A 144179-nucleotide genomic window follows, 5' to 3' on the forward strand; every position below is an offset into this window, starting at 1 on the left:
TCTTCCAGGGTCAACTCCCTAATACTGTTGTCTGTGGTGATCACAGGGACTTCCTTGGTGTTGGTGAAGTGCAGTATAAATCATTCAGTGGTGCCTTTATTGGAACTTCAGGGATTTGCTACTGCTCTGGACAGTTCCTGACATGGACAGAGGTGGCAGCAGAGAGCACTGTGTCAGACTGGAGAGAATACACCTCTTCCTGGGGGGCATACAGTGGCTGATAAGTACTGGAAGACTGGAGAATATTTTTTAGTAAAGGTAAATTACAAATCTTTGGCACCAGTTGATTTGTCGCACCAATTGATTTGAAAGATTTATTTTGGCAACAACCCCTTTAAAAACTTTGCCCAACTGTGCCTACATAACATATAAAAGAACTGCCAAAAGGGTGTAAAACAGAGGTTCTATAACTCACCCTATTTGCCACGTTGCTTATGCAGGGTCAAGAGATGCAGGGTCCTCCCACCCAGAGCCGTTTTAATACATTGGTGGGCCCAGTGCACAGCCCTCAAGAGTGCCCCCCCCCCTTCCCTTTCTGCACATTGTATAATGTACTAAATTTACCCCCACACTGTATGAAGAGCCCCAATACATACAGTAGTTACCTTATAACACTATTTCCACCATACAGTGATTACATATTACATAAAAACTGCACTGAACAAAACAGAGAGATATCACCAATGATACCATTACATAATACCGCCACATCATGACCCCTAACACTACAACCCTATAACAGAGTGCAGTTACATCCAGTGACTCACCGGGGGCGTCTTCTCCGATCAGAGTCTGTCACCTTTTCTTTCTCTCTCCATCCAGCCTGGGCCACCTTGAAGTCTTCTCCTGGCTGTGAATCTTCTCTCCAGAATCTGCCAGACAAATATTTTAGGCTCCAACACATACAGTAGTTAGGTCCCTTGTACCCCTATACAGTAGTTACACCCCTCTGTACCCCTACATAGTTACACCCCTCTGTGCCTCCATAGTTTTAAGGTGTCCCTGTAGTATATAGCCCCTCATGTGCTCCTCTAGTTATATACAGCCCTCCTGTGCGCTCCCCCATTAGTATATAGCCCCTGTGCACTCTCCCCAGTAGTATATAGCCCCCCTGTGCTCTCCCACAATAGTATATAGCCCCCCTGTGCTCTCCCACAATAGTATATAGCCCCCCTGTGCTCTCCCCCAATAGTATATAGCCCCCCCTGTGCTCTTCAATAGTATATAGACCCCTATGCTCTCCCACAATATTATATAGCCCCCCTGTGCGCTCCCCCAATAGTATATAGCCCCCCTGTGCTTCCCCCCAATAGTATATAGCCCCCTTTGCTCTCCCCAATAGTATATAGCCCCCCTGTGCTCTCCATAATATATAGCCCCCCTGTGCTCTCCTCCATAGTATATAGACCCCTGTGCTCTCCCACAATAGTATATAGCCCCCCTGTGCTCTCCCACAATAGTATATAGCCCCCCTGTGCTCCCCCCAATAGTATATAGCCCCCCTGTGCTCTCCAATAGTATATAGACCCCTATGCTCTCCCACAATAGTATATAGCCCCCCTGTGCTCTCCCCCAATAGTATATAGCCCCCTGTGCTCCCCCCAATAGTATATAGCCCCCTGTGCTCTCCCCAATAGTATATAGCCCCCCTGTGCTCTCCATAATATATAGCCCCCTGTGCTCTCCCCCATAGTATATAGACCCCTGTGCTCCCCAATAGTATATAGCCCCCTGTGCTCCCCCATAGTATATAGCTCCCTGTGCTCCCCAATAGTATATAGCTCCCCTGTGCTCCCCAACAGTATATAGCCCCCTGTGCTCCCCCATAGTATATAGCTCCCCTGTGCTCCCCCATAGTATATAGCCCCCCTGTGCTCCCCAATAGTATATAGCTCCCCTGTGCTCCCCCATAGTATATAACTCCCTGTGCTCCCCCATAGTATATAGCCCCCTGTGCTCCCCCATAGTATATAGCTCCCCTGTGCTCCCCCATAGTATATAGCTCCCTGTGCTCCCCCATAGTATATAGCCCCCTGTGCTCCCCCATAGTATATAGCCTCCTGTTCTCCCCCATAGTATATAGCTCCCCTGTGCTCCCCAACAGTATATAGCCCCCTGTGCTCCCCCATAGTATATAGCCCCCTGTGCTCCCCAATAGTATATAGCTCCCCTGTGCTCCCCCATAGTATATAACTCCCTGTGCTCCCCCATAGTATATAGCCCCCTGTGCTCCCCCATAGTATATAGCTCCCCTGTGCTCCCCCATAGTATATAGCCCCCCTGTGCTCCCCAATAGTATATAGCTCCCCTGTGATCCTCCATAGTATATAGCCCCCTGTGCTCCCCAGTAGTATATAGCCCCCTGTGCTCCCCCATAGTATATAGCTCCCCTGTGCTCCCCAGTAGTATATAGCTCCCCTGTGCTCCCCAGTAGTATATAGCCCCCTGTGCTCCCCAGTGGTATATAGCCCCCTGTGCTCCCCAGTAGTATATAGCTCCCCTGTGCTCCCCAGTAGTATATAGCTCCCTTGTGCTCCCCATAGTATATAGCCCCCTGTGCTCCCCCATAGTATATAGCTCCCCTGTGCTCCCCCATAGTATATAGCCCCCTGTGCTCCCCCATTGTATATAGCTCCCTGTGCTCCCCAGTAGTATATAGCCCCCTGTGCTCCCCAGTAGTATATAGCCCCCTGTGCTCCCCCATAGTATATAGCCCCCTGTGCCCCCCCCATAGTATATAGCTCCCTGTGCTCCCCCATAGTATATAGCCCCCTGTGCTCCCCCATAGTATATAGCCTCCTGTGCTCCCCCATAGTATATAGCTCCCCTGTGCTCCCCAACAGTATATAGCCCCCTGTGCTCCCCCATAGTATATAGCTCCCCTGTGCTCCCCCATAGTATATAGCCCCCCTGTGCTCCCCAATAGTATATAGCTCCCCTGTGATCCTCCATAGTATATAGCCCCCTGTGCTCCCCAGTAGTATATAGCCCCCTGTGCTCCCCCATAGTATATAGCTCCCCTGTGCTCCCCAGTAGTATATAGCTCCCCTGTGCTCCCCAGTAGTATATAGCCCCCTGTGCTCCCCAGTAGTATATAGCCCCCTGTGCTCCCCAGTAGTATATAGCTCCCCTGTGCTCCCCAGTAGTATATAGCTCCCTTGTACTCCCCATAGTATATAGCCCCCTGTGCTCCCCCATAGTATATAGCTCCCCTGTGCTCCCCCATAGTATATAGCCCCCTGTGCTCCCCCATTGTATATAGCTCCCTGTGCTCCCCAGTAGTATATAGCCCCCTGTGCTCCCCAGTAGTATATAGCCCCCTGTGCCCCCCATAGTATATAGCCCCCTGTGCCCCCCATAGTATATAGCTCCCCCTCCCATATAACATTGAAAAAAACAAACACTTTTACTCACCTAGGTCCACGCATTCCTCTTCTCTTCCCTCTTGTGGCCGCACTTCCCTTACCCTCGCGCCGACGCTCCAGTGACGTCGGGCGCTAGAGGGAGAGTGCGGCCACAAGAGTGACTGACAGGGAGGGAGCCAATGGCTCTCTCTCTGTCAGTGTTGCTGCTGCTGCTGCTGCAGCGCTGAAGCGCCGCAGCAGCAGCGGACGGGGGGGGGGCCTGCAGGGGGCGCCATGGAGGGGTAAGTAGATGACCCATCCATGGCGCTCCCCCCTGACAGGCTGGTGGCCGGAGCCCTGTGCGACCGCATTGGTCGCACATAGCAACGGCCGGCCTGCTCGGGGGGGCCCCTTTAACCAGTGGGCCCGGTGCACGTGCACCATGTGCCCTCTGGTTAAAGCGGCCCTGCTCCCACCCCTGATGGCATACACAGTTGAGCACCTGTAGATGTAGAAGTGGAAGCCATTATGGTGGAAGATACCACCTCTGGTTCCTGGAGAACGTCTGAAGAAGATGGGATGGTGTCTGCCGCTTGATGGACCCCATGGCATGTATGAGGAAGTGATAAGGTGAAACTGGCCACTGCAGGGATGGTTCCTACTCCTGGGAGTTGGCTTCCTAATATTCCTGTCCACTGTCAGTGAGCACAGCTCTGGAGGACGGTAAAAAAATTGAAACCCAAAGTCTCGTTCTCAATATATTTATTTATTATTGAAGCTTATGACACAATAATGATGCCGGTGACCACCACTCTCTGTGGCTCCCTCTGGTGTCAGGATGCATTGACGATCATGTGACTTTGGGCCACCATTACTGTTCTCCTAAAACAGTTGGTGCAATCTTCATCTCAATTCCCTTCAAGGAATAGTAGTATCCTTTCCACCTGAGCCACACAACCCCGATAGCATACTCCGTGGTGTTTCCACTCAGATATTTTCCATTAAGATTGGCCCCATGACATTTGCTGTACCAAAACGCCCCATGATACCGCTGTGCACAGTTACCAGTTGTTAGGTCCCTATCATGGTCATGGGTGGAAAATTCATCCGGTTTTGACCTGACAATGAATTTCCTGTGAAGAAGAAAATCCCATTAGTCACAGTAAAACGGGGTCATTACAGATGCACACATTGTCACCAGAAGCATGACAGGTACTTCCTTTCCTCGGGAGGATGGGAGGGGGTGCAGAAACAACAGGGGTAACAAATGCGCTCTTCGTGTTTCAGCAGAGAACAGAAATCTACGAGATATATGGGCCTAACATTTTCAACATGGAGGTTCCACCTCTAGTCAATCATATGGGGTCATTGGCCGCCAGTCATCACGCATCTCGATGGGATCAGTTCACTGTGGCATACCTTATTGCATGTAGAACCTGAATAGGTATCATGTTGTTGGGACCCAAATGCAAAAGTAACTAATTCATGGAGAGAAAGACAACTGAGAAGAAGTAGGAGAGTAGGGAAATGTGCCTGAGAAGAGGGAGGCCTGGGAGTGGGCGAAGGAGAAGAGAGTCCAGAGGGAGAGGGGATATTAGTTTGTTCTCATCGGTGTCCTTACATGTTAACCATGGTGACCAACAGCGGGAATATCTAATCCCAAAGTGGAGGAAGTCCGATAGGAGTTCCTCCAGCCATTATATACGGTTGCCTTCCTTGAACCACTTGACTATGGAGGGAGAAGAGGTTGATTTCCACGTACGTGGGATTGCCTTGTATGCAGCATTTTTCTGGATTTAAGATCGCATGACCCATCACTGGTAACTTCCATTACATCCTCCCAGTCACCTACCGGCGGGTTTCTTAGGATCTCCCTCCTTAAATCCATCAATGTGCAGTTTGTAGCCGTCCTCATCAGGGTTGATGGCCAGAGGCGAGATGGAGGTGTCATAGGTCATATGACGTGCGTCATTCTCAAAGTCCTCCAGGTTGATGCGCAGGCGATACGTCTTCTTCTGGGCCAGTAGGAAAATGTTCCGCAAACCTGAAGACATGAATGTCCAGACATCAGCCATGTGTGACCCCAAATGTACAGCCGAGAGAAGAAGAAGGAGCAGTTACCCAGCCAGTATTCCCCAGACGCTCGTCCAAACCCCGACTTATAGTCCTCCCACCCCCGATAGAAGTCCACACTGCCATCATACCTCTTCTGGAAGACCTGCAAGTAGAGGAGACCCATCTATAGACAGAGACATTACAGACTGGGCACCAGGTGGCGGTATAGGAGCAGCTCCTCACCGTCCAGGGTCCTCCAGAGCTCCTCATGTCACAATACACAGGTACCGGAGGAGAGGAGTCACCGCCAGGATATATCAGGTATACACCGTCTAAAGTCAGACCCTGGGCAGCCACATCCGAGCAGTCATGGGGCCGGCAGGAATCTGTGCAGATGATGACTGGGAGGAGAGGACATAGGTGACTTTTTCTAGTTACATTGAAATGCAGTGTCCCAGAGGAGTCCACTGTCCATTTTCTAACAGATTGAGGCTGGGTTCACACGCTGTAACTGTGCGGCTGTATTTTTTATGCGGCTGTAAATGTGCGGGTGAAACTACTGCCGTGGGAAAAAATAGACATGCGGCTCAAAACATACGGTCATTTACTTGGAAATCTGGTTCAACTAAAAATAACAAATAAAATCTTAAGAAAGTGATGGAAACACCTCTGGATGCATCTGGGAAAGCAGGGAACACAGTTTACATGAATTGCTATTACCGGGGTTTGCGATCCTCTGCACTATAGCCGATGTGTCTCATGGTTAATATATTGAATTAATAAAACACATTTTCTTTCTAATAAAGTCCCTTTTATTGTTCAATAATTAAATGTAAACGATTCCATCATTTTGCAATTAAATATACTGTTAAAATAAATATATATATAAATAAATGTATATTTATATATATATTTATTTTTTGACAGTATATTGAATTGCACAATGATGGATTCGTTAGAATTAAATTATTAAACAAAGAAACTGTATTTATTTAAACGAAAATGTGTTTTCTTAATTAAATATTAATTAGTACAGGAAGCTCCATAAGCCGTTAATTCATATGCCGGCAATAGAGCTTTCTGTACTAATCATCACTTTACTTTACTCAAAACATCAAATGTTTCTTCTAATTATGTTATGACAATAGCATTATTAGAAGAAACATTTAGAATTATATGTGCGCTCAGCTGATTGGCTGATCGGCTGAGCGCACATATAATAAGCCGGTCTGCAGCACAGTGACTTCATTGTGCTGCGGACCAGCGAAGAGGACACATCGGGGTGAGTATAGAGCTCTCCCCACCCCCTCCCCGGCACTGCACCCCTCCCAGCAAGGAAGGGGGGGTCAGTTAACCCCTTCCTTGCTGGGATGGGTGCAGTCTGACATCAGTCTGGCCCCCAGGGGGTTAAGGGGGATGCAATACATCCTCCCTTAACCCCTTGGGGGCCAGACTGTAAGCAGCGATCTGTAAAGATGCTGCATACTGTAAGGAGCACAACACCGCTCACAATGATGGGTGTTGTGCTCCTGTTTGTGTTTTTTTTGTGTGTTTCTCCCTTTTTGTTTTTCAGATATCGGTATCCTGGGGATTACGTCGGATTCCGTGGACTACGTCGATGACCAGCGGTTGTTCTTTGAATTTTTTAAATAAAATGGTCAATGAGGGGTGTGGGGGTGTTTTTATTTGAATAAAAAAATTTTTAAACTTGTGTCTTGTCTTTATTTCTTTACTTTTTAGACTTAGTAGTGGAAGCCGTCTAATAGACGGAATCCATTACTAAGTTGGGGCCTAGTGTTAGCCGGTATAAAATGGCTAACACTAACCCCCTATTATTACCCCAGTACCCAATGCCACCAGGGGTACTGGGAAGAGCCAGGTGCCAGTGGTCCCGGAGCGTCAAAATTGGCGCTCCTGGACCGGGCGGCAGCAGGCTGGTAAGATTTAGGCTGGGGAGGGCCTAAACCAATGGCTCTTCCCACCCTGGTGTTACCAGGCTGCTGTCGTTTGGTTTTTAACCCGGCTGGTTATAAAAATAGGGGGGACCCTATGCGTTTTTTTTAAATTATTTATTTATTTAAAAAAAAAAACGCATAGGGTCCCCCCTATTTTTATAACCAGCCGGGTTAAAAACCAAACGACAGCAGCCTGGTAACACCAGGGTGGGAAGAGCCATTGGTTTAGGCCCTCCCCAGCCTAAATCTTACCAGCCTGCTGCCGCCCGGTCCAGGAGCGCCAATTTTGACGCTCCGGGACCACTGGCACCTGGCTCTTCCCAGTACCCCTGGTGGCATTGGGTACTAGGGTAATAATAGGGAGTTAGTGTTAGCCATTTTATACCGGCTAACACTAGGCCCCAACTTAGTAATGGATTCCGTCTATTAGACGGCTTCCACTACTAAGTCTAAAAAGTAAAGAAATAAAGACAAGACACAAGTTTAAAAAATTTTTTATTCAAATAAAAACACCCCCACACCCCTCATTGACCATTTTATTTAAAAAATTCAAAGAACAACCGCTGGTCATCGACGTAGTCCATGGAATCCGACGTAATCCCCAGGATACCGATATCTGAAAAACAAAAAGGGAGAAACACACAAAAAAAACACAAACAGGAGCACAACACCCATCATTGTGAGCGGTGTTGTGCTCCTTACAGTATGCAGCATCTTTACAGATCGCTGCTTACAGTCTGGCCCCCAAGGGGTTAAGGGAGGATGTATTGCATCCCCCTTAACCCCTTGGGGGCCAGACTGATGTCAGACTGCACCCATCCCAGCAAGGAAGGGGTTAACTGACCCCCCCTTCCTTGCTGGGAGGGGTGCAGTGCTGGGGAGGGGGTGGGGAGAGCTCTATACTCACCCCGATGTGTCCTCTTCGCTGGTCCGCAGCACAATGAAGTCACTGTACTGCGGACCCGCTAATTATATGTGCGCTCAGCCGATCAGCCAATCAGCTGAGCGCACATATAATTCTAAATGTTTCTTCTAATAATGCTATTGTGATAACATAATTAGAAGAAACATTTGATGTTTTCATTAAAGTAAAGTGATGATTAGTACAGAAAGCTCTATTGCCGGCATATGAATTAACGGCTTATGGAGCTTCCTGTACTAATTAATATTTAATGAATAAAACACATTTTCTTGGAAATAAATTCAGTTTCGTTGGTCAATAATTTAATTCTAACGAATCCATCATTGTGCAATTCAATATACTGTCAAAAAATAAATATATAGATAAATATACATTTATTTATATATCTATTTTTTTTAACAGTATATTTAATTGCAAAATGATGGATTCGTTAGAAATAAATTATTGATCAACGAAAGTGTCTTGATTACAAATAAAATGTCTTTGATTAATTTAATATATTAACTATTAGAGGCATCGGCATTCGGCATCATTGCCGGCTATTTTTGAAGTACTCCGTACGGACCGCCTGTCAATCCTCGGCCGCATGTCCAGCCGCAAACAATGGTCTTGTTCATTTTTTACGGGTCCGTTTACGATAGGGCCGTAGATTCATACATAGTGTGCACTGTGCAGCCGTATATCCTATACTTTCCAGCGTACGCATGAACCACCAAAAATACCGCCGCACAATTACAGCCGCACATACAGCCGCACTCTTACAACGTGTGAACCGAGCCATAGGCTGTATCCTGTATATGTGTATGCACTGCAAGAGATAGCTGTAGTATGCAACTCCCGCCACTTGGTGTCACTGTTCCACAGTACACTGCTCAGGGTCAGAAGAAAGTCAAAGCTCTATAGTGGGTTAACTGTGTGTGTGATTGATTATATGTTGTGGCCTATCACAAGGCTTATCTGTAATTATCCAAGATCCAATCCCTGTGGAGGCTACCTCACACAAGACCCGCCCCTCACACAGCCTATCAGAGGCTCCAGATCAAGTCACATGGTGGGTTTTGCCCAATCCTAGAGCTTCCTGGGGATGTAAGAGGAGAAGTAGTTTCAGTTGGTTGTTGTTGGAGAGGAGTAGTGAGAGAGTAGTGGAGACAGGTGCCTTTTATCTGGTGAGTATAGAAGAGTTCCAGAGCTGGCCATGTCTGGCTGCAATACCTATAGGGGATGGGAACAACCTATCTGCACAGAGGGACTGTCAGAGGAGACAGGAGGAGGATTATCTACAGTCACTTTGTATCCAGACAGCAGGTAGATAAGTGCACTATTGGAGCCCAGACTCTGCTGCAAGTTGCTAGTGTTCCTAGAGGGCGGACAACTAGCTCACCCAGGATTGGGGCCTGTATCCCTAACCGTGTGTCACTCAAAGATAGCCAAGGCGGAGGTGCGCAGCATGGAAGCAGGTCCTGTTCTAGCTGTTGTTAAGAACCCTGGGGTTTGGATAAGCCCCTTCCCTTATAACCGCCCTACACCAAGTTAGGGTCCTATTCACCTATATACATAACAGCGTTCCACTGCTACCTACCTAAGCTGCCTATTCAAGCACTGCAGATCAACCCTGTACAAGGGATCTTGGATAGCAAGTCACCTGTCTACTGCAACGTCCACACTGTTGTGTAAGAGTCACCTGTCTACTGCAACGTCCACACTATTGTGTAAGAGTCACCTGTCTACTGCAACGTCCACACTATTGTGTAAGAGTCACCTGTCTACTGCAACGTCCACACTATTGTGTAAGAGTCACCTGTCTACTGCAACGTCCGCACTGTTGTGTAAGAGTCACCTGTCTACTGCAACGTCCGCACTGTTGTGTAAGAGTCACCTGTCTACTGCAACGTCCGCACTGTTGTGTAAGAGTCACCTGTCTACTGCAACGTCCGCACTGTTTTGTGTAAGAGTCACCTGTCTACTGCAACGTCCGCACTGTTGTGTAAGAGTCACCTGTCTACTGCAACGTCCGCACTGTTGTGTAAGTCACCTGTCTACTGCAACGTCCGCACTGTTGTGTAAGAGTCACCTGTCTACTGCAACGTCCACACTATTGTGTAAGAGTCACCTGTCTACTGCAACGTCCACACTATTGTGTAAGAGTCACCTGTCTACTGCAACGTCCACACTATTGTGTAAGAGTCACCTGTCTACTGCAACGTCCACACTATTGTGTAAGAGTCACCTGTCTACTGCAACGTCCGCACTGTTGTGTAAGAGTCACCTGTCTACTGCAACGTCCGCACTGTTGTGTAAGAGTCACCTGTCTACTGCAACGTCCGCACTGTTGTGTAAGAGTCACCTGTCTACTGCAACGTCCGCACTGTTGTGTAAGAGTCACCTGTCTACTGCAACGTCCGCACTGTTGTGTAAGAGTCACCTGTCTACTGCAACGTCCGCACTGTTGTGTAAGTCACCTGTCTACTGCAACGTCCGCACTGTGGTGTAAGAGTCACCTGTCTACTGCAACGTCCGCACTGTTGTGTAAGAGTCACCTGTCTACTGCAACGTCCGCACTGTTGTGTAAGAGTCACCTGTCTACTGCAACGTCCGCACTGTTGTGTAAGAGTCACCTGTCTACTGCAACGTCCGCACTGTTGTGTAAGAGTCACCTGTCTACTGCAACGTCCGCACTGTTGTGTAAGAGTCACCTGTCTACTGCAACGTCCGCACTGTTGTGTAAGTCACCTGTCTACTGCAACGTCCGCACTGTTGTGTAAGAGTCACCTGTCTACTGCAACGTCCGCACTGTTGTGTAAGAGTCACCTGTCTACTGCAACGTCCGCACTGTTGTGTAAGTCACCTGTCTACTGCTGTTGTGTAAGGGTCCATTTACACAGAATGATTCTCTGACAGATCATCTACCAAAGATTTGAAGCCAAAGCCAGAAACAGACTATTAACAGAGATCAGGTCATAAAGGAAAGCCTGAGATTTCTCCTCTTTTCAAATCCATTCCTGGCTTTGGCTTCAAATCTTTGGCAGATAATCTTTGTGTAAATGGACCCTTAGAACCACATAAGTTGTGCTGCTATATCAAGTCCTTTAGTAAAGCTTTAACTGTTTTAAGAACCGGAGTGTCTTCCATCCTGCACAACGTACAACCCTCACTACTCCACTGTGATCTCTGTGACAAGTGCCCATGTGGCGCCTCCAGCATCTGCCCCCGGGGTTACTGCGCCCGCGTCCTGCAGAAATAACACTGGATCACTGCACTGGTGGAAAATACTTTTCTTACAGCTCTGTCCCAATGTATGTACACTAATTTTATGTTTGTATTGGAGTATTATGACTTATGTACGGTGACCTAACAGGTCATGTTTTGAGGGTCCAGGCTGTAGAGCTCACAGAGCATTGTCTACACTGGATACAGCTGAGGGCAGGACTAGCTATGTACAATGTATCAGTCTGGAGCTCACAGAGCATTGTCCACACTGGATACAGATGAGAGCAGGACTAGCTATGTACAATGTATTAGTCGGGAGCTCACAGAGCATTGTCTACACTGGATACAGCAGAGAGCAGGACTAGCTATGTGATTGGCTCATCTCTATTAATGAGCCGCCCTTACAGCTTCCCTTCTGCTTGGCTTTGGAAGGACGTTGCTGGGAGCCCCAGGCGGGGAGCCGGTCACTTACCATTGTGCATGTTCCCGGGACTGATGCCTGAATCCTGGTGAGTGACCTCCAATAGGAAGCAGAGGGCGACCACAGCCCAGAGACCCTTCATCTCCTGCAGGAAGGAATAGTTGTCAGTATATGTGTCTGGTGTCATCCTTGGGGCGTTATGCTGGGACTTGTAGTGTCCTGCTGGATGCATTGACTTACCTGACTCTTCTTGGCAGACGCTATGCACTGATGATGATACGGCTGATCTCTCGCTCCTTACATTCTGACAACCACCAGGTGGTATTATTTGCTCAAGGATGTGTCAGGATACATTGCCGTATAGCCTCCCATTTACATATGTGTTCCGTGTTGGTGATTCCCCTGCTACATCCGTGTCCTCATCACACTTGTGTCATGTTGCTTTTTATTTGTTCAGAAATCACTTGACGTTAAATACAAGTATTAGAACAGTTTATCTCCTGGAATACAATCTCATTTAAAGGGGGTTGTTAACCAAAAAAATATAAATAAATAATCTTTTAAATGAACCGGTGCCAGAGATTTGTAATTTACTTCTATTAAAAAAATCTCCAGTCTTCCAGTACTTCTCAACTGCTGTATGTCCTGCAGGAAGTGGTGTATTCTCTCTAGTCTGACACAGTGCTCTCTGCTGCCACCTCTGTCCATGTCAGGAACTGTCCAGAGTAGCAGCAAATCCCCATAGAAAACCTCTCCGGCTCTGGACAGTTCCTGACATGGACAGAGGGCAGCAGAGAGCACTGTGTCAGACTGGAGAGAATACACCACTTCCTGCAGGACATACAGCAGCTGAGAAGTACTGGAAGGCTGGAGATTTTTAAATAGAAGTAAATTACAAATCTGTATAACTTTCTGACACCAGTTGATTTGAAAGAAAAAAAATTGTGAACAATCTCTTTAATTGTGCCGAGTTCTTGATGGAACATTGAACTATATCAGTGATTGATGGATAAACTCATAAGGATTGGATATTCGCTACACTTTGGTGACAATCATTACACCAGGACAATCAGTAATGGACCCAACGCTGGGCGGGCAGTTGAAGAACAAAACTGGTTTTATAGATTCAGATCAGGGAATTGATGAGGCAACAGGAAAGCGTGGGAACCATCGCGACACGGCTGAGATTGTGAGCCAAGGGGGTAAGGATGTGCGTCTCAGAATGAGTACACTGAAGTGTAGTCACTGTGTTGTATCTCACAGGTTTAGCTACACTTATACACTGTAACAAACCCCCAGCAGTGTGAGCAGGACCAGTCAGATCAGGAGTTCAGCCTCTGGACGGACGGCGGGAATATAAAACACAGTCTAGTAATTAATATTTTTATTTTGCACATTGTAATGATTGGTGACATTACCCTCTGCAGCTCCCACCGGTGTCGGGATGCTGGGGCTCCCCCAGGTGTCGGGGTGCTGCAGCTCCCCCAGGTGTCGGGGTGCTGCAGCTCCCCCAGGTGTCGGGGTGCATTGTTCTCACTTGTGGGGGCAGGGGGATCATGTGACTTTGTGGCGCCATTACTGTTCTGCACACACCGCTGGCGCAATCTTCATCTCACTTCTCTTTTAAGAATAATAGGCTCCTTTCCATGAGGCCCAGACAACCCCGGTAGCATACTCTGTGGTGACGCCGCGCTGATATTTGCCATTAACCCCTTCAAGACTAAGCCTATTTGGGCCTTAATGACCAGGCTCATTTTTCAAAATCTGACCTGTCTCAGTTTATGCACTCATAGCTCAGTGATGCTTTAACGTATGCTAGCGATTCTGAGATTGTTTTTTCGTCACATATGCCACTTTATATTAGTGGCAAAATTTGGTCACTACTTTGTGTGTTTTTTGTGAAAAACATCAAAATATCATGAAAAATTTAAAAAATTTGTATTTTATGAAGTTTGAAATTCTCTGCTTCTAAAAAAAGAAAGTCGTATCACATAAATTAGTTACTAAGTCACATTACCAATATGTCCTCTTTATTCTGGCTTCATTTCATAAACATATTTTAATTTTTTAGGGTGTTACGGGGCTTAGAAATTTATCAGCAAATTACCACATTTTCGTGAAAGTTTCCAAAACTGATTTTTTTAGGGACCAGTTCTTTTCTTAAGTTGATTTAGGAGGCTTGTATACTGGAAACCCCCATAAGTGACCCCATTTTGGAAACTTCACACCTTAAAGAATTAATCTAGGGGTATAATGAGCATTTTAACCCTACAGGGGCTGGAGCAAAGTATTCACCATTAGGCCGTAAAAAAATGGAAAATTTAAAATTTTCCAATAATATATACGTTTAGATTAAAGTTTCTCATTTTAAAAAGAAAACATGAGAGAAAAAGCATGCCAAAATCTGTAACGCAGGTTCTCTTGAGTACTACGGTACCCCATATGTGGGCGTAAACCACTGTATGGGCACACAGCGAGGATCAGAAGGAAGGGAGCGCCATCTAGCTTTTTCAATGCAGATTTTGCTGCAGAAGTTTCTGAGCGCCAGGTGCGTTTGCAGTGCCCCTGTAGTGCCAGCGGAGTAAAATCTCCCCATAAGTCACCACATTTTGGAAAGTGCACCCCTCAGAGAATTCATTTTGGGGTGTGGTGACACGAATTTTTCCAATAATATATTCCTTTAGTTTGAAATTTCTCAATTTATTGAGGAGCAGGAGAGAAAGTTCACCCCAAAATCTGTAACGCAGGTTCTCCTGAGTACATTGGTACCCCATATGTGGGCATAAACCCCTGTATGGGCACACAGCCGGGCTCAGAAGGGAAGGAGCGCCAATTAGCATTTTCAGTGCAGATTTTTCTGAAGAGGTTTCTGAGCACCAGGTGCGTTTGCAGAGCCCCTGTAGTGCCAGCGGAGTGAACCCCCCCCCCCATAAGACACCCCATTTTGGAAAGTGCACCCCTCAAAGAATTCATCTTGGGGTAGGATGAGCATTTTGACCCCACAGGTATTGGAGGAAAGTATTCAAAATTGGCCAGTAAAAATGAAAAACTCAAATTTTTTCAATAATATGTTCATTTAGTTTGAAATTTCAAAATTTCACAAGAACCAGGAGAAAAAATGTACCCTGAAATCTGTAACGCAGGTTCTCCTGAGTAGAACAGTACCCCATATGTGGGCATAAACCACTGTATGGGCACACAGCCGGGCTCAGAAGGAAGGGAGCGCCAATTTGCTGGAGCAAAACCGCAGCTAGTAACAGTTATTAGAATAGCGCAGTTACTAAAATACAATAAAGAAAATTAGATTACAGGTAACGTGGGGTGATTACGGACAGTCTGGGGTGGTTCCGGGTAATCTGGAGGTGGTTACGGGCAACCTGGGGTGGTTACGGGTAATCTGGGGTGGATACAGACAACCTGGGGTGGTCACAGTAAACCTGGGGTGGATACGGACAACCTGGGGTGGTTACGGGTAATCTGGGGTGGATACAGACAACCTGGGTTGGTTACGGGTAATCTGGGGTGGATACGGACAACCTGGGGTGGTTACGGGTAATCTGGGGTGGATACGGACAACCTGGGGTGGTTACGGTGATCATGGGGTGGTCACAGGCAACCTGGGGTGGTTACGGGCAACCTGCTGTGGTTACAGACAACCTGGGGTGGATATGGTCAACATGGGGTGGTCACAGGCAACCTGGGGTGGTTACGGGCAACGTGGGGTGGATACAGACAACCTGCTGTGGTTACAGACAACCTGGGGTGGATATGGTCAACATGGGGTGGTCACAGGCAACCTGGGGTGGTTACGGGCAACGTGGGGTGGATACGGAAAACCTGCTGTGGTTACAGACAACCTAGGGTGGTTACGGGCAACGTGGGGTGGTTACGGGCAACGTGGGGTGGATACGGGCAACCTGGGGTGGTTACAGGCAACCTGGGGTGGTTACAGGCAACCTGACAAGGATACGGACAACCGGCTGTGGTTACAGGCAACCTGCTGTGGTTACGGTAAACATGAGGTGGTTACGGACAATCTGGGGTGGTTACGGATAAACTGAAGTGCTCATAGGTAATCTGAGGTGGGTACCTGTAATCTGGCGTGGTTACGGGCAATCTGGAGGGGGTCATTGGCAATTTGGGGTGGTCAGAGGCAAGGTGCGGTGGTCAGAGGCGACCTGCGGTGGTTGTGTGCAATCTGGGGGGGTTACATGTAATCTGGCATGATTACGGCAACCTGCAGTGGTTAGGGCAACCTGGGGGGGGGGGGGGGGGGTTACAGACAATCTAGATTTGTTACGGATAAACTGAAGTGCTTATAGGTAATCTGGGGTGGGTACATGTAATTTGGGGTGATTACGGACAATCTAGAGGGGGTCACGGGCAATGTGCGGTGGTTACGTGTAATCTGGGGGGTTATGTGCAATCTGACGTGATTACGGACAACCTGGGGGGGTTATGGGCAACCTGCGGTGGTTACGGGTAATCTGGGGGGGTTAGGGGTAATTTAGGAGTAAACTGAAATTATTACTATAATAAAAAGTGTGTGTTTTATTTGTTTGTGTGTTTGTCACTTTTTGTACTTTACACATTCATTTTCACTGTATTACTATGATTACTGTGATATTTTCTATCACAGTAATCATAGTTCAGTGACAGAGACCAAATTGGTCTCTGTCACTTTAAATTTTCAGAATTGGCTGGTTATGTAGCGCATGCGCACTTCATAACCAGCCAGGACGTCGAGGAGGAAGGAGCTCCAGGATCAGGTAACGTATAAGGGGTAGGGGGGTGACTGGGGGACGGGGGGTGACTGGGGGGGTGGGGGACGACTTGGGGGGACGGACCCTGACACTTTTTATCCCCTGTCACCAATCATTGATGGTGACAGGGGATGAAAAGTGCATCCCTGCACTGTGAACAGGCGATCGGCGGTATATAGTACATACCGCCGATCGCCTGTTCCGGGACCCCACAGGGGGGTCCCCGATCACTGCCCCATGCTCTCCGCTACCTCCGGTGGCGGAGAGCATGGGGTTTTGATTCATTTTTACATTTCCATCGCTGTGAACAGATACTCTGTTCACAGCGATGGCGGCGGCCATCTTGGATCTGATGGCCGCCGGGGGAGGGGGGTTAGTGACTGGCTACTAGGGGGGGGGGGGGCTGATCTGGGGTCTGATTCACTTATTTCATCTCCCCCCACCGTGGATTCACGGTGGGGGGAGATGAAAAGCACTGCAGCGCCGGCCCATTAGTGACCGCCGTATCGGCGGTCACTAAGGGGTTAACTGCCGGGATCCGGGCACGGCGCGGATCTCGGCAGTTGCGGCGGGTGCCCGGCTATCACTGACAGCCGGGCCCCGCCGGGGATGACAGGAGTGTAGCTCCTGCGCCCCTGTCATCCCGTGGACGTACCGGCACGTTTATCTGCAGGAACTGTATGCAGACTTGGACGTGGCGGTACGTCCATATGCGGCAAGGGGTTAAGATTGGCCCCATGACAGTGATTGTACCAAAATGCCCCATGATACATCTCTGCACAGTTCCCAACATACAGGTCTCTGTCATGGTCAAAGGTCGAAAAGTTCATCTGGTTGTGATTCCGTAAAGAATCTCCTGTCAAAAGGAAAAATAAACCTAATAATTATAGTAAAAAAGTCCCGAATTCCGCTCCTGTATTCGATCTGCTAATGTTGATGAGCCAAAAATATATTTAAGCTATGTATGGCACTAATACTGGGATTTGGGCACTACATGTTACTGTTATAAAGTATTGGATGCTTATACTCCCTCCGTCACCTACCGTCAGGTTTCTTAGGATCTCCCTCCTTAAATCCATCAATGTGCAGTTTGTAGCCGTCCTCATCAGGGTTGATGGCCAGTGGTGAGATGGAGAAGGTGTTATAGGTCACGTGACGTGCGTCATTCTCAAAGTCCTCCAGGTCGATGCGCAGGCGATACGTCTTCATCTGGGCCAGGAGGAAAATGTTCCGCAAACCTGAAGACATGAATGTCCAGACATCAGCCATGTGTGACCCCAAATGTGCAGCCGAGAGAAGAAGGAGCAGTTACCCAGCCAGTATTCTCCAGACGCTTGTCCAAACCCCGACTTATAGTCCTCCCACCCCCGATAGAAGTCCACACTGCCATCATACCTCTTCTGGAAGACCTGCAAGGAGAGGAAACCCGTCTATAGACAGAGACATTACAGACCGGGCACCAGGTGGCAGTATAGGAGCAGCTCCTCACCGTCCAGGGTCCTCCAGAGCTCCTCATGTCACAATACACAGGTACCGGAGGAGAGGAGTCACCGCCAGGATATATCAGGTATACACCGTCTTAGGTCAGACCCTGGGCAGCCACATCCGAGCAGTCATGGGGCCGGCAGGAATCTGTGCAGATGATGACTGGGAGGAGAGGATACAGGAGCCGATAAGATGGAGCAGATTGCTGGTTTTATATTATTCATGCTTAATCACCAAATGGAAAGGTCTAAAACACTTCAGATATTAATTTCTCACCATTTTCTCGTATGTAACTTCCGCTCAAGGGCAGATGGTGGCAGAATAAGTTAAAACTAACAGCAAAACGGTCTGGCTTTCCTATAGCAACCATATCATTATTTATTTAAATATATAAATGGCCCCTGCAAGAAATATGGGGAAAGGATGTTCCAGGTAAAACCCCCTCAAAGGACAAGGGGGCATTGCCTCCGCCTGGAGAGACAAGGGGGCGCTGCCCCCACCCGGAGAGACAAGGGGGCGCTGCCTCCGCCTGGAGAAAAAAAGGTTCAATCTCCGGAGGCGACAAGTCTTCTTTACCATGAGAACTGTGAATCTGTGGAACAGTCTACCACAGGATCTGGTCACAGCAACAACAGTAGAGGGCTTCAAAACCGGCCTAGACAAGTTCTTAGACCAAATAATATAGATGCATATGTATAGAACTTATCATCCCTCCCCTGTATCCATCCCCTCCTTGGTTGAACTTGATGGACATGTGTCTTTTTTCAACCGTATTAACTATGTAACCAACCCCTGCACTCGGTAAGAGATCTCTGGTCGTCCATCGGACATCCTTGCTATAAAATCCTTTGCAGGCAGGCTCCTGTCTCCCTATGTAAGCTCTTGGGGCAGCGTCCTCTCTCCCTATGTAATTCCTTATGGGCAGGCTCCTCTCTCCCTATGTAATACCTGGCGGGCAGGCTCCTCTCTCCCTATGTAAGCCCTGGCAGGCAGGCTCCTCCCTCCCTATGTAATTCCTTATAGGGAAGGTCCTCTCTCCCTATGTAAGGCCTGGTGGGCAGGCTCCTCTCTCCCTATGTAAGCCCTGGCGGGCAGGCTCCTCTCTCCCTATGTAAGCCCTGTCTGCCATTTACTTTATGTAAGAAGGGTGCTCACTTGTGCAGATACTGTGAGATACTTTAGGAGACACTGAAAGCAATATTATATTGAAGGGTGGTGTATTATTCACAGTTTTAGGCATAATATATGCAGTGTCCCAGAACATGCAGACTACTACTCCTATTATGGCCATTTCTATTGCTGTGTCCATGCCTGTTCTGATAAGTGTTTGCACTGCAACTGCTGCTGGTTTTCCCCTAGTATTCTCTGGTAATGTGCATTCTCATGTGTATTCTCATGTATTCCTGTGTATTATTACATTGTACAGTGGTATGCAAGGCTGTTGATCCCGTGACCGTGCCAGTGCCCTGTAACCATGGTTCCTCCAATGGCCGATTAGCTCTGGCCAGGAGCAACCATGTGACCTCCCACTTCCCCCTGCTTCCAAGCAAGGAGGATGTGTGTCGTCCCTCTCCTGCCTCAGAGGAGTTGGGCTTCTTCTCTGCAGCTCCCACTTCACCACTAGAAGTGTGGATCAGGTGCTCTGCTGTGTTCAAGTCTTCGGCTGTACCTGCCTGCTCAAGTGTCCGGAGTCTTCTCTCTCATCTGGGTGTCATTCTGTTATCTCTCCTCATCGCTGCAAGGATTCACAGCAAGTATTCTTCTCCAGTAAACTACCCAGCAACGCTATTTCTCTCATACTCCTACTCCCATCATCCGGCACGTATTCTCACAGCCTATGCAGCACCACTCCTGCCTTATTTGTCAAAGCCTGCTATATACCCGGTTGCATCCGGACAGAACTGTTGCTACTAGTTACCTCATCTATAATAAAACCGCTGTTACTGAACCCTGGCATTGGTGTCCACTAACTGGTGCCCTGACTAAGTGCAGCGAAGAATCGCATGCCCATCATCACCCGCAGATTCCACAGACCGGCCCTACAGCTGTGCCGCCCTCAGGCCTATACCGTGACAAGTATAACCCCTGCAGCTGCCCCGGTCATTGCCCGCTCATAACACCGGCACTGCGGAAGTGGCCCCCAGGGGCCAGGGCATCGCATATAGACGGTAGCCGCCGCCCCCTTCTGAGACGCCATCCGGGACTCAGTAAGACCAATTGTAGTTGTGGAAGTAAAGGTAAAATGGTGGCTCCGGAGCGGCGCTCTTAGCCCATCCGGACACATGGGAAGCTCTGCCTCCCGGAGCCACCATGTCACCTCCACAACTAACATTTACTATACTCTCGTCATTTTTTTTTTTTTTTTTTTTTTCTTGCATTCTGTATATTAACCCCTTATGATCTGCAAAGAGTAAATAATAATAAATCTGAAAGCTGAGCTTTGATTGGTCGCTGCAGAAGCCGGGCAGTTATACAGTCAGTGCTTATTAGTTGCCCCTAGTAACTTACCGTTGCGTACATTGCCAGGACTGATGCTGGGAGCCTGGTGAGCGTCCTCCAGAAGAAAGCAGAGGGCGGCCACAGTCAGGAGACGCCACATCTCCTGCAGGAAGGAATAAGTGTCACCGCAGCAAGAGATGTCCGCCTGAGGCAGTATGGCGCCCATAAAACCATTATATAATAGTCACCATATACCCCCCCCCCCCCCACAGCTCCTCTCCTCCTCAGTCGCGGTAATGACACCGGACTCGCTCTGCTTATACTGTTATCCATCAGCTACTGATGTGCCAGGAGGCTGGGCCCAGCAATGGTTGCCTCAGTTACCTCTATGTTTTCTATTTAAAGGATTTATGGTGACATCCGCGTCCTGAGCGTACTTATGAAATTCTGGCTTTTCTGTCCCTCATAAATGAGGAAACATTTAGATGTCATTACTGACATTACTTAAAAGGATTATCCAGCGCTACAAAAAAATGGCCGCTTTTCTCCAGTTTGGATGCAGGTCTTGTAACCCAGTTCCATTGAAGTGAATGGAGCTTAACTGCTAATCGCATCTGACCTTAAGACAAGAGCGGTGCTGTTTTTTGGATGAATAACCCATTTAAGAGTTTAAAGGGAATGTGTCATCAGAAAATGAGTTGTTATATAAATAATGGTTTTTATGTTAGATTTTTTAAAAAGAATTTTTGGTGACATTTTTTTTCCAATTATAATCCTAATATCTTGCAGTTCTTATTCTCACCACTGGGGCTTAATATAAGATGAGATTTCCTGTTGTGTCTGTGAAGATAAGGAGGAGGACAGCTTTGGTGTTTGTATTGTATGAGGTGAATATTGAAATGTTTCCCCACCCATTGTAAGGATGGAAGGGGCACACCTACAATTCCCTGTCTATCACCAGGTGACGCTTGTTAGTTGTGTTTTTTTTTATATTTATTTTTTTAATCAAAAACAAAGTGAGGGCCGATCTGTGGCGTGTCCCCACCGGAGGACGGTCAGTACTGGATGGAGCACTGGGAGCTTCACTGATCTTAAATGCGGTGAGTGTCCTTCTAAGAAACGGGTTTTACAGGTTCGTGTCAGGGAACTGATGAGGCAAGTGTGGAAATGGTTGTGATCCTCTGATACAGTGACTGGGGGAACGTCTGGTTATCTGTATTGGGTATTGAAGCTTTGTACATTGGAATGATGCCGGTGATGGTGGCCACTATCTGGGGCTCCCCCTGGTGTCAGGGTCAGGGAGGAGGTCCGGTCACCTGACAACCTCAGATAGTGATGGAAACACCAGGGAAATGGAGCTGGCCCAGCAGCGGAGCATGAATGCATGAACGCCAAAAATATTTTTCTTTCAAATCAACCGGTGTCAGAAAGTTATACTGTGGTGCACTCCTGTGAGGCTCGACCGGTCACTTGCAAGATGGTACTGTGTGACGCCACTTCTGTGGTGGTTGGTCAGAATATAGCTGGGCCAGATGGTAGATTGTCGTGATGCCAGTGCCAGTTGGGCACACCTGCTTTTAGTTTAGATAGGCTGGCTAAACCCTTTCCCCTGTGGTCGGTGACCTGCCGGGCTGTGAGGGGGTCCCTTGGGTGCTTATCACGGGGGGTCCGGAGTGGAGTTGTCACCCACCCGGACTATTGGTACCGCCACCCACAGAGAGGGGAGATGACCCAAGGATGTGATGTCTACTGTGTTGGTGATTGAGTAATAATCACTGTTAGCATAAATAGATCTTGGTTACTGAGCGAAGACTGTACAATAGCTGATAGGAGACTGTAGACTTGATAAGACAGAAACTGCTCTGAGGACCTTTAGTGTAAAGGAGCTGGGAGTCGTTGAGAGAAGTTTGTGCTGAGAGTCCTGAACAGTGGAGAGAGGTTTAGACTGCAGGTTCAGAGTAGAGGAGGGAAATGTGTTGTGAGGGTCCCAACCTAAGTAGTAATGTGCTTTGCCGGAACTTTAGAAGAAGTAAAAGTAGTAGAATACTGAAGACTTGAAAATAGACGTTTACTTGTGCCCATGTTTCGACCTTTGTCGCTATACCACCTTTTGCCCACAAGTGTCGGGTTACCCGTCCTAGAGGGTGACACAAGCCCCAGACCTTGTTACCTGGGTTGAGCAGAGTGGCCAAGATTTCCTGGTTACACCCGCGATGTGAGAGAGAGTACGTAGGCTTCTATCAACTTTGCTCTATCCAGATCAGTTCCTTACGTTATGAGGATACTGTCCTGCACCTTTAGACTTGTTCTAGGCGTGGGTTGGGGTTTCTCTAAATTGTCCTCTCCCTTGAATAGCTTAACACTGCATAGTGTGGAAATGCTGCTTTCAAGAAGGTGTCTAAGTCTCTCATGTGCGTCTGCTCTACTCAACAACTAGACTAAGACTACTGACTAGTTCTGGAAAGCCAGGGCCCAGTTGGACCACGGCAGGGACCAACTTGTTCTGCGTCCTCTCTGTTCAATGACCAAACTAAGCCTACTCACTAAAGTGGTTGTATGCTTCCTCTTCCCATGTGACAACCTCCTACAGGTGGTGTAATATCCCCTGTGAGTGGTGGAGAAGAAAATCATAGAAGAAATGAGCTTAGAGATAGGTAGAGAAGAAAAGGTCCTCATTGGTGTACAATTCACAATAAACAATAACTCTTTGGTTACCTGCAGCTGTGATTACATTTAAAGCACCTTCACCAATGATAAATTCACTTTTTTTTTTTTTTTTTTTTTTTTTTTTTTTTTTAATGCACGCCTAGTGAACAGCGTGAGAAGTCACCTAAGAGTGGGAATGTGGTGGTGCCGTCATGTTTTGAGGAGACATCATTATCGTGAGTAACTACTGTTTCCCCCTTCAACATGACGGCACCATAGAGAGAATACCAGAGAAAGAAACACATTAGGGGGGGGCAATGGCCTGCAAGACTTTTTTACCGAAGGCAAAACCCGAAGACTCAGCAAGATCTAATCTGTAGTGACGGAAGAAAATGTGGGGTGAAGACCAAACCGCCACCCTATAAATTTGTATGTAAAACAATAGAAAAGTAACGCTCAGTGACCCAATATCATAGACTCATTAATGTAAGGAGGATGTAAAATCCTTTAGACTATAATGAAACCGATTTCCCCCCTCCTGGACGCCTGTACATAAAATTAGCCAAGTCGTGGATCTGATTAAGTTTTATCCACAAGGATGTTTATTCCAAGGCAACGCGTTTCGGCAGGTTCAGCCCTGCCTTTCTCAAGTGCGGTGTACGTGGACGATAATAAATCATCCTCAACACCAATAAGCCGAGACAACTCAAAACTATAACTGTATCCAAGATAGGCAGTCAATTATGGTTCCTCATCGGTAGTAGATGTCCCCGTCCAAGAGGAGTACGCCAGACCATATTCAGGTATGCATCACATTGCCATGTACAACATGTACAATAAAAAGGAAAAAAGGGTCTCTGTGTCACACAGCTTTCAGGCGTCATCTATATCCATGGCTGCCGGTTACCTCGCCAGAAGGTAGCGCCACTACCACAACGAAAGTCCTGATGAATAGGCACATGCAGATAGGCGTCGATGGATGCCATGAAACAATTGTGATATAGAATATTCCCTGTGCTCTCTACAGTCTCCATCTTGAATCTCTGTTATTTTGGGAAGTGATTTAACGGTGTTAAGTTTATTATGACTCTGTAGGACTTGTCTGGTTTTTTTAACTAAAAGCAGAGTTGACTAGAACCCTTGTGTCTCTTCTATCTTTGGAACAGGGATCAGTACTTCCTTTTTTATGAATGCTAAAACCTCTGCTTCCAGCAATTGCTGACCTCTTTTCCCTGAGTGACTTTTTGTAATCATGAAACTAGTGGGTGGCATAGACAGAAAATCTAGTCTTACGCCATCGCGGATGGACTGGAGAACCCAGGAACTGCCGCAGACTTTTTCCCATTCCTGGGTAAAATGGCGCAGTCTGCCGCCCACTCGTAGCATGGCATCACTGCGAGGAAGGCTTTTTGGAAGAGTCAGACTTCTGGGAGAACATGTAACCTCTGGCTTTTCCTTTTCCTTTACCCGAGGTTTCCGACCCCTTTCACTGGAATCCACCCTTACCCTTGCTCTGAAAGGACTGGTGTTGGCTCCTTTGAGAGGTAGAGGGAAACCCGTTTTTCCTGTCTGCAGCTTTGTCAATGTCATCTAAAACTGAACCAGGTAGTTACCTTCACATGGTATAGCGCACAATTTTGCCTTAGAGGCTGCGTCCCCTGACCAGTTTTTAAGCCAATAAGCGTGCCTGGCAGAATTTGATAGAGCCGCAGAGCGGGCTGAAAAGCGTAAGGCATCAGCCGATGCATCAGCTAAGTATGCTGCAGATTTTTTTTAAATAAGGGCAAGGATGCTAAATGTTTCTCCTCCGATTTCAATTCCTGCTCTAGTTGGGTAAGCCACACCATCATGGATCTCGCTACACATGTGCTGGCAATATTAGGTTTGAAGGAACCTGTGGAAGCTTCCCATGATTTTTTTTTTTAAGAAGCCATCTGCTTTCTTATCCATAGGGTCCTTAAGAGTTCCTAAATCCTCAAAGGGGAGGGAGCCTTTTCTAGACACTTTGGCTATGGATACGTCAATCTTTGGTGGCTTGTCCCAGAAAGGATTTTCTGATTCATCAAAGGGATACACGAGGAACAAAACCCCTTTTCTCCGGCTTACTCCACTCTTTAGAAATAAGTGCTGAAATATTCTTGTACACAGTAAAAACTCTTTTTTCTTTTTACAGTCCAGACCCCAAACATTATATCCTGCACCGATTTAGGTTCTTGTGTCTCCTCTAACTGCAGAGGCTCTCACCTCCTTAACCAACACACTGACATCCTCTAAAACAGTGCTTCTCAATTCCAGTCCTCAGGCCTCACCAACAGGTCATGTTTTGAGGATATCCCATACAAAGATCACCTGTGATAATACCTGATGCACTGAGTATAATTAGATCACCTGTGAAATACTGAGGAAATCCTCAAAACATGACCTGTTGGTGAGGCCCGAGGACTGGAATTGAGAAGCACTGCCCTAAAGTGAACAGGGGTTTATCCCCTGTATCTGAATCAGAGTGATCTGAAGCCTCGGCACCTGAACCATCTTTAGAGACTAGCCCTTCTTCCTCAGAGATAGATATCAGAGGAGCTCTGGATGGGCCGGAAACCTCATCCTGAGGAGGAAGAGGGGGAGGAATAATAGCGGGTGGTGGAAATGGTGAGTGGGACTTCGGGAGGCACCTGCTTCCATCTGGGCTTCTCCCACACCGACCCCAACTAGGGCGGCACCAGCAGGAGAGAAGCCTCGGTCACGATCGTGCACGAAAAGGCATCATTGCCACCCTCGGTGGTGAAGATCCGACCTCTGCGCCAGACTGCGCTTTTGGCATGAAGTCCGTGCCTGGTTTTCTTATGTTCTTTGCTTATGTCTTTTGTCATCTGGTCCATGTTTTCTCTGTTCTCCCTGCACTTTCCTTGCTGTGGTCTGTTCACTAATTGTCTCTGCTGTGTTGTGATTGACAGGTCTCCTCACCTCTGGCTTTCTGTGATTCTCTTGTGTGTTTCTCCTGTTCTACCTATCAGCTTGGAGTCCGGGACTTCTGTTCCCTTATAAGCTTCTCCCTCCCTTCAGTCTGGGCTCTTGATAGCTTTGTCCAGCTAGTCTGTACTGCTAGATCCAGCCTTTGCTATTCTGCCTGTTTTCTTGGTTTCCTTTTCCCTTTGCCTGATTCTCTCCAGTGTTTTGTCTTTTGGTTTTGTGTTCCTTGCGCTGTCCTTAGTTCATTTTGCTGCATTCTCTGGCTTTGGCTCATGATGATGGGGAAGAACCTGAAGCCCTGATATGAATTGTCTGCGTCCTTAAAGAGGACCTTTCACCCCCCCGTGCCGGGGTGACAGGCTCCCGACCCCCTGTTAGATCCCCCTATACTCACGTGGTCCCGCTTCCTGAGCCGGTCGGGTCACGGAGATATCAGCGCCCGAAGCCCGGCGCACGCGCTGAGAGATGAGTCCGATGCCCATAGAGAATGACTGAGCATTGGACTCCCCATTCATTCTCTATGGGCGTCCGACTCGCCTGTCAGCGCGCGCGCCGGGCTTCGGGAGCTGATATCTCCGTGACCCGACCGGCTCAGGAAGCGGCACCACGTGAGTATAGGGGGATCTAACAGGGGGTCGGGATCCTGTCACCCTGGCACGGGGGGGGGGGGTTGGGGGGGGGGGATGACAGGTGTCCTTTAACCAAGTGTCAACCAAAGGCTGCGTCATTGACAGTCACTGATATTACAATTCCCACCACTAGGTGGCACTAACAGTCCACTCACCATGGTTAATAACCTGGTGTGCTTCTTTTATGATCAGTCATAAGAAAACTGCCACATACTGCAACTTCTGAATATAATACTGCCACACACTGCACCTTCTGAATATATTACTGCCACACACTGCACCTTCTGAATATAACACTGCACCTTCTGAATATATTACTGCCACACACTGCACCTTCTGAATATATTACTGCCACACACTGCACCTTCTGAATATAATACTGCACCTTCTGAACTGCCACACACTGCACCCCGGAATATAATACTGCCACAAGCTGCACCCTCTAAATATAATACTGCCACACGCTGCACCTTCTGAATACAATACTGCCACACACTGCACCTTCTGAATATATTACTGCCACACGCTGCACCTTCTGAATATAATACTGCCACACACTGCATCTTCTGAATATAATACTGCCACACACTGCACCCTCTGAATATAATACTGCCACACGCTGCACCCTCTGAATATAATACTGCCACACGCTGCACCCTCTGAATATAATACTGCCACACGCTGCACCCTCTGAATATAATACTGCCACATCCTTTGTAATTGGGTTTATTAGGCAAATCTGCCATTATCTGCATTCAAAAAGACTTTTCCCAGGTCCCCCCTCCTCTCTCTCTCTCATTCACTGCAAATTATCAGGAAATCTGGACTCTTTTACATTAGTGGAGCCCTGTGTAACCTATGGAGAGGGGAGGGGGGAGGAGGGAGATCAGTCGGCAGCAGAGAACAAATTAAATGACAGTCACACTTTAAGTTTGCTAGCACTCTTCCTATGTTATGTGATGGTATAGATTCAGGTGGACTGTGAAGTGCTCTGCTCTCTTTGTATCCACACCGTGATGGTCGGCGTTTATAGGTGTCACTCACCCAGCGGTGTGCTTTGTCTCAATGTTCTCCACGTTGGGTGAAATCACCTCCCGCATATATTAGTAGTGTTCAGCTGTCCTTGGAATATAGTATATATGTGTGTGTGGAGGGGGGTCACGTTTCAGCCGGTAACGCTCCTCTTTCCCGCTGTAGTACTTAGAACTTTGAGTCCTTCGGAGTCCAACGTGACGTCACGTCTCCCACAGAAGCCTGGAATAGTCAAACAACCTTTAACATGTTTCGAGGGGTACGCCCCTCTTTGTCACTAAGATGCAGGGCCGCTTTAACCAGAGGGCACATGGTGCACGTGCACCGGGCCCACTGGTTAAAGGGGCCCCCCCGAGCAGGCCGGCCGTTGCTATGTGCGACCAATGCGGTCGCACAGGGCTCCGGCCACCAGCCTGTCAGGGTGGAGCGCCATGGATGGGTAATCTACTTACCCCTCCATGGCGCCCCCTGCAGGGCCCCCCCCGTCCGCCGCTGCCCCCGCCCGCTGCTGCTGCGGCGCTTCAGCGCTGCAGCAGCAGCGACACTGACAGAGAGAGAGCCATTGGCTCCCTCCCTGTCAGTCCCTCTTGTGGCCGCACTTCCTGCAGTCACAAGAGGCCGCGCTCTCCCTCTAGCGCCCGACGTCACTGGAGCGTCGGCGCGAGGGTAAGGGGAGTGCAGCCTCTTGTGACCACAGGAAGTGCGGCCACAGGAGGGAAGAGAAGAGGAACGCGTGGACCCAGGTGAGTAACAGTGTTTGTTTTTTTCAATGTTGTATGGGAGGGGGAGCGCATATACTATTGGGGAGCACAGGGGGCTATATACTATGGGGGAGCACAGAGGAGCTATATACTATGGGGGAGCACAGGGAGCTATATACTATGGGGGAGCACAGGGAAGTTATATACTATGGGGGAGCACAGGGGGCTATATACTATGGGGGAGCACAGGGGAGCTATATACTATGGGGAAGCACAGGGGACTATATACTACTGGGGAGCACAGGGGTCTATATACTATGGGGAGCACAGGGGTCTATATACTATGGGGGAGCACAGGGGAGCTATATACTATGGGGGAGAACAGGGGAGCTATATACTACTGGGGAGCACAGGGGAGCTATATACTACTGGGGAGCACAGGGGGCTATATACTACTGGGCAGCACAGGGGGCTATATACTATGGGGGAGCACAGGGGGCTATATACTATGGGGGAGCACAGGGGGCTATATACTATGGGGGAGCACAGGGGGCTATATACTATGGGGGAGCACAGGGGAGCTATATACTATTGGGGAGCACAGGGGGCTATATACTATTGGGGAGCACAGGGGGCTATATACTATTGGGGAGCACAGGGAGCTATATACTATTGGGGAGCACAGGGGTCTATATACTATGGGGGAGAGCACAGGGGGGCTATATATTATGGAGAGCACAGGGGGGCTATGTACTATTGGGGAGAGCACAGGGGGCTATATACTATTGGGGGAGCACAGGGGGGCTATATACTATTGGGGGAGAGCACAGGGGGGCTATATACTATTGTGGGAGAGCATAGGGGTCTATATACTATTGGAGAGCACAGGGGGGCTATATACTATTGGGGGAGAGCACAGGGGGGCTATACACTATTGTGGGAGAGCACAGGGGGGGCTATATACTACTGGGGAGAGTGCACAGGGGGGCTATATACTAATGGGGGAGCGCACAGCAGGACTGTATATAACTAGAGGAGCACATAAGGGTCTATATACTACAGGGACACCTTAAAACTATGGAGGCACAGAGGGGTGTAACTATGTAGGGGTACAGAGGGGTGTAACTATGTAGGGGTACAGAGGGGTGTAACTACTGTATAGGGGTACAAGGGACCTAACTACTGTATGTGTTGGAGCCTAAAATATTTGTCTGGCAGATTCTGGAGAGAAGATTCACAGCCAGGAGAAGACTTCAAGGTGGCCCAGAGAAAAAGAAAAGGTGACAGACTCTAATCGGAGAAGACGCCCCCGGTGAGTCACTGGATGTAACTGCACTCTGTTATAGGGTTGTAGTGTTAGGGGTCATGATGTGGCGGTATTATGTAATGGTATCATTGGTGATATCTTTCTGTTTTGTTTAGTGCAGTTTTTATGTAATATGTAATCACTGTATGGTGGAAATAGTGTTATAAGGTAACTACTGTATGTATTGGGGCTCTTGATACAGTGTGGGGGCAAATTCAGCACATTATACAATGTGCCGAAAGGGAAGGGGGGGCCCACTCTTGAGGGCTGTGCACTGGGCCCACCAATGTATTAAAACGGCCCTGCTAAGATGTGGCCCCTCCCTTGATGCAGCTTTTTGTAGGTGACCTGGATCCTGAAAGTCTTCAGTTTCAAAGTCCTTATATAAGTGCAAAAAGTTCTATTTCGGAGTTTATGATTGTTTGGAAGTTAAATATTTCCTTTCAGCTCTTGAGATTTTTTTTTTGTCATCTCCTTTTCTCCAATCAATCTGAACCCTCTAGTTTCCCTTGATGTTTTTCCTTGTAGTGATCTGACAATGGGCATCCTTCATACTATATGTTATAACGGGCGTCCTTCATGCTATATGTTACTATAATGGGCGTCCTTCATACTATATGTTACTATAATGGGCGTCCTTCATACTATATGTTACTATAATGGGCGTCCTTCATACTATATGTTACTATAATGGGCGTCCTTCATACTATATGTTATAACGGGCGTCCTTCATGCTATATGTTACTATAATGGGCGTCCTTCATACTATATGTTACTATAATGGGCGTCCTTCATACTATATGTTACTATAATGGGCGTCCTTCATACTATATGTTACTATAATGGGCGTCCTTCATACTATATGTTACTATAATGGGCGTCCTTCATACTATATGTTACTATAATGGGCGTCCTTCATACTATATGTTACTATAATGGGCGTCCTTCATACTATATGTTACTATAATGGGCGTCCTTCATACTATGTTACTATAATGGGCGTCCTTCATACTATATGTTACTATAATGGGCGTCCTTCATACTATATGTTACTATAATGGGCGTCCTTCATACTATGTTACTATAATGGACGTCCTTCATACTATATGTTACTATAATGGGCGTCCTTCATACTATATGTTACTATAATGGGCGTCCTTCATACTATGTTACTATAATGGACGTCCTTCATACTATATGTTACTATAATGGGCGTCCTTCATACTATATGTTACTATAATGGGCGTCCTTCATACTATGTTACTATAATGGACGTCCTTCATACTATATGTTACTATAATGGGCGTCCTTCATACTATATGTTACTATAATGGGCGTCCTTCATACTATATGTTACTATAATGGGCGTCCTTCATACTATATGTTACTATAATGGGCGTCCTTCATACTATATGTTACTATAATGGGCGTCCTTCATACTATATGTTACTATAATGGGCGTCCTTCATACTATATGTTACTATAATGGGCGTCCTTCATACTATATGTTACTATAATGGGCGTCCTTCATACTATATGTTACTATAATGGGCGTCCTTCATACTATATGTTACTATAATGGGCGTCCTTCATACTATATGTTACTATAATGGGCGTCCTTCATACTATATGTTACTATAATGGGCGTCCTTCATACTATATGTTACTATAATGGGCGTCCTTCATACTATATGTTACTATAATGGGCGTCCTTCATACTATATGTTACTATAATGGGCGTCCTTCATACTATATGTTACTATAATGGGCGTCCTTCATACTATATGTTACTATAATGGGCGTCCTTCATACTATATGTTACTATAATGGGCGTCCTTCATACTATATGTTACTATAATTGGCGTCCTCCGTACTATTTACCAGGGGTACTCAACAACTTTTAGTGAAGGTCCACTTACCGGGGTCTATTGTCAGGTGAAGGTCCGAGCTGAACATCAGTAGGAAACGTGTTTTGTTACTTTTCACAAACATTGTTGAGCTATTTACATACAGAATTGCTGCTTATTAGTGGGAAAACTAGCATTTTTTCTCTTTCACCGGCCCCTTGAAATCAGGTACAAAGGGGGTGACTGCCCCCAGTAGTATATAGCCCCCCTGTGCGCTCCCCCAGTAGTATATAGCCCCCCTGTTGCTCCCACAGTAGTATAAAGCCTGCCTGTGTGCTCCCCCAGTAGTATATAGCCCCCTGTGTGCTCCCCCAGTAGTATATAGCTTCTTATTGCTCCCCCAGTAGTATAAAGAACCCTGTGCTCTCCCCCAGTTGTATATAGACCCCTATTGCTCCCCTAGTAGTATAAAGACCCCTGTGCGCTCCCTCAGTAGTATATAGCCCGCCTGTGCGCTCCCCAGAAGTATATAACCTCCCTGTGCGCTCTCCCCCAGTAGTATATAGCCCCCCTGTTGCTCCCCCGGTAGTATATAGACCCCTGTGCTCTCCCCCAGTAGTATTTAGCCCCCCTGTGCTCCCCCAGTAGTATATAGATCCCCCTGTGTGCTCCCTTAATTATATAGATTCCCTGTGATCCCCAATCCCATCTAGCATATAACATAAAAAAACAAACACTTATACTCACCTGGGTCCGTGCGTCTCGTCTTCTCCACACTGCAGCGGTCACAAGAGGCCGCTCTCCCCTTGTCCTGGCACCGGCACTCCAGTGACGTCACTAGAGCGCCAACACCAGAGGCAGAGTGCGGCCTCTTGTGACTGCTGCGGCCAGTGAGGGGTGACTGACAGGGAGGGAGCCAATGGCTCCCACTCTTTCAGTGCTGCTGCACAGTAACTCGTTACAAGCACCCATAGTTACTGTGCATAGTGCAGCTCAGTATACAGGTATACTGGGCTGCTGCAGGGGTCCGGAGAGCTGGCCTCCGCAGTCTGCGTTCTGACCTCTGCTATATGTTATTAAAATGGGCGTCCTTTATACTCTCTTTGAATATTATAAATATGTTCATTTATTCTCATGTATAAGTCTCTTTTGGTTCTGCCAATGTACATTTTGTGACAAGGACATATAATACAACATGTCACCCCCTTGGACCGGCAGGTAATATGTTCTCTAATTTTAACCCTGTGTGTTCCCTCTGTATTTGTCACTTCTGTTACCTGTTTTCCTCTGCATTTGTTTGCATGGTCTGCAGGTTCCACATGGGAAGAACCCTTCATTATAGGAGACTAAGGCTGATTTATCTTGCCCACACTGTTGGTTACCATTATTTTTAACTGTGGGCGCTCTCATAGGTTGTGCCCAGGTTTTGAGATTTTTTTTAAATAAATTTTTGATTAAACGGGATTAAGTCCCCTATGATTTTGTCTTGTCTTCCCACCGTTTTCTTAATGATTTTCCTAAAGATATATTATTGATTGGTGTATGTGGTGATTAGTGGAATCTCAAATCCCCCATAATTTTGATAAGAAGTTTTTTTGTTATTTCTCTTTTTTTATCTGTGGGTGTTAGATCGTACAATAGAAATGTAAATGCATGTTCCTGACAGAGGGGCTGTAGATGTGTGCGGGACCGCTGCAGTGAGAGCGGTCCCGCACACATCAGTGTTTGGGGCCGGAGATAATGACAGGCAGCCGCGATCCAGCAGCTGCCAGTCATTAACCCCTTAAAAGCTTTAGTGCACAACGATCGCTGGGTTTAAGGTAGTCAGTGACAAGACCAGCTCCTGTCACTGACTGATCTGGACCCCCAAAGCCATGCTGCGGGAGTCCCGATCACTTGTACTGATAGGGTAAGTCACTTACCTCCATCCTGTCGTATCGGCTATCTATGCATAGAATCTGCTTTCATGCAGGCTCTATGTACAGATTGCCGATAACACTGATCTATGCTATACCATGGCATAGCATAGATCAGTATATGCAATCTAATGATTGCATGTTTTACTGTAAAACTTTTTACAAAAAGTACCGTTTACTGTAAAATAAAAATTGTAATTTTTTTTAAAAGTATTAAAAAACCCTAATAACCCCCCCAATAAAAGTTTAATATACCCCCTTGCCCATTATAAAATCTAAATATATACCGCTGTCCTCTCACATATACTGCTCTCCTCTCACATATACTGCTCTCCTCTCACATATACTGCTCTCCTCTCACATATACTGCTCTCCTCTCACATATACTGCTGCCCTCTCACATATACTGCTCTCCTCTCACATATACTGCTCTCCTCTCACATATACTGCTCTCCTCTCACATATATTGCTCTCCTCTCACATATACTGGTCTTCTCTTATATACTGCTCTCCTCTTACATATACTGCTCTCCTCTCACATATACTGCTCTCCTCTCACATATACTGCTCTCCTCTCACATATACTGCTCTCCTCTCACATATACTGCTGCCCTCTCACATATACTGCTCTCCTCTCACATATACTGCTCTCCTCTCACATATACTGCTCTCCTCTCACATATACTGCTCTCCTCTCACATATATTGCTCTCCTCTCACATATACTGCTCTCCTCTCACATATACTGCTCTCCTCTCACATATACTGCTCTCCTCTCACATATACTGCTCTCCTCTCACATATATTGCTCTCCTCTCACATATACTGGTCTTCTTATATACTGCTCTCCTCTTACATATACTTCTGTCCTCTCACATATACTGCTCTCCTCTCACATATACTGCTCTCCTCTCACATATATTGCTCTCCTCTCGCATATACTGGTCTTCTCTTATATACTGCTCTCCTCTCACATATACTTCTGTCCTCTCACATATCCTGCTCTCCTCTCACATATACTGCTCTCCTGTTACGTAACTGCTGCCCCCTTCCATAGTGTGAACCTGGCCATACAATGTATACTGTATGTTCATGTGGTCACTATATATGTGTGTATGTGTATATATATCTATCATCTGACACCCTGCATATGATACATCAGTATACACCTATAGGCTATGTTCACACTGCGTATGCTTCCGGCCGTAGTGCGAACCGCGAATATACGCACGTAGGTTTCAGGTTGATGCGTTCGCTTGAAAGTATATGATATACGGCCGCACAGTGCACACTACGTATGAGCTTACGGCCGGATCGTATACGGCGCCGTGAAAAATGAACACGACCATTGTTTGAGGACGGATATGTTGAAACTCACGGCCGTGGATTTCCATGCGGTCCCGTACGGAATACTTATTTCAGCCAAATTGAACTTGATTTTTCGATCTAAAAAGTTGTGTGGTTTACGGGGCGAAGATTTCCAAGTAAATGACAGGCCTCAGATCGCTTCGAAACAAGCTAGGGAAGCATAGCTATACTGCGGGCGTATGTTCGCGGTTCGTACGCATCCGGTCGCATGTCTATTTTTCCCACGCCCGTAGTTTCAGCCGCACATGTACGGCGTCGTATGAAATGCGGCCGGACTCATACGCAGTGTGAACATAGCCATAAAATGTAGACCGTATATCTGTGTAATACAATGTGCATGACTCCTTTAGTCTTTTGTTATTTTTTTTCTTTAATGTCTATAGGGTTGTATGAGGTCTCTATGTTCTCTGTTTTTGGTTTGTGTTTTCCCGTTTTTGGCTGTTCGCTTGGCGGTGCCCGTAGATATATTTAATAGTGCTGACTTCTGATGCCAGCTAGGCTTCTTTTTTATCTTTTTTTTTTATATGAGAAAAGGGGAAGGGGGGTGATTTAAAGGGAAAGTGTAACCTGCTCCCCATACGGCCATTTTCTTACCTGTATCCTCAGCGCCGTTTAAGTTAAATCTTCAGTTTCATTAACATGTAAATGAGGAGGTTTGGTGGGGTGAATCGGTGTCCTGGGGTGGTTAGTCCCGCCCCCAGAGCACCAAAATGCCTGAATAGCATAAAGGGTTAAACTGCAAACAAACTACACAGGAACGGCACCAAGGACTAAAGGGGAACTCTGTTTGCGCCTGTGGCTCCTGCAGCTCCTCCTTCTTCCTGGTTGTGGTTGCTTAGAAACACAACCAAATGACCTATGAGTTATCCATATTTTTTTTATAGAAATACGGATGCCAAACAGGTTACAATCTGTAAAAAATATCGGATCCCATTGATTTCTATTTCAATCAAATCTGGGTCCGCACTAGGACACGTACTTTTTTCTTTTTTCAGCATTGGTTTGCATCCTTGTAATCTACGGATGTGAATAGCCCAATAGACATCAATGTGCACTAATAAGGAAATACACATCCAAAAATTACGGGCCATGTGAATAAGGCCTTACACTGATACAACAGGTCCACAGTACAGTCCCAGTAAAATACATGGTCTATATACCGCACCACACTAGAGACCATACAAAGCTATGGAGTCGGTACACTGCCATACCTTTCTCTATGATAATCTGCAGAGTAATTCCCATAGTCTTGTGGTATTACTGTTTATTGATATTGGGGAAGATTTAATACAAGTTCAGGGGATACAACATAAAACCAAGGAGCCGGGGACATGCAGAGGGGTCAGCTGAGGGTTCAGTGGAGAGGTCAGTGAAGGGGTCCCCGTAATAGTCAGCAGGGGGTCAGTGGAGCAGTCAGCAGATGGGTCAGTGTAGGAACCAGTGGAGAAATAAGCGGGAGGGGGGGGGGGGTCAGCATAGGGGTAAGCGGAGGAGCCAGCAGTGGGTCTACATCTAGGGAAGGGGGGGGGGAAGCTTCAAGATTCAGGCTACATGTTAAGGAATATCCACCATCTTCGTGTGTGATGGTTGTCACCATCAGGGGTGGGGGACATCACTGCCGTCTGATCTTCATTTCGGTGCTCTTCAGAGAATAGTACAGACCCCTCCACTGAGACCAGATGATGCCGCTGCCGTAGGACAGGTGAGCACCACGCAGGTAAGGACCATTCAAGTTAGCCAGGTGACATGCCCTGTACCAGAAGCCTCCGGAGGAGAGGGAGGCACAGTTCTGGAGATAGACGTCACGGTCGCTGTCGTATGTAGAGAACTTCATTCCATTGTGGTAGGAGAGGGCGTCCCCTGTAGGTGATAAGAAGTAATGACGTTAGAAGTGACTTGGACCCCTACAGGACCCTGTGTGTACTACAGCCAGCTGCTTCTCGTATACTGTATATCCCTTTGATACAATGTATACTGTATTGTAGTGTACCCCCTGGTCAGGGGCAGATTAACTTTACCATAGCCCCTAGGCTGCTCACCAAGCCTGCCCCCCCCCCCCCCCACACACACTGTAACTATGGCGGCACTAGCCTGGTGTTCATAGTACAGGACAGATAATGTCATGATGTCCTGATTTGTGCAAAATTGCCATAAAAAAACTGTGATTTTTTTCAGATCATGGCGGAAGTGTAGCCAGGAGACAGTACACCACTGAAAGTATAAGTCTTTTTGGGTGGTCATGGGCCCCCCAGGAGCTCAGGGCCCAGGGCTGCCGCCCGAAACGCCCCTATTATAATCCTCTACTGCCCCGGTGATGTTATATCGGAGGAGCGACCGGTCACCTGCTGGGTGCTGAGGTGTGACAGCATTCCTGTGGTGGATGGTCAAGATACAGCCGGACCTTGGGGTGTTACTTTTTGTGGTGTGATGGCACGCCAGCTTTTATTTGACAAGGCCGATTGTATCCTTTTCCCCTGTGGTCAGTGTCCTGCCGGGGTCCCTTGGGATAGTGTGATCACGGATGGCCAGAGTGGTGTAGTGACCCACCCGGACTATCAGATCTGCCAATCACAGAAAGGGCAAGTGTCCCAAGGTTGTGGTGTACGTGCTGTGTCGGTGGAAAACGGAAAAATCACAGAGTCTCTTTAACTTAAATAGGCTTGTTGTTTACTGATGATATGTACTTGACACAAGGTTACACAATTCTGACGTTTTCTCTTGATAATATTCTTGACAATAGTTCCGGACAAATACTAGTCTATACAGTAGCTGAATCTGTAGTAGGAATACAGCGTAGGATATAGTTGTGCTGACTGAGTAGTGTTCTGAGTGATAAGAGGAAGTAGAGTAATAGAGAGGAGTATGCCGTGAGAGTCTCAACCCAGGTAGTACTGTGCTCTGCCGGGATAATGGAGGATGAGGTAGAATACTTAAAAGAAGAATACCTGTGCCCGTGTATTAACCTTGAATTAGTCTTCACACCACCTTATGCCCACTAGACTCGGCTGAACCTTCCTAGAGGGTGACACAAGCCCCTGACCTTGTTACCTGGAATGAGCGGAATGCCGAGGGTTTCCTGCTCACACCCGCGCTGTGAGATAGAGATCCTAGGCTTACTGCAACTTTGCTCTATCTAGATCAAGTCCTAGCTCTTTGGCTTTTGTTGTGGATACTGTCCTGCTCTGTTACTTCTCCTAAACCTCGGCATAGGTTCAGGTTGTCTCTGGCTTGTCCTCTCCTAAGAGGGGTTTAACACTGCATAGTGCTGTGTAGCGTTATTAGGGAGGAAAACTGAGTACTGTCTTATGTCCTTCCCATATGAGGTTCTAGCTAAGACTCTAGCTTGAGAGTACGGGGATCTGGCAGAGGGCCAGGGCCCAAATAGGACCACTGTGGAGAGCTATATAGCTTGCCTCCATCATCCACAATGTCTTACATGAGAGACCTTTACACTTCCTGTACCCATGTGACTTACTTCCCTAGCGCAACTAATGTGGGCTGTGAGTGGGTGAAGAGTGCAACAGAAGAAACAAGGAGAGAGCTGATAGGAGAGAAGACTGATTCCTACTGGTCTACAGATTCCTGTAACACATAAAGAAACAATAACCCCTTACATCCTTCAGCCGTGCAACTTCCAAATACACATAATATGGTGACGTCTAGTGGTGAAACTGTAGTACTGTCTACATCACCATACAAGTACAGACTTTTACGAGGGGTGTATAGTACTGTAACACCCGTGGTAGGACAACACAATGTATACTGTGTGTGTGTATATATATGTGTGTATATATGTGTATATATATATATATATATATATATATATATATAGTGTCTGTGTCATACCATATATATATATATATATATATATATATATATATATATATATATATATAATCTGTGTGTCCATCTAATACAATGTATATAGTCATCTGAATATGATTAAGAATTACCCACGAGCCCGTGTGTGTGTGTGGTTGTTACCTGCTCCACCATCACTGAAGCCGTCCACATGCAGCGTGTAGCCATCCTCCTCCGGATTGATGTTATACGGGGAGATGGCGAACTCTGCGTACTTAGCGAAGGTCATGTTGTTGTCGAAATCTCCCAAATCAACTCTCAGCTCGTACTTATTCCGGAGAGTGAGGAGGTACATATAGTGTAACCCTACAGGGAGAAACATAGGGGGCATGAGCGATGCTCTGCTGGGGACCGACGCTCTGCTAGGACGTGATGCTGTGCTGGGGAGCAATGCTCTGCTGGGGAGTGTTGCTCTTCTGTGGAGTGATGCTGTGCTGGACAGTGATGCTCTGCTGGGGAGCTCTGCTCTGCTAGGGAATTATGTTCTGTGGGGGAATGATGCTCTGCTAGGGAGTGATGCTCTGCTGGAAAGTTATTCTCTTCTGCAGCATGATGCTTTTCTGAGGGGAGATGCTTTGCTAGGGAGCGATGCTGTGCTGGGCAGTGATGCTCTGCTAGGGAGTTACGTGTTGCGAGGAAGTGATGCTCTGCTGGGAAGTGATTGTCCGTGGGGAAGCAATGCTCTGCTGTGAAGTGATGGTCTGTGGGAGGACGATGCTCTGCTGTGCAGCCTGGGACATAGTGGGTCTGTTTATGCCCTTAATGAATATAAAGCCTCAACCCATCACCTCTGGACCACCCAGGGTCCGCAGACATCTTGGTTGTTACCGATCACTCACCCAGGGTCTGCAGACATCTTGGTTGTTACCCATCACTCACCCAGGGTCTGCAGACATCTTGGTTGTTACCCATCACTCACCCAGGGTCTGCAGACATCTTGGTTGTTACCCATCACTCACCCAGGGTCCGCAGACATCTTGGTTGTTACTCACCCAGCCAGTACTCGCCGTCTGCTCTCCCGAATCCTAACCGATAGTCGCTCCAGCCCCGGAAGAAGATCAGGGAGCCATTGAACCTCTTCTGGATGACCTGTCCCCCAAACAGATGAGATCAGCAGAGAGTACAACAATGGCAGCCAACGTCCCCCAGCCCGGCACCCACCGTCCACTTGCCACCCTCAGTGGTCATGTCACAGTATACGGGCACCGCAATGCCAGGTCCGGCTGGGTAGATGATGTATGGGCCGCTCTCTTCATCCCCGTTCTCACACACGTCTTCACAATCTACAGGATACTGGTCAGTGGTGGAGCACACTGCAACAAGAACCGATGTAGGAGGTCAACACAGGGGTCACATGGCCCAGAGATATGTCTCATCCTCCAGAGCTGCACTCACTACTCTGCTGTTACATCAAGACTCATCAGGAACCCTAAGCAAAAGGGGACATCATTTTGGGTGGGGCGGTCTTTAGTCCTCACAGTCTTGTCTGTATAATGCTTCACACTTGAGGTGTAGGTGCAGGTGTAATGATATATGTATTATTATAAATCTTATCTGTTTGTGTATGGTACCATATGTGATGACAATGTGATTTTTATTTTCATTTGATTAGTTACAGTTTGGCATTAAACCTCAAAGCCCAAGGGAAGGGCAATCCTTTAGCCAGGGTTTCCCTAGAGGTTTCTGCCACAGGGGTGTTTTTCCTCTCCTGAGTGCTGGAGGATGACTTTTTATGAGTTGGGGATTAGCTTCGTTTTGCACAATTTTTATGTTTTTTTTCCTGGACTTGGTTTGATGGTTCAGGAGTCAGATGGAAGTTGTGGTTACAGGATGTTAACCCTCATGGTGGTGAACAGACTGAGCCTAACAATGTCATAATGGTAACCTCACCCAGGCGTGGGCACGGCAGCTAAGCACAAGAGTGAAGATATTTAGTAGGGTCAACTACACTGCACTCACTAATCTGCTGTTACATCATGTCTTATCCTCCAGAGCTGCACTCACTAGTCTGCTGTTACATCATATGTTATCCTCCAGAGCTGCACTCACTGTTCTGCTGTTACATCATGTCTCATCCTCCAGAGCTGCCCTCCCTGTTCTGCTGTTACATAATATCTTATCCTCCAGAGCTGCACTCACTATTCTGCTGCTACATCATGTCTTATCCTCAAGAGCTGCACTCACTATTCTGCTGTTACATCATATGTTATCCTCCAGAGCTGCACTCACTATTTTGCTGTTACATAATGTCTCATCCTCCAGAGCTGCCCTCACTATTCTGCTGCTACATCATGTCTCATCCTCCAGAGCTGCACTCACTATTCTGCTGCTACATCATGTCTTATCCTCCATAGTTGCACTCACTGTTCTGCTGTTAGATCATATGTTATCCTCCAGAGCTGCACTCACTATATTATTGAGCACTGGTATTAAACATGATGTGGGGATAACTGGCTACAATTCTGCTAAACCTATAGTATAAGATGAAGAATCCCTCCAGTCCAGCCATGACCTCATTTGACAAACAGTCTGCGGAGAACTTCCCATGAGAACAGGTGTGAGTTCTGTGGGTCAGGAAAACAGCTGGAAAGTGTGAGTCCCCCGGGGGTGGGATGTGGGGGGGCGGGGGCTTTAGACGGGGGCGCAGGTAGGGAACGTGTTGTGTCAGCGCGCACTGTGTCCTGCAGATGTGAGCGAGGACTATGAGGTCATAGTGAGATCACATTACACCAACACTAAGCCTCAGCTCTGCTACAATCCCTGCACACAGAGGCCTCTGCTACATCCCATCCAGGACTACAACTCCCATCATTGTGACAAAGAAAGGAAGGAATGAGACTGTTTTGTCAGATCAAGCAGAGCTGGGATGGAGTAACGTTTTCCGTCTGTAGTAAAAGGAGAATTGCAGACGCTGTAGTGTTACTAGTGATATATAGCAGAGCTGACTTGGCAGAGAGGTATATACATTCATCAGACATAGCAGAGATGTATATGCAGAGGTCAATTCATCAGACATAGCAGAGATGTATATGCAGAGGTCAATTCATTAGACATAGCAGAGATGTATATGCAGAGTTCCTTAATCAGACATAGCAGAATAGGCATCTATAAAGTCTAAGCTTAGGTGTAGTAGAGCTGAGTTTGTCATATCTACCACCTACTCTTAGTGAAGTGAAGATGTAGTACTTATCTATGCGGGGACCAATTGTTCACAATGCACAGATACTGGAAATCTAATGTGTTAAATGAAGAGCTCAGCTCTGCTACATCAATCTGTCCTTAGGTTGGAAAAGTTCTTGGCAGAGAAGCATCTCGTATCCATCTTATAAGAAGTTGAGTAAACTTACAAGGTTCTTCGTTCTGCTTAGTGGAGAGTTGACCCCTTACGGAGTTTAGGGCCACCAGGAGGAGGAAGAGGAGGATGGAGTGACTGGGGCGCCCCGCAGCCTGCAACACAACACAAAGTCCTGGTCACCCTACGTAACCCCCCTTCAATATGCCAGTCCTGAGGTGACCCCTCTCCAGACCAGTCCCCCACCTGATAAGAGGCTTGGTGCTCCCCCTTACCTCCATGTCTTCTGTGTCCTGTCTAGTGTGTGGCTGCTACTTAAGGTCTTGTATTTATATGGAGCGTCTGGTCCTGGGCCCCCCTCCCCTGTGATGTGAGCGGAGGAGCCAGAGGGAGGGATGTGTTGGTTGTGTGCACAGGATGCAGGGTTGTTACCTCTAGCCCTGTACACACGTGTATCCTCCCCGGCACATAACAGGATGGTACAGGCTGCCAGCCAGGAAAGGTGGGGAACGCCAAACACAAAAAGTGGGAAAAATAGTTGGAAAAATCCAACTGGGGGGCGGGAACGAGAGAGAAGGGTGAATGAGCAAAACGAAACCCATCCAATGGTCCATGTCCTTGGCCGTACACCATGGACCATCAGCCATCAATATGAGCCAGCCGGCCCTGTATAACCCTGTGGTCTATGGAGTAATCTCAGAGAGCCACAATGCCAAATAAGTAACAGGATAATAGTGGTGTTCCACTATGTGATAGAGGAGCCTATGGTCCCTGTGGAGCCCCAGTATGACAGTCCCCCCTGCATCCCCAATAGCCCCTCCCTAACTTTAGTACATACGGTAAGTAAGCCTACACAGAGCCACATATCCCTTCAAGAGGTCAAAGCCCATAGATGTCCCACCCAACTGTTTACTTGTTGGGAACCCACATGGAGCTTGGAGTCATGATACATGGTGGGACATGATATCATCAAGGACAGATCTCCTGTATAGATCCTGCACAAGGAAAGATGGCGGAGAAGAAAGATGGACGGAAAATGGGTACAAAGAATTAGGATTAACAGACCAGATTTTCTTGTGTAATGGTGGGTCCATTATGAGTGGAACAAGTCAACCTCTGGAATGTTTTGATGACCGATCCCTTGTCCGATGTGATGGGACATGAAATACATCAACTGGGTGAAGATATGGGTAGAACTCTCAAATAACTGAACCAAGTTGGATGATGGATCCGACTGTGCACAGGGGTCAAAAAATCTTGAGAGAACAATTTAAGAGGTAATATGTGGAGAAGAACAATGGAAAGAGAATGGGTGGAAGGAGTCAGGATGTCCAATACTGATAGAGCAGATCTTCTCGTGTAATGATGGGTCTATAATGGGTGGAACATTTGGGGAGAAAGTCAACATCTCAAATGTTTTCTTCTTCAATGAAAAGTGAAATGAGTGATGACCGATGCCTTGGTCGATTCTTGGCACAATGTGAAAAGCTCATCGGAGAAGACCTCACAAGGTGTCCAAGGAAAAATGGAAGAGGATGATGATCATTGTCAAGATGCTTGGAGACCATCAGATCTCATGTCTGAAGAACCAACACAAAACTAAAGACAACTTGGAGGAACAAACAAGGGGCAGGGTCCGATGTGATTGGACATGAAATACATCGACTGGGTCAAGATTTTTGTAAAACTCTGGTAAAAAAAAATGAACCGCGTTGGGCTGACTGTTCAGATTATATGGTTACTCAGATTACAAAGACCTCAAGAGTTTAATGCCCAAAGATGACCCATCCAGCTGTTGTCTTTGGTTGGAAGGGGACCCACATGGAATGTGGAGTCATTATACATAGTGGGACATGACATCATCTAAGACAGTCAAAAAATTTTGAGAGAACAATTTTATAGGTAAGATGGTAGAGAAGGATGGGTACAAAGAGTTAGGATATCTAGTACTGATAGAGCAGATGTTCTTGTGTAATGAATGATTGGTCCATTATGGGTGGTACACTTGGAAAGAAAAAGTCAACCCGTTTGATTCTTCAATGAAAAGTTTAATGACCGATGCCTTGTCTGATCCCGTGAGATCTGCTCTAATCCTTAGAGAAGACCACATAGGAAGTCCAAGAACAACTGAAAGAGGATGATGACTGGTGTCAAGATGGATGGGAACCATCAGAACCTGTGAGGAATCTGAGGAACCAGCAGACAGGTCACGTTAACCTAGAGGGACCCAGGAGGAGCTGGGTCTGATGTGATGGGGCATGAAATACATCAACTGGTTGAAGATTTTGGTAAAATTCTCAAATAACTATATTGGACAATGGAGTCGACTGTCCAGATTACAGAATAATGGTGACAAAAGATGACTACAAATTATAACATCGTATACTGGGTATTGTTATGGGTTGGGAGGGTCTAATAAATATTTGTAGGGGGGGGGGGAATTCCTCTATAAATATATGACCAGACATTGTCCTTTGCTGTATTCCTGCATCTCAGCAGTCACATCAGTCCCGGGTCTCTGGTGTATTCTTATCTGGAGGTTTCTGGGTTCCCGCCAGCTCCAGTGATTTATGGTGTTTTGTTTTGATAATGGACGGAGTCAGAAGCCGAGAGGTTAATTGAAAATTGGGTCCAACCCCAGACTGTAAGTGATCAGCTGTTGTGTCTGCACCGTGTAACTCCTCATATATAGTATATACTGATTCTCATCATACAGAGTATACACCAAACATGATGCTCATCCGCAGGACTCTTCATGTATACATCTTACCTGACCCTCATCCTCAGGACTATTCATGTTTCTTATCTGATCCTCATCCTCAGGACTCTTCATGTGTACATCTTACCTGATCCCTGTCCTCTAGACTCATCATAAAGAGTATATACCAAACATGATCCTCATCCTCAGGACTCTTCATGTATGTTTCTTACCTGACCCTCATCCTAAGGACTCTTCATGTATACATCTTACCTGATCTTCATCCTCAGGACTCTTCATGTATACATCTTACCTGATCCTCATCCTCAGGACTCTTCATGTTTCTTACCTGACCTTCATCCTCAGGACTCTTCATGTTTCTAACCTGACCCTCATCATCAGAACCCTTCATGTATGTTTCTTACTTGATCCTCATCCTCAGGACCCTTCATGTATGTTTCTTACTTGATCCTCATCCTCAAGCCTCTTCAGGTATGTTTCTTACCCGATCCTCATCCTCAGGACTCTTCATATTATTCGTCCTCCCATTTAAGGGAACCAACAATGCCGAAAATCGCCCTAATGATAAGGAAACATGCTGGCACATCACCCAGCACGCTTCCCAAACATCCTCCTGTACCCTCCGTGCCGCCCTCTATTAGACCGTATTGTTACTTTTATGAAGTCCTGCGCTGTATGTAAATGACGGGCAAGTAGTCATGGTGGGCGTATCTAGTCACTGTCCTGGGCGTATCTAGTCACGGTCCTGGGTGGTGGAATCGCTGTAATTACGCCCAGAGGGGCGTGATTGAAAGACCTGCGTTCCACGTCGGCGCTGCGGCGTTGTCTTTAGCACGCCACGCATGCGCTGTATGGCGGGAGAAGATGCTGACGTATGCGTGGCTTCCTGAAGACATCGGAACGCCGCCGATGTGGAACGCAGGCCCTGGGTGATGTTGGCGGAACGCAGGTCTTTCAATCAGGCCCCCTCTGAGTGTGATTACAGTGATCCCAACCACCCAGGACTGTGACTAGATACGCCCAGGACCGTGACTACTTGCCCGGCACTTACATACAGCGCGGGACATCATAAAAGTAAGAATACGGTCTAATAGAGGGGGGGGGGGCACGGAGGGTACAGGGGGATGTTTGGGAAGCGTGCTGAGTGATGTGCCAGCACGTTTCCTTATCATTAGGGCGATTTTTGGAGTGATTGGTTCCCTGTAAGTAGGTAACAGAATATTTTACTCTTTGTTCTTAGAGCGTTAAATAGTCGGAGAGTGATGGGGGAGGGGGCGCTGTGTGAGATGGATGTCAGTCTCCTTATAATCGCTCTGTGGGGCCCCCGGCGCCAGGATTTGATTATCATCTGGGGGACTTATTGTCTCATGGAGCCGTGTTCACACCATGTATGGTACATAGTGTGGGTCCTCGTGAAGCTGACGGATGATGTGATCGTGCACAGCTTACAGAAGAGATCACATAGGGCGATCACTGTGATCATACAGATGTAGCAGAGCTGGGTGTATCTCTTAGTACAGTCCTGTGTATCTCATCTGTTGTTATACATAGTGCTGTAACTGGCAGTACTACAAGGTTCAGCTCTGCTACATCTGTATGCGGCCTATGATAGCGGACTCCCAGCACCCGTAGGGTTAGTAATGGTCGGTTCTGATCTCCGCTCTGGATTTCCTGTGTTTCCTTCTTCACCTGTTTCCTGCTCAGATGAGGGGCCCCCAGGGGCCGGACTCACCCAGCCCATCCTCATCATCACTACAGAGACACCTGCTGAGCCAGACCGCCCTGACTGCAGCCAACGTATCACACAGGATGGGATTAGATACAGCCCTGACTGCAGCCAACGTATCACACAGGATGGGATTAGATACAGCCCTGACTGCAGTTAGCGTATCACACAGGATGGGCTTAGATACAGCCCTGACTGCAGCCAACGTATCACACAGGATGGGATTAGATACAGCCCTGACTGCAGCCAACGTATCACACAAGATGGGATTAGATACAGCCTTGACTGCAGCCAACGTATCACACAGGATGGGATTAGATACAGGTCTGACTGCAGCCAACGTATCAAACAGGATGGGATTAGATACAGCCCTGGCTGCAGCCAATGTATTACACAGGATGGGATTAGATACAGCCCTGACTGCAGCCAGCGTATCACACAGGATGGGATTAGATACAGCCCTGGCTGCAGCCAACGTATTACACAGGATGGGATTAGATACAGCCCTGACTGCAGCCAATGTATCACACAGGATGGGATTAGATACAGCCCTGACTGCAGCCAACGTATCACACAGGATGGGATTAGATACAGCCCTGACTGCAGCCAATGTATCACACAGGATGGGATTAGATACAGCCCTGACTGCAGCCAACGTATCACACAGGATGGGATTGGATACAACCCTGACTGCAGCCAACGTATCACACAGGATGGGATTAGATACAGCCCTGACTGCAGCCAACGTATCACACAGGATGGGATTAGATACAGCCCCGCAGCAGACATCATAAAGGATGGGATTAGATACACCACCACAGCAGACAGTATCACACAGGATGGGATTAGATATATAAGACAATACCACACAATAGATTTTTGTACAATGGCTCAGCAGACAGTATCACACATCGTAGGTTTAGATACACAGCTCTTCAGGCAGTATTACACATCATATGCTTACATGTACAGCTTTGCAGGCAGTGTCCCACATCATAGGATTAGATACACCGCTCTGGAGCCAGTATCACATGATAGGATTAGATACACAGCTCTGAAGGCAGTATCACACATCATAGGCTTAGATACACAACTGAGCGGGTCTTCGAGTTGCACTGGCACCCACACAGTTAAGTCGATAATGTGCTGCAGGCCGGGGGTGCGGGGAGAATGTTCTGCAGAATGTGATGTAATGAGAGTTTGGTGTCCAAGTGTCTGGGAACTCGGCCCGGCGTCCACAGACTAAACACTGGGGCCAAGTCTGAGAGTCTACAGAGCGACGGCCCAGACACCAATACAGCTCTGCCCAACCAGCAGCCGGTCTGTGATACTACAACTCCCAGCATCCCCCGCTGGGCTGGTATCAGAAGGGGCTGCTCATCACTGCAGAGTATGAGATCCCCCAGCAGGGGGCAGTATGGTGGACGGTGGGCAACCTCAACCAATGCCGGAGAAGCCCAAAACTAAAGAACGTCCCAGTCCACCCCCGTAACTACACACAGATGGGGTCTGAGGGGGGTGGCGTATGCTGATGATGTCACCGTTTGTGTCTCCACCCAGGAGGACAGGCGATGGGTCCGAGATAGATGTCCCAGATCATCCAGGAGAAGTGGGAGAGTCCCTGGCTGGGGTGGAGATCCTGGATTCAGTCTCCCGGACACTTGTCCAGATCACCAGGTGTCGGCAAAAGTCCTCAGCATCAGCCAAGGGGATTACCCCAAACAAAACTGGGACAGCAAGATTAGGATCGCTGCTCTGAAGGTTGAGCTAAGGAAGGGTCGGTCATTGACCCTCAGGGAATCCGATCAGAACGTTCCTTCCCCGTTCCAGCAATGAGTGCTGGAAATTAAACTAAGAGATTCAACAAAATGTAAAGTGAACAGAAAAGAAAAGTAAATCAGCTAAGTGTCTGTGAGAACGCTCATCAGGTCCACAAGGTCCATTAGCACTCGCACAGTCAGGGATTTGTAGGATTATAGTCAGACGTCTGATAACCAGTGATACCAGACATGTGAGAATCATCATCATCTTATATGTCATTACCTGAGCCAGAAACATCTGTCAAGGAGGCTTCAAACTGGGAGAGGAACAGCCAAACTCTGCTACAAAGGTGAGGAGGCGGTAGCAGGGCAGGTTTTAGACTAAAGGGCCTTTTACACGTGCAAAAAAAATTGCTAAATCGTTCCAATTCAAGTGATAATCTGGTGTAAACGCGGCAACGATGAAACAATGAGTGAAAATCCGCTCGTATGTCGCTGATCGCATCTTCTCAGCTGAGCTCAAAGTTAATCGTTCTCAGGTCTTTCAGTACAAACTTGCACAGAATATAAATACGAACGCAATGCAATTACCAATATTCACAGAAAATTTATAAAAGCAATTACCAATATTCACAGAAAATTTATAAAAGCAATTACCATGGCAATAGCAACTTTTCATTTATCTCCTCGTCTAGAGCAGTGATTTTCAACCTTTTATGAGCCGCGGCACACTTTTTATGCTTAAAAAATCCCGGGGCACACCAGCAACCAAAATGGCACAAAATGACACTAAAACAGGACATATTATACAGATAGTTAATAATATAGATTCTAAATGTATTTATACTCACTCAGTGTGAAACCTGGGCCTGTTTTCTTCTCCCCCTGTGCTTCTCTCCTGTGCTTCTCTCCACCATACTTCTCCCCCCTACTTCTCTCCTGTGCTTCTCTCCTGTTCTTCTCTCCACCATACTTCTCCCCCCTGCTTCTCTCCACCATACTTCTCCCCCCTGCTTCTCTCCTGTTCTTCTCTCCACCATACTTCTCCCCCCTGCTTCTCTCCACCATACTTCTCCCCCCTGCTTCTTTCCACCATACTTCTCCCCCCTGCTTCTCTCCTGTTCTTCTCTCCACCATACTTCTCCCCCCTGCTTCTCTCCACCATACTTCTCCCCCCTACTTCTCTCCTGTTCTTCTCTCCACCATACTTCTCCCCCCTGCTTCTCTCCACCATACTTCTCCCCCCTACTTATCTCCTGTGCTTCTCTCCACCATACTTCTCCCCCCTACTTTTCTCCTGTGCTTCTCTCCACCATACTTCTCCCCCCTGCTTCTCTCCAGTGCTTCTCTCCACCATACTTCTCCCCCCTACTTCTCTCCTGTGCTTCTCTCCACCATACTTCTCCCCCCTGCTTCTCTCCTGTGCTTCTCTCCCCCATGCTTCTGTCCTGTTCTTCTCTCCACCATACTTCTCCCCCCTGCTTCTCTCCAGTGCTTTTCTCCACCATACTTCTCCCCCCTACTTCTCTCCTGTTCTTCTCTCCACCATACTTCTCCCCCCTGCTTCTCTCCAGTGCTTCTCTCCACCATACTTCTCCCCCCTACTTTTCTCCAGTGCTTCTCTCCACCATACTTCTTTCCCCTACTTTTCTCCTGTGCTTCTCTCCACCATACTTCTCCCCCCTGCTTCTCTCCTGTGCTTCTCTCCCCCATGCTTCTGTCCTGTTCTTCTCTCCACCATACTTCTCCCCCCTGCTTCTCTCCAGTGCTTTTCTCCACCATACTTCTCCCCCCTACTTCTCTCCCCCCTGCTTCTCTCCCCCATTGTTTTCTCTTGTTTCACAGGGGCACCATACTGTAGTTTGGGGAACTTTCTCCGTGGCACACCCGACCATGTGTCGCGGCACACTAGTGTGCCACGGCACACTGGTTAAAAATCACTGGTCTAGACGCTTCTTTAAAAGAAAAAAATCATTGTTTGTAACAACCCCTTCCCCCGTCGATCCTCTCTTCTCATTCAGTATCAGACTGTCCTTCGGCTCATGCGCGGCTGCCTGGGGGTGTCCTGACCTATCCCTAGGCAGCGCATGCATCAGAGAACTCGCTGTGCGCCGGGGCTGGGGCGTCTCTAACATGCGCTCCCTGTGCTGGAAGCCACGGCCACAGGCGTACAATGAGTTCTCTGATGTGTGCGCAACCCACACCTGTACCAGCTGTTTCCTTCATTAGGCTAGGTCCACACTATATGTAAACAGTAATATTGCACAACAACGGCCGTTCATAGTGTAAGCCTAGCCTTAATCTTTATTGCACTGAAGTTTACAAGTAAAGCCATTCCTTGTTAAAGTGCTGGACTCTGTGCTCCTTCCTCTGCCGCACCTGCCCCCACACCTTGTGCTCCCCTCTACAGGGCCAAGTGCCAGTGTGTCTGAGGGTGGGTGGTGCCGCTCCTGACCACCGTGACAAGTGTCCTAGTAAAACACCTGAGCCCACCTGCTGTATGTGTGGTCAGCCCCCGCATGATGTTATAGCGGTGGGACGGCCGGTCACTTGCTAGGTGGAAGTCTGATGCCACTTCCTGTGGTGGATGGCCGAGATACAGCCGGACCTTAAGGGTTTTGTCATGTGACGCTAGTGCCAGGTGGGCACACAGGTGTAATGGCACGCCTGCTTTTAGGCTGGGTTCACACTACGTATATTTCAGTCAGTATTGTGGTCCTCATAGCAACCAAAACCAGGAGTGGATTAAAAACACAGAAAGGCTCTGTTTACACAATGTTGAAATTGAGTGGATGGCCGTCATTTAATGGCAAATATTTGCTGTTATTTTAAAACAACGTCCGTTATATTGAAATAATGGCCGTTATTTACTGTTATATGACGGCCATCCACTCATTTACAACATTGTGTGAACAGATCCTTTCTGTGTTTTTAATCCACTCCTGGTTTTGGTTGCAATATGAGGACCACAATACTGACTGAAATATACCGGTTGTATCCTTCTCCCCTGTGGTCGGTGTCCTGTCGGGTTGCTGCCGGGTCCATTGGGATAGTGTAGACAGGTGGTCAGAGCGGTGTAATGACCCTCCCCGATGATAGGACCCGTCACCCACAGAGAGGGGAGATGTCCCAAGGTTGCGGTGTATATGCTGTGCAGGTGGTGGCGAATAATCACAGACTCAGGTGATAACATTGACTTGGTTTACTCTTTGTAAATGTGCAGCAGGTGATACAACGGAACTTAAATACACTTGATAAAGTTCCAATAAATACCCGAACATAAAACCACCAGATCTGTGGGATAAGTGCTAAGTAGGATGTAGTAGAGTTGTACTGAGGTAGTAGAGAGGAGAGTGCCGTGAGAGTCTCAACCCATGTAGTAATGTGCTCTGCCGGGAGGTTGGAGTGCATAGAAGAATACTTGAGGAAGAAGAAGCAACAACCTGTGCCTGTGTATTGACCTTTCCTATAGTCTTGAAACCACCTGATGCCCACTAGCTTTGGCAGAACCGTACCAATGGGTGACACAGGCCCCAGACCCTGTTACCTGGGATGAGCGGAATGGTTAGGGTTTCCTAAGTACACCCGCGCTGCCAGATGGAGTTCATATACCTTTTAGTAACTTTGCTTCACCCGGATCAGCTCCTAGCTCTTTGGCTCTCTTGTGGATACTGTCATACACTGTAGTGACTCCTAGTCCTCAGCCTGGGTTGAGGTTATCTGTAGGCTAGTCCTCTTCTGAAGGGCTTAATAGGGCATCACACAGTGTGTGTGGTGCCTTTAGAAAGGGGTTTGTAAGCAGGCTCTGTCCACCAACCGTGTGGAGAGGTATCTGAGCTGCGTCCTCTCATCACCAAAGCTCAGCTAAGACTCCTCCTCCACCCAAGGGACTAACTTCCTAACCAGCATGTAAAGTGCACTGTGGTTTGGTGGAAAGGGTATAATGATAGGTGTGAGCGGTATAATGATATATGTGAGCGGTATAATGATATATGTGAGCGGTATAAAGATATGTGTGATCGGTATAATGAAGTGTGTGAGCGGTATAATGATGTGTGTGAGCGGTATAATGATAGGTGTGAGCGGTATAATGATCGGTGTGAGCGTTATAATGATGTGTGTGTGCGGTATAATAATGTGTGAGTGGTATAATGATAGGTGTGAGCGGTATAATGATATATGGGAGCGGTATAATGATATAAGTGAGTGGTACAATGTGTGTGAGGTATAATGATGTGTGTGTGCGGTATAATAATATGTGTGAGCGGTATAATGATAGGTGTGAGCAGTACAATGTGTGTGAGGTATAATGATGTGTGTGAGCGGTATAATGATGTGTGTGAGCGGTATAATGATATATGGGAGCGGTATAATGATATAAGTGAGCGGTACAATGTGTGTGAGGTATAATGATGTGTGTGTGCGGTATAATAATATGTGTGAGTGGTATAATGATAGGTGTGAGCAGTACAATGTGTGTGAGGTATAATGATGTGTGTGAGCGGTATAATGATGTGTGTGAGCGGTATAATAATATGTGTGAGCGGTATAATGATAGATGTGAGCGGTATAATGATAGATGTGAGCGGTATAATGATATATGGGAGCGGTATAATGATATAAGTGTGAGGTATAATGATGTGTGTGAGCGGTATAATGATGTGTGTGAGCGGTATAATGATATAAGTGTGAGGTATAATGATGTGTGTGAGCGGTATAATGATGTGTGTGAGCGGTATAATGATGTGTGTGAGCGGTATAATGATATAAGTGAGCAGTACAATGTGTGTGAGGTATAATGATGTGTGTGAGCGGTATAATGATGTGTGTGAGCGGTATAATGATGTGTGTGAGCGGTATAATGATGTGTGTGAGCGGTATAATGTGTGTGAGCGGTATAATAATATCTGTGAGCGGTATAATGATAGGTGTGAGCGGTATAATGATATAAGTGAGCAGTACAATGTGTGTGAAGTATAATGATGTGTGTGAGGTATAATGATAGGTGTGAGCGGTATAATGATAGGTGTGAGCAGTACAATGTGTGTGAGGTATAACGATGTGTGTGCGTGGTATAATAATATGTGTGCGTGGTATAATAATATGTGTGAGCGGTATAATGATATATGTGAGATATAATGATGTGTGTGAGCGGTATAATGATATATGTGAGATATAATGATGTGTGTGAGCGGTATAATGTGTGTGAGCGGTATAATGTGTGTGAGTGGTATAATGTGTGTGAGTGGTATAATGTGTGTGAGTGGTATAATGATGTGTGTGAGCGGTATAATGATATATGGGAGCGGTACAATGTGTGTGAGGTATAACGATGTGTGTGCGTGGTATAATAATATGTGTGAGCGGTATAATGATATATGTGAGATATAATGATGTGTGTGAGCGGTATAATGATGAGATGAATCTGACAATTGGAAGATGTGACCTGGAGGAAGAAAGAGCAGTTGAGGGAAGCCTGGAGCAGCCATTTTGATGAGACAGCTGGTATAGTAGATGTAGACGGAGAGACCTGAGGCCATCTATGTGAAGCATCTTCCAGAACTCCCAGCTTCTGTGGAGAGCAGCTATACTAGTCTGTGACTGGTCCTGTTGGTAGATTTGCTGAGATACTATAGGAACTGTGTCCACTCCAGTTGTGGAGAGAAACGACCGCCATCTTTGTTACAGATCTGTGACCGGAGGGACCCGCTCATTCAGTAACCATCTACTGGAGACCTGGGTTAGTAGCATGCATGCTATATAGAGATGATCGAAAAGCACAAAATCTTAGGTTCTATAGAACTCGAACCTTATTGAACCTGCAGCATTTGATTCCTGATGCCTTCCTGGTCCGTGGGGAAGGAAGAGACAGCCCAGGTGCAACCTATTGCCTAGGCAGAATCCCGGAATTCCAGGCGGTACCCAAGCTGTCTCCTCCTTCCCCACGGACTGGGAAGGCATCAGGAATCAAATGCGGAAGGTTCGAGAAGGTTCCAGTTCTATAGAACCTAAGATTTTGTGCTGTTCGATCATCTCTAATGCTAACCTTTCTGGGACAGATATTGGGCCTGTAGATGGGTTAGTCAGGGCTATTGTCTGTGACAGGAACATCACAGCATACTCACCCATTTGTCTTGTTATCTTGTTATTTGAATGTGTAAATAGTTTATAAGATTGTAAGCTGCTGTGCTACACCGCAAACGCCCATGAGACGCACCCCCCCCCCCCCACACACACATATTGGTTCCTGATTATTCAGGTGATTAGTAGGTATATGGCGGACGGCCTGAACTCGCTAGTAGGTAAAGTTACCGTGTGTGTATGTGTGTATCATACAACATGTTTCTGGGGGACACGCTGTGTAGCACAGGGGTCTCGGCTTTAGCCTGATTGTATATAAGTGCAGTTCTATTTAAACTGGTGTTAAAGTCTCTTTCCTCGTTCATGGCTTCGCTGTATCCTGGGGAGCCCACCCCGGTACACAGCTCACACAAATATAGAACCTTAGCAGTAGTATGAAGTGGAGTTGCTGAGCTGTTCAGGTTCGGCAACGGTCTCCAGACCTAAACGTTTGCCATTTGATCCTGGTGTCTGTATAATTTGGATACCGCCCTAGGGCACCTAGGCAAACCTGGATACGGCCTATGTTTTCTTGGGCTCCCGAGGGTGGCATCCATCTTCTCCAGACATCAGGGGTAAAATGGCAAACGTTTAGGTCTGGAGAATGTTGCCGAACCTGAACAATTCGGCAACTCCACTCAACTCGATTTCTCGGTCCATGTGAGTGGTGGAGATCCAGGTCTTGTAGAGACGTTTCACTGGTGTAAAACACTGTATTAGGAGAGCACACATAGCAAGGAGGATCAAGGGATTTATCTAAAAACTTGCAATATCGAGATTGTGCCAAATAACTCGCTTTGCGTTCAGTGACAAACATGTAAATTAAAGACCCCCCCGGAAAAATCTCCCCACGAGAGCAGACAACCCGGTTTTCAGCAGTCCAACAGTGCTTGCTGCCACCTCCATAGCCACTTCCATAGTCGCCTTCTCTGCTACTGCGGCTGCCACTGCTGGCTGTGTCGCCATGACTACAGACCCCTGGGCTGCAGCAGCCCCGACCACTCCATATATCCCCAGACCTGCAGTGACTCCTAACGTGACCGCATTGCACGTGAAACGTGTGGTGTAACCAGAGCAGAACTTCTCCTGCTCCTCCAGGAGATGAGACTCCAGCTCTTGCTGCAGCTCGGAGTGATGAGAGGAGTTGGGCCCCAGGAGAGAGTCTCTGAATTTCGTAGAGAGTTCTTCCACTTTCTCAGAGACCAGGGTCCTCATGGTGGATGGGAGGAGATGGTACGGCTACAGAGAGGAGAGAATTAGAGACAATGAAATGAGTCTAGTCATTGGGGATGACCCTCCATGATCACAACCTCCTGCTCCTCTACATGAGGTACAGATCACAACAACATGGCTTCCTGCGTCTGAGGTTTCCACAAATCTAAGCCATGGCTCCTCCTGATGCCCCAATGGGCTTAGGTCACGATTTATTATTTTCCTAACAAAAGATTTGAGCCTTATCGGCAACAGAAGACAATGAAGCATCCACGAGAAGTCGAGAAGAATGAAACCTCTTCACTTACCTGTTTCTTCAGGAACTCCTGGAGCTCCTCTTTGGCGCCTTCGAGGGTCTTTTGGTTTTTGATAGCGTAAAACATCTGTAGGGGTAAGAGGACAAGACGGCTGTGAGACAGTGAGGAATAGGAGGTTTTACATGAACATATGGGTGAAGTGAGGGTGAGTGAAACCATAGACGGGAGTGTCACGCTGGTGTCCAAAAAGCTATTCCTGACTATCGGGACAGTCCGACATTGTTGCCTTCTGTTGTTACATGAACATGGATCAGGTGGTCATGGATATTGTCTCCCCCACACCATGAGACATCTCCCCATCCCAAACACCACGAGCAGTGACCACGTCCATTAGGTAAAGAGAAAAGAAGGTTGAATACTTTGACTCTTTCTTTCCTATCCTCCCCTGGTGACTCCGCTTTTTTTTTTTTTTCCTCCTTTTGGCCATGGAGGATTTGGCCGATTATCGCTCCGTGGAACAGGCCCCTTAGACTCTAGTGAATATTGTTACACTCTAGTAGAGATGAGCGAATCGGGCGTTTAATTTGTCACGTTGTGATTCGCAAATTCGCCAGATTCGCTTTGCAAATTTGTTAAACATGGCGACCGCATATGTTAGCTTACACCTACACAATTGCATACATTACGCAGATGCAATTATTACACAGTTGCGAATAATACGCAGTTGTGTACATCACAACATAAACATTTGCATGTTCGAAAATTATTGTTGTAACCATTCCATTTACGAACATGTTCGCTCACCACTATTTTTAATGAAATTCGTTCGTATGCGCTTCGCGAATTCATGCAAGTATTTGCGAACTTTGCGAAACAAATTTCCGAGTGATTCGCTTATCTCTACTCTCTAGTTAATGGTAAGATATCTATAGTAGTACACCAGATGAGGTCAAACAATAGCGCCATCTAGTGTGAGTATAACCATTAGTATTTTGTGCTTCTTGTTAGGACTCTAACTATAAAGATTGCTGTATCTGTGAAGAAGTAATATGTAGGAGTTTGACATTAGGTAAAGGATCCTACACTGATGGTCAGGTAGATCCATCAACCCAGAGATGGATCCAGAGTCATCCTATAGAACCTATTATATGATAAGCCCCCCGTGTGGGTGACATCAGGGCTGACGCGGAGTCGGCTCTGCTATGTCTGTAATGGTCATCACATGATAGGACCTTATTTCCCTCCTCCTCCATAGAGCACAGGAATGAATGGCCCCACGCGGTGAATGACCCCCAGGGTCTCGCGCCTGAAGGAGCTGTATAGCTCCCCGTACATATGGTGTTATTCTCAGCCACCCATTGGACACATCTAGTACAATCGCATCACTCACCTCCATTGGGGTTGAGAAACCATAATTCTGTTGCTCCAGAACATCAACAAAAACCTAGAAGAGAAAGCGGTCATTCTATTGCTAGCGTTATAATCTTCTGAAAACATTGTCCTGTAGTATTAGTTATGTGGCTCCACTCCTCCATTACATCATCTGTCATCAAGGCCCCATCTCTCCGCAACACCTCCACCTGTTCCCCCATGACATCTCCATTGTCTCCGCCCCTTCATGCCTACTTCATTGTTTCTGCCCCTCCACAACATCGCTATCATGTCCACCCCTCTAAGACATCGCTTTCATCACTTCCCCTTCATGATATCTCTATGGTCTCCTCACTATCCACAACATCTTTATTGTCTCCACCCCTCAGGACACTCTGTCTTTGACCCTTCAATGGCACCTCTATAGTCTCCGCCCCTCCATGGCACCCTGTCTCCGCCCCTCCATAATGCCTCTATCGTCTCCTCACTCTGACTGGTAATCCCAAGTTCACCTTTAACATGGAGGGAATATGGCCGCAGGTCAGCACTTCTCCACTTCTGTCCATTTTTATCCGATGCCACGCTCCCCGCACCACATCTGCCACGTACAACTTTAGACTGTCCTGAAAATCCTGGTCCATGTCTGTCAGGGGGACACAAAGCATGGCAGGTGTGGGTCTAATCGGAATGTACAAAGCTTTATGAAAAGATTGTGACCAAGACGTCTGGAGACGTTCCATCAAGTACGAAAAGTTGCTCCAGGATATATAAACATTCCCCCCGTCATCATGTAGCAAAGCATCATGGTCCAACATCCTGGAATGTGTATAATAATCACCACACATACGTCCCTCCATCACTGATCTCCGTCCTTACATCACCTCAGCCATTCTCCGCCATCTTACCTTGCAGTCTCCCCAGGCTCTCCCCCGTGATGCCTTTTCCTGGGTGTGGGAGAAGGAAGCAGCGAGTGTAACTGCTCTTCAGACCCCATAAAACTTTGGGGTAACTCTGGCCCTTCTGGAGTTTCTGGTATGGATATAAAAAAAACTGATAAACTCATATTCCAATAACATGGAGGAATCTGAACGATCTGAGATAGATTGGGTATTCCAAGACACAAGAGTGATGGAAACCCCTGGTGGGGCCATTCTATAAGCTGCATTCCCCTTCATGGAATAGGATCTGGTGCTTTTGGTCATTGTGAATGGTGACAAGACCTTCTGAGGGTTGTCCCTGCCGATTTGCTTTGGGCTAGGGGGAGCCATGTTAGGGTCTGCTTGGCCAATGGGAAATATTGGGTATCAGTCAGCTAGAAGAGCCAAGTCATGGGCTATAGAACCTACAATGATCGAGGTAATGGAAGAAGATCAAGTATTTTCTTACCTCAATTTCCCGACTGATATAAAAGCGGGCAGCGTCTCTGCTGCAGTTGCTGTCGTGCCAGTCTCTGATTAAAATGTCCAGGTACTGAACCAATATACAGGCGGTGGGAGGTATACAGAGAACATCAAGGAAATAGAAAGGTACAGAGAATTACAAATCTACCATCACCTCCTACAGCGGAATATGATGCAGACCAGATAGGATCACCCACCTGTAATCGCTGGGAGCCAAACTCCTCTCCCATATGGAGATACATCTGGAAGGGCACAGGTTGTTAGTCATTACTTATTATACAGAATATACCCAACAGGCCCCACAGTCTCTACTGGATCAGGAACATCTCAGAGGACACCACCTACCACCAGAAACTCAAACACTCAAACCAGTCCAGTTATATGGAGTAATGATCTGCTCCTATATTCATCTCATTGTAGATCAGCCTTTATATATCCAAAAACCTCTCTCCATCACCAACCAGATGTGAAGAACAGGTGCTGCTCATCATAGAATGACTCATCTTTTAGGATCTTACTAGACCTCATGCATTATTCAGGAAACGATTATATCTCTAGCTACCTCCAGGATGCTATAAGAACCAGTCACATCCCTCCACAAATCCTGCATGGGTGACGTCATCCATACCTGGTATCTACAAGACGTCATTGCAGCCCTTCAGGGTTCTTGAGTCTGCTCTCCAGAAAGCGTCCTACCCCTCCATGGAACATTCATGAGGACACAACATCAAGTCTGCCTTCTCTATATCTACATGAAGTCATCATCCTTCTTGTCTGCTCTCCATGAAGCCTCCAGAACCAGTGGCATCCCTCCATAGATGATCCATGGGGACCCTCAGACTCCCAAGTATCTACAAGGAGTCATCAAGCCTCTTGAATTTGCTCTCCTTGAAGCCTAAATAACCAATCACATCCCTTTATTTTTCTGTCAAGAAAACGTCCCAATGTTTTCCTGTATGGATTCACAGACTCCTGGACTAACTCTTCAAGCATCTCTTTCAATGCGTCCATTGCAATCCAGCCACAGTCAGCCAGTCAGTTCTAGGTCCCTGAAGGAACCATTTAGCACCCATGTCCACTCAGAGACTGTATTTCAGTAGGACCTGTAGTCGAGTGACCGGCCGAATGACTGCACAATACTCACCTCCATGTAGTCCAGTTCTGTCTCCTTTAAGCTTCCCACAACGTTGAAAACCTAAAAGATATAACAGATAATTAAATGGATTCCTCTTCTTAGCAATCTCAATGATTCATCATCTTATAAAGGAGAATACAGGAGACCTGAGAGATTCCTTACCAAATGAGAGCTGAGGAGCATGGACAATGCAGACAGCTTAATGCAGCTTTCCCGGTCACCCTCAATGTCCAGTGACCCCTCAGTGTCCAGAATGTAGACCGCGACCTGATGAGGAGGTAACATTGGGTCAAAGTGAAACAGACTAAAAAAGACTTGATTGAGTCTATGACTACAATGTGATTGACAGATCTCACCTTCTCTCCGTCACGGCCCAAGATGAAGGGTCTGTTCCACATCCAGATGCCCTTTGTGGTGCTATCTATGCCGCATCTCCATTCAAAGCCTTGGAGGGGCTCGTCATCGCCACCGAGACTGAACTCCTCGCCCTTCTCCTACAGAACGTTTCCAAAGGCGGCCATCAGGATATGTTCACATTCCTACAATCCCCGCAAGAGGTAACCCACCCCCAAACCTTGATCCCTCAAGTTGTTGGGCAATTATTGTTCTGACATCTTAAGAAACATGCCCTGTGCATAGTAGGTTTGTGCCCCCATCACCTGACTCTCCAAGGCTCTCATGATGTAATTCATCAGGAATGACTTCCCCCGACGCTTTTCTCCGATGACGCAGAGCAGGTAGACGGGGTAATGAGACAGATGACTGTGCATGAAGCAGTCGGAGACCACCGACTGGTCCAAGTGTAAGTGGCCACTACCATCTGTCCACACCAGCTGCACCGGGTAACCCTTCTCAGGAAATCGGGGACTTTCCTGTGGAAACAGATGCCGGTCATGTCGCTGTCAATCCGTTTTTCATGATTTTTCTTGTATACCGTTGCACGAATATTTACCATCTCACTGGTTTTCTCCTGGATCCCCTTTTGGATCTTGTCGATGAGATTCATCAGGCGGTAGTCGGGGACAATCTGATATGGGTTGCATTGTGTTCGGCACTCGGGGCACAGGTAACCCTCCGCTTGTGGGGCGCTCCAGTGTGTAGTTATGCAGTTTCGACAGAAGGTATGGCCGCAGGCGATAGACACCGGATTTTGTAAATCATCAAGACACACTGAGCAGGTGATGTCCTCTGCCAGGGACTGGAAGCCAACGGTGCCATGTGGAGGCAGCGGAGGGTCATTACTGAGAAAAGACAGAGAAAAACTCAACTAGAATCTGCAAAAACAGCTGGGTAGTTCTGAAGAGTACTTCCCTGCCAGGGACGTAGCTAGTAATCAAGGGGCCCCATAGCAAGATACTGTATGGGGCCCCATGAATCCTGTATGCCCCCATCCCCAGGAGAGATGGGAGAACAGGAGGCCACGGGTCTGCACCGGGTCATGTGAGTATGTGTAACAGGTGAGGGCAATCTTTTGTCTGGAGGTGCAATGCTGTCTCCGACCACAAGAGAGACTGGCAGGACAGGGAGCCCTACCTGTGGGTGCTGTGAGCCTTAGGGCCCTATTCCACCGGACGATTATTGTTCAGATTATCGTTAAATGATTCGAATCTAAACGATAATCAGAAATGCAGTTAACGATTAACGACCGAACGAGAAATCGTTGATCGCTTTATAAGACCTGGACCTATTTTTATCGTTGCTCGTTCGCAAATCGTTCGCATTGAACAAGACGTCGTTCGGTCGTTTGCAATAGATACGAACGCAATAGAGAAGAAATAGTGAAGAAAAAACTATCGCAATTACGATCATAAGTAACGATTATCGTTCCATGGAAATGAGTGAACGTTTTCAGGTCTTTCACAATAGCGGTCGTTTGAGATCTTTAATCGTTAACGATTATGCAAACGATAATCGTCCAGTGGAATAGGGCCCTTAGCTATCATGGAGGCAGACGATGTATCACAGGGGGGGGGGCCCCGGCCGCACTGGCCCCATAGCATTTGCGTGGTCTGCGTCAATAGTAGCTACCCAACTGTTCGCTCCCACATATGATATAAAAGGCGATGTTCCTAAACCAGCATTCTTTGCAGTTGACAGGGATCCGCTTAGGGAAACACACAGTAGACCTGTCGGCAGCTTTTTGCTGCCTAATATGGCTTCTTACTCTGAACCAGGAGACATAACTCTTGTTTCAATCTGTCTCTCCAGTGCTGAGATATAAGTTTTACAACTGTAAACAAGGTTAGCATATAAAATCTATGGGGCATTTCCCTGGTCTGCAAAATCCCAGCACTGTGTGACCCTTCTTTCCTAAGGCTCCTATACCTGCATGTAAATGTGAACATTGCTGGGCTTTTGCAGGCCAGGGGAACTCCCTGAGGGCTTTCTCATTCAATTTCTCAGCTTATATCTCAGAGCTGGAGTAAGAAATTGAAATAAGAGTTATATCTCCTGAATAAGGGTGAAAAAACACTATACACAGGCTTAGCGTTTGTCACCAAAAAGCTAATGACGGGTCTGCTTTACTGTCCAAAAACACCGGAGGAGGATAGTGCGGTTATGCTGTGTAGGTGTGGAGGAGGACAGTGGGAGTATGCTGTGGAGGAGGATAGTGCACTTATGCTGTGTAGTTGTGGAGGAGGACAGTGGGAGTATGCTGTGTAGGTGTGGAGGAGGATAGTGCACTTATGCTGTGTAGTTGTGGAAGAGGATAGTTTGGGTATGCTTTGTAGGTATGGAGTAGGAAGATAGTGCAGGTATGCTGTGAAGGTTTGGAGGACAGTATGGGTATGCTGTGGAGGAGCACAGTTCGGGTATGCTGTGTAGGTGTGGAGATGGACGGTGCGGGTAAGCTGTGTAGTTGTGGAAGAGGACAATGGGAGTATGCTGTGTAGGTGTGGAGGAGGACAGTGCGGGTATGCTGTGTAGGTGTGGAGTAGGATAGTGCAGGTATGCTGTGTAGGAGGTGTGGAGTAGGATAGTGCAGGTATGCTATGTAGGTGTGGAGGACAGTGCGGGTATGCTGTGTAGGTGCGGAGGATGATAGTGTGGGTATGCTGTGTAGGAGGTGTGGAGGAGAATAGTGCAGGTATGCTGTGTAGGTGTGGAGTAGGATAGTGCAGGTATGCTATGTAGGTGTGGATGATAGTGCAGGTATGCTGCATAGGTGTGGAGGATAGTGCAGATATGCTGTGTAGGTGTGGAGGATAGTGAATGTATGCTGTGTAGGTGTGGAGGAGGATAGTGCAGGTATGCTGTGTAGGTGGGGAGGAGTATAGTGCAGGTATGCTGTGTAGGTATGGAGGAGAATTGTGCAGGTATTCGGTGTAGGTGTGGAAGAGGATAGTTCAGGTATGCTGTGTAGGTGTGGAGGACAGTGCGGGTATGCTGCATAGGTGTGGAGGATAGTGCAGGTATGCTGTGTAGGTGTGGAGGAGGATAGTTTGGGTATGCTGTGTAGGTGTGGAGGAGGATAGTTTGGGTATGCTGTGTAGGTGTGGAGGACAGTGCAGGTATGCTGTGTAGGTGTGGATGAGGATAGTTTGGGTATGCTGTGTAGGTGTGGAGGAGGATAGTTTGGGTATGCTGTGTAGGTGTGGAGGAGGATAGTTTGGGTATGCTGTATAGGTGTGGAGGAGGATAGTTTGGGTATGCTGTGTAGGTGTGGAGGAGGATAGGTGTATGGTTCTGGTGTTGGAGTCCCCTATCACTGATAGTAGTAGAGGACACAGGTTCGTAGTCTTTGGCTACACTATGACACTTTGTGGCTAGCGATGGAATTACTGTGTTAATGTGATAACCACACGCAGGTCATTGTGTCACTTTCTTCTTTATCTCTGTGGGAAGTTACATGGTATCTACGGCCATATTCTTTACTTTTACTGCTGTTTCCCCTGCTCATCCAGAGCGACTCTCAACTCACAGGCCGGGGGACTCTGACCTCACCACAGGCTGGGGGACACTCACCTCACCACAGGCCGGGGGGACTCTCACCTTACCTCACCACAGGCCGGGGGGACTCTCACCTTACCACGGGCCGGGGGGGGGGACCCTCACCTCACCTCACCACAGGCCGGGGGGGCTCTCACCTCACCACAGGCCGGGGGGGCTCTCACCTCACCACAGGCTGGGGGGGGACTCTCACCTTACCTCACCACAGGCCAGGGGGACCCTCACCACAGGCCGGGGGGACTCTCACCTCACCACAGGCCGGGGGGACTCTGACCTCACAGGCTGGGGGACCCCACTGGGTCTACCGGTCCCCGGCTCCCTCCTCGGCTTCCTCCTTGGCCTCCTCTTTTGGGGCTCAGTCTGTCGCTGTGCTGTCCTCTGCGTCCTCCTGGCCTCCATGTTTGTTTATCTGCCTGTAGCCACCTCACTGGTTGTCACTGCCTGTCGCTGCCCCTCCTCTCCTCAGCTGTCAGCTGCTGCTCTTCCTCTCTCAGCTCGTCCCCGCCCCTTTATGATGTAGCAGAGCTGAGTTCGTCCATTAACTCTTTCCATCTCTGCAACCTGACACCGATCATCACAGACCTGACCTGCCCGGAGCTGCGCTCATGTAAGCTGCAGGGTGTGAGGAAACATTCTGGGAATTGAAAGGGCCAGTGTCAAGTCTGCTCTCCATCCCTGTGTAGTGAGAAGTTCTGTAACTTTATAATAAACTCCTGTTTCATGAGATCTTTCTCTTTCTGCATCTACAGAATAAACATTCATCCTGACCTTCTACAGTGTATACCGTGTAAGCAATCATCATCATCAGCAGCCATCTCCCCCTGTCCTGCAGCAGCAGCCATCTCCCCCTGTCCAGCAGCAGCAGCCACAGCCAACTCCCCCTGTCCAGCAGCAGCAGCAGCCATCTCCCCCTGTCCAGCAGCAGCAGAAGAGATCTCCCCCTTTCCAGCAGCAGCAGCCATCTCCCCCTGTGCAGCAGCAGCCATCTCCCCCTGTCCAGCAGCAGCCATCTACCCCCTGTCCAGCAGCAGCCATCTACCCCTGTCCAGCAGCAGCGGCCGTCTCCCCCTGTCCGGCAGCAGCGGCCATCTCCCCCTGTCCGGCAGCAGCGGCCATCTCCCCCTGTCCGGCAGCAAAAGCCATCTCCCCCTGTCCAGCAGAAGCAGCCATCACCCCGTCCAGCAGCAGCAGCCATCTCCCCCTGTCCAGCAGCAGCAGCCATCTTCCTCTGTCCAGCAGCAGCAGCCATCTCCCCCTGTCCAGCAGCAGCGGCCATCTCCCCCTGTCCAGCAGCAGCAGCCATCTCCCCCTGTCCAGCGGCAAAAGCCATCTCCCCCTGTCCAGCAGCAGCCATCTCCCCGTTTCCAGCAGCAGCTGCCATCTCCCCGTTTCCAGCAGCAGCTGCCATCTCCCCGTTTCCAGCAGCAGCTGCCATCTCCCCCTGTCCAGCAGCAGCAGCCATCTCCCCCTGTCCAGGAGCAGCAGCCATCTCCCCCTGTCCAGGAGCAGCAGCCATCTCCCCCTGTTCGGCAGCAGCGGCCATCTCCCCCTGTCCAGCAGCAGCAGCCAGCTCCCCCTGTCCAGCAGCAGCAGCCAGCTCCCCCTGTCCAGCAGCAGCAGCCAGCTCCCCCTGTCCAGCAGCAGCGGCCATCTCCCTCTATCCAGCAGCAGCAGCCATCTCCCCCTGTCCAGCAGCAGCCATCTCCCCCTGTCCGGTAGCAGGAGCCATCTCCCCCTGTCCAGCAGCAGCCATCACCCCGTCCAGCAGCAGCTGCCATCTCCCCCTGTCCAGCAGCAGCTGCCATCTCCCCCTGAACAGCAGCAGCAATCTCCCCCTGTCCAGCAGCAGCAGCCATCTCCCCCTGTCCAGCAGCAGCCATCACCCCGTCCAGCAGCAGCAATCTCCCCCTGTCCAGCAGCAGCCATCTCTCTCTGTCCAGCAGAAGCGGCCATCTCCCCCTGTCCAGCAGAAGCGGCCATCTCCCCCTGTCCAGCAGAAGCTGCCATCTTCCCCTTGTTCAGCAGCAGCAGCCATCTCCCCCTGTCCAGCAGCAGCAGCTGTCAAACACAGCCTATTAACACACATTACAGAGTTAACGTACGTTTACACGTAACGATTATCGTGCGAATTTGCGCGATAACGACCGAATTCAAACGATAATCGTACGTGTAAGCGCAGCGAACGATCAAACGACGAACGAGAAATCGTTCATTTTGATCTTTCAACATGTTATCAAATCGTCATTCGCAAAAAATTCGCAGATCGTTCCGTGTGAACAGTCGTTCGCCGATTTCACCAATGTGTCAGATAGGCTTAAGCGATTGCAAAACGATTTTCCGTACGATATATCGTACCGTCTAAACGCTGATCGCTATGAGAAAAAAATCGTTACTCCGACATCGTTAATCATACGATCGGGCCAATTATCGTTACGTGTAAATGCACCTTTAGATAACTTTGTAATGTGGGTTAATTAAGGAGAAAAAGAAAATTGCAGCACTACCCCTTTAAATCCTCACACAGACTGCAGTATTAGGTGTGATCTGTGACTTACCACAATAGTGCGCTCGGTGAATACACATGGCAGGGGTCGCTTGGTTCATAGTCTTCAGCTTAGTGCATTGGTCACATGGCTTCCCCTCCATTATCAGGTCTCTGCTTGCTGTCTATCAGTGAGGTTAATGGTATCGCAGCAGTCCACAGCATACACTGATAGTTATACTGCCCCCTCCTGTTCTCCCGGAGTATTACAGCTGCAGCAGTACACATTATAACTGAGCTGATCAGGATATAACATTCTATATAGCGGGGTCTATAGCCTGATATATATGACATAGTGTGTGATACACCTGGGGCATCATCACCTCTGTATTACACAGTATGAGTACATCTGTCCCATCATGTTCTATATCTGCCGCCCTCCAGCTGTGGCAACACTACAACTCCCATCATGCCTGGACAGCTAAAGCTTTGGCACCCCATATCTATATCATCACTACTGCAGTATCCTGATACCCGTTTACCAGCTGCTTTCTCATAGAGGTGGTTGTGTGGATGTAGAAGTATCCTGCCTGTATTTAAGGAGTTCTCCAGCAAAAATCTTTTTCTTTCAAATCAGCTGGTTTCAGAAAGTTATATAAATTTGTAATTTACTTCTATTTTACAGTCTCCAGTTTTCCAGTACTTATCAGCTGCTGTATGTCCTGCAGGAAGTGGTGTATTCTTTCCAGTCTGACACAGTGCTCTCTGCTGCCACCTCTGTCCATGTCAGGAACTGTACAGAGCAGCAGCAAATCCCCATAGAAAACCTTTCCTGCTCTGGACAGTTCCTGACATGGACAGAGGTGGCAGCAGAGAGCATTGTGTCAGACTGGAAAGTATACATCACTTCCTACAGGACATTCAGCAGCTGATAAGTACTGCAAGACTTCAGATTTTTAAATAGAAGGATCCTAGGTCCAGCCCCTCAAGGGGTGGGAACCAGTCTAATGGAGCCTAGCAGAGAGTAGTGAGCAGACAGTGAGGCTGCATTCACACGTTCCGCGTTTTTCACAGAACATGGACGTGGAATGTCTGGGCAGCATCTGTAATTAGATGCTGGGAGTGGGGGAACTGTACAGATATGCGCCATGTGGCTGATTCATTAAAGGGGTATTCCACTCACACATAACTTTTGATATGTTGCTGCCCATAGTGAGACTAACAATTCCTTCCATACCAGTTATTATCTATTAAGTCTCCTTCCCCCAGTTCTGAGCAGCTGCTTTCTGCTGAAAATCTGTGTGTGAGCACTTCTCTCTGTCTCCCCCTCTTCCCCCCTCCCTGATGTAAACAAATTACTAGCAGGCTGTATCTGCAACATTGTAGCTTCTTTGTAATGCTGGGAGGTTTAAACTAAGGTCAAGCTGCTGATAAACTCACTGTGATTAATCCCCCCAGCATTACAAAGGAACTACGTACAAATGTACAATGTTACAGATACAGCATGGCAGGGATTTGTTTACATGAGCTGTCTCAGAAGGGGGGTGCAGAGAGAAAAGCTCACAAACAGATTTTTGGGTCATCAGCAGAAAGCAGCAGTTGAGAACTGGGTGAAGGAGACTGACTACATAGTAACAAGTATGAAAGGAATTGTTAGTCTCACCATGGGCAGCAACATATCAGAAGTTATGTATGAGCGGAGTACCCCTTTAAAGATAAATCGTCACAAGAAGCACAGAAAACAAACTGCAGGTTCACATGACGGAGAAACAGGAAGAATCATCATCCCAGGGACGACATGGTGCGGCCAGTCCTTTACTTGAAACTGTTTATAAAATCTTCACAACTCTTAATTTACAGAAAATACAAAGTAAAATATTATTAAAGAAATTCTCCGAGGCATCGAAGACCCCAAACCTCGTCATACAGTGCAAGAAGAGTCCACGCTTATAAAGTGCTGGAATCGCTAGATGATGGGAGTCCACCAGTCTCTGAGGTCACCAGGGGAGGAGGAGCCACGTATCTACAGCCCCTCCCATTATATGATACCATCTGGAGTGAGCCGCTCCTGTCCCCCAAATCCCTCACCGTTACGGTAATAGTCACTGGTTACGGTAATAGTCGCTGGTTACGGTAATAGTCACTGGTTACGGTAATAGCCACTGGTTACGGTAATAGTCGCTGGTTACGGTAATAGTCGCTGGTTACGGTAATAGTCGCTGGTTACGGTAATAGTAACTGGTTACGGTAATAGCCACTGGTTACGGTAATAGTCGCTGGTTACGGTAATAGTCACTGGTTACGGTAATAGTCACTGGTTATGGTAATAGTCACTTGTTACGGTAATAGTCACTGGTTACGGTAATAGTCACTGGTTATGGTAATAGTCACTGGTTACGGTAATAGTCACTGGTTACGGTAATAGTCACTGGTTATATCACACAGTCGTCTCACAAGGTCCCAGGTAGAAACAGAGTAAAAATATATTAAATTCACATAGAAAAAAATTGCTTCTAAGAAAACAGTGCATGGTCACCGGAGGAAAAGTAAGGCGGTGGACCCCATAACAAAGGAAATGAGGGGCCACAAGTGTCCATAAACTCTATCATCTCTTCAGATATCTGTAGGCGTCTCACGCAGTGATGGTGGGAGTCATTGGTCACTCGGTTTCGGCACTAGTTGTTGGGTGTCTGACGTTGACCCGTTGTCGTTGCTCCTATCGTCAGTCTTCTGATCCTTTTTATTCTCTTTGTGTCCAATGGCACCCCCCACTCCCGCTCCGACTCCAGTTCCGATGGCCCCCAGTGTAACAGACCCCCCCACCGCGCCGGTGACCAAGGCTGCGGTGGTGCTGCCCAGTAGAGCCACGGCCTCGGTGGCCAGGACTGTTCCAGCCACAGCGGCTCCTACGACTCCTCCAGCCAGGCTGAGGACCCCACCGCCCACCGCACAGCCGATCCCCACCGCACACTTGGTGAAGCGCTTGGAGTAGGCGGCACAGAACTTTTCCACTTCTTGGTCTAGAAGAGTCTTTGTCTCCTCGGTGAGCTTCTGCCTCTCTGCGTCACTGCCGGTTCTCAGACTCTGCTCATACTCACCTAGAAGACGAGAGGCCTCCTCACTGACCTTCATCCTCATCTTAGAGGGCCTAACCCCCAAGATCCTAAATGGGGAAGATGTCATGGGAGCCTGAGGAGGACACAAAGAGCTCAGGTAACATTTCATTGGGTAGGAGGACTATATATATCAGGCAGAGTGCAGTGTCCCAGTACCTGATCTACCTGCTGCTGAAGGGGATATGTTGTAGTGCTGTCTGTACGGTACTGTAACATGTACTGTATTACTGTATACTGCTTAACACGTGCATACACTCAGGTAAATAGTTGTGGAAGGTTTAAAACATCACTATTGTTTCAAAATACTTTTGACATGTCATAGAGACATCACAGAGACCTATCATAGAGACATCATAGAGACCTGTCATAGAGACATCTCAGAGACATCATAGAGACATTATAGAGACATCTCAGAGACATCATAGAGACATGTCATAAATACATCACAGAGACCTGTAACATGCACTGTATTACTGTATACTGCATACACCTAACACCTGCATACACTCAGGTATATAGTTGTGCAAGGTTTAAAACATCACTATTGTTTCAAAAAACTTTCGACATGTCAGAGACATCATAGAGACACGTCATAGAGACATCACAGAGACCTATCATAGAGACCTGTCATAGAGACATCATAGAGACATGTCATAAAGACATCAGAGACCTATCATAGAGACATGTCATAGAGACATCACAGAGACCTGTCAGAGACATCATAGAGACATGTCATTAAGACATCATAGAGACCTGTCATAGAGACATCCTAGAGACCTATCATAGAGACATCATAAAGACCTGTCAGAGACATTATAGAGACCTGTCATAGAGACATCACAGAGACTTATCATAGAGACCACCGGGAGCTAAGCCACAGAGACCCCTGTCGGTACTCACCACTGTTTGCTGAGCCGCAGAGACCCCTCTAGGTACTCACCATGGGGAGCCGAGCCGCAGAGGTCCCTCTAAGTACACACCACCAGGAGCCGAGCGGCAGAGACCCCTGTAGGTACTCACCACCAGGAGCCAAGCCGCAGAGACCCCTCTAAGTACTCACCACTGGGAGCCGAGCGGCAGAGACCCCTGTAGGTACTCACCACCAGGAGCCAAGCCGCAGAGACCCCTCTAAGTACTCACCACCGGGAGCCGAGCCACAGAGAACCATCTAGAGACTCATCAAAACTGCGCTAAGTAAGAGCTAGGGAGGGTATTGTCACCTCTCATACCCTGACGCCATCTTTGTGTAAGCTTGTCACTATCCTGAGTCCTGTACGGACTGGCACATGGGAGTTCCTCGGTTCCTGCACCCAGACCCCATTACTAAAGACCGGCTCCCCCACATGTGCAGACATCCAGGACTAAGGTTGGCCAGGCCACTAGCTGCCCGGTGTTGAAGCGTCACCCAGTAGCTACCAATTCTATCTAGTGAACTTCAACTCCCAGCATACCTTACACAACACCCCCCATCTTCCACTTGTATGAATACATGGAAACAACATGTGCAAGAATGATGACATCCTCGACATCATCTGTCTACTTTGACTATAGCCTTTAACCGTCAGGGCATGATGGGAGTTGTAGTCCTGCGATGGCTGGAGAGCTGCTGGTTGAGGAACACCGCTATAGGTCCAGGATAAAAAATTTTTTTTTCATTTTCTATGTAAACAGCAGCACCCGATTCATGGGCTGAGCTGCAGTACCAGATACGACCTCGGGACTGGGAGGGGGCACTGTTTCTGGGGAAAAAACAACCCTGTTTTTCTAATCCTGGATAACCCCTGTAAAAGTCACCGATTATCCTTATCCATGAAGAATTATTCTTATCCATGAACAACGCAGACAGAGTATATTGATGGGTATACTGGACGCTGTTACCTCTCTTTCCACAAAATCCTGGAATTTCTTTATGGTGTTTTTCATGTTTTTGAAGTTTTCAAGCATATAAAACATCTAGAGGAAGAGGATGAGGAGTTACTGAGGGTGAAGACAGAAGAGTCTCATAGTCTCCAGTATACAGTGTATACAGGGCACACTGGGAGATACGCTGCCCCTAGAGGCCGTTTACTGACATTACACTCATACCTCTAATGGGGAGGCGAAGCTCAAGTGTTCTCTCTGCAACGTGCTGACGAAATCCTGAAAGATAAGAAACACACCAGGGGGAAGTGATGAAAAAGCCATGAAGAACATTTACAAACACATCAACAGCCTGAGAACCCGATGGAGTCCTCCTAACACAGCTGAGGACTTGTTACAGTGTGTACAGATAGGGGGCAGCACAACGCTCACTCCTGTCCTGGTCTCTGCTCTCACCTGCACTGGTAGAATGTAACTCAGCAGCCTCCCCACCAGAGTCTATAGGGTCCATACAACAGGTGAGAACCAGCATAGTCACATGACTATAGAAGGAGGCACCCCCCGCAGGGCTCTCGATCACATGACTATAGTAGGAGACATCCCCCACAGGGCTCTCGATCACATGACTATAACCAGAGGCACTGCCGCAGGGCTCTCGATCACATGACTATAGTAGGAGGCATCCATCGCAGGGCTCTCGATCACATGACTATAGTAGGAGACATCCCCCGCCCCGCAGGGCTCTCGATCACATGACTATAGCAGGAGGCATCCCCCGCAGGGCTCTCGATCACATGACTATAGTAGGAGGCATCCACCGCAGGGCTCTCGATCACATGACTATAGTAGGAGACATCCCCCGCCCCGCAGGGCTCTCGATCACATGACTATAGCAGGAGGCATCCCCCGCAGGGCTCTCGATCACATGACTATAGTAGGAGGCATCCCCTGCAAGGCTCTCAATCACATGACTATAGTAGGAGACATCCCCCGCAGGGCTCTCGATCACATGACTATAGCAGGAGGCACCCCCGCAGGGCTCTCGATCACATGACTATAACCAGAGGCACTGCCGCAGGGCTCTCAATCACATGACTATAGCAGGAGGCACCCCCGCAGGGCTCTCAGTCACATGACTATAACCAGAGGCACTGCCGCAGGGCTCTCGATCACATGACTATAGTAGGAGGCATCCATCGCAGGGCTCTCGATCACATGACTATAGTAGGAGACATCCCCCGCCCCGCAGGGCTCTCGATCACATGACTATAGCAGGAGGCATCCCCCGCAGGGCTCTCGATCACATGACTATAGTAGGAGGCATCCACCGCAGGGCTCTCGATCACATGACTATAGTAGGAGACATCCCCCGCCCCGCAGGGCTCTCGATCACATGACTATAGCAGGAGGCATCCCCCGCAGGGCTCTCGATCACATGACTATAGTAGGAGGCATCCCCTGCAAGGCTCTCAATCACATGACTATAGTAGGAGACATCCCCCGCAGGGCTCTCGATCACATGACTATAGTAGGAGACATCCCCCGCAGGGCTCTCGATCACATGACTATAGCAGGAGGCACCCCCGCAGGGCTCTCGATCACATGACTATAACCAGAGGCACTGCCGCAGGGCTCTCAATCACATGACTATAGCAGGAGGCACCCCCGCAGGGCTCTCAGTCACATGACTATAACCAGAGGCACTGCCGCAGGGCTCTCGATCACATGACTATAACCAGAGGCACTGCCGCAGGGCTCTCGATCACATGACTATAACAAGAGGCACTGCCGCAGGGCTCTCGATCACATGACTATAGTAGGAGGCATCCCCCGCAGGGCTCTCGATCACATGACTATAGCAGGAGGCATCCACCGCAGGGCTCTCGATCACATGACTATAGCAGGAGGCATCCCCCGCAGGGCTCTTAATCACATGACTATAACCAGAGGCACTGCCGCAGGGCTCTCGATCACATGACTATAGTAGGAGGCATCCCCTGCAGGGCTCTTAATCACATGACTATAGCACGAGGCACTGCCGCAGGGCTCTCGATCACATGACTATAGCAGGAGGCATCCCCTGCAGGGCTCTCGATCACATGACTATAGCACGAGGCGCCCCACAATATCATGGAGTGATATTAATAACATAGCCAACCTTAAGCATTTGACCCAGTTGGCTACATGTGACTTTCTCGCCATGGACGTCAGTTTTGCAGTGGAGCCAGACTCTTTCCACAAGGTTGGACACGTAGGTGGTCAGGTGACTCCTAAAATCATCGTCCATGTCTGTGATTTAAGAGACAATATTATTATTACCGGACTAAAGTCCATGTGAGAAGTGAGCAGTGGTTCCTGGGGGTGATCACTGACGGCCGCTGCTTCGGGTCCTCTAACCACAGCATCTTTCTCTCTGTTCCTGCTCATCGTTTCTGTAATGGTTTTTCACATTGCTCCATGTCTGGTCTAAGGTGTGACAATCCCTTTAAGCTGCCATCTTACCCGATAGTCTTCCCTGACTGGATCTCAGGAAGGGTTTCCCTGGGTGCGGTAGGAGGAAGCTGCTCACAGATGGGCTGCGCAGAGTCTCCAGCACACGGTGGTTTTTCGAGCTCTTCCGAAGTTTCTACAAAACAAGACATAAAACTTTCTTTAGCTGTAAACTTCTGTGGATGATGGTGGGTGATCCATGGACCTATCACCAGAACGACCACACACATGAATAAGATCCTAGAAGATGGTGCAGATGGCAATGAGTTAATCTGTGCAGTGGCAGTGAGTGTCCTGAGATGTCGAAGTCCCTGGGGTGCCAAGTAGAACATCTATAGTGGTCCAAGCCCGACCAGAAGTCAACTAAGAGTCATGGACCGCTAAGAGGTCCTTGAAAACAGTAAAGTAAAGACTTGATGCTGCCACCAAAAAGATGTTACTTTAGGTCTGGTCCTCAATCATGGTGCCTCACAAGAACTGGCTGGTTCCCAAGTGACCCAGAGCAACCTCATTCTCTAATGTCTACTTGACTCAACTCTCTTCCTCTCGTGATGTCGGGCATCTTTGTCTTTTCCTAACAACATACCTCAGTCTCGTGTTCTATATAAGACTGGGCGGCTTCTCGTCCACAGTTGTCGGGGTCCTGCCAGTCTCGAACCAGAATATTTAAGTGCTGCAATATTAAACATGAAATTTTAATAACCGAGGAACCACACCCCACATGTTCTTAAATATTTTGGTGTGAAGACGTAAAGTAGTAGTTACCTGTAGATATTGTAGAGAAAAAGATTCCCCTGTGAGCTCCGAGACATGGAGGTACATCTGAAAGAGACAGAAACACATCATGGTCAATCTGGTCCATCTGGTTAACATCACATGGGCTGAAGCACCATCATTCCATCTTCTCAGTGACCTGTTACACTGTGACGACACAAGGTACAGCAGTGCCGTGGACATATATTCCTGATCCCATACATGATGATGGTTCATGATTCTATGGAGGACCCCCAGGAAAGACATTAAGGGAATAAGGCGGCTATGTACATTAGCTGTAGGTTGATGGTTGAAGAACGATGGTGACGCTCATGCATCCAACACATCTTATTTCTTGTTGGCTGAAAACAAAGACCTGCTTGAAAACATTTCCGCGGCTGCCGTACCTCAAGATAATCCATCTCTGTTGTTTTCAAGTTTGCGTTTACATTGAAGATCTGAGGAAGAGAAACACATCACACTGATAACCATTCAGGAACAATGAAACACGGGTGGACGACCCATCACCCCCCACCATCTTGCAAGGACGTAACTGGTGCAAGTGAGATGAACCACCCCTTACTTTATACTACTGATACCACAAAGCTGGTGTTACAGATTAGGGCAGCCACTTCTAGCCTATTGTTGTTTTTTTCTCGCCCCATCCCGGATAAGCCCCCAAGATCATGCACATAGTAGTGTCACATCGTAAAGCACACTTATCTGTTCTCTTTCTCCTCTCAGGGTTGTTGGGCTACTAAATCTTTGTGACTATCTGGTTTATCTGAATGGAGAAACTGCAGAAGTCCCCGCACCTACTGCAGATACATCCCCATTCACGGATATGAAACACGTCCACATGGCAATATTACTAGGGATTCCTCTTCCTGGACACCACAGGTCATACACTACAGATTTATGATATATGTATTCTGAAGGAATTGTTGCTTACTTTAGGTCTTTGATGGTTGTGTTACTCGATGCCACAAGTTATAACAACAAACTGGAGTTTGTTCTGTGTCTTCAACTAAGACTTGAGCAGAACTTCTATCGATGGAACTCATTTGCTTCATTAGGAGAAGCCCATTGTTCCCAGAAAATTATTTGGTGACTGAATTTCTAGTCACCTAGTGCGGAGGTATGGATGTAACAGATGGTGAAACCCAGAGCAGGACCACGTTCACTAACCCCCAAATCTCCAAGACGGGAGGAAGAAGAGGAGATGTACATAAGGTCAGGTCTCGTACCAAACAAGAGCTAAGAAGCATGGACAGGGCGGAAAGCTTGATACACGTCTCCCGAACACTCTCTATGTCCAGCGACCCCTCTGTGTCCAGGACAAACACGGCCATCTATAGGGAGGAGAAAGAAGAGAGAAGGACTTACATAAGTACTGAGGATTGCATCAAGATTGCTATAGAAGTAAATGGATGGACTGGATCCCCAATGGTCATAGGGTTCCCAACTCCCCATAAGTATACAGACAGTCTGAAGGTTGGTTACAATGTTTCAGTGTAGACAATACTTAACAGCTAGGTAAATCAGAAGCATATCTGGTTCTCCTGTCCCGGGCCCCAGGCTTATACCTCTTACTCACACTGACACGTTGTGACAAGGCCCAAGCTGTGTGAATACCACTACATCTCAAGCCTCTGGATGTAAGCAGAGACCAAGCTTAAATGAAAGGCCTGGTTGGTTCAGGATAGAGGTATCATCTCTGTCTTTTCACCCAATGTCTCCACATGAATAAATAGTACAGTATATACAGAGAAATACGTTGTGCTCCTTACCTTCTCATCATTCCGCTTCAGGATAAACGGTTTGCTCCACACCCAAATCCCCTTGGTGACACTGTCCGTCCCCGATCTCCAGCCAAACCCACTGAGGGGTTCGTCCTCATCCCCCAGGCTGACAGCCTGACCTTTCTCCTACACATAGAAAAAACTAATTTATTTACTAAGAACGATATTGTGGGTCTGGTTTATCCTAAAGATTATTCCCTAAACATACGACGACCCCCCTCATTGCTACAGACAATAACGTTTTGGCTTCAGGCAATACACAAGCATAAATACAAGACAATAATACAAGTATAAAGCCCTTAGGGTATTGATGTGAACATGAGGAGTTGCCCCTTTGTTCCCGTGCTATGCCGCCATCGCCCTCTGCAGGTGATCACTCCTCACCTGGCAGCCGAGGGCTCTCAGGATGTAGTTCAGTAGGCTGGATTTCCCTCTTCTCTTCTCTCCGATCACACAGATGAGGCACAGGGGGTGACCTGAGACGTTACTATCCATAAAGCATCTGTCCACGGCGGATTCATCCAGCCACATCTGCCTCTGGGGATCGCTGTAGATCAGCTGAACGGGATGCGCAGGAACCTACAATGACAAAGCTCATGAAGTTCAAAAATTGATGAGGAGCTTATTTCTACTAAGTGGGAGGAAATTTGGGCAGCACCAGATGCCCTGAAAACCAATGGATTTTTTCTTACATTTACAGTTAAGTTCCTGCTGTGAACCCAACTAAAATTTGAGTTGATACGATTACGCCTATTCATAGGACATTACTGGCATGGTTAAGGTACCCATGGCGGTCCCTGCTGTCCCCTAATAACCCTTATAATAGAGGTAAGGCCTGTGCTGCATATCGTTTCAGGTTTGGACTTTGCATTAGATAAAACTAAATGTTATTCAGCAGCGTTGGGCTTTATGGTAGGCCTGGGCACACCTGCCATAGACCCTCACATGATGCTCTTATATATCACTGTCACCCACCGGTTTGGACTGTTCTTCTTTCACAGCCAACTGGACCTTTGACACCAGGTTCTGGAGGCGGTAGGCAGGAATGAGCTGGTCTTTTGGACATACCTTCCTGCATTCTGGGCAACGATAACCCAGGAGCTGTGGGGTGGCCCAGTAGGAAGAGATGCAGGGTTTACAGAACGTGTGACCACAGGTGATAGAAACCGGGTCATTGAGCTCCTGAAGACACACGGAGCATGTAATATCCTCTTCTAGTTTGAAGAAATGAGCCGACCCTTCGCGTGGCATGGCCGCCCTAACACAGGCATATGAGAGATGAAAAGGGACGTTACAAGCTAACAACAAACACGGTCTGATGCATCACATGACAAACTCAGCTCTGCTATTTGTCAAAGTCCCATCATGATAAGTTATCTGTGGTTTTACACAGGAAGGCAGGAAACACCACAGCTTTATCTCTACTCAGCTAATACCATCCATACACATTAAGTAACCTCTCTATGTATGGGGTCTAATGGCTGTCCCCAGAAGGGGGCAGAGGGAGTCTGGAGGGGGGTGGTTGGAGGTATCAGGAGAAGGGGGCAGAGGGAGTCTGGAGGGGGGTGGTTGGAGGTATCAGAAGAAGGGGGCAGAGGGAGTCTGGAGGGGGGTGGTTGGAGATATTTGGAGAAGGGGGCAGAGGGAGTCTGGAGAGGGGTGGTTGGAGGTATCTGGAGGAGACAGAAGTCTGGAGTGGGGTGGTTAAGGGTATCTGGAGAAGGGGGCAGAGGGAGTCTGGAGGGTGGTTAAGGGTATCTGGAGAAGGGGGCAGAGGGAGTCTGGAGGGGGGTGGTTGGAGGTATCAGGAGAAGGGGGCAGAGGGAGTCTGGAGTGGGGTGGTTAAGGGTATCTGGAGAAGGGGGCAGAGGGAGTCTGGAGGGGGGTGGTTGGAGGTATCAGGAGAAGGGGACAGAGGGAGTCTGCAGGGGGGTGGTTGGAGGTATCAGGAGAAGGGGGCAGAGGGAGTCTGCAGGGGGGGTGGTTGGAGGTATCAGGAGAAGGGGACAGAGGGAGTCTGCAGGGGGGTGGTTGGAGGTATCAGGAGAAGGGGACAGAGGGAGTCTGGAGGATCACAGAGAAATTCTGGAGGAGGAGACATAATAATGAAGTTATAGTTACTCGTCCCGGAGCCCCTTCAGCACCATTGCTCGCTGTCACCCACTGGTCTCCTGTATCTCCCAGTCCTGTGTCATCACAACTTCTTGGGAACTTCCTGCTCAGCCAATCAGTGCGTCCCCCCTCACTCATTGATTGTCTGAGCGGGCATTTCTGAGCCAAGTCCTGAGGATACAGGAAAACAGTGGGTTACCATGAATTGTGGCGCTGCAGAGGTCACCGGGAGGGGTAAGTATTACTTCATTATTATGTTGGCAGCCCCCCCTCACCGGTAACCATATTTTCTATGTTTGTCCGGAGTACTCCATTAATAAATGTGTTGTATCTGTGGCCGTCTCTATGCACCTGAGAGATATCTATGGCAGCCTCTATGAATTAGACTTCAGCTATAACTCATAACAGTTTTCTGGCGTAAATTATAATATAGTAGCCGGGGCCGCACCTCATCTCATCAATGGTCAAAGACGGCATCCATGATGAAAAATCTATGAATTACAGAATGTCTATACAATACGGCACAAAACAGCTACAAAACTGCAACATTGTAACAATAGGGCGGGGGGTCACTTACGGCTTAGAGGCGCTGCTCCCCATGTGACCAGCGCAGATCACCCCGATGACTGCGGAGCCGCCTGCACGTGAGCACACGAGAAGTGAGAAGAAGGGAGAGAGAAACGAAACACATAAAGAAGGTGACGCCCTCAAAGAGTTAACCCCCGAACAACAAGGAGTGCAGGAGCCGAACCAATCCACCAATATATATACACACACACACACACTAATATATATATATATATATATATATATATATATATATATATATACAGTCCACTATATATCTCCTCATCCCCTAAATACATATACCTTCCCCGTATCAATTCTCTTATATCCATACACTGTACCAGTATCTGCCTATATTTATACACCGTACACCCCCATATCCCCTTAAATCCCTACAACCCTGTATCCCCCTATATCCATATACCCCTGTATCCCCCTATTTCCATACACTCCTGTATCCCCCCCATATATATCCGTATACCCCTGTATCCCCCCCATATATATCGGTACACCCCTGTATCCCCCCATATATATCGGTACACCCCTGTATCCCCCCATATATATCGGTACACCCCTGTATCCCACCCTATATATCCGTACACCCCTGTATCCCCCCCTATATATCTGTACACCCCTGTATCCCCCCATATATATCCGTATACCCCTGTATCCCCCCATATATATCCGTACACCCCTGTATCCCCCCATATATATCCGTATACCCCTGTATCCCCCCATATATATCCGTACACCCCTGTATCCCCCCTATATATCCGTACACCCCTGTATCCCCCATATATCTGTACACCCCTGTATCCCCCCTATATCCGTACGCCCCTGTATCCCCCCTATATATCCGTACGCCCCTGTATCCCCCCCTATATATCCGTACGCCCCTGAATCCCCCCCCTATATATCCGTACGCCCCTGAATCCCCCCTATATATATCCGTACACCCCTGTATCCCCCCTATATATCCGTACACCCCTGTATCCCCCATATATCTGTACACCCCTGTATCCCCCCTATATCCGTACGCCCCTGTATCCCCCCTATATATCCGTACGCCCCTGTATCCCCCCCTATATATCCGTACGCCCCTGAATCCCCCCTATATATATCCGTACGCCCCTGTATCCCCCCCCCCTATATCCGTACGCCCCTGAATCCCCCCTATATATATCCGTACACCCCTGTATCCCCCCCCCTATATCCGTACGCCCCTGTATCCCCCTATATTCGGCCACTCACTGCTTTCCTGGTCTCCCTCCTGTTTTCAGGAAGCCGGAATGGAAAGTGAAAGTTCCCTGTTCCGCCTCCGCTCGGCTGCTATTGGTGGATCCTGTGGATGATGACGGATCCGGTGACTCCCTGTCACATTGTTTCCTCCCTCAGTCTCAGCTGGGTTTTGTTTACTTCTGTGGTTAACCCCTTCCCCGCTGTGTCCAGGCTCAGATCAGTAAGGATTCACACTGACCCCAACAACAGGGACGAGGCTGCTTTATTTCACGTTTAGATATGTGATCCCTGAATCCTCTGACAGGCGGAGGAGGAAGAGGAATCCCATCATCCTCTGAGCTACCAGATAAGCGTTGTTAGGCCATGTTTACACAACGTAAGTAAAGTGTTAATCACGGCCATGTTGCAAATTGGCAACAACGGCCGTGATTAATACTTTACTTATATTGTGCTACAGCTAGAGCGAATCCTGGCCGCAGTGTACACACATAGTATAGTATACACATAGGTGGAGATTTATCAAACATGGTGTAAAGTGAAACTGGCTCAGTCGCCCCTAGCAACCAATCAGATTCCACCTTTCATTTTCCAAAGAGTCTGTGAGGAATGAAAGGTGGAATCTGATTGGTTGCTAGGGGCAACTGGGCCAGTCTCACTTTACACCATGTTTGATAAATCTCCCTCAGGTTACAAACACACTTGGCAGGTCTGCAGCGAGTCTCCTTGCTGCGTATTTGCAGCGAGACTCGCTGCAGATCCCGGCCCTATACTTTCAATGTTAGACAAAATTGCAGCAGGGATGTACATCAGACGATCAGACGGCCGGGGTTGCGGGGGGGTGATCAGACGGCCGGGGCTGCGGGGGGGTGATCAGACGGCCGGGCTGCGGGCGGGCGATCGGGGCTGCGGGGGGGGTGATCAGACGGCCGGGGCTGCGGGCGGGTGATCAGGGCTGGGGGTGTGTGTGATCAGACGGCCGGGGCTGCGGGGGGGGGGTGATCAGACGGATGGGGCTGCGGGGGGGGGGGGGGGTGATCAGACGGCCGGGGCTGCGGGCGGGCACTGGAGCGAGCATATACTTTACCTGATCCCGGCTCCGGCTTGCTGAAGACTCCGGGAACCGCCGAAGCAAGCCGGAGCCGGGATCAGGTAAAGTATATGCTCCGGCGGACGGGAGGTTAACGGGGCGGGCTGGGGACAAACTCGCAGCAGGGATGTACATTTTGTCTAACATTGAAAGTATAGTGCCGGGATCTGCAGCGAGTCTCGCTGCAAATACGCAGCAAGGAGACTCGCTGCAGACCCGCCAAGTGTGTTTGTAACCTCAAAGTACATATATACATACACAGAGTATACACATAGTACATATATACATACACATAGTATACACATAGTACATATATATACACATAGTATACACATAGTACATATATACATACACATAGTATACACATAATACATATATACATTCACAGAGTATACACATAGTACATATATACATACACATAGTATACACATAGTACATATCTACATACACATAGTATACACATAGTACATATCTACATACACATAGTATACACATAGTACATATATACATACACATAGTACATATATACATACACATAGTATACACATAGTACATATATACATACACATAGTATACACATAGTACATATATACATACACATAGTATACACGTAATACATATATACATACACATAGTAAACACATAGTACATATATACATACACATAGTATACACATAGTACATATATACATACACATAGTACATATATACATACACATAGTATACACATAGTACATATATACATACACATAGTATACACATAGTACATATATACATACACATAGTATACACATAATACTTATATACATACACATAGTACATATATACATACACAGAGTATACACATAGTACATATATACATACACAGAGTATACACATAGTACATATATACATACACAGAGTATACACTCCACATGTCAGTTTTCTGCGGCTGCTATTCATTGAACCTGTCAGTTCACACAATGGAGTGTGCAGCGCTGAACGGATGCGCCTACATTCCAATTCGTGGAATTTCCCCCCAAAACAAAGGTTACTTTATAAAACGAAATGCTGCAAGGACACAATGGCGCTAAATAAAAAAAAAAATACATCAAACGCTGTGACATCCTCAGGACTGTAAAATATCCGGAAACTACACTGTGTGACTAAGGCCTGATGTATCAGTAGTCCGCCATATAGTGACTTTGTCATCATCTTTGTGGGGTTCCCTTTTAAGATAAACAGAAAAACTTTCGGTTTGACAGGTCTGCTTAGACAGGCGGGCAGCTGGAGTGTATTCACTGTGAGGAATAGGCTGCAGTGTATCTGTCAATATAGGGTATACGGCTGTATACTCCTTGTGTGGTGCTGCCCCACTGTGAGGTTTGCCGGTCACTTGCTAGATGGTGCTGTGTGACTCCACTGCTGTATTGGTTGGTCGGGATGTAGCTCAGCCAGATGTTAGGTTGTCGTGACGCCAGTGCCGGTTGGGCACACAGGTATGGGGGCACACCTGCTTTTATTTTAGTGAGGCTGTCTATACCCTTTTCCCTGTGATTGGTAACCTGCCGGGATGTGAGAGGGTCCCTTGGGCGCTTATCACGGTGGTCCAGAGTGGAGTTGCGACTCACCCGGACTATCGGTACCGCCACCCACAGACAGGGGAGATAACCCAAGGAAGATGCGATTACTGTGTAGGTGCTTAGCAAATAACCACTGAGTCCTATTAACATAAATTAAGCAGGGGCCAGGGTATACCACTGCTGAGGCCCGAGCAGCGGGAACAGGTGGTAAAGTGTATAGCCGATAATGCTTCCACTCACTTGTTCGGCACCCTATCATCTACCCAGTCCACTCCTTCCTCTCAACCTGACCAATCTCACCAACAGAGTCATGCCATCCTAACCCACTCCCAGGAGCTCTTTTCAGGTCCTTTTCCAGGGTTGGAATCCATTCAAGTACTTGAAGAATCCCAGGAGCTATCTGAGGATCTTCTGTTTAGCGATGCCCAAACACTAGAACATCCGCCATCTCCCGGTGACTTTGATGGTGTGTACCGGCAACCTGCACATCAAATCGTGATTGATGAACATGAGACACAGTTGACATCGGGGAAGGCTGTTGGTATGTTCAGTGAGCGGGAGGAGGAGCAGAGTGTGGAAGAGGAGGTGGTGGATGATGAACTCATCGACCTGACCTGGTCAGGGGTGATGTCCAGCGGGCGGGGAAAGCAGTGGAGATGAGGAGGGCTGTGCAGCATCGCTTAAAGCAGCTAGAGGCACAGGACGGTCCACTGAGAGAATGCAAGGCAGAGGCAGCAGGGCCCCAGCTGTCCCCGATAGCAGCTACTCGCGTAAAGCTCCATCGAGGACACCTTTTTTGGTGCAGAGATTTTTTAATGTGTGCACAGATGACAAACTAAGCGTGGTTTGCACACTCTGCCATTCAAAGCTGAGTAGGGGCTCTGAGAAGAGAAACATGACCACCTCAGGCAAGTGGTGTCACTTTGAAGTAAAGCACTGGGCTGAGTGGGAGAGAGCCAGTGCATGACAATGTGCGCCCGGCGTTGCCACCACTGCCTCTTACGCTTCTGCAGTCCAGACCACCAGCCATAAAACCTACCCATCTTCCTCTGCTTTGGCCACTTTGGGACCTACTACTTTAACCTCCCCTTCGCCTGTGTCCGCTCCTTCGTCTGCACCATCATGCGCCTCATCCCATCAATTGCCCATCTACCAGGCATTTGGCATTACGCCTCAATTGACCCACATACTCAAGCTGTAAACTGTCACATCTTCAAACTGCTAGCCCTGGAGATGTTGCCGTTTAGGCTTGTGGAGATGCAGGCCTTCCGAGACCTGATGGTGGCTTCCCCACTGCGCTACACTGTCCTTAGTTGCCAGTACTTTTCCCAGGATGCTGTCCCCGCCTTGCACACGTACGTATCCAGTATGATCGGGCGGGCCTGGAGTTGCGCGGTTAGCGTTAAGGTCCACTTGACCACTGACACGTGGACAAGCACCTGTGGCCAGGGATGCTACAGCTCCCTGACGGCACATTGGGTGAATGTTGTGGAAGCAGGGATCGGGTTGCAACCAGGGACTGCCTACCCCCCTACCTCAAGATTGAAAGCACGGCTTCTGACCACCCCTTCTCCTCCACGTCCGCAGTAACATCGCCCTCATCTGCTAGCTGGAAATGATACAGCACTGCCATAAGCAGATGCCAGCAGGCTGTGCTCAAGCTCATCAGCTTGGGCGATAAGAAGCACAGCTCCCCAGAGGTGATGGACGCCATAACGCAGCAGACGGAAATGTGGCTGTCACCTCTGCAGCTAGGACTAGGCATGGTCTTATTTGATAATGGCTGTAACTAGGTATCTGCTCTGGAGCTTGCCGAACTCACACACGTACCATGCCTGGCCCACATTTTTAATTTGGTGGTACAACTGTCAGGACAGGGAGGTAGGGACAAGACGAGACAGTGGGTCCTAAGTCTGAACCCACCCACTGCCCCTACCTACTTGCCTCAATCAGCCCTAGGTTGGCCGCGGGATGGCAGGAGTAAATAGGGGGAGCTGGGATCAGGGTATGAACCTTAATAGCAAGCAATGAGAGACTGGCCACTGCTTTCATTTATGAGGATCAAGAGCTTGTTCCGGATCCCTATTGGACCGGCACTCTGATCCTCAAGGTTCCGGACAGGCAGAGGCATGTGTCAATCAAAAAACACCGCTCGGCTGTTGCGATCAAGGCTAGCAGTGAGCAGTGTAACTCCTGCATTGCCAGGAGGCTGAAAGGCAAGCGGGTGTATCAGACAAAAAGTAAAAACAGACCCAGTTCACACCAGGCTCACTGCACATTCCTGACAGTAACGCTTTCTAAAAACGTACCCCAAAGGCCTTAAACCACTGGAGCCTAGAAGGGGGAGTCTGCGACCTCCACAGCCGTGGGATTATCTGCCTAGTGGCCAACAAAAAGTAACCTAGAAGGATTTTCTTAATTTTAGATAGGGGTCTGGGCAACACAGATAGAAGGGCCATCTCAGGGGTTGTCATAACTGCCACCCCAGTGACCTTACAATAGAGCTCTTGCACCCCTTCCCATAGACAATAGGTGGGCATGCCCACCACACATCTATCATGCACCCCACAGCAGAGGGACATCGCCAGCAGACGTTGGACACGGAAGGGTACATTCTCTGAAGTGGTTCTGGTGTTCCATACCATTGCGTTAGTATTTTATAGTTTAGCTCCTGGAGCCTGCTGGGTATCAGAGTAAAGGATTTGTCCAGTCCTCCTCAGTCAGCACACAGCTCAGCCCCTCAAACCAAACTGTCTGGAACCCCAAGAGTGTGTCCCCTGTCCCCTCAGAAATGATAATGACGTACTGTAGATCACGGATATCGTTTGGGTAGGAGCCTCAGAGGTTGCTCAAAGTTGCTCAAAGGTAAAGAGGAGGTTAAGATTGGGACTGGTGCCACTGGTGCCAAAGACTTTAACTGCCCCCTGACCTGAAAATGCCACATGCCCGCCTGGATAGACTGCTCATCTCTGATGTCCGCAAGAGTCCAGATTCCCTCCTGTGTCATCACATCCCGCACCCCCTGAGTATGTGCACTGGACAGTGGGAGCAGACAGGAGCCCCCAACAGCCCAGGAATTGCCACCAAGCCCACCTTGGATGCGAACTGCCTTCACATTAGGAAAATAGTTTTCAAGGTAGGGGAAAGCCCCGAGTCCTTGACCGAGACATGTTTAGGTAGCCAAAAGCCTCCTCTGGACTTATAAAATCCCAAGGAGTGCTCAATCTCCACCCACACCTTAAAATCTCCATCGCGAAGGAGGCCCAGCACTACCCCTTTGTGTTTGGCCTGAGTGAACAAGACGTGACTAAGGGCCCTATTCCACCGGACGATTATCGTTCGCATAATCATTAACGATAAACGATCCAAATGACCGCTTTTACGAAAGACCTTAAATCGTTCACCCATTTACATGGAAAGATAATCGTTACTTATGATCGTCCTTGCGGTCGTCTTGTCGTTGCTATTGCGTTCGTCACTACTGCGAACGACCGAACAATTTCTCATTCAATGCGAACGATTTGTGAACGAGCAACAATAAAAATAGGTCCAGGTCTTATTAAACGATCAACGATTTCTCGTTCAGTCGTTAGTCGTTAACTGCTATTCAAACTAATGATTTTGCGATAATCTGAGCGATAATCGTCCGGTGGAATAGGGCCCTAAGTCTCGCTCTGGAGTTGCCCCAAACAAACTTAGAGGCCAGTCTTTGCAAACGCTTCAGGAAGGAACCAGGTACATTCGGGGGCACGGTCTGAATGATACACAAGAACTTGGGCAGGGAGTCCATTTTCAACATGCAAAATTTTCCAAACCAGGACAGTGGCAGGGCACTCCAGCCCTGAAGATCCTTATCTAACTGTGTCAGTAACGGCTTATCATTAAGCTCAAGTAAGCGAGCAGGATCTGCTGGGACGTTCACTCCCAAGTACTTGATATGATCAGACCGCCAGCTAAACAGGAAGCTGGTCTGCAGAGCAGAGGCTTCCTTGCTGGGAATCGTAATGTTTACGTTGTCAGACCACCTTGAAATTACTATGCCCCAAATTCCCTCATCACATTAGGCAGGCCATTCCTTGGTGAAGAAAGATATATTATCAAGTCATCGGCGAACAGGGAAAGCTTGTGTTCCCACTGTCCAATGCGCACACCCCGAACAGAGCTGTTTTTCCTAAGGGCGATGGCCAACAATTCCATCACTAGGATGTAGGGATACCCCCTGTCTGGTGCCATTAAACACCCTAAAGGGGTCGGACAGGGAGCCATTAACTCTTACTTGCACTTAAGGGCCAGTTTAAAGGGCCATAATTCTCTCTATCGTTTTAGGACCCAGTCCCATGGCCTGGAGGGTCGCCTCCAGGAAGCCCCAGTGCACTCTGTCAAAAGCTTTTTCTGCATCCACAGATAAGAGGCACGAGGGACTTCCTGAGAGGCGAGCTATATAGGTCTATATTAAAGGGGAACTCCACATAAGGAAAAATGTTGTCTATTAAAAGTACATTGAGTTATATAGATGTGTCTATATAATGTATTACCATACCTGTACAGTTCTGCCACACTGGTAGCTGATAGAAATCCAGGAAGAGAAGAAAAAATTGCCTCTGTTCTATTCACATTGTCTCCTGCTCCCAACTTAGGAGACAAATCTTCCATGCCTCTGTCTCACATTGTGTGTGTTTGCTGAGCACAGGCTGATGATGCAGACAGGGGTCAGGGCGTGATGTCACAGGAGGCGGGGCTGGATATCCCAATCCCCTGAGTGATTCACCATCTCTGACCGGCCAGAAGCAGGTGCAGCAAGGACTGTGGACTGTGATGAACAGCTGGGGGGAAGCATTGCATTCTGGAACCAGTAAGGCATTCTGGGAACTGCTTAACTAGGAAGTACAGAAACAAAATACAGAACAAAACCCCCCAAAACAAATGGATTTTTGGTAGTTTCACCCAGATAACAACGACTGGGGCTCGTACTACTCTACTGAGAAGAGTTCTACGCTACCAGAGGGCAGAAAGCGGTCAGACACAGTCTAAACGTGAGTACGGGTAACACTTCACTCAAGATATCTCTCAAGGTTCGGGCACCTCTGGCAACCTCCTCTACTTTACTCTTCACAAGCACTACTGCAACTACCTCTTTTATTCCTCTCCAACACCTCCCTTGAGTACTAAAGTCAAGCACTCCAGTCTGTGTGTAAAGTATTTATATTTTCTGCAATACAAGTACTGTGAAACTACAACGCTTCCATTAGAGTTCTTATATTTTTCACTATGCACGGGACTCTGTTCACCTTCTGTTCGCACTGGCATCTATACACACAATACCGCACACCTTAGGTTATTTTTTCCCTCTTCTGTCGGTGGCGGTACCACTAGTCTGGGTGGGTCAATTGTCACTCAAGACTACAGTAACAAGAGCCCAAGGGACCCGCCACAACTAGGCAGGTTACTGACCATTTTGAAATCTACACCGGCCATACAAAAACAGGTACCAACATCACCTGTGTGCTGAACTAGCACTGGCTAGTCCCTGCCTCCTAGGGCGCACACACAAAATTTAAAGGGCTGGTGTGCCTTTAATTGGTCCTTTGTGTTTTCTAGGTAATAAATAGCCTGCCTTTTCTAGGATCCCTTGCCAGAACCTTAGTGCCAATGGAGAAAGCATTTCTTTCCCATCTGTCTGTATTCCTAACCATTAGCCCGTTTCCTGACTCTGTTGCCTGCCACCTGCCCAAGACCTTCCAGCCTGTTACCTGACTACACTGCCTGCCGTCTGCCCTCAACCTTCAAGCCTGCTTCTGACTTCTTGTTTCTACTGCCTAGCACCTCGGCTGCTACCACTAGTAAGTCAAGCCTGGGGTAGCAATCTGGGGGTCATCTGCCACAGCAAGACCATCCTGTCTTTCAGTGGCCTCTGGTCAAGACCAGCGGCCTCTAAGATTCCACAGTAGTGCAACTCTGCCATTACTAGGGGCAGTTTATCAAATTCACAACTACAGCTACACCATCATCAGTTGTTTGAAGCCCCCAGTGACTTACACTGTGGTCACACCGTCATCAGAGGTTTGGAGCCCCCGGTGACTTACACTGTGGTCACACCGTCATCAGAGGTTTGGAGCCCCCAGTGACTTACACTGTGGTCACACCGTCATCAGAGGTTTGGAGCCCCCAGTGACTTACACTGTGGTCACACCGTCATCAGAGGTTTGGAGCCCCCAGTGACTTACACTGTGGTCACACCATCATCAGTTGTTTGAAGCCCCCAGTGACTTACACTGTGGTCACACCGTCATCAGAGGTTTGGAGCCCCCAGTGACTTACACTGAGGTCACACCATCATCAGAGGTTTGGAGCCCCCAGTGACTTACACTGTGGTCACACCGTCATCAGAGGTTTGGAGCCTCCATTGACTTACACTGTGGTCACACCGTCATCAGAGGTTTGGAGCCTCCATTGACTTACACTGTGGTCACACCATCATCAGAGGTTTGGAGCCCCCAGTGACTTACACTGTGGTCACACCATGATCAGTTGTTTGGAGCCCCCATTGACTTACACTGAGATAACACCATCATCAGAGGTTTGGAGCCCCCAGTGACTTACACTGAGATAACACCATCATCAGAGGTTTGGAGCCCCCAGTTACTTACACTGAGGTCACACCATCATCTGAGGTTTGGAGCCCCCAGTGACTTACACTGTGGTCACACCATCATCAGAGGTTTGGAGCCCCCGGTGACTTACACTGTGGTCACACCATCATCAGAGGTTTGGAGCCCCCAGTGACTTACACTGTGGTCACACCATCATCAGAGGTTTGGAGCCCCCATTGACTTACACTGAGGTAACACCATCATCAGAGGTTTGGAGCCCCCGGTGACTTACACTGTGGTCACACCATCATCAGAGGTTTGGAGCCCCCAGTGACTTACACTGTGGTCACACCATCATCAGAAGTTTGGAGCCCCCATTGGTAGTCCATTATAACAAAATAGCTGGATCCAGGTACACTTGTTTTTTTCACAGGAGCCACTAAGACTGACATACACCGGGCGACATAAAGGACAGTTGTTCTTCTGAGCTGGTCTGAATGTCAGCTCTGGTGGTGTCATTGTATATAGGGAACTGGCTCTTCAGGTTGCTGGGTTATGGTCACATGAGCTAACGGCAACAATTGATGATCTATAGGAAGGATTAGAGACCTCAGGGGCAGATGACGTCTCATACTTGAAGTAAAAATGTATATTCAGGTGACAAACTGGTTACCCCACATTCTCTGAGCTCAGAACAAAGTGTGACAGTGGTCACCGAGCGCAGAACGGGAGCCAGACATGTCCACAGTCAGAGCAGCCTGGACCCTACTCCTGCTGGGTACGTGACCCCAAACCCACCAAACAATATTATTCTGTCTATCTATCTATCTATCTATCTATCTATCTATCTATCTTTTTTTTCTAATCCGCAGGAACTTTTGGAGCTACACAAGGTGAGGACAACCCCCCCCCCCCCCGACGTTACAGAATGAAAGAACGACCGATATGAGCTATAGACAAGTAAAATATATGAAAGATGGGGATCAGTTCCTCACTATATTCCACGCTGAAGATCTTGGTGTTTTAAAACACATTGGAAATAGTTCTTTACTTAGTTTTTTTTATGACTCTACAATAAAGGAAATTGTTTTATTGATGTTACTGCTGGAACATAAGGTTTTCCCTGTCACGCACAGCGCCTGCAGTGATCTTCGAGGAGGTCCAAACCCATTGCCTCAGCGTTTTTCTAGCATTTGTGTTCATGACCCAGAATTTTCTTGCAGAAATTAGTTTTATCTTTTTCTTATTAGAATGTGGAAAACCCCAGGTATCCAATCGGATCATGGGGGGGCAGGATGCGCAGGCCGGTGAATGGCCGTGGCAGGTGAGCTTACGGTTGAACGGACGTCACTTTTGTGGAGGATCCCTCATCAGTAAGACATGGGTTGTGTCGGCAGCTCACTGTATAACAAGGTTAGGGCAGTTCTTCTCTGTTTTCTACTTTACATATAGTCTTCTTTACGTTTCTTTCTATACTCTTCTCTACATTCTTCTCTATGTTTTTTCTACGTTCTTCCTTGTGCCTTATAAAACCTCATTGCTCTTCTCCTTATTATGTTCTCTATGGTTTTTCTCTACTTTCTTCTTTATGTTCTTCTCTAAGTTCTTCTCTAAGTTCCTTTCTATGTTCTTCTATACATTCTTCTCTGCTTTCCCTTCTATCTTGTTCCCTACATTCTTCTCTAAATTTTTTATGTTCTTCTATAAGTACTTTTCAATGTTCCTTTCTATGTTCTTCTCTTTGTTCCTCTGTATGCTCTTCTCTATGTTCCCTACGCTCTTCTGTGCTTTTTTTCTATGTTCTTCTCTACGTTCCTCTGTACGCTGTTCTCTATGTTCATTTCTATGTTCTTCTCTACGCTCTTCTCCATGTTCTTTTCTATGGTCCTCTCTACGCTCTTCTCTATGTTCCTTTGTATGTTCTCCTCTACGTTTCTCTTTACGCTCCTCTCTATTTTCCTTTCTATGTTCTTTTGTACCTTCCTCTCTACGCTCTTTTCTACATTCCTATCTACGCTGTTCTCTATGTTCCTTTCTATGTTTTTCTTTACATTCCTCTCTACGCTCTTCTCTATGCTTCTCTCTATGCTGTTCTCTATGTTCCTTTCTATGTTCTTCTGTATGTTCCTTTTTTTGCTCTTCTCTACGTTCTTCTCTAAGCTCTTCCCTGTTCCTTGCTATGTTGCTCCCTACGCTTTTCTCTACGGTCCTCTTTACATTCTTATTTATGTCATTCTTTACAATGTCCCCTACACCCTTCTTTACGTTCTTTTCTATGTTCTTCCCTACGTTCTTCCATGTGCTTTATGAGACCTCCTCACTCTTCTCCTTATTATTGTATTTTTGTCTCATTGTAGCAGCGTGACGACCTCCACACTCACTGTCCATCTTGGTAGTTATCAAATCTCGTTGCCAAACTCTCATGAGATCTCTGTGGGTGTGAAGAGATTCATCAAGAATCCTAATTATGTGTCCACTGGATCAATGGGCGACATCAGCCTCATCGAGCTGGTGAATAACGTGACTTTCACATCTTACATCCTCCCCGTCTGCCTCCCTACAGCTAACGTAAATTTCCCCATGGGCCTCATGTGTTGGGTGACCGGCTGGGGAAACATTAAATATGGCGGTAGGTATTTGTCTGAGTCTAGATCACAGATGATTGTCCTCTATGAGGGTCTTCTGCTGCTTTACCATTTGTCATCAAAATTAACATAGACAGGAGGGGATTTGTAAAGTCCCTGTAGCTTGTTCTGTTCTCCAGACAGGATACAATTCCACCTCACATATTATAGTGCAAAATAGTGAGAGAACTATGACATCACTAAGACATCATCATACATGCAACCTGTGCAGCTGCATGGGGCCAAGTAATTACAGGGGTCTACTGCTAGCCAGGGCTGGCGTTAGGGGGGGGCAAAGTAGGCACTTGCCCAGGGCCCCCATCCCCCTGAGGCCCCCTAGCTCCTTCCTTCATTAGTGGAGCAGGAAGCAGAGCAGCACAAGCAGCCTCCCCTGCTCCACTAATGAAGGAAGGAGCTGAGCTGTGAGGACGGAGCGCCCCTCCTGCAGAGCTGCCTGTGCCCTACAGAAGAGGAGGAACGGCAAGCCCAGGTAAAGAAATAGAGGGGGGGGGGGGGGTTAGAGGGTCACGGAGACTGGGGTCGGGACTTGCAGCCAGGGGGCGGTGCTTACGGCCGCGGGTGGGCGGAGCCTCGGGTGTCTTTATAAAACAGTAACCCCCTCCCCATATACTAGCCTAGCGAACAGTATACAGGAAGGGGGCAGGGGATCTTGTATGATGCAGTCCCCCCTTCCACCATATACTGTTCAGGGCCCTCCTCCCTCTGTATCTATGGGCACCAGGCCCTGAGCAGTACATGATGGAGGTGGGTGCTGAATCACACAGTATCCTGTATGATAAAGTACCCCCATATCTCTCCTCTGCTCTACTACTACCCCCAATACTACTCCTAATACTGCTCTACTATTACCCCCAATACTACTCCTAATACTGCCCTACTACTACCCCCAATACTACTCCTAATACTGCCCTACTACTACCCCCAATACTACTCCTAATACTGCTCTACTATTACCCCCAATACTACTCCTAATACTGCTCTACTATTACCCCCAATACTACTCCTAATACTGCCCTACTACTACCCCCAATACTACTCCTAATACTGCCCTACTACTACCCCCAATACTACTCCTAATACTGCCCTACTACTACCCCCAATACTACTCCTAATACTGCTCTACTATTACCCCCAATACTACTCCTAATACTGCTCTACTATTACCCCCAATACTACTCCTAATACTGCCCTACTACTACCCCCAATACTACTCCTAATACTGCCCTACTACTACCCCCAATACTACTCCTAATACTGCTCTACTATTACCCCCAATACTACTCCTAATACTGCTCTACTATTACCCCCAATACTACTCCTAATACTGCTCTACTATTACCCCCAATACTACTCCTAATACTGCCCTACTACTACCCCCAATACTACTCCTAATACTGCCCTACTACTACCCCCAATACTACTCCTAATACTGCCCTACTACTACCCCCAATACTACTCCTAATACTGCTCTACTATTACCCCCAATACTACTCCTAATACTGCTCTACTATTACCCCCAATACTACTCCTAATACTGCCCTACTACTACCCCCAATACTACTCCTAATACTGCCCTACTACTACCCCCAATACTACTCCTAATACTGCTCTACTATTACCCCCAATACTACTCCTAAAACTGCTCTACTATTACCCCCAATACTACTCCTAATACTGCCCTACTACTACCCCCAATACTACTCCTAATACTGCTCTACTATTACCCCCAATACTACTCCTAATACTGCTCTACTATTACCCCCAATACTACTCCTAATACTGCTCTACTATTACCCCCAATACTACTCCTAATACTGCTCTACTATTACCCCCAATACTACTCCTAATACTGCCCTACTATTACCCCCAATACTACTCCTAATACTGCTCTACTATTACCCCCAATACTACTCCTAATACTGCCCTACTACTACCCCCAATACTACTCCTAATACTGCCCTACTACTACCCCCAATACTACTCCTAATACTGCTCTACTATTACCCCCAATAGTGCCCTACTACTACCCCAATACTACTCCTAATACTGCCCTACTACTACCCCCAATACTACTCCTAATACTGCCCTACTACTACCCCCAATAGTGCCCTACTACTACCACCATCAATACTACTCCTAATACTGCCCTACTACTACCCCCAATAGTGCCCTACTATTACCCCCAATACTACTCCTAATACTGCCCTACTACTACCCCCAATAGTGCCCTACTACTACCACCATCAATACTACTCCTAATACTGCTCTACTACTACCCCCAATAGTGCCCTACTATTACCCCCAATACTACTCCTAATACTGCTCTACTACCCCCAATACTGCCCTACTACTACCCCCAATACTACTCCCAATACTGCTCTACTACTACCACAAATACTGCCCTACTACTACCCCAATACTACTCCTAATACTGCTCTACTACTACTCCCAATACTGCCCTACTACTACTCCTAATACTGCTCTACTACTACCCCCAATACTGCTCTACTACTAGCCCCATACTGCCCTACTACTACCCCCAATACTACTCCTAATACTGCTCTACTACTACCCCCAATACTGCTCTACTACTACCCTTAATACTGCTATACTACTACCCCCATACTGCCCTACTACTACCCCCAATACTACTCCTAATACTGCTCTACTACTACCCCAATACTGCTCTACTACTACTACTCCCAATACTACTCTACTACTACCCCTAATACTGCTCTACTACTACCACCAATACTGCTCTACTACTACCCCCAATACTGCTCTACTACCATTGCTATTATTACCTCCACTCCTGATACTACTACTACTCCCAAAACTGCTACTCCCCTTATCTACTACTACACCCCTCATCTTATATGCTTCTACTATTGCTACACCCCTTATCCACTATGCCTATACTACTACACCCATCAAAAAATAAATAAAAAAAATCGAGAAAAGAAAAACGAGAATTTATTTTTTGCCCACATCACCCCAGCCCTAGGAGATGCTATGTGCTGGGGGCGGGGGGGCATTTAACTATCAGTGGAGATGCTATCTGCTGAGGGGGCAACTATCAGTGGAGATACTATGTGCTGGGGGGGGGGGGGGGAACAGGGGAGATGCTATGTGCTGGGGGGGTAACTATCAGTGGAGATGCTATGTGCTGGGGGGGGGGGAACAGGGGAGATGCTATGTGCTGGGGGGGGTAACTATCAGGGGAGCTGCTATCTGCTGAGGGGGCAACTATCAGGGGGCTAGCTAACAGGTGTAAAACCTACAGTGAGATGCCTCCTATATTGGTGGATACTACATACTGGGTGGTGGAGGTAACTACCAGAAGAATTACCTACAGAGGGATACCGACTATATGTACTATGGAGGCACAGAGGGGTCTTATTTAAGGTCACAGAAGATCACCCCACCTCGAGCAGCGCGCCAACCGCTGACAAAAAAGTATCGGGACCTTAAATTGCTGCTACAATGTTTTAGCATTTGGGGCCCCACCTTCAACTTTGCCCAGGGCCACATTTTGTCTAAAACCGGCCCTGCTGCTAGCTTACAAGTAGATTCTTACTATCCATTAGATTTTTGTAATTAGTTCTTTGCCCACAAATACATGGAGGATTGTTAGTTGCAGGGGCTAATATGTCTCATTAGAGAGACCACCAAGAGGGCGTAAACACAACAATCATTACGCTCAGGAAGAGGAGAAAAAATAATTGCCCCCCATTAGAGAGAATTCTGCTCCACACTGATGAGGGGCAATACCCCAACCTGCTGTCTGTGGATGGATGCCTGGCTTTGGTATTTCCCTTGTCATGTCACAATACTCGTAAGTTAGTATTTGACACAAAAGGGGCCATCCTGGTATTTCCCTATTTGTGTCCTACTAAATGCAATCGAGTGAGACTTAATCAGGGTGGTTTGGTGATCCCCTGCCCAGGAGGGATATCTGGCTATTCCCGTGTTTTGAGACTTGTGACTGAGGCTCCACGGACCCCTTTCTTTGCACCAAGCTGGTGTATTGAGTTGTAGACCATGAAATACCCCTTAAGAATCGTCTCAGAGCAAAAGAGATAGATGTCTAGTGTGTCCTACTCACTGTGTCCTACAGGAAGTGGTCAGATCATTTTGTATACCACGTGTGAAACATTCTCGACTCTTCACAGGCTTTGAGGAGAGTGTTCCAGTGTTCCACACTAACCTAGCCTTGGCAAGGGGGTGACTGCTTCCCAATACCCCCATCTGGTATGATAATCGAGGGATTAGCCATGAATCATTGTGTGTAATCTCTTCTTACAGTAAGTCTTACAAGTCCTCAAACTCTACAGGAAGTGCAGGTACCTCTGATCGATACCACGACCTGCGATGGACTCTATCACATCCAGTCTTCAACCAGTTACTCAGTCACAATCATCCTGAGTGACATGATATGTGGAGGATACCAAGCAGGGGGATATGACTCTTGTCAGGTAAGTGTTGTTTACATAGATCCTATAAAATATTTGTTAATAATGGATAAGGTATATGGCTAACCCCTGAGAGGGTCTACAGACATTTCCTTAGTCTATCGGAATAGCAAACTTGGAACAACCCTTCCTTAGGTTGGCAGCTCGGTGGGGTTGTTTAGGGTTAAAGTCACTTTAGGAATTGTAATGCAATAACCTCCCCGGTAGTGACTATAGGACAGAAAAAGCAAGAAGGAGCACTACCCTACAGCAGTGACCTCAGGTGGGTCTCTGGAGGTACAAGAACCCGGTCACCAGTAAGTGTTCTGCTTACCGTCCTATGTTGTCCTAAGGCCGGTACAACACTGGTAGAGACATGGACTGGAGGGGGTCCGGGGATTGGCCACCGCAGCTCCCCACCAAACCACAAGGGATACAATGTATTTGAACATTTTGCGCTTTTCTGGAAAGCTGTTCTCGCCGGGTGGTAATGACGAGCACGGTACGTGCTAGCAAAACTTATTACATGGAAATGGGCTATTTACTTCATCAGACATGAACACAAGCATAGATAACATAAGCGTAGATAAATAATGAGGGAGGTAAAGATTCACCGAAAGTAACGGGGAAGGGGCGGGACTTGTCATCATGATTGATAGGTGAGAGGTATATTGGTGAATTACATTCAAAGAATGTCAATGTGACAGGCATACAAATTATTATTATAAAGTTACTGATAGATGGAAATTGTAGATGGAATCACAACAGTAACATTAATAAGGTAAAAAGGTGATAAATAAGTCATAAAAAATACCTTGTGAACCACCAGCACCCACATAAAAAGGAGGGAAACTGCAAAAATTAAAAAAAAACTACCATTATCAAACACAATATAATGTATCCAAATTCGTAATAAATAAAATAACAGTAAGAATTGGTGCAAAGCAAAACACATGATATCTACCTCCAAAATATGGGTTAAAACATATAAAATAGAAGAAATATAAATAAATATTATGAATAAAGTTACAACTCAATAAAAGAGATATGGGAGTTCACGCATCAATCATGATTCTGTCCCTTCGCGGTCACTTCCGATGGATCTTCACCCCCCCCCCCGATTATTTATCTACATTACCTTGCTGTGCTATGCTGGTGTTTATGCCTGATGAAGTAACTACCCCATTTATGAAACGCATAGCATGTGAAAAATAAAAAGTGGGGCTACTTCTTACCGAGCTCTTCATTACCACCGGCCGAGAACAGCGCTTCCAAAAAATACACGAAATTCAAATCCAAAAGTCTGGTACTGATTGTAGGTGAGGGCAAGTGGGACCTTATAAACAACATGTATGAATTGAAGAGGTTCAGGTAGACGCCATAATGTGATGGGGGGATTGGTCCGCCATTCACTGCACCCCACCCCCATGTCTTGGCTTTGGGACACAGCTACACCCGGAGGGTTCTTATGCCCCAGTCCTGTGCTATCTGGGATAGAGTGAGGTCACACTGATATCTGAACCATTAACACTATGTTATAATCTTTGTGTTTCTCCTCTTTCTAGGGTGACTCGGGGGGCCCCTTGGTGTGTTCTGAGAAAGGACAATGGTTTTTGGCTGGGTTGGTGAGTTGGGGAGATGGATGTGGCGTGGCGAACCGTCCTGGCGTCTACACCAAACTGACATCTTATATAAACTGGATTAAGACCATTGCTCCAGACTCGGAAGGGAATATTGTAAATGTAACGTTTACCAGCGCGGTCAGTAAACTGGCTTACCTGTCCTCCCCTGTCAGCTCCTCCACCAATCTCATTGCCACCACAAATAACGTCGCCAACGCCAACATCACCAGCAAAGCCTCAGGTATCCCCTTTGTGTTTCCACTCTTGTTCATCATGGCCATACTTATCACACGTTGAAGATGGAGCCATACATTATATATAAAGGACATCTTTATACTTGCAGGCTTGTAGAGTAAAGTGAAGACCCCTCCTCCTTCCTTTGTAAAAATAAATAAATGTTTTTGGTGTACTTGTGCATGAACATATTTTTAGTAAATATCTCAGCAAATTTTTTTTTTTTATTAAATTGAATAAAAAGGAAGTTTTAGTCAGGTCCCTGAGGGTCCCTGGGCCTCACAGCCTGTGGCACATGTGTTACTGGTCATATTGGACCCCCGACCTCCGACTAGCAGGACTTGTGTTTGTTAGGCCATGTTCATATGTGTGTTTAGCATAAATCATGGCCATTTGTGTTATACGCAGTGGAAACATGGCCTTAGACTGTAAAGAATATACCACTTCCTGCAGGACATGGGGATTGTTTCTTAAATAGAAGTAGATTACAAATCTCTTGCACTTTCAGACACAAGTTGATTTACAAGAATCATTTTTGGCTGGAGTACCCCTTTAATAAACAAGGAAGTCTTTTTTTCACACAGATGATCTTGTCATGATGTGTATACTGTCAAGAATTCTCTCCTATACTTCTCAACATATGTAAATACATGAAAAAGAAGAATGTGTACTGCGAATTCGCCATGTTTTAGGATGTTCCCACTAGAATGAAGGGGGTGGGCACAACACTGTGATTTACTGATTTGCTTGCTTTTCACTAAATGACATGTTTCCTCTTTTATGTATCTCCATATGTTGAAAAGCAGCTGCAAGAATATTTTAAAATGGCACCAGGACTAAGGGAAGCTAAGCCACATCCTATGTATTCTCTCCTCCAGGTACCACCATGGGTACCAGGACCATGCCAATTCTGATCTGGCAGTCAAGCCACTCAAGAGGAATGTCATTTTCTCCACTAAATCCAGATTAAATCTGGAGGCTGAAATTAATAACTTGAGGCCGTTGTTGTTTAGGTAGAGAGTGTAAATAGTGGCATTTCTTGACAATAAGAGAAAGTGAGCTGACATGCTGCGTAGAGCTGCTGAGCTCTGAGGCATCTGATGCTGTGAGGACTTTACTACATGGACCACAATAGCAGGGTACTATGTGAATCCCAGGACTGCTAGAGGGCTACAGGGGTGATAGTGACAGTGCTCAAGCCTCCCCAAAATACAATGGATACTGTTAGTGGACCCCATTACTGCACCCACTTACTGATCAACTGTGTAGCTAAGAAACAACCCAATGTAAGGACAATTTTCTATCTGTGCATTGTGCATATTGTGTAAAAGCATTATAACTTGCTCTGACAGTGATGCAACCTGCTGGATTGTTTAGTAATATTTAAAGTGTACCTGTCACTAAAAATAACTTTTCGTATGTCATAGAAGTCTATTGGAAATGTTTACTTTCTGAGCTGTCAGTTAGGGAGTGGATCATGCTGCTGTAGTTTTTCCCCGACTATATCTTCTGATCAGAGCAGGTGTCAGCCTTGAGACCTGCTCTGATCAATAACTTTCGACATATCTGATGATGTCAAAAGTTATTTTTAGTGACAGTATCTAGTTTTTATTCATTGTGTCCCCTGCCATTATTTCTCACCATGTCATAGATCGCCAGGTTTTTTATCCATCCCAAATGTGTCTCTGAACCCACTTAAAACATCAGTGGTGTAATAACTGGAGCCAAAGATCCACTGTACCACCGCTAGCGATGGCATAACCCGAACCAGGGAGCGGAGTCTAAGGGGCTGCTGGTCTTCACCAGGGCTCGCCGCAAGGCGGGATGGACTTACTGCGGCAGGTGACCACAAGGTTGCTATCCCTGGCTAGGTTTGCTAATGGCGGCAGGCAAGGTGCAACTGGAGATGCGTAGGCAGACAGGAGGAACGCAGCAGGACTCACAGCTGGAACCACAAGCAGCAGGAACATGACTGGAAGCACGGGCAGAACCCACGGGCAGGAATATGGAGCTGAGACCACACGCTAAGGGAAGCATACAGAGGATCAAACAGGGAAGGTCAGGACAGGTGTTCCATTTAAAAGGGAAGTGATTGGTGCAACTTTCAATTCAGAACGACCTGTCCCTTTAAATCACTGTGAGTTGGCGTCTGCGCGCCCTAGAAGGCAAGGATGCACTCGCCAGCACAGAGGAGAACGACAGGAGCGTGGTGAGGTAAGGTGCCTGCCTGGCCAAACTAAAAGCAGCACCAGGCTCCAGCACGTGGGCTCCGCCATCTGTTGAAGATTGGGAAGAGGGAGCCATGCCAGGGTGGCGGGCCGGAGCACGGGATACAGCGGGCCGTGACAAGTGGAGCCAATTTCCTCCCAACTGGCATTGACAGGTCAGAAGGGGTGTGGTTCTGGTACCTATGGTGGTCCCACCTATTTTCTACATTACAGCAGCTCATTGACAGTTTAGAAGGGGTGAGATACTGGTACCCATGGTGGTTCCTGCTATTATCTATATTACAATGGCTCATTGACAGATAAGAAAGGGTGAGGTTCCACAACCCTTGGCAATCCCTCCTATCTTCTATATTACAAGGGTTCATTGACACAACAGAAAGGCTGGGGTTCTGGTACCCATGACAGTCCCTTCTATCTCCTATATTACAGCAGTTCATTGACAGATCAGAAGGAGGGAGGTTCTGGTACCCATGGTGGTCCCTGCTATTATCTATATTACAGTGGCTCATTGACAGATAAGAAAGGGTGAGGTTCCAGATCCCTTGGCTATCCCTCTTATCTTCTATTTAAAAGTGTTTCATTGACAGATCAGAAAGGCTGTGGTTCTGGTACCCATGACAGTCCCTGCTATTTTCTATATTACAGCAGTTCATTGACACATCAGAAGGAGTGTGGTTCTGGTACCCATGGCGGTCCCTGTTATCTTCTATATTACAGCAGTTCATTGACAGATCAGACGGAGTTTAGTTCTGGTACCCATGGCGGACCCTGCTATTATCGATATTACAGTGGCTCATTGACAGATGAGAAAGGGTGAGGTTCCAGTACTCATGGCAATCCCTCCTATCTTCTATAATACAGCGGTTCATTGACAGATCAGAAGGGGTGTAGTTCTGGTACCAATGGTGGTCCCTCCTATCGTCTATATTACAGCGGTTGATTGACAGATCAGAAAGGGGGAGGTTTCGATTCCAATGGGGGTCCCTACTATCTTCTATATTACAGCGGTTCATTGACAGATCAGACGGGGTGTGGTTCTGGGACCCATGGCGGTCCCTGCTTGTATATTACAGCTAAGGCTTGTTTTCCTCATGCACTCTCCTAAGCCTTAATAATGTTTGCACTTTGCACTTTATATAATAAAACGTTACGTGTTATGTTATGTGCATTTCCCATTAGGGTGTGCCTGGGCACAATTCACAAAGACTGCGCGCTTTCACACAATCTCCCATAACTCACTTTCACCTACCAGTTTGGACTATTCTTCTTTGACGGCCAGCTGGACCTTTGATGCCAGGTTCTAAAGGCAGCAGGCGGGTATGAACAAGTCTCTAGTTTGTGAGCAGCGAATTAGACGATGTGAGGTGGCCCAATAGGAAGAGAGATTACAGAAAGTGTGACCGCAGGTCTGCATTCTTCCAGCTCCCTTTTTACATTTTCTAACCTATGGCTTCCCCCCCTTGGTATCATCCACAGTAAAGTGGGTAAATGGGTTGGTAGCCGCCCCTTCCTTAGGGACAGGTAACTCCCTCCACTAGGTAGATAGTTGCTCCTTCTACATAATTACACCATTAGGTAAGCCTACACCCAGTAGCTAGGTGCCCCTGAAAGTAGTTCCCCCATATGTAATTTCACAAAGAGCAGAGAAGGAAGAGACGTAGATGGGGACATTTTTACACTGGCGCCCCAGGAAGTTGTACCCCCTTCACCTCCCTCCCTGGTCTTCCATTGATGGCATCAGAGCAGCCTGGCGTGTGATCTCCATCAGATTACAGCTGGACTCCTAGATTGATGCTAGTAGATGGCGGGGATCACTACGGTCCGGCCACAGACTCAATCACAGGGTGTACTGTTACATTATTAACCCTTCTTGTCTCAATCTATCAGGAAAAGGGCAAAAATGTACCATACGTAACAAGGTATGTATCCAATAACCATGGCCATCAGCGGTGAGGGAGAGGATGATGATCTGTTCTACATACAACCCCATAAATACCGTACACGAGCCTGGGATGTCTCACTATGAAGGTCACTTGTTGTGCAGGGCTGATCTGATTGTCAGCTAGTATATAGGGAACTGGCTCTTCAGGTTACCGGGTGATGAGGAGCTGACGGCAACAATCACTAATCTATAGGACGTATTATAGAAACATCAGGGCGAGGTGATGCCTCATATTTGTGCTAAAAATGTTCTTTCAGGTGAGAAACTGGTTACCCCACATTCCCCGGAATCAGCACAAAGTGTCACAGTGGTCACCGAGCGCAGAACCGGAGCCAGACATGTCCTCAGCCACAGCCGCCTGGACCCTACTCCTGCTGGGTAAGTGACAACTCAACCACCGTACATTATACATATCTGTCTGTCTATCTATATCTATCTCCTATCTATCTATCTATCTATCTATCTATCTATCTATCTATCTATCTATCTCCTATCTATCTATCTATCTATCTATCTATCTATCTATCTATCTCCTATCTATCTATCTTCTATCTATCTATCTATCTATCTATCTATCTATCTATCTATCTATCTATCTATCTCCTATCTATCTATCTATCTATCTATCTCCTATCTATCCCCTATCTATCTATCTATCTATCTCCTATCTATCTATCTATCTATCTATCTATCTATCTATCTATCTATCTCCTATCTATCTATCTATCTATCTATCTATCTACCTATCTCCTATCTATCTATCTATCTCCTATCTATCTATCTATCTATCTATCTATCTATCTATATCTATCTATCTATCTATCTATCTATCTATATCTATCTATCTATCTATCTATCTATCTATCTATCTATCTATCTCCTATCTATCTATCTATCTATCTATCTATCTATCTATCTATATCTATCTATCTATCTATCTATCTATCTATCTATCTATCTATCTATATCTATCTATCTATCTATCTATCTATCTATCTATCTATCTATCTATCTCCTATCTATCTATCTATCTATCTATCTATCTATCTCCTATCTATCTATCTATCTATCTATCTATCTATCTATCTATCTATCTCCTATCTATCTATCTTCTATCTATCTATCTATCTCCTATCTATCTATCTATCTATCTATCTATCTATCTATCTATCTATCTACCTATCTCCTATCTATCTATCTATCTCCTATCTATCTATCTATCTATCTATCTATCTATCTATCTATCTATCTATCTATCTATCTCCTATCTATCTATCTATCTATCTATATCTATCTATCTATCTATCTCCTATCTATCTATCTATCTATCTATCTATCTATCTATCTATCTATCTATCTATCTATCTATGTATATGATACACTGCAGATTTTGCTAATTTCCCACCTACAAAGAATGGACAGGTCTGTGATTGTTTATAGTTAATAACTTTGCCTCTTAGAGACAAAATCTATAAGAAAAATAAATCGCAGGTCCTCCTGTCTAGTTCTGGGCTGATTCCTGACCTTTTTCAAAATCCTTTTTACCCCACGAGGCGAGATCTTTAATGGATCCCGAGTTGTTGCCTTCTCACCAAGCTGCTGCCTATTTTCCTGTAGCCCATCACAGCCTTGTGCAGGTCTACAGTCTTGGCCCTGGTGTCCTTAGACAGCACTTTTGGTCATGATGGAGAGGTTGGAGTGTGATTTATTGAAAGTATGGACATATTTTTTTCTATACAGTTAACAAGTTTAAACAGGTACAAATAATACAGGTAATGCGTTCAGAGTAGGAGGGTTTCTTACCCCTTTTAGGATCAGGCCAATTTTCGTTTTTGCATTTTTGCTTTTTCCTCCTTGTGTTTAAATCACCACAGCGCTTGTCTTTTTTCAGTCACAGACCCATACGGGATCTTACTTTTTGCGACACCAGTTGTACTTTGCAATGACACACCTAATTCTTTCGATCAAATATGTAGCGAAATAGAAAAAAAAAACTATTTTTACATTGAAATTGAAAAACAACAAAACAAAAAAATTATTTCATTTCAGGAGTGTTTTGTTTTTATGCTTCCGTTTTTCCTCCTCATGTATATAAGGCCATAGCGCATGCTTTTTTTTAAGCTAGAAACCCACATGAGTCCTTATTTTTTGTGCCACTTATTGTACTTTGCAATGACAGGCTGAATTTTTGCATAACGTATGCTGTGAAACCAGAAGAAAATTATATGTGCGGTGAAATTGAAAATAAAATTCTTTTTTTTTTTATTTGGTGGGGTTTTGAGTTTACCCGTTTGTTTTATGGTAAAATTGACACATTATAAATGTTCCTCAAGTCAGTATGATTACAACGATATGTAACTTGTGTATTTTTTATTTGATGGCTTTTAAAAAATTAAAACCTTTTAAAAAAAAATAAATGTTCCTTTAAATGTCTCTATTCCCATCCTTATAGCGCTTTTATCCCTTAGTCTATGGGGCCATGTGAGGTTTAATTTTTTGCGCCACAGTCTGTACTCTCTGTTGATTCTATTGAATTTTTCTGGATTTTGCACTTTTGCACTCATCATGGAGAAGATGGCATCATAGTGGAAGGGACATCATGGTGGACATAGCATTATGGTAGAGTGATCATCATGGTGGAGATGGCATCATAGTGGAAGGGACATCATGGTGGACATAGCATTATGGTAGAGTGATCATCATGGTGGAGATGGCATCATAGTGGAAGGGACATCATGGTGGACATAGCATCATGGTAGAGTGATCATCATGGTGGACATAGCATCATGGTAGAGTGATCATCATGGTGGACATAGCATCATGGTAGAGTGATCATCATGGTGGAGATAGCATCATAGTAGAGGGGACATCATGGTGGACATAGCATTATGGTAGAGTGATCATCATGGTGGAGATAGCATTATGGTAGAGTGATCATCATGGTGGAGATGACATCATAATGGAGGGGGCATCATGGTTGAGATAGCATCATGGTAGAGTGATCATCATGGTGGAGATGACATCATAATGGAGGGTACATCATGGTGGACATAGCATTATGGTAGAGTGATCATCATGGTGGAGATAGCATCATAGTGGAGGGGACATCATGGTGGAGATAGCATCATAGTAGAGTGATCATCATGGTGGAGTGATCATCATGGTGGAGACGGCATCATGGTGGAGTGATCATCATGGTGGAGATGGCATCATGGTAGAGTGATCATTAGACTATGTGATCACATATCCCGGGGAGCACGCTCCCACTCCTCCACATTTTATTTATAGGTTTAAGAGTAACTTGGATTAAGAGCACTTTGCAAGTAGAGATCACAGTTTTTAAAAATTGTAACTTGTTCGCCAACAAGCTGTTTCGATTTGCAGATATTGTTAACCCTAGAGACCTGACCCTTCTACCCTACTCTTTTTTGGCCACCGAGTTCGACCTACCTCCCACAGCGCAGTATCAGTATCTTCAGATAAAGCACTTTATGCCTACCCTCTTCTTTTCTACTACGGTTTCCCTTCCCACGGACTTTGAGAGGTTGTGTAGAGCAGGAGTTTCCACCAAGGGCCTTATTTCTGATATATATCGTATTTTGAAGAGGCCCCCCCCTGACAAGGACGTGAGATACCCCTATATGTCATGCTGGGAGGCACTATTTGGTAGACAGCTTCCCCAGTCGGTATGGCGTGTGATATGGGACAGGGCCGCTAAGACCTCCATATGCACAACTTATAAAGAAAATCAATACAAACTGATGTTGTTGTGGTACCACACGCCCAAATTCCTCCACGCTATGAATCCCACACTACCTAATGTCTGCTGGAGATGTCAGGGGGCGTAGGCTCTCTTCAACACATTTACTGGTCTTGCCCCCTAATTGCTCCATACTGGGTGATGGTGAAGGATCTGATCAGGGAGGTTGTGGGCATTGAGATCGTGCTGGACCCTGTTTTCTACCTTTTCAACGTTACATTTGTGAAATTGTGAAATTATTTTTTATTTGCTCTATGTCAGGAGTGGCATGGACAACACTTTCATTTCTGTACACACCTGATTGTAGGCTCTGATCCTCCTTCTGTACTGTGTTGTACGAGTTTGACATTGTGTTTTGGTTGATGAACAAGTCTATTTTTCCAATAAAAATACAATTAAAAAAAAAAATTGTAACTTGTTTTAAGAGCATTGCTTTGGTGTAAGAGCTCCCTGGGTGGGAGGGGGAGTGGAGGACAGGCATGGTCTGCATAGCGGGGGTCTACAGCAATGTACTCCCTCACCTTCCAAATCATAGCAGACCCACTTCAGGCTGGGGCTTACATCAGGGGACAGGACTGTGGAGATAATCTCTTCATAGCTGTAACCCCTCTCTCCCCGGACAGAGAGTGCTGCTATACTGTGCCCACATCTACCCTGCTCATTCCTTCCTGCTCCCTGCAGTCTCTGTCAGCTCTTGTGTTTCCCATCGTCTCCATTCCTGCTATAATGTGCCTGCACTTACACTTAGCCAATAGCACTGCTGCTATAATGTGCCTGCACTCACACTCAGCTATACACAGTGCTTCTATAATGTGCCTGCACTTACACTCAGCCAATCGCACTGCTGCTATAATGTGCCTGCACTCACACTCAGCTATACACACTGCTTCTATAATGTGCCTGCACTTACACTCAGCTATACACACTGCTGCTATAATGTGCATGCACTTACACTCAGCTATACACACTGCTGCTATAATGTGCCTGCACTTACACTCAGCTATACACACTGCTGCTATAATGTGCCTGCACTTACACTCAGCTATACACACTGCTGCTATAATGTTCCTGCACTTAAACTCAGCTATACACACTGCTGCTATAATGTGACTTCACTTACACTGAACTATACACACTGCTGCTATAATGTGTCTGCACTTACACTGAACTATACACTCTGCTGCTATAATGTGCCTGCACTTACACTCAGCTATACACACTGCTGCTATAATGTGCCTGCACTTACACTCAGCCAGTCACACTGCTATATAGAAAAGTTTCTGTCTCTGTCCTCCTGTACAGGTCTGTCATTCTCACTTCCTGATTGGTCCATGCTGAGCACACCACATTCCCCATTGCTGTCATGTGACCACACAGACCTCTGGCAGCAGCCCTGCTTCTCCTTTCTAGCTTGTTGTACTACACTACTGCATTATGGGGATCTGTAGTTCCATCCTGTATCTACAAGCTGCTGCTGTGTTATCAGGGTTATACAGTTACTATACATTATATACCACATGCTGCTATACTGTACAGTAACTTATATATCACATATCCAGCTGCTGTGTTATCAGGGTTATACAGTTACTATACATTATATACCACATGCTGCTATACTGTACAGCAACTTATATATCACATATCCAGCTGCTGTGTTATCAGGGTTATACAGTTACTATACATTATACACCACATGCTGCTATACTGTACAGTAACATATATCACATATCCAGCTGCTGCTGTGTTATCAGGGTTATACAGTTACTATACATTATACACCACATGCTGCTATACTGTACAGTAACTTATATATCACATATCCAGCTGCTGCTGTGTTATCAGGGTTATACAGTTACTATACATTATATACCACATGCTGCTATACTGTACAGTAACTTATATATCACATATCCAGCTGCTGTGTTATCAGGGTTATACAGTTACTATACATTATATACCACATGCTGCTATACTGTACAGTAACTTATATATCACATATCCAGCTGCTGTGTAATCAGGGTTATACAGTTACTATACATTATCTACCACATGCTGCTATACTGTACAGTAACTTATATATCACATATCCAGCTGCAGTGTTATCAGGGTTATACAGTTACTATACATTATACACCCCATGCTGCTATATTGTACAGTCACTTATATATCACATATCCAGCTGCTGCTGTGTTATCAGGGTTATACAGTTACTATACATTATATACCACATGCTTCTATACTGTACAGTAACTTATATATCACATATCCAGCTGCTGTGTTATCAGGGTTATACAGTTACTATACATTATACACCACATGCTGCTATACTGTACAGTAACTTATATATCACATATCCAGCTGCTGTGTTATCAGGGTTATACAGTTACTATACATTATACACCACATGCTGCTATACTGTACAGTAACTTATATATCACATATCCAGCTGCTGTGTTATCAGGGTTATACAGTTACTATACATTATACACCACATGCTGATTGCTATACTGTACAGTAACTTATATATCACATATCCAGCTGCTGTGTTATCAGGGTTATACAGTTACTATACATTATACACCACATGCTGCTATACTGTACAGTAACTTATATATCACATATCCAGCTGCTGTGTTATCAGGGTTATACAGTTACTATACATTATATACCACATGCTGATTGCTATACTGTACAGTAACTTATATATCACATATCCAGCTGCTGCTGTGTTATCAGGGTTATACAGTTACTATACATTATATACCACATGCTGCTATACTGTACAGTAACTTATATATCACATATCCAGCTGCTGTGTTATCAGGGTTATACAGTTACTATACATTATATACCACATGCTGCTATACTGTACAGTAACTTATATATCACATATCCAGCTGCTGTGTTATCAGGGTTATACAGTTACTATACATTATACACCACATGCTGCTATACTGTACAGTAACTTATATATCACATATCCTGCTGCTTCTCATTGTTTATTTAATCTGTTTTACTTGTTATTCAGAATAAAAAAATATTATTTTTGGGGTGTGGAACCAATTGTCTGCAGATCAGTGATTTCTTATGGGAAAATTTGCTTTGGTGTAAGAGTAATTCGGATTACAAGCGCAGTCTCGGAACGAATTATGCTCCTAATCCAAGGTACCACTGTATTTGTCTTTCTTCTAGTTTGTTCTCTTTTCCCGTCTTTTACCTGATAATCAGTAATGGTTGAGAAATGGTAATTATTTCATTAACTCCTTATTTTTTATTTACAGGGACTTTGGGGGCGACCCAAGGTGAGTACCTTAAAAGAAAGGCATTCTGTACAGATTCCCATAACACAATGTCATCTACAGATTCCCCCATAACACAGTGTCATCTACACCATAATACCGCATCTCATTAAGACATATCTAAACCATGTGATTCTCTGAGAGAGGGCGAAATCTGCAAAACCATCGGACTGCTAAGTGAGATCTCACAGCCTGCTGACATTTATAGTGCCGCACCTACAGTCACCGCGCTACACAGACAATGAGAGGCTCTCGTGTTACACAAGGAATGAAAGATGACATCATCAGAAAGATCCAGCAGAGTCACTAGTGTGGACAGATGTCATTGTATGCAAGGGTGTAAAAGCATTATACTCAGAACACAAACCTAATTATATTCCATATGCATAACATGATTATTATACTGTACTATAACTAAAACTATGACCTTAGTAATATTGCCTCCTAAATACAAGAATATAACTACTATAATACTGTTCCTATATACAGGAATATAACTACCATAATACTGCCCCCTATATACAGGAATATACTACTATAATACTGCTCCTATATACAGGAATATAACTACTATAATACTGCCCCTATATACTAGAATATAACTACTATAATACTGCTCCTATATACAGGGATATAACTCCTATAATACTGCTCCTATATACAGGAATATAACTACTATAATACTGCTCCTATATACAAGAATATAACTACTATAATACTGCTCCTATATACAGGAATATAAATACTATAATACTGCTCCCTATATACAGGAATATAACTACTATAATACTGCCCCCTATACACAGGGATATAACTACTATAATACTACCCCCTATATACAGGAATATAACTACTATAATACTGCCCCCTATATACAGGAATATAACTACTATAATACTGTTCCTATATACAGGAATATAACTACTATAATACTGCCCTCTATATACAGGAATATACTACTATAATACTGCTCCTATATACAGGAATATAACTACTATAATACTGCCCCTATACTAGAATATAACTACTATAATACTGCTCCTATATACAGGAATATAACTACTATAATACTGCTCCTATATACAGGAATATAACTACTATAATACTGCCCCTATATACTAGAATATAACTACTATAATACTGCTCCTATATACAGAAATATAACTAGTTTAATACTGCTCCTATATACAGGAATATAACTACTATAATACAGCTCTTATATAAAAGAATATAACTACTATAATACTGCTCCTATATACAGGAATATAACTACTTTAATACTGCCCCTATATACAGGAATATAACTACTATAATACTGTTCCTATATACAAGAATATAACTACTATAATACTGCTCCTATATACAGAAATATAACTACTTTAATACTGCTCCCTATATACAGGAATATAATTACTATAATACTGCTCCTATATACAGTAATATAACTACTATAATACTGCACCTATATACAGGAATATAACTACTATAATACTGCTCCTGTATACAGGGATATAACTACTATAATACTGCTCCTATATACAGGAATATAACTACTATAATACTGCTCCTATATACAGGAATATAACTACTATAATACTGCTCCTATATACAGGAATATAACTACTATAATACTGCCCCTATACTAGAATATAACTACTATAATACTGCTCCTATATACAGGAATCTAACTACTATAATACTGCTCCTATATACAGAAATATAACTACTTTAATACTGCTCCCTATATACAGGAATATAACTACTATAATACTGCTCCTATATACAGTAATATAACTACTATAATACTGCACCTATATACAGGAATATAACTACTATAATACTGCTCCTATATACAGGAATATAACTACTATAATACTGCTCCTATATACAGGGATATAACTACTATAATACTGCTCCTATATACAGGAACATAACTACTATAATACTGCTCCTATATACAGGAATATAACTACTATAATACTGCTCCTATATACAGGGATATAACTACTATAATACTGACCCCTATATACAGGAATATAACTACTATAATACTGCTCCTATATACAGGAATATAACTACTATAATTCTCCCCCCTATATACAGGAATATAACTACTATAATACTGCCCCTATATACAGGGATATAACTACTATAATACTGCTCATATATACAGGAATATAACTACTATAATTCTCCCCCCTATATACAGGAATATAACTACTATAATACTGCTCCTATATACAGGAATATAACTACTATAATACTGCTCCTATATACAGGAATATAACTACTATAATACTCCCCCCTATATACAGGGATATAGCTACTATAATGCTGACCCCTATATACAAGAATATAACTACTATAAGACTGCTCTGAAAGGGTTATCATTTGTTTGTATGTCACATGGATCTGTAGACCAATGAGCATGTTTCCTTCTTCTGTCCTATCATCTCTTTCTTTGCTTCTTCTGTAAGTACTCTTCACCCATTCACAGCAAACCTTATAATTAGCTGTAGATAGGAAGTCACGTGGGTAGAGCAAGTGTAGTGTCTTTTGTCACTGGACTCTGTAGAGGAAGGAAACCAGCCAGAATGCTCTCTATAGTAGTCTAGTTGGGCACTGGCCCTCTGCCAGGTCCCCAGTCTCAGTGTGCAGCCTAGGCACATGAGGCTAACCTTCTCTTCTTCAGTAACTCCACTCAGCACTATCCAGTGTTAAACTCTTTCTTAGAGAGGACAAGTCAGAGACCATCGCAACCCACGCCATGGACAAGGAGTGTAACAGTGTAGGACAGTATCCACAAAGCAAGGCTAGGAACTTATCCGGATAGAGCAAAGTTGCTAGAAGCCTATGAACTGTATGTCGCAGCACGGGTGTCAGGTAACAAGGTCTGGGGCTTGTGTCACCCACTAGGATGGGTCCTCCAAAACTGGTAGGACAATAGGTGGTACGAAGACCCAAAGGTCAAAACACAGGCACAAGTATTGTCTATTTCTTCTCAAGTATTTTTCTACCTCTTCCTCCAACATCCCGGCAGAGCACAGTACTACTTGGGTTGGGACTCTCACAACAGCCTCCTCTCTACTCTTCTGATCCTTTACTCTCAGCATCTCTATCCACTCACTACAGATCTGGATCCTAACTTATCAAGTGTCTTATTAAGTATGAAGTATCCTTTCAAGGCAAAGCTGTATGACCTGCTGTACACCAGTATTCTCCAAGTAAAGCAGATCTTATTTATGACAACTTGAAAGATTCAAAAAACACCGGGGGTGCACATAGCGTATTACTGCAAATCAGGAATATGAATTAAAATAATGGCTTTCAGAGCTGCTCACCTGGGGTGGTTGTGCTACGAGCCCGACACCACCAATCACATAATCAATATATTGCCTTTTGCAGCCAGTCTGCCGGGCCGGGGGATCCCAATGGAGAATCGGAATAAGATTCTGTAGGCTGGAGGTACAGCCGTGCAAGAGGTCCAGGACTTTGGTGGCGCTGAGGGCATCTGATTAGTTTCACTCCTTGAATGATGGGAGTAGTAGTAGTGGATGTTAAATAAGAACTTTTATTTGAAGAATTACGTGTTTAAGGCACAGCCTCTTCATCAGATTCGTATCTACTAATTCTTGCAATAAAAGTCTTGATTTTACATCCACCACTACTACTCCCATCATTCAAGGAGTGAAACTCATCAAATTCCCGGACCTATTGCTCGGCTTTACCTCCAGCCTGCAGAATCTTCTTCAGATTTTATTTATGATAACGAGACTCTGTGATTCCTTGCCCCACACCAACAGAGCACACGAACATTCCTTGGGTTATCTCCCCTTCCTGTGGGTGGCAGTGCCAATAGTCCGGGTGGGTCATTACTCCATGACCGTGACAACAACCCAAGGGACCCAGCAATAGCCCGGCAGGTCACTGACCACAGGGGAACAAGGTATAACCGGCCCTTTAAACTAAAAGTAGGTGTGCCATCATACCTGTGTGCCAAACCTGCACTGGCGTCACGACATAACATCATTGGGCCCGGCTATATCTTGGCCATCCACCATAGAACTGGCGTCACACTTTACCATCTGACAAGTGACCGGCCGTACCTCCTCCACACCATCACAGGAGGTCACCACATTGTACTGAATGAAGAGGCCTTCACATTTCCCCAATCTTGATGACGTCTCAAGGTAAGTAGATGGAGCTCTCATAACATGAAGAAGATTGAAATGACTTCCTGCAGAACTAGAAGTATAATCTCTTGATTCAGGTTACTTGAGGGGGCCACCTTCCAGGAGGATGGCTACTGGCCAGTGCTCATGTGTAGCTGTGTTCCATAGTTTCAAACTGTTCCAGTTAAGGTCATGCAGTATTAGCCACCTGGGGTGCCACTACCAATGAGTTTTCATAAGTTCACTCTGCGAAGTCCATTCAAGTCTCAAGTCTTCATCAGGGGCGGAAGAAGTTGTGTTTAGCCGAAGGACCCCCCTGCTTTGCCATCCTATGTTTCTGGCCGAGGATGGTGCTGACTGGCTTCCAAGTTGCTGATCGTTATCTAAACTCGCAGTCGAGCCAAAACTGCTGAGGGCTTCAATAGCAGAATCTATTTCTTTCTGGACTAAGCACTCCTTAAGTAGTTGCCCATATCTCAGCTCATGTCTTCTTTATCAAGTCACCTACCTGGAGACACCTGTCACCTGTCTAAAAGCCAAGTATAGCCTTCCCATCTCAAGTCTCCCAGATCTAGCCTGCACTACTCCACCCTTCCGCAGACCCCCCAGCTCACCCAACTTGAAGATCACTGTTCTGCCAGGCTGAGGTGATTGCTATCAGGAACAAAGTTTTGAGAGATAACATGTTGAAATAATAGGCTTGAAGAGGCTCGAAGGGTTCACCACAAAAATTCCCCAACACCAGGGCAAGATGTGTCTTAAGTAGTTTAAACCTGGCCTTAGAGAATTTGGCTTGAGGCCGGGGATGGTAAACTTTCGGCCCTCCAGCTGTTGCAAAACTAAAATTCCCATAATGCCTGCAACAGCTGGAGGGCCGAAGGTTCCCCATCCCTGGCTTGAGGCCTTCCTAAAAACCTTCCTGTAAGAACTTGAGAATACACGTTTCTTATAATGGGTCTTCTAGATGTCTACTATTTCTTCAGATAGACCTTTATTCTTGTGCCAAGCTGTCAACTGCATGCGGGAGGGATCTGGATGGAACCATCCTTACTGGCTGAGAAGATCCTTGTAAGCTGGAAGCTTGAACTTGTTCCTCGATAATGTTAGCGGAAACCCCACCCGATTGGGCCAGTATGGTAGAAAGGCAATCGCTCTGGCTTTGTCATCTCTAATTTTCAGCACTGACCCCCCCTCACCTCCTCTTCTTACCCCCTATTCCTTTGTCACAGCCCCAGGACAGGGTTGTCTCCATGGTAACACATCACCCTGCAGGAGGGAGTCTCCTTCTTCTGTTATACTTCCCCCTGGGTACAGGACCTGAAAGATCATGTGACCATGTCACCTTTACTGCTTTAGTATCATAGGGAGTCCAGGAAAACGGCCTAGGGCAGCATCCAACCTCTCCAGCCTCAGGTGCTGAATGCTCGGAGTCATGACGTTCATCTCTAGTCACCATCAGACACACATACAATATCAGAAGTGATCCTGAGATGAGAGGAGCAGGAGACAGATCGGCCATGTTCCCAGGTCTCAGGGAGTGCGTGTCGGCCGCTGCTGGAGACATTGGGAACATTTATCATGGCGCCTCCCCCGGGTGGTAATGGTGCAGATTTCTGTGGTGTAAGCCCCGCTCACCTGATGGGCAGGAAGGGGGATTGCGGCAAGGTGGGGAGGAGGTCCGGCCTCCAGGGCCTGATTTATCATGATTAAGGGTATGTTCACACTGAGTAAATCAGGCAGAATCCCGCCTGTCTCAGAGTCCCATAGCCTGTCTATAGGAGAGCGCACCCCTCCGCTGCCGCCACTCTCCGCTCAAAGAGGTGACATGTTTTATAGGGGAGCTGTAGACTTATAGGGGGCTGTAGCTGTTCAGTATCAGTTGGTTATTATTGTCTATATTATATTCTTAGTTACACTCGTCTACCCAGGCAGAGAAAAACCCTTTAACCCATTATTGTGCGCTCGGAGGATGATCAGGAAAGGACAATTTTAATAACATTTATTTAAATTAATTAAAAAAAGTATACGTTTTAAAAGTAATAAAAATAAAAGAAAGGTATCTAGAGTATATACTGACCTGAAGAATATAGATAATATGTCAGATTTACCACACAGGGAACAACCTAAAAGCGAACCCCCCCAAATTTTACCATACAAGTAATTATATAGACATGTCTCCTTTCATTTTTCTTTTTCCTCCATCATCATCATTCTCCTTCTTCCTTCATTGTTCTTCTTCCTCCTTCATTTTTCTTCTTCCTCCTTCTTCTTTATTCATCTATCTCCTTTTTTCTTCATGGTTCGTCTTCCTCCTTCATGGCTCTCCTTCCTCCTTCATTGTTCTTCTTCCTCCTTCATTGTTCTTCTTCCTCCTTCTTCTTTATTCATCTATCTCCTTTTTCCTTCATTGTTCATCTTCCTCCTTCATTGTTCTTCTTCCTCCTTCATTGTTCTTCTTCCTCCTTCTTCTTTATTCATCTATCTCCTTTTTTCTTCATTGTTCTTCTTCCTCCTTCATTGTTCTTCTTCCTCCTTCATTTTTCTTCTTCCTCCTTCTTCTTTATTCATCTATCTCCTTTTTCCTTCATTGTTCTTCTTCCTCCTTCATTGTTCTTCTTCCTCCTTCATGGCTCTTCTTCCTCCTTCATCGTTCTTCTTTACTCATCTATCTCCTTCTGTGATCTTCTGTGGTTCTCCTTCTTACTTTATCCGTCTTTTTCCTCCTTTTATCGTTCACCTTTACCATTCCTCATCCTCCACTGTAATTTCTCATTCTTCTTCATTGTTCTGTTCTCTCTTTAAAATTTCTCTCCCTCCTCCTTCCTTCTTTCTCATTCTTCTCCATCTTTATCATTCTTTGTCCTTCCTTGTTCTTCTTTTCCCACTATCGTTTTCACTCTTCATCCTCCTTCTTTCGTTCTCCTCTGTCCTTCTTGTTCCTTCATTATTCTTCTTCCTCCTTCATCGTTTTTCTTATCTATCTCCTTCACCCTTCTTCCGCCTTTTCTAATAGTTTTCCTTCATACTTAATCTGTCTCCTTCCTCCTTTACCATCTTTATCATTCTCCTTTCTGTTCACCCTTCCTCTTCCTCCATTGTTATTCTCCTTCCTATTCATCATTTTTCTTCCTTCTTTCTTGTTCTGCTTCTTCTTCCATTGTTCTCCTTTGTCCTCCATTGTTCTTTTTCCTGCTTTGTTATACTTCCTTTTTACGTTCCTCTTGTTTTTTTTTTCTCTCGTTGCTCAACCTTCCTCCTGTTGTGGTTTGTGCTCAGCGGATTACCCATAATCCTATTCCATCCCGTCTTCAATTCCAAACTGTGTTGCATTTATCCCTCTACAGAATGTGGAAAGCCTCAGGTATCCAATCGGATTGTGGGAGGGCAGACTGCACAGGACGGTGAGTGGCCGTGGCAGGTGAGCTTACGGCTGAATGGCCGTCACTATTGTGGAGGATCCCTCATTAGTAAGACGTGGGTTGTGTCGGCAGCTCACTGTATAACAAGGTTAGAGCAGTTCTTCTCTATGTTCTTCTCTACATTCCTTTTTGCGTCTTACGAGACCTCATTGCTCTTCTACTTATTATTGTATGTGTGTTTTGTATTGTAGCAGCGTGACGACCTCCACTCTCACCGTCCGTCTTGGTAGTTATCAAATCTCGGTACCAAACTCTCATGAGATCTCTGTGGGTGTGAAGAGATTCATTAAGAATCCCAGTTACGTGGATGTAGGATCATTGGGTGACATCAGCCTCATCGAGCTGGTGAATGAAGTGACCTTCACACCTTACATTCTCCCCGTCTGCCTCCCTACAGCCAACGTAAACCTCCCAATGGGCCTCATGTGTTGGGTCACCGGCTGGGGAAACATTCAATTTGGTGGTAGGTATTGGATTAACTCAGATTCACTTGGCTTTACTTGGATAAAAGACTGGTCCCAGCTATGGCAGATATGTCACCCTGTCTCTTTGAGTCCCTAAAAAAAACCTCCTATGTCAGATTTCTCTGTAACCCAGCCTTAATCGGGCAGTGACTGGTTCCCTTTAAGCTGTCTCAGCTGTCTCAGTCTTTTCTTACAGTAAGTCTTGCGAGCCCTCAGACTCTACAGAAAGTGCAGATGCCCCTGATCGATACTACGACCTGCGATGGACTCTATCACCTTCAGTCCTCAGCCAGTAGCTCTGTGTCCATTATCGAAAATGACATGATGTGTGCTGGATATAAAGCAGGGGGATATGACTCTTGTCAGGTAAGTGTTGTTATATGGGTCCCATATAATATCTTATATAAGGTATTGCTGTAAGTTCACCCTTCGTCAGGTCAGCAGCTCTGTGGGGGTTGTGTAGGGTCAAGGTACCTGCAGGATTCTGGTCCTGCCCGATACCTATTATTGGGGGGGACGTCATAACTGGCGTATGAGACATCGAAGAACCTTTCAGGCAATAAGGTTTATGTTGAAGAAGTTCAGTAATAAGTGGATGCTGGAGTTGGATATAGTCAGTGGGTGAGGTCTAGTGGAGTTCTTCCCCCCTTTAGCATCCTTTCCACAATAGCTCGTATGCTTACTAGCGATGAGCGCAACGGAAGCATGCTTGGGTCTATCCATACAGAGCGTAGGGCATTTGATTACTGGTGACTGAAGAAGTTGTATGCAGCTACACCTGTTGGGGTTCTGTTACCCCGTTCTGTGCAGTGACAATAACATCAGGGGCACTAGCGGGCACTATCATACTCTCTTGTAATCTTTGTATTTGTGTTTTTCCTCTTTCTAGGGTGACTCGGGGGGCCCCTTGGTGTGCTCTGAGAAAGGACAATGGTTCTTGACCGGGTTGGTGAGTTGGGGCGATGGATGTGGCAAGGCGAACCGTCCTGGGGTCTACACCAAACTGACATCTTATGCAAACTGGGTCAAGACCATTGCTTCAGACGTGGAAGGAAATATTCTGAACGTCACCTTCACCAGCACGGTGAATACAAATGCTTACCTGGCCGGCAGCGACACCAGCAGAGCCACCAGCATCCCCTGTGTGTTTATAGTGTTATCCATAATGGCCATACTTATCACCTAGTGAGGACGGGACATATACTGGCAGCACCTTATACATGGCGGACACCATTACACCTGGCCACCATTACTGACTGATAGTATAACTTATATCGTGTTACAATGTTAATTTATGGCGAATGAAGAGGAAAATCTGACAAGGGTCCGAGGAGCGGAGTGAGGACCACCCACCGACTATGACCTTTTCTCCTTATTTATTATGCACTAGATTTACCATTATAGAGGAAACCATTATGTAATGTACCCTAATAAAGGTAAAATATGTGTACTTGTGGTATCTACAGGGAATGGTGAGAGTTACACTGCGGGCTGGCTGGGAGTAGTAGTATTATGTCACGTGACAGGGTAGTGTAACTATCCCCATAGTCTCCTGTGAGCCCGGTAATGCTCCGTCAGTGTAATCGCTTCAGTGATACCAGGTGCAGGAAGGAGACACTAGGATTCCATGAAACTCCTTACTGACAGTCTCTGTGCAGCAATCCAGGCCATGACTTCTGATACAGCTTAGGGAGTGAAGTTACAAGACTTGAAATTGATTATAGGACTTTGGTGACAGTTCATTTTATCAGTAACTTTATGAGGAGGAAGAAACACTTGTATTGTGTGTTTGCTCCAGATTAACCTTTTAATAAGTGTTGCAAGAGAGTCCTGGTTCAGCTTTGACCTCTCCTGTCTTTGCCAGTTTCCCCCGTCCACTGTAAGGAACAGGAGCTTGGATGCAGAATTGTCTTCTCAGTGTGAACTGTAGACAGTCTCGGGTGAAGCCTTCGAACTCCGCACAATGGGCCGCATTTACTAATACTGTTTAATTAGACTATCTTTAAAGTGAATGTACCAGCAAGTACATCGCTTTAAGATTTTTACATGAATAGGTCGGTGCTGGTGCGGGAATGCTTTTTTTAGTCTAATGGAGCTGCGTCAAAAAGGGGAAGTGGTTTTGTCACATTGGGGGCGGGCCCACCTACAGTGCTTCAGGATGGACCAGTCCCCAGGAATAGACTGGCGCCGCGTGCGGAAACCAGGCCAAACACAGGACTGCTGCACTGGCATCCCCATGCCGGTCTATTCATGTAAAAATCTTAATAGTCACTTTAAATCTACCGGATATATCAGGCTGTTTGACAAACATTTCGCAGTTAAAGTCTGTCTAGTGTTTTGGTGCAAAGTTTACACCAACTGTTACTGGGCTTGAAGTCCACCAGAATTTTCTGCCAGATTCAGGTACATTTTTTGTTCCAAGAAGGCCAGGCCGCATAAACCCCGCCCCTTTTTTTCGTATGAAATGGGAAAGGTCTGAAAGTGGTGGAAAAATGTTTAAAATACATAAAAAATGTAGAGAAAAGTCCTGTGCGCCACTTTTTCACCTTAGTAAATCTGGGCCAGTGTTGTGATCACCTTGTAGAGAACCCAGCCCTGTCTCAGGTGAAGGTAACCACCGGACCACGTTTGGTAACTTTGTGGCCTTCAAGTCTTCATTTTCTTGCTTTTAGCAGATTACAGGGAACTGAAAACTCACTTGACCTAAGACTTGGTGGAGGGCCTAGAAAATGGGAAGACAGAGATAGATCTTCTCATTCCCCTGCTAAAGCCAGGACTAAGGCCTCATTGGCACGTCTGTAGTTCTGTCCACAACTGTAGACCAATATGTCCGTACATGTTTACAGGACCGTGATCTGTGCTGCAAGAAAAGGACAGGTCCTAGTATGGATCACTATCTTCAACGCAGTGGTCTGTGAATTGCAGCCCCCACGGATGCACATCCATAGCGCGGTCCTCCATTATGGGCCACACTATGGACGTGTGGATGAAGCCTTTCTAGAAAGCTCCAGCCCCCTGGGGGGAGATGGACCACATTTCTGGGTGAAGCTGTCTATGGAAAGATCATGTGACCAAGCTTCTTATAGGCCAAACATGTGACCACTAAGTGTGGCTAATACAAGACAGTTTTAACTCTTGCATTTCCATTATGTTGGTTCATGTAGTATTATTAGTGTGACGAGCAAAACAACAGTGTATACGTAAAATAGAGTAAACGTACAATATCCAGACACTCTAGAATATATAGTCACACAACAACTATATACAGATAGTCCCTGGGATACAGGTACTGGGACAATGCATATTGGCTTCTTGGGCTGAGAAACCACTGTTTCAACATCTCCAACACATTTCCCACACATTTGAGGACCCAGAGCTCCATTGGAGGCATTACCTACCCCTGGCTGGTCATCACAGCTCCCTCTAGTGGATACACTTGCACTCACAGGTTTGGGTTTATCGGGCATTATACAAGAATCAGTCCTGGTAACTATTTTACATATAATGTTGAACTTCTGATGTTTTAAAATAAAAATAAATAAAGCAAATCATCGTATTAAAAAAAAAGGTTTCATTTTGTGTCCTCAGCTTCTATCCTATGTGTCTCCATGGTTACAGACTACCATAAAACCCTGTGTAGTCTGATTCCACAGTTGTGTATTTCTCTTCTGTTACTTGTCACATACATTAAGTAGAGGCATATGCAGGGGAGTAATACAGGATCTGACTACACATACTTTGTTTGTAGTCTGTAGCCATGGAGACACATATATCTCTATCAGAGCTGTAGACATGAAGCAGGAGGAGATTTTTCTCCAGAAGAGTACTACTATACTTTCTTATGGTAGTGGGGAGAAAGGAGATGTAAAATAACTCTCACACCACTTAGGCAAAGAGGTGTCCCTTTAAGTCAAATCTCACTCTAAGAGTCATTAGAATATTGACTGCGAATATTTTGCCAAGCCAAACAATCTCTCCAAAAGGAAGATATACCCATCTGCAGACGGCTGTTTCGGGGTTGATGCCCCTCATCAGTGCAGAGTAGGGTGGTGGCCGGTTAGTGAGAGGTCTATGGATCCATGTGTCCAAGGGATACTAAAGGCCCTATTACACAAAATGATTATGGGCCGTATTCGGCCGATAATCGTCTCGTGTAATAGAAGACATGAAGGATGTCGGCGTCTTTCAACATGTTGAAAAATAAATGACTCAGATAGCAGCGATATGCTGTTGTCATTCCGTGGACTAGAAGTGGCGGCAGCAGACCGCTGCTATCTTCTATGGGCTGCCTGGACAATCTAGCGATCACCTGGGCAGCCCCCCACAGCAGCGGCAGCGAACAAGGAGCAAGCAAGCGCTGGAAGCACTCATTTGCTCCTCATGTCACCCTGTGGAATAGAAACTTTATTCTTCTTAAGGAAAGATCATCATAAAGACGTGTGGAGACTTACAGACCATTGCCGGGAATTCTGGGAAGAAAGGATATGAAAAATGGCTCTCACACCTCTTAAGCAAAGAGATGTCCCTTCAAGTCAAATATCACTCAATCTAGGAGTCTTAGAACATTGACTGGTGATATTATGCCAAGCCAAACAATCTATTTGCCTAAGAGGTGTAAGAGCTATTTTGCATATCCTTTCTTCCCAGAATTCCCAGTGGAGCAGCAATGGTCTGTAAGTCTCCACACGTCTTTATGATGAACTCTCCTTAAAGGGGTTGTCCGGCGATAAAAAATTATTCACAGAATAACACACATTACAAAGTTATACAACTTTGTAATGTATGTTATGTCTGTGAATGGCCCCCTTCCCCGTGTCCCACCACCCCCACCCGTGTACCCGGAAGTGTGGTGCGCTATACATTACCTGTCACGTGCCGACCACGGTCTCCGATCCTCAGCAGTGACGTCTTCTTCGGGAGGCCAGCGGATCTTCCCGAGTGCTGGCCGCCCTCTGCAGCGTCATCCGAAGCTCAGCCGCGATTGGCTGAGCATAACTGTGCTCAGCCAATCGCGGCTGAGCAGCTGATGACGTGGCCACGTCATCAGCTGCGATTGGCTGAGCACAGTTATGCTCAGCCAATCGCGGCTGAGCTTCGGATGACGCTGCAGAGGGCGGCCGGCACTCGGGAAGATCCGCCGGCCTCCCGAAGAAGACGTCACTGCTGACGATCGGAGACCGTGGACGACACGAGATGCGGTGAGTATAATGCACCACACTTCCGGGTCTAGCGTGGGTGGGGGGAAACACGGGGAAGGGGGCCATTCACAGACATAACATACATTACAAAGTTGTATAACTTTGTAATGTGTGTTATTCTGTGAATAATTTTTTATCGCCGGACAACCCCTTTAAGGAGAATTAGTATCCCTTATGGTAGTGGGGCGTTGAGGAGTCTGGGGTAATTTCTTGTACTGCACAAACTATGGCTGCACCCCTGTACGGCTGTGTACAGACTCCATGACATAGAGGTCTGTGGGTCCTACTGCACGAGATGGTGACTGTGCAGATCCCTATATCTACAGTATACACAGCTGTCTCTCAGATCCCTTCATACACAGCTCAGCTTATCTACAACCTGTGTCAGCTGTCCTCCCTGCAGGTCACCTTGTAATTGCTCTCCTCCCCATCTACAACCTGTAAGATGTCCTTCAGGGGTTCTCTCTCCATCTCTGTGCACAAATCCTATGAGTCTCCCCTGAAGGGCCACCTTGTATCAGCTCTCCTCCTCATCTACAGCCTGTGTGAGCTGTCATCCAGGGGTTCTTTCCCCCCAGTGTACTGTCTGAGCTGGCGTGTAACCCTTTCCCTGCTGTTACCCTTTAATACTCAGAGAGCAGAAACTCCCTCTGTTAAATTTAAGGTATATTCCTGTGAGTAACAGAACACGATATAAAAAGTTGCTTCATTTTGCATTCAGAAAATAAAATAATAATAATAATAATAATAATAATAATAATAATAATAATAATTAATGTAAAAGTGCTCATAGTCTATTAGGTCAGGAGATCAAATAGTAATCCTTCAGCCTAACCTAAGAGTCGTCTCAGGGTTTCCCTGATCCCTCCATCCTCCTCGTAGTCCTTGACATGGGATGTGCTCTGCAGGTAACATTATCCTCTATTAGCACAGCCGTCAGGCACCATGGTGGGCGAGGACTGGGATTAGAGGGATGAGGACACAGTCTGCCTGTTCTTCATCACTTAGGAAGTGTTCAGCCGACGTGTAGGTATCTCTCATAGCCAGGATTACCCTAGTGACCTGCACCGAGAGGACTCTGCTACATCTCTATCTAACACAGGTAAGGAGGAAACTCTCATCTCCTCACAGCTGTCTTCTTGGACAATGGTGACGTCTCATACCGTCTACTCATACCGTCTAACGTTGGGATCTCATTTCCACCATTAACACCAGTATATCTGCCATATCACACCAGTATCTCCTTTTTTTAACCCCCTAAAGTTGTTTTCCTTCTTCTGGATCCACAAGCAAGGTCCTGAACTGCACTTGTGTCCATGACTCTTATGTACACAGGTCCGAGGAGCCACCTCGTACCTCATCCTCTGGATATTGCTCTTCCTCCTGGATATTATGAAGCCTCGGCTCCTGCAGCTCCTCCAGCTGATGACTGTCCTAGTCATAGGTGAGTGGACACCATCAGGTATTGGGACATATTGTCTAGCAGGTGGCAGATGATTTGCTATTGGTTAGAAGGAATAACTGCAACATGTTCATGGTCCTGATGGTTGACGATCCCATCACCTTTACAGCCCGACCAGTGTTATCGGTGAGTAGTGGTCATTGTAGGGAAGTCCCATTACCTTGAAGAGTAGTGATGGGACAAATGTCTTCTACCCAAGTCCACCAAGATAAGTCTATGGCTTAGACACAAAGCTTGGACCTGATACTGGGTAGTAACTATGGTCTGGTGCAAAATGGCAGAAGGGTGTGAATTATAACCACGATTTTAACTGTGGCACCTGTGTATACCCAATGTAAAGCTCATTATACACATGAGACACACATGCTTGTTTGACCAAATGTCAAAAATCTTGTCCAGTTCCCCAAATCTCAGTCAGGTGATCATGTCTCCTGAGAGGGCAGAAAGCGGCTGGAAAACTCCTCTCCTGGTGACTTATTGCAGTGTCCTGGAGGTCAGTACTATGTGTTATAGGCTCTGGGGCTGAAGCCCATAAATGCTACTCCCGCCACCAGGTGTCACTGTACTGTTTGAACGGCTGAAGGTAAACTATGATAAGGGTTCACTATTTATTGTCTGTATTCTATGACATTGCTGGTTCTCCTGCCCAATCCCTAAGCCAGCTACCTCAGGGGTCACTGCCCCATCACAGAGGGTTATCCTGTCTCTTTGCCCAATTAAATTCCCCCCTGAAGTATATACAGTATATTGAGGTTGGGACTAATTGGTTTGGTTCAGATCAGATATAATCTAGTATTGTATGAGCAAATGTGTATGCCCAGAGCCTGGCCAGGCGGCCAGGGCCCATGTGCGGTGCTATTCTTGCGTCTATGTCTTTTTCTCATAACCTCTCCTACCCTTGCCATGTCTATCTATACCAATGCGACTAAGAGGCTGTGGTGAACACCAGGACTAATCTTAATCCTGTATTTTCTACCTCTGATTGCTATGCAAGATTAACTGAGGTATTGTCCAAGTCAGTAGTTAAGCACAGTGCAAAGGTTGAGTCTCTACTGCAACCTACTAGGATTTTGATACCCCAATGGCTAGCTCTAACCACTAGGTGGGCCTGCTATCCCCGATCGGGGGTCACTCGGTGCCCACAGGAAAGCTAAAATAGATGTTCATTCCCATGGATACGAGACTCTCTTCTTATGGCTCCAGATAAATACCTCATTGTCTGGATAGGATCCCAGGTTTACAGCCCACAGACCCCCAAACCACCTCAGCTGCACAGCTCAAAGTTATTCCATTCCAAGTATCTATTGTATCCAGAGCCTAGGTCAATGGCTTATATCACTATAACTCCCAGCTTCCAAGCTGTGCCTGAAGAGTCATTTTTTTCTTCTCTCGTTTACCAGTGTACCAGCTGTGTTCTGTACCAGTGAAAGCACAAACATCTATTGTATTATCGAGATTCCTAAACTGGGAGAGAACTGGTCTTTGCCCTAAAAGAATCTTCTGCAATATATATAGTTTTGCACTACAAAGCTCTTCAGTAAAGGCTCTAACCATTTAAGTGCCTGGACTCATTAAAGTACAACAAATTGCACAACACCAAACCCCTATAAAACAAGAGGTGCCGTGTCAGTATAACCATGGGTGGGCAAACCTACCACCTTGGCCTCCGTGACAAGCGCCATTGTGGTGCTTTGACAACCCACCAAACCCCATAACACCTGGCCCCCCTGGGTTGCTGCATTATCTCCTAATACTTCTCTATTGTCAGTCGGGAGTCCCCCATACACATGAGATGGTCCGCTGATCCTATCGAAGTCAGTCTACCCTCCATTGTTTGTAGCGTGTAACCTCTCGGGGCAGAGTCTCTCTGTGTATTTAGAAACAATGATGTATGATTGATGAATCAGTAATAAATGGATCTGATAGATGTTTATGTTTTGGTCATCGGACACACGGGCCATAAACAGCTGAGATAATAACCCATAACCTTCTCCCATCTCGTTGTTATTCCCGATGTTTGTTCTTCCTCAGATTTGTGGCTATTTTCGGTCACATCTATCTGTGGCTCCATAGAAGCTTCTATTCACAGATAGAACAATGCTTAGGCTGAGGTTTATTATCCGGAGGGAGACGTTCTCCTCACTCGCTGTAACGCCATTGTCTCTGGTGTCCACAGTCTTTTTAGTCAGAAGCCGTCACCTGTGACAAGTGTGGAGAATAGGGCAGATGTCCCCACATAAATACCATGACGTCTGTGAGCGCTGCCACCATTGTGATGTAGGTGAGCGGCTGACGTCCATTGTCCTGTCCTATGAGGAGACCTGAATGATAAAGCAATTATATATGGGCTGATAACTGGAATCCCGAAGCTGACACTGGGCTCCCCCATCTTACTGAGGTTTCTCTCCCTCCATATTGATTCTACCCCCTTCAACATTGAGGCTCCTGCTTCTTACATCGAGACTACTCCTTTGTACATTGAGCCTCCTTCTCTCCATATGAAACTCCTCACCTCTGTATTAAGATCCTTCCATTCACGTCAAGACTTATTCCTTCTACATAGAGACTCCACCTCCCCAGATGAGGGCTCCTCCTAATATGAAGACCCTCCCCTTCATACTGAAGCTCCTCCCCTCTGTTTTAAGACCCCTTCATTCAAATCAAGACTTATCCCTTCTACATACAGACTCCACCTCCTCAGATGAGGGCTCCTCCTCATATGAAGGCCCTCCCCTCCATATTTAAGCTCCTCCCCTGTGTATTAAGACCCCTTCATTCACACCAAGACTTATCCCTTCTACATAGAGACTCCATCTCCTCAAATGAAGACTGCTCCCCCATAAACACACACACAAAAAGCTTCTTTCTTCCATATTGCAGCCCCTCTACTCACACTGAAGTGTCCGGGAACCCATGGGCCACTGACGGGTTCCTCTCTTAGTTGAGTGAGCACAGTTTGTTCCTGTGTGAGTCTCACAGCCATAAGCTCTGCTAAAACCCTAAGAGAGGCAACTACCATTAAGGGGTCCCAAAACCTGTCTATGTCTAGGGTGACCTATTATACAAAAGAGTATTCTCAGGAAGTCCTTCAGCCATCCAGGACTATGCACAAAGGCCAAGTAAAGCTGAAGTACCCCACTGAACCTTTGGTTAATCTCCTCGGGTAATTTTCAGAGGTTAGTTACACCCAGTTCTTCAAGCCCAGGCCCGTGTTCCTGGATTTGGCGCTCTGTAATCTCTTCCGGCATGTGGCAGTATGCTCTAAACCATGACTACAGGTGTCCTCTATAAGGTCTCAGGTATTAAGGTGACAAAGTTCTCCACTGCATCTTCCCACTGGTGGCCCCCTATCTACTTTAGTCTTTTATCCAAAACTACAAAAGAGACCATCTTTACTTAAGTCTAACCTATCCAAAACTAAGTATTTCAAGGGATTAGCAGCCACACAGAGGCTCCTCCTCCACATAAAGGCTTCTCCCTCACACAGAGGCTCCTCCTCCACATAAAGGCTTCTCCCTCACACAGAGGCTCCTCCTTCACACAGAGGCTCCTCCTCCACATAAAGGTTTCTCCCTCACACAGAGGCTCCTCCCCCACATAGAGGCTCCTCCCCGTATATAGGCTCCTCCCTCCAATAGAGGCTCCTCCCTCATATAGAAGATCCTCCCCTTATCCAATGTGCAGCTAAGGTGGGATAATACAAGCGTTGCTCATATCCCCTTCCTTGATGTGCTAACATTGAAGTCATCATGGAGACGGGAGGCGTGGTTCATAGTGCCTGCCTGTTCTCTGTTATCCTGTACTAAGTCTGGACATCACAATGTATGATGGATGTGGATCTAACCAACTGCTTCTCTTTTCTTGCAGGTCTTGTGAAGAGAACGGCTGCAGGTACCTACCTATGCTTAGTATGATTATTTACAGTGTGATTGGCTCCCACCTTCATACATGTCTCCTCCTCTTCCTGCAGTGTGTGGTCAGCCGTCCTTCACCCAGCGGGTTGTGGGTGGTAAGAACTCAGCTCTGGGGAAGTGGCCCTGGCAGATCAGTATAATATATGATAACGTCCATCTGTGTGGGGGATCCCTCATCTCAAGCTCCTGGGTGGTGACTGCCGCACATTGTATGAGGTGAGGAGACCATTGTCCCTATGGTCACATTTCACCAACCAGTGATGTAGCAGAGCTCAGCCGGACACTACTCACTATTTAATCGATGGACAATTTTGTCTCTGTAGTCCAGAAGGCTCCCAGGCCAGAGCGGAAACCAGAAGGCAACATAGGAGGCGCAATGACGGCCATGGACGTTCCACAGACAGAAGACAACGTCAGAGGCGACTGATGTGAGTACCCCGAAACATCCCACGGACTGAGGGAACATTTATAAGATCTTACATCTGCAGGTTATAAGGAAGCATGTTACCCGGTGTAGTGACTCAACTTATATACATGAATAATATTATACCTCTTATATGGAGTATCTCTATATAATATTATACCTCCTATATGGAGTATCTCTATATAATATTATACCTCCTATATGGAGTATCTCTATATAGTATTATACCTCTTATATGGAGTATTTCTAAATAGTATTATACCTCTTATATGGAGTATCTCTATATAATATTATACCTCTTATATGGAGTATTTCTAAATAGTATTATACCTCTTATATGGAGTAGTGCTGCGGAATCTGTTGGCGCTATATAAAAATTATTATTATTATTATTATTATTATTATTATTATTATTATTATTATTATTTAATTATTATTATTATTATTATTATTATTATTATCATCTCTATATCATATTATACCTCCTATGTGGAGTATCTCTTTATAGTATTATAACTCTTATATGGAGTATCTCTATATAGTATTATACCTCTTATGTGGAGTATCTCTTTATAGTATTATACCTCTTATATGGAGTATCTCTATATAGTATTATACCTCCTATGTGGAGTATCTCTTTATAGTATTATACCTCTTATATGGAGTATCTCTATATAGTATTATACCTCTTATGTGGAGTATTTCTATATAGTATTATAGCTCTTATATGGAATATCTCATTATAATATTACACCTCTTATTTGGAGTATCTCTATATAGTATTATACCTCTTATATGGAGTATCTCTATGTTGTATTATACCTCTTATACGGAATTCTTATTGTAACATTACACCTCTTATATGGAGTATCTCTGTAAGAATATTATACCTCTTATATATGCAGTGTCTCAGAACCTGTGTGCCACTGCTGTATATGTATGTACATAGGCCGGCACTGATTTTGGCTATATTTAAGGATAATCTGCGGTTAGAGTTGCTATACTGCCTTTTGACCACTAGGTGTCAATAACTCTTTTCTTCTATAGCAAGCACAGGCTGAAGTATATTGCAAGGGGTTAAGTATATATGTATGAGATACCTGTACATGCTTTACAGTTAGTTGCCAGTCACCTGCCTAAACTCTAGGCCTATCACTGACCTGTAAAGCTTTCCCTCTAGTTCCGTCTGACCAGGTGTTGAGTTACCACACAGTCTGCTGGACCAATAGGAAACTAGTCCGAACCCTTAATGATAAGTCTAGTGAGCAGGGACATGGCAGGCAGTTCAGTGTTCAGCTAGTGTGGAGAGGGGAGCAGTTAGCTAGTGTATCCTGAATTCTTATTTCTACAAGTTCCTGGTAGACCGGCTATTGTCTGCAGGAGTAAATGACCACAGGCGAGGGGATTCCACCTGTTCACGTGGTTGGTGATTATGTCTCTCAAGTCTTTCCAGTCTAAATACAGACATATTCAAGCAGTTGGAGAAGTTGCTACAAGCCTATGTACCCCACTTATTGCTCGTTTCCTTTTGGGCAAAAGTCGAGGAGCTACTGTAGCTCTGCTCAGTCATGCAAACCCAGGGCCTGTTGCTTTTCTTCAGTCCCACTTTCCGCTGACGTCTTGAACATTCTTCACTGTAGCGCTGCTCGTCATTAAACAGCGCACAAAAACGTTACTTAAAGGGGACTTCTTATCTTAGAAAGTGGTGGCAGTGTTGGGGTGTTGCTAAGTCATCCGCTTTGTCCACAAAAAAACTGAGGTAGAACTTAAAATTTTCCCAGTTGCTGTCATTGTCCCCTTGGACATCAATGCTCTTCTGTAGGGTTGCGCCTTCTTTAATTTGTTGCATCCGGAATAGAGTCACATTTTGTTCCCCTGAGGAGCTTCTTCAAATCAGAAGGAGGGTGATCCAGCTTAGCCGAGGTGTTCCAGGTGAAGGCCGCAGTGTGACAAACAGCTGACAAACATTTCGAGACCCACTTGCCCAACCTCTTCCTCATGTCCAGATAGTAGTGAAGTATCCTTGGCGATTATCAGTTCAGAAGTTTGGCAAACGTCCAGACTCATGGATGATGTCTATGGCTTCTGGCATGGTCACCACTGGTCTACATTGTCTATATTTTTTACGGTGGAATATGAGAAGTACTTTTGGCCTAATGTTTCCACTGTGTCACTGGGAATGACATCCCTGGCTGACATCAATATGAGAAACGTCATCACCGCCCTGCTCTTCTCTCCAGTGGGATCTGCTGTAGACTCCACCATGATGTCTTCACACTGGCATAAAATGAGAATCAAGCATTGAGCTCTCACATGATATTACATTTGTTTATGTGAAAAGGTCAGACCTCTACTGACCATGACGGCACATCCTTACATCTTGTTGTTTGTAGAATATGGAATATGTTGGTGTTATAAGTCATGGTGGTCTTATTCTTCTTTCCATTTTTATTTTCAGTAATGGAGAATATAATGTGGCATTGGGCGCACTTAACCTTACAGGAGCGAGTACTACGAAGGTTATTGTACCAGTGAAAAGCGTCATCATCCACCCCATATACAATGGAGATGGGACCAGTGGGGATCTGGCCTTGTTAGAACTGGAGAGTCCTGTCGCCTTCAATAGCAACATCCAGCCAATCTGCCTGCCCTCCCCCAACCAGGCGTTCCCAGACGGAATGATGTGCTGGCTGACAGGATGGGGGGATATCGCAGAAGGTGGTGAGTTATTCAACAGATCGGGGAGGAGAGCACCCCCATAGACCTGAATACATAGTCTGCTGTAGATGTAACAAGATGACCGCAGGTGTTTACTACATAAGGAATATTTATTATGTTATAGTTATTAGTTTTAATTATTTAGTCTCTTTAGTCACTGATACAAAACAGATGGTGGCTCCATAGTGGAAAAGGATGAGAAGAATGGAAGGATCATACGTGTTTTCTTCTTCCCAGTAAAGTTGTCTGCCCCGTACATCCTGCAAGAGGTGGCCCTTCCTCTTATCAACTCCTCCACGTGTGACAAAATGTTGAAAGACGTCTACAACATCAGTTCTTCCATGGTCCTTGTGCAAGATGATATGATCTGTGCCGGCTACTGTGAAGGCAAGAAAGATGGCTGCCAGGTGAGCAGATGTCATCTTTACCGTTATATTGGCTGGTGATGTCACTACGGCGGATGACCATGGTATAAGTGCAATAACTGTGACACTTCTTTGACTCTTCAGGGGGATTCGGGTGGTCCATTGGCATGTGAACTTAATAGTTTTTGGTTTCTTGTTGGGATTGTGAGCTGGGGCGATGGTTGTGCCAGACCAGGAGAACCCGGCGTCTACACCAAAGTCTCCAGCTTCTCAGCCTGGATAGAGGAAATCTCGAGTCTTGCTGCAACATCTGGGAGAAAAGTCAATGCGACAACCATCAATGTTGATACGTTCAGCACAAAGAAGTCATGGACAACCACTCAACTCTTATCCAAAGACACCCGAAGAGCCAGCAACCAGGCAGGGTCGAGGTCTAACATGGCTGCCGCACACATCCTGCTCTTCCTCATGTTCCTCATCAGGACACTAGACCTTTTGTAAGAAGCAACTGAGAAGCTGTATATAGCATAATATAACCTGGGATGTCTACAATGAAAAGTTCACATTATGACCTTGTTTAGGAATCCAAATGTCTCCATAAGAGGTAGAGAAGATTCTCCATGAAGCTTCCTCAAGGTGGTGAGGACATCACAGAGGAGGAGAAACATTTCTTGTAGGGCAGTAAGGCATCTTGTATGTCTCCTCATTGCTCTTAAAGGGATGTCCTCTTCCTCAGAGAGGTTCCTGCCATCTTGATGACTGAATTAGGGTATGTGCACACTTCGGAATCCCGATGGAACACATGTTGCGGATTCCGCAGCTCGCACCTGCTCACGGACTGAGACGGCAGCACGTATCTCCGCTGCTCCCATAGGCTTCATTCTATGGTTTGACAGATTCCGCCATCCACGACCGTCTGACTCTGTGAGCAGGTGCAAGCTGTGAAATCCGCAACGGGTGTTCCGTCGGGATCCCGTAGTGTTAGCATACTCTAACACACAGTGCTACATTTCCTCTTAAGTTTTCCTATCATTGAGATAAGTTGAAGACGACTCTCTGGTTACCAATGAAATGTCTAGATTTCCAAACAAGTGCCGATGACGTAGAATATTTAGGACAGCCTGTCTATGATCTGAACTAGACTAGACTAGACTAAGACTAGATAAGGTTCTACTAATGGTCACAAACAGATATTAGATGATTCCAGGCTGTTATAAGTTTATCTGGTCCTGCTCTACAGAACCTAATCAGATTGTCCCACTCTGGCAGCGTCACCTACCTGCTCTGCCTACGGGATGAGATCTACCTTAAGAGTTTGGTATCTTCAAGGTTCTCGGTGAAGGACCAGAACATTGTGATGTGGCCATTAAATCCTATTAATGGGGGACACTTGTGTATAGTGTAATACTGCGTGTATACGCACGATGGATCATATCCCTTCATGACTCCTTCCATATCCTTCTTGTGTTATGTCCGTGTCTTCTTCTATCACTTGCTTATTGTGTTGTAACAATCGGACCTTGTTCCTGACTCCTCTATGTGAGTCTTGGCCATGTACCCGGTCACGTCCTTGACTCTGACACCAGGGAGCTATTTCTGTGGGCTCCTTCCAGGTCCCATCAATGAGGTGACACACAGAGCGCCCTCTATTGTCCTTCCCGTTATCAGTGCCAGGTACTCCGCCTCTATAATCATAGGTTCTCGATAATTTCCCATCATTATATCACTGAGCCGCCCGTCTGGAGGATGTAAGAGGCTGCACGCATATTATGTAAGGTCAAAAAGACAAAAACAAAACAAAAAAATCTATGTTAAAAATGTTATTGTTGAAAATTCTGTGTAATCCTGTCCACCACTAGGGGGCGGCTGACAAGGTGTCTGTAGGTGGCGGGTGGAAACAAGGCAATCTCAGTCTCATCTTAAAGGGGTTATCCAGGCTTAGATAAACATGGCTGCTTTCTTCTAAAAACAGCGCCTCCTCCTGTCCTCCTGGTGTTTTGCACCCAGTTCTATTGAAGTAAATGGGACGGAATTGTAATACCACTCACAACCTGAGGACAGGAGCTGCTTTTGAAAGAAAGTAGCTGTGTTTTTTTTCTAATCCTGGATAATCCCTTTAACCTTACAGTGTAGACAATGCTCTGTGAGCTCCAGACTGATACACTGTACATAGCTAGTCCTGCCCTCAGCTGTATCCAGTGTAGACAATGCTCTGTGAGCTCCAGCCTGATACATTGTACATAGCTAGTCCTGCTCTCAGCTGTATCCAGTGTAGACAATGCTCTGTGAGCTCCAGCCTGATACATTGTACATAGCTAGTCCTGCTCTCAGCTGTATCCAGTGTAGACAATGCTCTGTGAGCTCCAGACTGATACATTGTACATAGCTAGTCCTGCTCTGTATCCAGTGTAGACAATGCTCTGTGAGCTCCAGACTGATACATTGTACATAGCTAGTCCTGCCCTCAGCTGTATCCAGTGTAGACAATGCTCTATGAGCTCTACAGCCTGGACTCCAGACTGATACTTTTTACATAGCTAGTCCTGCTCTGTATCCAGTGTAGACAATGCTCTGTGAGCTCTACAGCCTGATACATTGTACATAACTAGTCCTGCTCTCAGCTGTATCCAGTGTAGACAATGCTCTGTGAGCTCCAGACTGATCCATTGTACATAGCTAGTCCTGCTCCCAGCTGTATCCAGTGTAGACAATGCTCTGTGAGCTCTACAGCCTGATACATTGTACATAGCTAGTCCTGCTGTTAGCTGTATCCAGTGTAGACAATGCTCTGTGAGCTCTACAGACTGATACATTGTATATAGCTAGTCCTGCTCTGTATCCTGTGTAGACAATGCTCTGTGAGCTCCAGACTGATACATTGTACAAGGCTAGTCCTGCTCTCAGCTGTGTCCAGTGTAGACAATGCTCTGTGAGCTCTACAGACTGATACATTGTATATAGCTAGTCCTGCTCTTAGCTGTATCCAGTGTAGACAATGCTCTGTGAGCTCCAGAGTGATACATTGTACATAGCTAGTCCTGCTCTCAGCTGTATCCAGTGTAGACAATGCTCTGTGAGCTCCAGAGTGATACATTGTACATAGCTAGTCCTGCTCCCAGCTGTGTCCAGTTTAGACAATGCTCTGTGAGCTCCAGCCTGATACACTGTACATAGCTAGTCCTGCTCTCAGCTGTGTCCAGTGTAGACAATGCTCTGTGAGCTCCAGCCTGATACACTGTACATAGCTAGTCCTGCCCTCAGCTGTATCCAGTGTAGACAATGCTCTGTGAGCTCCAGACTGATACATTGTACATAGCTAGTCCTGCCCTCAGCTGTATCCAGTGTAGACAATGCTCTGTGAGCTCCAGCCTGATACATTGTACATAGCTAGTCCTGCTCTCAGCTGTATCCAGTGTAGACAATGCTCTGTGAGCTCTACAGACTGATACATTGTACATAGCTAGTCCTGCTCTCAGCTGTATCCAGTGTAGACAATGCTCTGTGAGCTCCAGACTGATACATTGTACATAGCTAGTCCTGCTCTCAGCTGTGTCCAGTGTAGACAATGCTCTGTGAGCTCCAGACTGATACATTGTACATAGCTAGTCCTGCTCTCAGCTGTATCCAGTGTACACAATGCTCTGTGAGCTCCAGACTGATACATTGTACATAGCTAGTCCTGCTCTCAGCTGTATCTAGTGTAGACAATGCTCTGTGAGCTCCAGCCTGATACACTGTACATAGCTAGTCCTGCTCTCAGCTGTGTCCAGTGTAGACAATGCTCTGTGAGCTCCAGCCTGATACACTGTACATAGCTAGTCCTGCTCTCAGCTGTATCCAGTGTAGACAATGCTCTGTGAGCTCCAGCCTGATACATTGTACATAGCTAGTCCTGCTCTTAGCTGTATCCAGTGTAGACAATGCTCTGTGAGCTCTACAGACTGATACATTGTACATAGCTAGTCCTGCTCTTAGCTGTATCCAGTGTAGACAATGCTCTGTGATCTCCTGACTGATACATTGTACATAGCTAGTCCTGCTCTGTATCCAGTGTAGACAATGCTCTGTGAGCTCCAGCCTGATACATTGTACATAGCTAGTCCTGCTCTCAGCTGTGTTCAGTGTAGACAATGCTCTGTGAGCTCTACAGACTGATACATTGTACATAGCTAGTCCTGCTCTCAGCTGTATCCAGTGTAGACAATGCTCTGTGAGCTCCAGACTGAAACATTGTACATAGCTAGTCCTGCTCTTAGCTGTATCCAGTGTAGACAATGCTCTGTGAGCTCCAGACTGATACATTGTACATAGCTAGTCCTGCTCTCAGCTGTATCCAGTGTAGACAATGCTCTGTGAGCTCTACAGACTGATACATTGTACATAGCTAGTCCTGCTCTTAGCTGTATCCAGTGTAGACAATGCTCTGTGAGCTCCAGACTGATACACTGTACATAGCTAGTCCTGCTCTCAGCTGTATCCAGTGTAACAGTTGTATCCACTTTGGAGTTGATCGGATACATGATGCGTTTCTATCTTTAGATGCAAACGAGGGTTCCCATCCAGTGACAGCAAGCAGAGATCCTGAAGACTTTCTGGAAAGAGACAAATAAGAGAACAACAATATTCTGCATTAGTGAGGCGTCTGTTCAGGGTCCTAGTGCCTGCCCTCTGTCTGGAGAACCCGCAGGACTGGTCTTACTGCTTTTCCCCAAGGTGCAGGATGCAGGATAAGCTTCACTTAGAGGATGATTCCAGAAGACAAGAGACATCTGCACCAACAGGAAAGAGAAGGATCTGCCTCTGGTGGGCACAGAAGGGGTGGGGGTCCTTACAGTGCAGGACAGAGGGGTCTGCTCACTCTACAACCCTGTCCAGACCCCCTCATCCCAATTCTCCATTGACTCATCTGTTAGTATTGCTTTTTCCCGTACAGGTTCTCCCCACCTGAGGTGACCACCCAGTGCTGCCCCCTGGTCTCCAGGCCCGGACAGAAGTTGTGTTGGTTCCATCCACATCACATATGGGCCATGTTGCTGTTATTGTGATGTATATTGGCAACAATGTGAATAGGGCCAAAATGGATTATGTAACCAGACACTGGCATGGACAGGAGGGGCGCTCTGCCATCCATTGTCCTGTCCTGTGAGCAGCCGCCATCCATTGTCCTGTCCTGTGAGTGTGATGCCCGGGCCCCTAGGGGCCTCTCTGCTGATAGGTGTAGTTACTGGCAGGAGCCGGAGCAGCTGCTGAGCAGAGGATTGTCACGGTTTTGGCACGAGGGTAACACAGCTGAGAACCGGGCTCCTGACCATGCGGGAATACTGGGCATTCGATTCCTCATTGTCCTTAGTCAGGGCACCAATAATTACACCAATGCCAAGGTTCAGAAACAACGGTAGTTGTATATTTATTGTAACGGTGGTAACTAGTAGCAACAGTCTCTCCGGATGCAACCGGGTATAAGGCAGGCTTGAATAAGGCAGAGTAATGGGTGATGCTGCAATAGGCTGTGATGATAGCGCACTGAATGATGGGAGTAGTAGTGATACTGAGGATAAGATGCTGGGCGGAATGAGACTGAGATGAATACTTGCTGTTGATGATCAGAGAAGATGATGAGAGGAATGACTGAAGAACGGCACCTAGATCTGGAGAATAGATGAGAATCTTGAGGACTTGAGAATAGAACATAGCCAGGAACACTTCTGGTAATGCTGCAGCAGACACCGCAGGGCTGCGCCCTTTTGACACAGGAGCAGCAGCAACACACCCTATCCCCTCTGTGGTAGGAGATAGACTGAGGTGGAACAGGAAGTCACATGTTATTCCCCAGCCAAAGCTCAATGACCATTGGGGTTACCATGGCAATAGGGCACAGTCACGTGACATCCAGCCATTGCATCATCACACCATTAGGCATATACAGAGAAATATACATGAGAAGTACCATACTTGAACACTGGGGGGCGACATAATACCATTAGGCACTAATAACTGAATATGCATACAAGAAATGAATGGAACAGCCGACCTGAATACTGAGAGGGGTGACACAATACACACAGTTTGCAGTGGACCATAGCTTTCCAGAACAGGAATGGTTATAATAAAGGTGCAGAGATAAAGTTATGGAGAAATAGTCTGTTCTGGGACACTGCATGAGTGGTTGCCGTCCATTGTCCTGTCTTGTAAGTGGTCGCCGTCCATTGTCCTGTCCTGTGAGTGGTCGCTGTCCATTGTCCTGCCTTGTGAGTGGTCGCCATCCATTGTCCTGTCTTGTGAACGTCCTCTGTCCATTGTCCTGTGAGTGGCCGCCCTCCATTGTCCTGTCCTGTGAGTGGTCGCCGTCCATTGTCCTGTCTTGTGAACGTCCTCTGTCCATTGTCCTGTGAGTGGCCGCCCTCCATTGTCCTGTCCTGTGAGTGGCCGCCATCCATTGTCCTGTCTTGTGAACGTCCTCTGTCCATTGTCCTGTGAGTGGCCGCCCTCCATTGTCCTGTCCTGTGAGTGGTTGCCGTCCATTGTCCTGCCCTGTGAGTGGCCGCCATCCATTGTCCTATCCTGTGAACGTCCAATGTCCATTGTCCTGTAAATGGACACCATCCATTATCCTGCCCTGTGAACGGCCGCTGTCCATTGTCCTGTCCTGTGAGGAGATGGTGGCCCTAGGGATAAGACAAAAGTGTCCGCTGGGATTCCTCATACAGGAGACCTTACACCCAATAAGCCCCTAAGCTGTGTAACAGAGACTAATGGGGGATCAGGATGGATCAGAAACTTGAACCTTTAAGTCTCATATAATAACACAATGACTGGTGGAGAATGGAAACTTGTGCCGGACATCTGGTTCAGTCACATGACCTGCCCCACCATGTCCCTCCACATGGGTTAGCCAGAGAACAAGTGAACGGCCTTGGAACAGCCACCATGGTCATTAGTATTATGATGGGAAACATGATGACACTTACTCAAAAAACACAGATACTTAAAGGGGAATTCCAGCCCTAGTGTACAAATGAATATCCTGCTAGTGTGAGAGGTTGGAAAGAAACCCATACTTACCTAACCCCAGTCCCCGCTGCTCCCTCAAAGCTCCCATTCACCTCTGTCCAGTCCCTCCATCTTCCCAGTCAAACACTCTGGATCAGGACCTGTCATCTCAGCCAATCACTGATCGAGACAGAAGAGAACAGCTGTCAGTGATTGGCTGAGCCCGCAGGTCCTGCTCCAGAGCACTTGTCTAGGGGCTGGACTGAAGTGAGCCGGAGCTGTGGGCGAGCAGCAGGGGACTGGGGCTAGGTGAGTATGGTTTTTTTTCTACCCCCTTTACCTCGGGCCGGCTCCAGGTGTTTGTGGGCTCTTGGGCGACAGAACCTCAGTGATATCACATATTATACCGCACATCACCAGAAGGACTTCCTCCCCCTCTCACCCAGCACTGGAGTCAGGACTTGTGATATTACGGCTTTTTATTCCCACCATCTTGTGTGATTTTATACAAATAATATAAATCCAGGAGGGCGGCTATCTTTACCTCTGATGGCTCTGAGCCTGAACCTCTGACTATTAGTGACTAACAGCAAGTGGCGGTATTATATTGTCCTGTTCCTCTATCCTCAGAGCCACCAGATATATACCCCAACTAGCTATTATTTTCTGTGTAATGTTGAAGCTTATTGGTGCTGCCCCCTTCTGGCCTGACCTTAAACTACTAACACTATTGATTGTTCCTATTCCTGTGATGGAAGTGTCAGCAGAAACTGTGCCCTCTAGTGGTGGTTGGTGATAATGCTGAGAGGTGACCCTGGCAGACTGCCCTGATATATAGTGACAGGGTTGTCTGTGCAGGGTCCATTATCTCAGGACGCCACAGTGTAATATGAATGTGTCCCTACTCTAGATGTGGGGAATGTGGACCCTCAACAGTGCTGTGTTACACCATTTATCTGGGCCCCCAATGGTGGAGAAAAGGCGGCCATACATCTTCAATAATTGTCACCCGATGGTTCGGCCAACATCTCCCGGCCTCTCCATACATAAGTCAGACGCTCCTCTCCTTCTCTCCACCCACGTCATGTCAGTGGAGAGTCAGGAGTCACACACCTTACACTGTTGGTCAGTCCCACCGGTACCAGAGAATTCGGCTGTCTTTGGTATAGGGTGTATGGGCACCATCAAGCAGATACTGTATTACCTACTGGACTATAGATCTTGCCATCTCACAGGGGGATTCTGGGGGATCTATATGGTGCCAATCTGATCATTTGTGGCTTCTGGCTGGAATTATCAGTTCAACATGGACAGCTGTGACTATATCTCTTATATACCAGCTGTGACTATATCTCTTATATAGCTATATACCAGCAGTAAATATATCTCATGTATCACTATATACCCGCAGTGACTGTATCTCTTATGTAACTATATACCAGCAGTGACTGTATCTCATATATACCTATATACCAGCAGAGAAAAAAAAAAAAAAAAAATATATATATATATATATATATATATATATATATATATATAAAACATACATAAAAATACACATACCAGCAGTGAGTATAACTGACAGATACTAGCAATGTAGATATAGCATGTATAATTATATACCAGCAGTGTAGATATAGCATGTATAATTATATACCAGCAGTGTAGATATAGCATGCATAATTATATACCAGCAGTGTAAATATAGCATGCATAATTATTTACCAGCAGTGTAGATATAGAATGCATAATTATATACCAGCAGTGTAGATATAGCATGCATAATTATTTACCAGCAGTGTAGATATAGAATGCATAATTATTTACCAGCAGTGTAGATATGGCATGCATAATTATATACCAGCAGTGTAGATATAGCATGCATAATTATATACCAGCAGTGTGGATATAGCATGCATAATTATATACCAGCAGTGTAGATATAGCATGCATAATTATATACCAGCAGTGTAGATATAGCATGTATAATTATATACCAGCAGTGTAGATATAGCATGCATAATTATTTACCAGCAGTGTAGATATAGAATGCATAATTATATACCAGCAGTGTAGATATAGCATGAATAATTATATACCAGCAGTGTAGCTATAGCATGCATAATTATATACCAGCAGTAAAGATATAGCATGCATAATTATATACCACCAGTGTAGATAAAGCGTTCATAATTATATACCAGCAGTATAGATATAGCATGAATAATTATATACCAGCAGTGTAGATATAGCATGAATAATTATATACCAGCAGTGTAGCTATAGCATGCATAATTATACACCAGCAGTGTAGATATAGCATGTATAATTATATACCAGCAGTGTAGATAAAGCGTTCATAATTATATACCAGCAGTATAGATATAGCATGTATAATTATATACCAGCAGTGTAGATATAGCATGCATAATTATATACCAGCAGTGTAGATATAGCATAAATAATTATATACCAGCAGTGTAGATATAGTATGTATAATTATATACCAGCAGTGTAGATATAGAATGCATAACTATATACCAGTAGTGTATATACTGCACACATAATTGGAAAGAAAAAGTGCCAACCTTTGAGACCCCCTAATAGTGACACCCTCAGAGACCACTAGTGACTGCTTCTGCCTCAGAGACCACTAGTGACTGCTTCTGCCTCAGAGACCACTAGTGACTGCTTCTGCCTCAGAGACCACTAGTGACTGCTTCTGCCTCAGAGACCACTAGTGACTGCTTCTGCCTCAGAGACACCTAGTGACTGCTTCTGCCTCAGAGACCACTAGTGACTGTTTCTGCCTCAGAGACCACTAGTGACTGCTTCTGCCTCAGAGACACCTAGTGACTGTTTCTGCCTCAGAGACCACTAGTGACTGCTTCTGCCTCAGAGAGTCCTGAGTGGGGTGGTCTTTAAGCCTCCAACAAGTATGTTCAGTGATGCAGAAACCTAACTATATTCCTTCCCATCTGACATGCATTGCTCTGGAGGTTCTAGGAAGCCTAGAAAACTTCACAGTGCAGATATGGCCGAGTCTCCAATTAGACCAGGACCAATATATATGACGCTTTTGTCACACTCATAGCTCCTGAACTGATCAACCAGGAGAAAGGAAAGACGGGTGCAGCAGCAGCACTCACCAGCCTGGGGGCCACCCGCACAGGCCACAGAGGGAGCAGACCTTTTAGTTTTGGCGAACCCCAATGGGTTGGCTCAGGGCACCCCACAGTTTAGCGATAGTCAGCCAGGCAATGCCATCTTAGTTACATGAGACTGACAGGGAAGAAGTTTCCACCCCATCAGGAACCTAAAAATCTGCCACCTGAGATCAGATGCTCATCTCGCCTCATGGCAGATGCAGCCCTGTATAGGACATTAGTGTTATCCTTGGTGAGATTAATAATAAACATCTACACAGATGAAGCTATGAGATGCCTTCACATATACACTCTATGGCTATGTTCACACGGCGTATGTTTCTGTCCGTAGTGCGAACCTCGAACATACGCACGTAGTTTTAAGGTTGATGCTTTCGCTTGAAAGTATACGATATACGGCCGCACAGTGCACACTACGTATGAGCTTACGGCCAGATCGTATACGGCGCCGTGAAAAATGAACACGACCATTGTTTAAAGGGGGAAATGTTGAAATTCACGGCCGTGGATTTCCATGCGGTCCCGTACGGAGAACTTATTTCAGCCAAATTGAACTTGATTTTTCGATCCAAAAGGTTCTGTGAGTTTTATTGGGCTGGGCGAAGATTTCCAAGTAAATTACCTGCCTCAGATCGCTTCGAAACAAGCTAGGGAAGCAGAACTGTACTACGGGCGTATGTTCGCGGTTCGTATGCATCCGGCCGCATGTCTATTTTTCCCACGCCCATAGTTTCAGCCACACATGTACGGCGACGTAAGAACTACAGCCGGACTCATACGCAGTGTGAACATAACCTATAGAAGCATGAGAGCAGATGACTCCAAGATGACTGGGCTGGAGGACGCGTTCTGCTCTTTTACCACTTGGTGTCTCACTTTTCATTTTATGGCACCTCTGAATGTTTATGAAGGGTTAATATTGCACTTGTTTGTGTCGCTGTTCCACCAATCCTTGAGCTGGATACCTCACATGACACAGCCTATCACACACTCAGGGTTAGTCTGTTCCAGAAGTCCTGTACGCTCCTATAAAACCCCTCGTTACTTTCTGGGTGGGGTCTTCCAGTTATTGGTGTTTAGAGAGAAGCTCTACCTAATTGGTGTAACACAGTGACAATGCAGTGCTAAAGCCCAAGGTGGGGTAGCTACCGTCCAGCGATCAACCTTTCCTACGTCTAGGGTGACTATTCTACATGTTCAAATCAGGATGTTCCAAGAAAGAGGTTCAGCGGAGCAAAGTGCAGATAAAGCCGAAGTACCCCATTGATCTTCGCTTGGCCATCTCAAGGTTGCGCAAGCCCAGTGCTCGTGTTACCAGAACTGGCACTCAGTGATCTTTCTGGAAGAAGGTGGAATCTCTTCCAAACCATGAGTATGAGTTTATTCAAGATTTCTACAAGTCACCCTGACGGAATTTTGCTAGTCACCTTGGTAGCTTCCCATATACAGGACACTCACCTGTATATAATACAGCTGATATGTCTATATAGTAACCTGTATATACAGGACACTCACCTGTATATAATACAGCTGATATGTCTATATAGTAACCTGTATATACAGGACACTCACCTCTATATAACACAGCTGATATGTCTATATAGTAACCTGTATATACAGGACACTCAGCTCTATATAATACAGCTGATATGTCTATATAGTAACCTGTATATACAGGACACTCACCTGTATATAATACAGCTGATATGTCTATATAGTAACCTGTATATACAGGACACTCACCTGTATATAATACAGCTGATATGTCTATATAGTAACCTGTATATACAGGACACTCACCTGTATATAATACAGCTGATATGTCTATATAGTAACCTGTATATACAGGACACTCACCTGTATATAATACAGCTGATATGTCTATATAGTAACCTGTATATACAGGACACTCACCTGTATATAATACAGCTGATATGTCTATATAGTAACCTGTATATACAGGACACTCACCTGTATATAACACAGCTGATATGTCTATATAGTAACCTGTATATACAGGACACTCACCTCTATATAATACAGCTGATATGTCTATATAGTAACCTGTATATACAGGCCACTCACCTCTATATAACACAGCTGATATGTCTATGTGTTACCATTATACCTGTATATACAGAAGCAGCCGCCACCCTCCGTTACATAATGTCCTGAGTGGTGATTTATAGTTGTTCCTGTACGGTGAGGAATCTCGTCTTCCGGCCGTGTTGTATGGCACA

General features: G+C 46.3%; 7 protein-coding genes and 2 pseudogenes across 13 annotated transcripts; 3 read left to right on the forward strand and 6 right to left on the reverse strand.

Moving 5' to 3' along the window:
- Positions 1–4089: 4089 nt before the first annotated feature.
- On the reverse strand, positions 4090–12265 carry LOC138801637 (microfibril-associated glycoprotein 4-like; annotated as a pseudogene).
- A 1109-nt stretch (positions 12266–13374) lies between these two features.
- On the reverse strand, positions 13375–24827 carry LOC138801877 (microfibril-associated glycoprotein 4-like; annotated as a pseudogene).
- An 11422-nt stretch (positions 24828–36249) lies between these two features.
- Positions 36250–42513, reverse strand: LOC138800572 (microfibril-associated glycoprotein 4-like). Its single transcript, XM_069982342.1, has 6 exons — positions 42431–42513; positions 42211–42310; positions 40025–40176; positions 39856–39952; positions 38987–39169; positions 36250–36862 (listed from the first exon to the last, which is right to left on the reverse strand). Exons 1-6 carry the CDS (start codon positions 42434–42436, stop codon positions 36615–36617), a joined length of 786 nt encoding a protein of 261 aa, XP_069838443.1. The 5' UTR covers positions 42437–42513; the 3' UTR covers positions 36250–36614.
- A 9047-nt stretch (positions 42514–51560) lies between these two features.
- Positions 51561–54164, reverse strand: LOC138800573 (dynein heavy chain-like). 2 transcript variants are annotated; one of them, XM_069982344.1, is made up of 2 exons: positions 53746–54164; positions 51561–53153 (listed from the first exon to the last, which is right to left on the reverse strand). In XM_069982344.1, the coding sequence occupies exons 1-2, from the start codon at positions 53898–53900 to the stop codon at positions 52259–52261; spliced, it is 1050 nt and encodes a 349-aa protein (XP_069838445.1). In that variant the 5' UTR covers positions 53901–54164; the 3' UTR covers positions 51561–52258. The 2 variants fall into 2 exon arrangements, with proteins under 2 accessions (XP_069838445.1, XP_069838444.1); XM_069982343.1 differs by having other exon boundaries at positions 51561–53411.
- Positions 54165–55218: 1054 nt separating this feature from the next.
- Positions 55219–64265, reverse strand: LOC138800574 (RING finger protein 112-like). Of its 2 annotated transcripts, none has more exons than XM_069982347.1 (13): positions 64081–64265; positions 60808–61096; positions 60515–60727; positions 60212–60349; positions 60018–60122; positions 59865–59915; positions 58918–58962; positions 58707–58790; positions 58226–58349; positions 57833–57963; positions 57340–57393; positions 56001–56075; positions 55219–55719 (listed from the first exon to the last, which is right to left on the reverse strand). In XM_069982347.1, the coding sequence occupies exons 1-13, from the start codon at positions 64203–64205 to the stop codon at positions 55303–55305; spliced, it is 1851 nt and encodes a 616-aa protein (XP_069838448.1). In that variant the 5' UTR covers positions 64206–64265; the 3' UTR covers positions 55219–55302. The 2 variants fall into 2 exon arrangements, with proteins under 2 accessions (XP_069838448.1, XP_069838447.1); XM_069982346.1 differs by having other exon boundaries at positions 64054–64265.
- A 3825-nt stretch (positions 64266–68090) lies between these two features.
- LOC138801638 (RING finger protein 112-like) lies at positions 68091–80694 on the reverse strand. 3 transcript variants are annotated; one of them, XM_069984677.1, is made up of 15 exons: positions 80240–80694; positions 78999–79059; positions 78431–78592; positions 77378–77567; positions 76694–76888; positions 76298–76435; positions 75755–75859; positions 74915–74965; positions 74520–74576; positions 74341–74427; positions 73767–73890; positions 73423–73553; positions 71490–71543; positions 71283–71357; positions 68091–69477 (listed from the first exon to the last, which is right to left on the reverse strand). In XM_069984677.1, the coding sequence occupies exons 3-15, from the start codon at positions 78454–78456 to the stop codon at positions 68941–68943; spliced, it is 1770 nt and encodes a 589-aa protein (XP_069840778.1). In that variant the 5' UTR covers positions 78457–78592; positions 78999–79059; positions 80240–80694; the 3' UTR covers positions 68091–68940. The 3 variants fall into 3 exon arrangements, with proteins under 3 accessions (XP_069840778.1, XP_069840776.1, XP_069840777.1); XM_069984675.1 differs by having other exon boundaries at positions 77285–77567; positions 80240–80692; XM_069984676.1 differs by lacking the exon at positions 78431–78592 and having other exon boundaries at positions 77285–77567; positions 80240–80691.
- A 9976-nt stretch (positions 80695–90670) lies between these two features.
- Positions 90671–98551, forward strand: LOC138801640 (serine protease 27-like). The gene is made up of 4 exons (XM_069984681.1): positions 90671–90878; positions 91823–92094; positions 96416–96585; positions 98127–98551. The coding sequence occupies exons 1-4, from the start codon at positions 90748–90750 to the stop codon at positions 98478–98480; spliced, it is 927 nt and encodes a 308-aa protein (XP_069840782.1). The 5' UTR covers positions 90671–90747; the 3' UTR covers positions 98481–98551.
- Positions 98552–101844: 3293 nt separating this feature from the next.
- Positions 101845–119151, forward strand: LOC138801639 (serine protease 33-like). Of its 3 annotated transcripts, none has more exons than XM_069984678.1 (7): positions 101845–101962; positions 102845–102965; positions 109629–109649; positions 117163–117325; positions 117429–117700; positions 117898–118067; positions 118591–119151. In XM_069984678.1, the coding sequence occupies exons 1-7, from the start codon at positions 101936–101938 to the stop codon at positions 118885–118887; spliced, it is 1071 nt and encodes a 356-aa protein (XP_069840779.1). In that variant the 5' UTR covers positions 101845–101935; the 3' UTR covers positions 118888–119151. The 3 variants fall into 3 exon arrangements, with proteins under 3 accessions (XP_069840779.1, XP_069840780.1, XP_069840781.1); XM_069984679.1 differs by lacking the exon at positions 101845–101962 and adding an exon at positions 101967–102051; XM_069984680.1 differs by lacking the exon at positions 101845–101962 and adding an exon at positions 102173–102564.
- Positions 119152–123789: 4638 nt separating this feature from the next.
- Positions 123790–132283, forward strand: LOC138801878 (serine protease 33-like). The gene is made up of 7 exons (XM_069984974.1): positions 123790–123807; positions 124235–124343; positions 128229–128252; positions 128332–128491; positions 131158–131420; positions 131655–131824; positions 131927–132283. Exons 1-7 carry the CDS (start codon positions 123790–123792, stop codon positions 132281–132283), a joined length of 1101 nt encoding a protein of 366 aa, XP_069841075.1.
- The last annotated feature ends 11896 nt before the right edge of the window (positions 132284–144179 follow it).

This window comes from Dendropsophus ebraccatus, chromosome 9, assembly GCF_027789765.1.
Source record: "Dendropsophus ebraccatus isolate aDenEbr1 chromosome 9, aDenEbr1.pat, whole genome shotgun sequence".
NCBI classification, from domain to species: Eukaryota; Metazoa; Chordata; class Amphibia; order Anura; family Hylidae; genus Dendropsophus; species Dendropsophus ebraccatus.

Coding starts and splice junctions, on each gene's coding strand:
- LOC138801638 (XM_069984675.1), bottom strand. CDS start 78,456: ATGGTGCTGAAGGGGCTCCGGGACGA. Junction 75,860..76,297: donor TGAAGCGGAATGATGAGAAG/GTAAGGAGCACA, acceptor TCCTCCCTATAG/ATGGCCGTGTTTGTCCTGGA. Junction 74,428..74,519: donor TTTCTCTACAATATCTACAG/GTAACTACTACT, acceptor TTAATATTGCAG/CACTTAAATATTCTGGTTCG.
- LOC138801640 (XM_069984681.1), top strand. CDS start 90,748: ATGGGGGGGCAGGATGCGCAGGCCGGTGAATGGCCGTGGCAGGTGAGC. Junction 90,879..91,822: donor GCAGCTCACTGTATAACAAG/GTTAGGGCAGTT, acceptor GTCTCATTGTAG/CAGCGTGACGACCTCCACAC. Junction 92,095..96,415: donor GGGAAACATTAAATATGGCG/GTAGGTATTTGT, acceptor CTCTTCTTACAG/TAAGTCTTACAAGTCCTCAA.
- LOC138800574 (XM_069982346.1), bottom strand. CDS start 64,205: ATGGAGGCCAGGAGGACGCAGAGGACAGCACAGCGACAGACTGAGCCC. Junction 60,728..60,807: donor AGGAGAAAACCAGTGAGATG/GTAAATATTCGT, acceptor CTGTTTCCACAG/GAAAGTCCCCGATTTCCTGA. Junction 56,076..57,339: donor GTTTCTCAACCCCAATGGAG/GTGAGTGATGCG, acceptor TTACCCCTACAG/ATGTTTTACGCTATCAAAAA.
- LOC138800573 (XM_069982343.1), bottom strand. CDS start 53,913: ATGCTTCACATAGATGGCCTCAGGTCTCTCCGTCTACATCTACTATAC. Junction 53,412..53,745: donor GCTCACACACATCATTATAT/CTCACATATATC, acceptor ACATCGTTATAC/CTCACACACATTGTACTGCT.
- LOC138801639 (XM_069984678.1), top strand. CDS start 101,936: ATGCCAGGTTCTAAAGGCAGCAGGCGG. Junction 101,963..102,844: donor GTTCTAAAGGCAGCAGGCGG/GTATGAACAAGT, acceptor ATGTTCTTTCAG/GTGAGAAACTGGTTACCCCA. Junction 118,068..118,590: donor GGGGATATGACTCTTGTCAG/GTAAGTGTTGTT, acceptor TCCTCTTTCTAG/GGTGACTCGGGGGGCCCCTT.
- LOC138800572 (XM_069982342.1), bottom strand. Junction 40,177..42,210: donor TAAGCAGAACGAAGAACCTT/GTAAGTTTACTC, acceptor TTCTTGTTGCAG/TGTGCTCCACCACTGACCAG. Junction 39,170..39,855: donor AGACGGCGAGTACTGGCTGG/GTGAGTAACAAC, acceptor TTCTCCCTGTAG/GGTTACACTATATGTACCTC.
- LOC138801878 (XM_069984974.1), top strand. Junction 128,492..131,157: donor ACTGCCGCACATTGTATGAG/GTGAGGAGACCA, acceptor TTTTATTTTCAG/TAATGGAGAATATAATGTGG. Junction 131,825..131,926: donor GCAAGAAAGATGGCTGCCAG/GTGAGCAGATGT, acceptor TTGACTCTTCAG/GGGGATTCGGGTGGTCCATT.